General features: G+C 57.6%; 1 protein-coding gene across 1 annotated transcript; it reads right to left on the reverse strand.

The window, feature by feature from the left end:
* Nucleotides 1-1,632: 1,632 nt before the first annotated feature.
* Cfap46 (cilia and flagella associated protein 46) lies at nucleotides 1,633-87,610 on the reverse strand. Its single transcript, XM_026410278.2, is given in 60 exon segments — nucleotides 1,633-1,745; nucleotides 4,027-4,107; nucleotides 4,201-4,337; nucleotides 4,676-4,757; nucleotides 6,553-6,665; nucleotides 7,371-7,473; nucleotides 7,859-7,894; nucleotides 7,972-8,029; nucleotides 8,122-8,183; nucleotides 11,026-11,196; nucleotides 12,479-12,558; nucleotides 13,251-13,372; nucleotides 13,837-13,967; nucleotides 14,443-14,519; nucleotides 14,988-15,085; nucleotides 20,501-20,671; nucleotides 21,039-21,218; nucleotides 21,292-21,426; nucleotides 23,136-23,324; nucleotides 24,063-24,248; nucleotides 29,587-29,722; nucleotides 30,422-30,598; nucleotides 31,711-31,748; nucleotides 31,750-31,818; nucleotides 31,921-32,121; nucleotides 35,308-35,454; nucleotides 36,213-36,345; nucleotides 37,614-37,712; nucleotides 38,366-38,514; nucleotides 40,081-40,224; nucleotides 40,903-41,280; nucleotides 42,326-42,528; nucleotides 43,781-43,964; nucleotides 48,181-48,364; nucleotides 48,513-48,651; nucleotides 50,882-50,969; nucleotides 54,126-54,288; nucleotides 54,709-54,840; nucleotides 58,168-58,334; nucleotides 58,860-58,967; nucleotides 59,761-59,910; nucleotides 61,316-61,481; nucleotides 62,473-62,685; nucleotides 63,346-63,479; nucleotides 64,507-64,631; nucleotides 65,328-65,458; nucleotides 66,227-66,350; nucleotides 68,046-68,166; nucleotides 68,394-68,622; nucleotides 71,796-71,986; nucleotides 76,895-76,993; nucleotides 80,022-80,121; nucleotides 82,973-83,083; nucleotides 83,653-83,747; nucleotides 84,449-84,572; nucleotides 85,442-85,606; nucleotides 86,304-86,368; nucleotides 86,723-86,854; nucleotides 87,005-87,129; nucleotides 87,562-87,610. Coding segments are annotated over 60 exon segments (8,013 nt in total).
* Between the last annotated feature and the right edge of the window lie 50,729 nt (nucleotides 87,611-138,339).

The raw sequence follows: 138,339 nt of genomic DNA on the forward strand, positions 1-138,339 counted from the left end.
GGGCAGGCTGATGTGGTACCTCCAAGACGGGCAGGCTGACACGGTACCTCCAGGACGGGCAGGCTGATGCAGTACCTCCAGGAACGGCAGGCTCAGCTCACCTTTTGCCCGCCGGGTGAGGTTGGGTTTCCGGCTCCTGCTGCTAGGACCGTCCTGCTGGGTGTTGGTGCAGCAGGGCAGCAGCAGGTTTAGTCTTGTAGGACCAGCTCGCTCCCCAGAGGGCCTGAGCCTCCCTGTGCCAGACCGGGGCTGGGCGCCCCTTGCCGGCCTCTTCCCTGGCAACGGCACTGTCCCCTCGGCTACTTCAATGTCGCCGTATCCTGGTGTCTCGTCCCAGTGCTGATTCACTTGGGCTTTGGAGGCTGGTTTTTGATCCCATGTCCTGACCCAGGAAGTCTCAGCATTGCGCCTCAGTGTCATGTGCCATAGGGGACCAGGTGGGGGCTGGCCAGCAGGTCCAGTCTTGAGGGATGCCTCCTGAAGGTGGGAATGTCCCCAGGGCATGGGCCCTGCAGACACTTCCTCCCCTCCATGTGCACGGCGAGGCCCACCCTGAGCTCTGCCCTCCTGCTTCTGCATTTTCAGCCCCAGAATGGAGAAGAGCTCCACTTGTGGGGTTTAGATATGACCTGGCTGTCCCCAAGGCCCATGTGCTGGAATGTGTCCCCACAGTGAGGCACTCAGAGGCTGGGAGCTCGTCGGCCTGTGGTGTCTGGCCATGGGCCAGGATCTGGTGCAGGCCAGATGCAGTGATGGGTACAGCCCACGACCCTGTGGCTTTAAGAGAAGAGGGACCAGAGGAGACACAGGACCTCTCTCTCCTCATGCCAGCCAGGAGCCAGCACCAGGCTGGTCCACTGAACCTCCAGAACTGTGAGCCCAGACTCTGAGCCACCCAGCCTGTGACATCAAGTCATCAGCAATAGAAAGGGCCAATAGGCCCCCTGGACCCTGGCGGACCTCCAGCAGGAAGCTGGAGGGACAGTGGGGGTGCAGACTTGGCCTGGGGGCTGTCCTGCCTTCTCTTTCCCTGGTGGAGAGCCCTTGAGGAAGGCAGGCGGCGGGCCTTCTCAGCCCCATGGGAAGGGGCCACCCAGTGCCCCTGCTGGCCTCGCTGGCCCAGCCAACAACACCAAAACGTGTTGGGAATTTAAAAAGGCCACTCAAGGGGCTCCCCACCCGGAGCCGCAACCCCGGGCGCTAAGATGAGCACAGCCCTGTGCCCATCTCCTCCCGGGCACAGCTGCTACCAAAAGGCAGGAACAGTGCCCCCTTTCAGTTCTGATGGTGTCTGCGCCCAGGGCCATGGCAGGAGGGCAAGTGCCCCACGGTGGGGCTCCCATGGTGGGTTGACCCTCAAGGGCTGGGGTCTGGAACCACACTGCAAGCTTGTTTTTATTGTTTATTTAAACACCAAACCCAAACCCAGCTTGTGGTCTGGCCACTTCTGTTGTCTGAGAGGTGGAGCAGGAGCTGGGGAGCGGCCCTGATGGTGAGTCTCTGGGGCTTGTCATGGGCAGAGGCCTGTCCAGGGCTGGGGGAGCCTCAGGTGGAGGCCAGGCCAAGGAGTCTGGGGCGGGGGCAGAGCCCAGGTGGTGGCTGCGGAGGAAAGTGGGACAACCTGGAGCACTGTCACACAATGGCTTGGTTCGGCAGCCCGTAGAGGACCAGGCCCAGGGTGGTGGAGAAGGGCTCCACACTGGGGACCGGCTGGAGGGGCACGGCCCGGTCCTGAGACGCCTCGTCTGTGGGACACAAAGGGAGCCCTGAGGGCCTGGAGTGGAGGCAGCGTGTCCACCCCCACTGAAGGTCAGGGCACAGGGGCCTCATGGGCTCCCAGCGGGCCAGACCCCAGCTCAGGCCCTTGTGAGCTCCACCTGTGGTGGCTCTGCTCAGGCTGCAGCCACACGAGGGGACAGTGGCAGGATGACTCTGGCTCCCCACCACGTCCTGCTGTAGGTGGGCACGGCCCAGGACCAGGCTCTCCAACTGTTCCACATGGGCCAGTTCAGCCTCGCCATATCAGGGCCTTTCCGAACACCTGGGTCACTACCTGATAGCGGGGGTCACCTGGGCATGGTGTGGAAGTAATGGTCATCCCTGCTCAATGGCCAGGAGCCTGGGAAAGTGTCCAGTGCTATTTCTCGGGGCTAGGAAGGGCACTGCCCCACAGCACCCTGCTGACCCCTCACTCACCCACTCCTACTATCACTCACTTACACACTCACTCAGATTCATTTATTCACCCACTCACCCACCCACTCACCTGCTCACCCACTCACTTATTCACTCACCCACTCACCTATTCACTCACCCACCCACTCACCTGCTCACCCACTCACTTATTCACTCACCCACTCACCTATTCACTCACTCACCCACTCACCTATTCACTCACCTATTCACTCACCCACTTGCCTGTTCACTCACTCACCCACACACCTATTCACTCACCTATTCACTCACCCACTTGCCTGTTCACTCACTCACCCACTCACCCACTTGCCTGTTCACTCACTCACCCACACACCTATTCACTCACCCACTTGCCTGTTCACTCACTCACTCACCCACTCACCTATGCACTCACCCACTCACCTATTCACTCACTTACTCACCCACTCACCTATTCACTCACTTACTCACCCACTCACCTATTCACTCATCCACCCACTCACTCACCCACATGCCTATTCACTCACCCACTCACCTATGCACTCACCCACTCACCTATTCACTCACTTACTCACCCACTCACCTGTTCACTCACTCACCCACTCACCCACTCGCCCACTTGCCTGTTCACTCACTCACCCACACACCTATTCACTCACCCACTTGCCTGTTCACTCACTCACCCACTCACCTATGCACTCACCCACTCACCTATTTATTCACTCACTCACCCACTCACCTATGCACTCACTCACTCACCCACTCACCTATTCACTCACTTACTCACCCACTCACCTGTTCACTCACCCACCCACTCACTCACCCACATGCCTATTCACTCACCCACTCACCTATGCACTCACCCACTCACCTATTCACTCACTTACTCACCCACTCACCTATTCACTCACTTACTCACCCACTCGCCTGTTCACTCACTCACCCACTCACCCACTCGCCTGTTCACTCACCCACTCGCCTGTTCACTCACCCACTCACCCACTCGCCTGTTCACTCCCTTATTTACTCACTGTACCAGCCTTCTCATTATCTCACAACTAACTGCCTTCTCGGTGCTCATGTGGGCCACTGCCAGCTGAGATCATTCTGGGGTAACCTCTTGGTCAGGGTAGGTCACCCTAGTGTGTGGCTCAACGCTTGGCCTGCATGTTTTCTGATCTCGCTGCATCCACATGTGAAACATTGCTTTGCTGTTCCACATGCTGGCATCAGGGTCTGCTTGCTCTGATAGGTGGGCTTCATCTCATCTGCGAGAACAGTCACTTCCTGTCCCCTCCTGAGACTGTGCCCGTGATGCTGGGAGGCTGTGGGGACTCAGAAGCCCTATGGAGGCCACGGAGACTGGTCCCTGCGACTCCAACAGGACTCGCACCTCGGCCTGGAGGTTTCATGTCATGGCTGGGCTGACTGTCCCTGCCCTGGGTGTAGGGGAACCGCAGGTATCCCTGGGCTTTCCAGCTCTGTAGTTCAAGCCTGTGATGCTGAGAGGAAGTGGCAGCCCAGCGCTGGCCTGTTTCCCCAAGGGCTTGTGCTGGGTCTTGCCAGCGCTCCTCTGCGGAGGGTGCAGCGCCTCAGCTCGCACTGCCCGCTGTGCACGCAGCAGCAGCATCCTGCAGGACAGCTCTCTCTCTCTCTCTCTCTCTCTCTCTCTCTCTCTGGTGCTTAGCTCCTGGCTCAGAAACCCACTTCCTCAGCAGAGGCAGGGGCACCTGTCCCTGCAGGGCTCCAAGGACACCACCAGCCCAGGTGGCTGAGCCCAATGACAGAGGCAGGCAGGGGAGTAGAACTGCAGGAGGGAGGGGCGAGGAAGGTGGACAGGTGCTGCCTGACCTGGCTCAGCCATCTCGCTGCCTTCCATCTTCTGAAGGAGCCGGACCGTCTTCCCAATCGGCTTGCCCAGTGCCAGCAGATCTAGGGCAGAGCAGAGCCCTCAGATGGGCTGTGTATGCCTGGCAGGCTTCCAGGGCACCCCAAAGGGCTCTGGGCGGCCAGGTGTCCACTCACTGTCCCACAGGACGCTGGCCCGCAATGCATTGTCCTGCAGTGATGTTGGCCACTGGTTGGCCAGGATGCTCTGGACCCCCACCAGGCTCAGGAGGATGGCAGTCTGGACAGGCTTCTCCAGGGACAGCTGTGAGGTGCTGTGGGGACCCAGCACTGAGTGAGGGTTGGAGAGGGTGGGAGGATCCACTCAGCCACCCTGAGGTGGGCAACTCTGGATGGCGGTCCTCCCAGCTGCTGCTCCTCCGTCCCCAGCCCCCTCAGCAGGCCCTGAAGCTGTGGCCAGGCCCAGGTTTCTGGAGAGTCCCTTCGCCACCCTCACTGCCCGAGACACTGCCTCCTGCACATCCTGGAACCTCAGAGCCCTGTGGAGCCCTGTTGTGTCGGGTACAGGAATACTGTGTCCTCCTGCCCTGTCACTGTGGGCTCATCTGCCGCCCCACCCCAGGTCCTGCCCGTGGGCAGGGACTCCAGGCACCTTTTGCTCTCTGAGACCTCCTTGTGCCTCCGCAGGCTCTCATAGGACCGTGTCAGGTGCAGCAGGACCATCATCTGGCACTCTGCAGGCACAACAGGGCCGGCTCAGCCACCGCCAAGGTCCATGCCACCAGAGAACCCCGGAAGATTGCAGAAACACTGACCATCAGCCTGAGGCTTGCACTTCCCATCCAACAGGCCTTCCTGCTCAGAGACCCACTCACCACATCTAGGCCAGACACCAGGAGGTGGGGATGGGCACTGGGCCCCCCTGCAGGCAGCATGGCCTCTGCCTCCTAAGGAGCTTGGAGCCCTGCTGTTCCACAGTGACGGAGGGCCCAGGCCTTCACCAGTGCAGAGAGGCCCCAGCTCTTGCCTGGGTTCTCCCTACGTGTGTGGTAGAGGAGGCCACAGGAAGGGCCAGCCAGAGATGCTGTGGGCAATGAAGGCTGACCAGGGGCCTCAGCTTGCTGGGGACATGGGACATTCTGGGAGGTGAGGCAGTCACTAGAGGACATAGAGGACAGCCAGTCACCCCGGGCAGGTGTGCCCGCTGAGACGGGTGCCAGAGTCCAGAGTGCGGCTGGGCGTGACAGTCTGTAGGAACCCCCCTGGGTGCAAAGGGGATAGCTGTCCACTTGCCCCTGAGGCCCGGCTGAGAGGGACTTCGGGGCTGTTCCTCAGGCCGCCTCTGTCAGGCCTTGTGCAAAGTGTCTCTTCTACTCCCTGCACCATCTCACTTGGAATCAGGCCCTCAAAAAGGCCTTGCCTGGACCCCTGCCTGGGATAAGGAATGGGCTTCCAGGTGCTGCCTGTGGCTGAGGCCCAGTGACAACTTAGAGGGGTGGGGGTTCTGCTGGCCCCACCCGCGTCTCCTGGTGCCTGCCCAGAGGCAAGGGGGGCTGGAAAGGAGACTTGGGCACCAGGCGACTGTGGTGGCCATGGGCACCCTGCTGTGGGACAAGCATCCAGGAGCTGGCCATGCAGCCACATGTGGGCCAGCACATCTCCTGAGGGCAGGAAGGGATACTCTAGAGGTCCCTTTGAAGGCCTCCTGTGGTCCATGCACAGCCATGGGTACCCCAGCAGCCCCACCAGGAGCAGCTCCTCATGGGGTGGGCCAGGCTGCCCCATGGGCGCCCCGGCAGCTGCAAGCCCTCTGTGTGAGGGGTGTCCAGCCTGGTGTCCTGTGGTCGGCTACACCCCTTCAGTGTGGGTGGAGTGTGGTACTGCATACAGGCTCCAGACACTGGGCCATGCCTGTCCCCTGGTTGTGCCTCTGGGGACTCCTCTCAGTCCACCTCGCCCCAAACAGCCGGTGTCCTTCCTTCCCCTCCCGCTGAACCACTCCTGCAGTTCTGTTGGAATCCAGTTCTGCACCCAGGGCACAGGGTTCCACCTGGAAGGCCCTCTGTTAACTGGCGGATGGTGAGAGAAACAGCAAGGCTCCAAGCCCCACCTTCAGACTGGACGGGGGCTGGGGAGAAGAGCTGTAGCCCCAGCCCTCCTGGATCCAGCAGCCCAGCCCTGGAGGTGACACTACCCCAACACTTGACCCTGGCCTCTAGGTCTGGTGATCTGACCCTGGGGCCTGAGAAACAGAGGAGGGGGCTGAGGACTGCAGGACCCAGGAGTTCAGAACCCTGCGGCTGCCACACTGGAGCAAGCCAGGCGAGGGCTGCAGGGCCAGGCGGAGGAGGCCTGACTGCAGACAGGAGCTTGTGGCTGGAGGTGTCAGAAGAGGGGGTGTGGGGCGGGGCCGCCCCCTCCCAGCAGCCCAGGCCTTTGTCAGGTGGGGCGGGGTCTGCTCTGCCTCCCAGTGTGCTCACAGTGCACCTGCAGGTCCTGGTAGGTCTGACTGTGGTGGAGGGCACTCACCCTGCAGGTTCATGGCCACCAGTCTCTCCACTAGTATGTGGGACAGGAAGCTCTCCATCCCGTAGAAGAAGAACCCTCTGCAGCTGCCCAGCGCCTGCTCCCACTCTGCCTGGCTGCATGGGCGGCAAGAGGGGGTGCTGTGTGGCCAAGTGCTTGGGCCAGGCCTGCCCCTCCTGGGGATGCATCCTGAAGCAGGGTGTGTTCTGCCTTTGGCCTGCCACCCCACATCTGCCCTGGAACCCAGCTGATTTTCATTTTCCCATTGCCCATGGTGGCTTCTCTCCCATGGACTCCGTCTTAGAATGGATAGACACTCAGTAGGCAGGGTTGGCCCTGGAAAGTACTAGAAGGGGCTTCCTGGACAGCCAAGCCCAGGGGGTCAGGGAGGAGGCACCTCTAGGAGACAGTGGTGAGCCAGGATCCTCACCTCCTATGCCCCCTGCCACCTGCCCCACACCCACACCACACCACCCACAGGCAGTGGTGATGGGGGCTTGTGGCACAGAGCAGCCTGGCCTGGGGACCGCAGGGCTCCCTCCCTGCCGGTTGCTCCTGGGGTGTCAGGCCTGCGCCTTGGAGCTCAAACCCTGTGGAACCCTGAGGTCAACTAGGGACCCTGCTGGACCCCCCCTGGTGTGTGATCCTGGGGCTCCAGGCCCAACTTCACAGTGGGACAGCCATGGCACCCCCCACCCCAGCTCGATGCCTGGGGCCTTTGCAGGAGAGACCTGGGAAGAGGAGGGGAGAGAAGGGGCTCTGTGAAGGTGCCACAAACGCTCGACCACTGGGGACTGGCTCCTGGAAACCCAAATCCGAACCTTGGAAAGTTCTGATTTCCCAGATGCCCCGACCATCGCAGAGTGTATGTCTCTTGGAATCTTTCCAGAATATCCCGAGTCACAGAGACAGGAGTCACCATCTCTGCAGGGAGAATTGGAGGGAGACGAAGTCCAGGCTCTGACGCTGGGACCTCCAGGGCTCGGCCCAAGCCCTCTCACCTCCTTGACTGGGGGTCAGATGGAAGGTCAGCCCTGCCCCTCCCTTGGGGAGAGACTGCTAACAGCAGTCTAGCAAAAGAGAGAGAGGGAATGTGCTCGCTCTCTCTCTCTCTCTCTCTCTCTCTCTTTCTCTCTCTCTCTCTCTCTTTCTCTCTCTCTCTCTCTCTCTCTCTCACACACACACACACACACACACACACACACACACACACAGTGTTTGGAGCAGCAGGAGGCTCCAGATGCCATGTGGGGTCATTTCCAGGGGGTTGGAGGAGGAGCAGTGGCCCTGGAGCACTCACCAATGACACTGATGCTCTGGGCCTCGTCGAAGGGGTCTATGACGACTGGATCTCAGTCAAGGACAAGCAGGAGCACAGGGGGGGGATCTCGGGGCCAGGAGCACACACCCCTCAAAGGATACACCTGAAGCCGTCTGAGTCAATGGTGAGGCAATCTGGCGGGACGACCCGGAGCACGCCCTGCAACAGCAGACGTGTTGGGGCCGTGGGCGGGGCCCTGGCACAGGCAGCAGTGCTGCGGACCCTGCCCGCCTCCCTGCCCTCATCCCTACCTTCACACCCTTCTTTGAGGGGCTTTTCCTCTTGAAGTCTCTGCTTCTGCCCTCCTTTTTCACTTCTGTTGAAGACAATGAGAGGAGGGCTGTGCTGCCGAGCCCTTGCAGAATCAGCAGGAGCACAGCTCATTCTAATTCTGTCAACTTGGAACAGCAATAGTTTCTGAAAGGCAAAGCCTCACAGGGCTGGGAAAGGCCCTCAAGAAAGGACCAGCCTCCAAAGGCTCCCAGACTCACCAGCTGCCCATTGGTATAGGGTAGGAGGCTCTCCAGTGTGCCCTCCGGGTGCAGAGGCCTCTGTGGGAGGACTCACAGCCCTCCCTTTTCCAAGGCCCCTCGAAGCTGGCAGATTTTCTTGGAGGCTCTGTGTACACAGCTGTGTACCCAAACGAACCTTCCCTTCTCTGCTGCCAGGCCCTGGGCTCCCTGTGCCTGCCTGGGCTCCCTGTGCCTGCCTGGGCTCACAGAGTAGAGGCCCTGCCTGGGCCAAGCCGTCCAGCTTCTCGGGAGCTCCACCAGGGAGCGAGCTCTGGAGCCTCTCGGGTGCCACCAGCTGCACACAGCCTGAACCCTCAGGATCCTGCTGCCCAGCCCCTGCAGGAGCTGTGCCTCTGCTTCCTGGGCCTGGAGCAGTGGCCCTGCAGGAATGCTTTTGTGGAAACTCTCAGGCTCCCCTTTCCATCCGGCTTCTTCCACGGGTGTGATTCCCTGAGCTCTGTCTTCACTGCCACAGGCGCCAACGTCCGTCCTTCCACTGCCACTGAAGAGTGCTCACGGCATAAACGCGCTATGAGTATCCACCCATCTCAATGGAGTGCTCAGTGACCGCCAACTGGCCGGCTGGCTTGATGGACACTTGGTCTCAGGGGCTTCTAGATTTGGGCCACGGCTGAAGAGCTGCTCTGCCTTTCTCATGCAGGTCTTATGCTTTCTAACCCCAGGAAGATTCCTGGGGGTACAGTGGCCGGGCCACATGGCAGGCCACGCTGGACTGGGGGTGGAACCCAGGGTCTCTACCACTGAGCTACCTCCCAGCCTTTTTATGTTTTATTTTGAGATAGGGCCTTGCTAAGCTGCTGAGACTGGCCTCCAACTTGGGATTCTCTTTCCTCAGCCTCCTAAGTCGCTGGGATGACAACCATGTGCCATTGTGCCTGGCCGGTGTTTAACTTTTCAAGAGACTTTTCAGCTGTTGTCCAAAGTGGCTGGGCCTTTTATCATTCCCCCTGGCAGCGAGGGAGGGCTCCAGTCTCTCCACACCCTTGCCAATCTTTGTCATGGTTGATCTTCGTGTATTTTATTTGTCTTCTGATGCACACAGCAGGCTGCTCCTGAGTCTGCAGGCTCCCCGTGGGCCAGGTCCACCAGCTGAGACAGGCGCTCTCCCACCCCTGGCTTCCTCAAGGGCCTGGAATCTCGCAGTCCTTCTGCTGAACAGACACCTGCCTCCTGCCCTGAGCTTGTGGAGCCCCTGTGCTTTGCCCAGGCCTCCCGCCTCTCCCTGCCACCCGGCTGGAGTGGGACAGGGAGGTGTCTGCACCTGGCTCACCTCACTTAGGCCACCTGCTTTGGCCCCTCCACTTGGCCCCAGACAAGGTCCCTTCTTTCTGCAGGGGCAGTGCCATGTGGGCCTGAGTGCGACTTCAGCCACTGGCTCCACACTGGCAGCAGGCCCCGTGTCCCGGCTGCTCTGAGCTGCGCGGAGCTGCCCCCGACACGAGGCTCGGCTGCCCATCCTCCCGCAGGCAGCGGTTGTGGCAGGTATCGTGGCACCCGGCCCCGTGGGTCTTTGCTCAGCCAAGTCTGCGGTGGCTTTCCTGCCCCTCCCCCAGGCACAAGGTCCTGAGCACCCAGGAGCGTTCGCGCCTGTTCACACCTGTCCCCGCGGCACGGCACTGCCCTCAGCGTGAGATCCAGGGTGTCTGTTTCTGTCTCTTTTGTGGTTGCTGAGGGCTCTGACTTTGCAGTCACCTTCAAGGGCATCCTGCCACCTTACACGCAGAATGAGAACCTTCCAGAACACTCCCTGACCTCCCGTGTTCTTGCATGTTGAAACTCCTCAATCAGTATGATTTTCTTCTTTGTTTTTGCTCAAATCTTTTTGAAAGATTTTAAAACGGGAAGAACTCATATATCTCTGTGCATCCCCTCCTTTCACCACGTCTGCTGGTGGGAGGTCTTTCCCTGACCTGTGGGTCCCTGCGCCAAGGTGGCTCACGCTCATCTGACCTTTGTCAGGGCCTCTCCCCTGGTTCCCTGTCCCAACTCCACTCACCCAGGGGACCCCAGGCTTTCCCTGGTCACCCCAGCCTTGCTTTGGCCTGAAAATCTGCAGGAGCACCTGAGGGCCTCCCAGGAGCACATCGGGGCCTCCTTTGTCTCAGTCTGGGTCTCAGGCAAATCTGGTCCTTGTTACATCATCTTGCACAGAAGCAAACGTGTGGTCCACTTATTTTGGTTAAATGTGGTATCTACTGAAGTGCAACGTCTGTGCCCAAGCTGCACATGCCCCCAGAGTAGAGGCGGGAGAACCTTCACAGACCAGGAGAATCTGTGCAGCCAGCACCAGTGACAGCACCATCAAATCCCGAATCCCCACGGCCATGCTCTCCAGGCGGAGCCCGTCCCCCTGGCCTCCCCGGCAGCTGCCACCAGCTAGCTTAAGTCTCTTCACGTGGCTGGTTGCCCACCACCTCCTGGGACGGTGTGTGCGAAGCTCTTCCTCCCTCCTGTGGGCACCTGTGAGTGAGCACCGCACAGAGCAGCACAGAGCGGCTGGACTGGCTGGGTGTGTTCTGAATGACCAAGCACCCGGGATGAGGTGGCAGGAGTCAACATTCTCCTGTCTGGAGAGCACCTGGGACATTTCCATTCTAAAATCAAACCCAGAGGTGCCTGGGCAGCTCTCACCTGGCTCCTCGCGGTGGAGGCGGTTGAACAGCATTTGGAGAGAGAACTCCCGCGACACAGAGGAGGCCGCCCCCTCGTGGAGCACAGAGAGTCCTTCCAGCGGCAGCTCAAGGAGGTGCTTGTCTGCCACCAGGATCACGTGGCTGGGACCCTCAGGCTGAGCTGCCAGTGTGGAGGGGACAGAGGCTCCTGGGGGGGCAGCAAGCCCCAACTGGCAGCTGGGCCCCTGGCCTGGCATGTCAGCCCTGAGACTTGGGAAGAAGTCTGACCCCAGCTGGGCTTGCAGAGAGACAGGGCTGCGGGGATGGCCAGGTCCCTGGGCTGTCCCTGGATTTGACTGCAAGGCCAGGCTCACAGCTTGGGCCTGGAGAGAGCCTCCGTTACGGTGGGGATCAGGGAGCATGGCTCCCTGCCTCGGGATTTCCACCCAAACGGATCCTTTAGAGGGTCCTTGGTAGAAGGGCAACATTACTCTGCTGACCCTGCAGCTTCTCCAGGTGACCAGAGACTGGGCCCCAGCTGAAATCCTGAAATCCTGAAAAACACTGAAATCCTGCCATTGGCTGTTTTCATTTGAAAAAAAACACACACAAAAAAAGAGGGCCTGGGACAGAGCCCGGCCTCCCCTCCTGATGCCAGGAGCCAGGGTAGAGGCTCAGCTCACGGTGGCCCCTGGAGTGGAGCTCTGTTGCCAGCCAGGACTGAGGGGGACTCCCAACCACTGCTGGAGACCCAGACCTCCCTCCCCAGGTGTGGGGTCCGCCGTCGGCAGCGCAGGACACCGTGTCCTGGCACTTCTGGGAATAGAGTGCTTTTCTGGCAGGGTCAGTGACCACCCCTGTCCTTGCTCAAGGATTCTTTGTGACAGAAAAGCAGACAATGACATCTGCTGGGACAGGGCTGTGAGCACAGCCAGATGTCCCCAGGTTGAGGAACAAGAAGTGGGCCTGTGGGAAACAGGGACAGGCCTGGGAGCCAGCAGTGGCCAGGCAGGGCGAGGTGAGGGTGGGGGGGCCTCTCCCGTGAGCTCTCTAGGGTGGGCTTGGCAGCACGCTCTTCCCATCCCTCACTGGCCTCCCCGCCCCACAGGGCCTCTGGTCCGTGCCCATGGCTCTGGGCACCTCATGCACAAGGGTGGGGTGCACAAGGGTGGGGTGCACAAGGGTGGGGTGCAGGGTGGGGCCCCCCCTCAGGGTGCTTGACAGCTGCTGAGCACAGAGCCTCCAGGGCCTCCCCTCTCAGCCTGGCACCCAGGGCCCTGGGGGGCCTCAAGTTGGGGCCAGCACATCTGTGTGGGGCTCCTGGTCCACCTCAGCGTTCCCCGGCGGGAGGGTGAGTCCCAGCCCACCTCCCCGCTTCCCCGCACCACCAGCTCCCACGGCCTGCCCTGTCTCCCCCCGCACCCCAGCTCCCAGGGTGCCGGGGCCTGCACCACTCCACACACCTTGTACGACAGACGTCCTCCGCTCTTTCTCTTTGCCCTTTGACTTCCCTGGGTCGGTCACAACCACAGGCATCTGTGTTCTGAAAGCCAAAGCTACGCATTGAGGCTTGAACCCAGACGACAGCACACACAGAACAGAAGAAGTGCCCCTCCGGCCTGTGTCTGGCTTTCTTACTGTGGGGGGTGGTCTTCCGGAGCCAGGGCTGGGCTGGCTTCCCAAAGCGTGAGCAGAGAAGGGCTCAGGGGGGTCTCTGCTCTGCTGCAGAGTGCCCATCCCCCAACCCCCCTGATTTCCTCCCCAGTTAGACCTGAGGGGCCAGACCTGGGCCCCAGGCCAGCTCCTTCTCCCTGCCACGTCCAGCCTGGGGCTCACAGGCGTGGCAAGGCCCTCCTGCCACATGCCCAGGGCCTCTCTGGAGGCGGAGTCTGCCCGGTTCCCCCTCTGTAGTGGTAGCGAGCTCTGCGGTGCCACGGCCTCAGACCTGAGTCTCCAGGGGAGCAAGATCCAAGGAGAGAAGCCCTTGACCCCTGCTTCCCTCAGTGCCCCTGTTGGTGGGGTTCCGAGAGTCCTGGGTGTGGGAGCTGGCTTCCAGGCGGCTGGGCTGGCCGCCGCATTCCCGCGCCCGCACCTCTGCGTGGGCTCCCAGGAGGATGCGCGGAGCCCCAGCTCCCACACTCCACCCAGGGGAGGCCCCCATCGACCTCGCCCAGCCCTGCCACCGCCCCAGGGAAGTGGCCGGACATGCTCGGCAGCCAAAGGCCACATAGGCACCTGGACTCAGGGAGGCTGAGCAGGGGGAAGAGCGGCTTCAGGTATTCCTCCATGGGCGCCAGCACGCCGCTGGTCCTCTGCTGGCTGCTGCCCGGCTCCTCAGCGTGCGGGCTGTCTGATTCCTGCCTCAACCCGAAGCACAGCCTGCCATCAGGAGGGCTGTCAGGGCCCCACCCCACCCAGGTCAGCCGCGAGGGAAGACCCACGGGAAAGGACCTGGCTCCTGTCCCTCCGACACAGCCTGGTGGACGTGGGGCCCAGCTCAGGGCATGGGCAGACCCTGCCCTGTCACACACCCCACCTCTCCCAGGCCCCCAGAATTTCATTCTGAAGCCCCTCTGACACCTGATTCCCCTCTGGTCTCTGTTTATACCAAGGAGGGTGCCGCCTGTGGGGACAGGACGCCGTGAGATGACCCTGGGCACTGCAGAGCCCAGTTGGGTGGGCCCCCTCCTCAAGGGTCTGACGGGGTCCAAGGATTCGAGAAAGAGCCCTCACCACAACCTGGGCGGGTCGGTCCTCACCCACCTGGGATCTGGGCCCAGCGCCTGCCCGTCCCACCTGGTTCCCTGACCTGGGGCCTCACCGTGCCTGTGTTCTGGGTGGTGTCCTCACTGAGTATCTGATCCTGGATCTGCTCATAGAACTGCTGGGCACTGGCCAACAGGTCTGAGAGGGCAGCTGGATTCACAGTTACACGAATGACCTTGCAGTGGCCTGTGGAGACCCAGACACACCCATGGTCCCCCTCCAGGGCTGAGCAGAGCCCCTGGGAGGGTGAGGAGGCAGGTTTGTCAAAGTACTTGGGAAGGACTCCCTGTGCAGGCACCCAGCCCAGTGCTGCTGTCCCCAGAGGGAGCTGCAGGACGGGTGGATCTTCCTCCCTGTGGAGTCGCCCGTCCTCCCGGGGAACCAGGAGGGGCAAGGCTGTGGTGCTGAGGAAGAAGGGTCAACAGATGGTGGGAGGCTTCAGGTGCTGCAGGGAGAGCAGAGCAGGGTGGTGGAGCCAGTTCCTCCAGACCCCTGGAAACACCTGGGTGCCTCTTCCTCGCCAGTTCTGGTCTGGCACAGCTGCCCCAGTGGGGCACCGGGCAGGCATTTGCCTCCTGGAAGTGAGAGGCCTGCAGCCCAAGGTGTCTCAGCTGGCTTCCCACAGTCCACCTGCAGAGCACCTGTCCAAGCCCAGACTCACCACCCACTTCCTGCACCTTCCCCTTGGCTGTGGGCTGGTGCTTGGGTCTCTCGTAGGCAGCGCCGTACAGACGGGTCCTGGGGCAGGATGTAGGGGTGCAGGTGAGTCCCCACAAGAGATGGGGTCAAGGCTTGTGGGTCCTGGGGAAGCCTGAAGGGGCCAGTTCTGCAACCACACACCCCGACAGGTGCCCTCCCATTGTGAGTGGCGGGCAGAGGCCGGGCCCAGGGCTGGCGTCAGACGGAGCAGGCACAGCGGTGTGGGGGACTTCTCAACCAGCAGTGCTGGTTCTCCTGCCACTGGGGACGCTCTGTGCAGACCAGCAAGAGCAGGCTGTCCAGCTTTCCAGCTCTCTGCTGCACTTCCACAGTGACCCCAGGTCCTCAAATCTAGGCCCACCCAGACCAGACACAGACACCCCGTGTAGGGATGGATCTCAGAGGTGGCCCCATCCCTCAGATAAGGGGCCCACATCCCTCTACTGCAAGTGGGCCGTCCCAGCTGGGTCCACACCTCCCCAGTGGGCTTCTCCAACAAGGCCTCACCTGTCCTGTGAATGGTGCAGGAAGAGGACTCGGTAGGTGGGTGGAATCTCGTGCAGGAGATTGAAATGCTGCTCTGTTACACAGAGGTTCTGCCAGGCCTGTGTGAGGGGAGGCAAGGATGCACGGAGGACCTGGGGCTGGCTTCCACGGCTTTTCCACAAGAAGCAACCATAGCGGTAGGCATCCTGCAGAGCACTGGTCCAGAAGTCCTTCCCATGAATGGAAGTGACTCATGGCCACCACCAGGGGGCAGCAGGGAAAGCCACTGGCCAGTCAGAAATGTCCTATTCTGTCCACTTGTTGAGTGAGCAAAAACACAATGGAGCACCTGGCCCGTCCTGCCTCCTGCACCACAGAAGTGCAGGCACACGCAGACTCACACACACACACAGTGGTCCCTGGGGCGCTGAAGGAGGCCCTCTCTTGCCCAGCCCTTGGGGTGCTCTGTGGGGCCCTGGACTGTGGTCAGGGGTGGCTTCTGCCATTGTGCCCAGGCCTTTACACCCTGTGTACTGTGGGCCTTGGGCACTGAGGGTCCGGAGTGACAGAGACTCTGCACCCTGGCTTCTCCCTGTAGTGACAGAGGGCTGCTCACCTGGGCTAGGGGGTCTGGGCGGCCTGTGTCCTGTGTGTGAGCAGCCCTCCCTAGTCCAGCTGTGAATGCTTGCAGCTTCAGGTCCAAACTTTTCAACTAAGCCACAGAAAACCCACCTGAAAGGCAAGGTGGCTCTTTCTCCATGGGTCGTGCCCATGGCAGGTGAAGAGATGGTATGGCTGGCCTCACTGGCCGGCCCTTCCCCAGGGTTTCTGAGCAACTTCGGATGGCCCAGGCTGGCCCCTCTGCCCAGTGGCTCATGTCCAGCTCCAAGCAGGTGGCTCCTCTTTGCTGCCACATCTCTGACCCACTGCCGTGAAGGTGGCCATGAAGAGCCCTCCAGCATGTGTTCTCTGGAGCACAGTGAAGCATTTCTGGGGGGCCCAGAACCCAGCAGAACTGCTGGGGACTGCCGGCTCTGCCTGTTCTCCAGCGGGATCATGGTACCACCTTCAGCCAGGCTGACCAAGGGTCACCGTCAGAGGCCAGCCCCCATTTTCTTTTTTTGATATTTATTTTTTAGTTGTAGTTGGATACAATGCCTTTATTTTAGTTATTTATTTTTATGTGGTGCTGAGAATCGAACCCAGGGCCTCACACATGCTAGGCGAGCACTCTACCGCTGAGCCACAACCCCAGTCCCCAGCCCCCATTTTCTATTTAGCTATTCCAGTGGGTGTCTGTGGTTTTAAATTTTGCATTTCCTTGAAGACTAATGAACTCAAATACACTAAAAATGTCACTGGGCCTGTGAGTACATTCTGTCAAACCCGAGTCTTGGCCTGAGTGTTTGTCTTGTCAAGGAGGCATGCCTGCCCTTCAGCAGGCAGGACAGGACCTAGCCAGTGGTGTGCCCCGAGACCTCTGTGTCCCACTCTGTGTCCCCGTGGAGCTTTTCCTTCAGTGCACACCATCAATCACTTCTCCCCTTCCGCCGTTAGTGTTTCTCTCTCTCCCCACAAGGGAAGGAGTGTCACCTTCCCAGGAGCAGGACCTGGCACAGCTGCAGGCTCCCCACAAGGGGAGCCCAGGAGGGCAAGAGTGGCAGCTCTGTGGCTCACCTGCGAGGTATTGATAACACCAGGCCAGCCAGGTCATTCTTGCTGACCAAAGCTCAGGAGAACAGAGACAGGGCAGCAGCTGAAGGAGAAAATGGTCTCCTTTGTCCACACAGAGGACAGGTAGCTTAGTACCTGGAGCCTCCAGCCCAGGCACATGGACCTCTCTCCATTATTCCACTCGTCCTCACCTATGAACACGGACCTCTCTCCGCTTACTTCCTTGCTCCTCAGTCAAGATCATGGAGCCCTTCTCCATTTACTTGTGCTTCACCAACCTCACACAAGGCACCCTCTCATGTGCTCTGTTCTTCCTCGTCCATGGACACGGGACCTCTCTCCACTTCTCACTCCTCATTCCTCCTGAAGGGTTTGCAGTCTCATTATCTAGGTTCTATGAGTGGTTTCCTACGTGGTTCCCTACGCACTCACTTTCTGCCTTTTTTTTTTTTTGATGCCACTGAGAATGAGAAGGTATGATTTACACAATTTCCATTCTTCACTACTGTTTGTAGCTGGCATATAAAAATACAAGGAATGTTTGCAGATCGATACCTTGTAGTCTTTAACACAGTTGCTTTTCATGGTGATTCTGTTTGATGATCATAGTCTCTTTAGGACAGTTAAGGCTCACAATCATGTTGACCATGGGTTCTATTATTTGATCTTCTGTTTGAATATTTTCTATTTTTCTGGAGCATCACATATTATTTTTTTCAGAATCATTTCTATTTTGGGGTGATGTGGTGCACAGTCCTTTGTTACCTTTTTGGTGTCCTGTCTTTATGTTGCAAACATTGGAATTCCGTCTTTTCTCTCCTTTTCCTTTGATAGGTCTCAGTGTTTACTAGTCTTGCTGCCCTCCTCTGGGGGCCAGCTTTGCAGATGTTGGTTTTCTCTGCATCCAGTCTGCTGTCACCTTCATCTGCTCCCTTCATGCTCTGTTGATGTGGCTGCTGGCTGCTGGGCCTCTGGGGAAAGCCGGAGTCGTCTCTGGCCTCCTTCTCCTCTTCCAGGAGGCACCCCTCCTCGGAGCTCTGCTGGGGCCAAGTCTCCAGGTCTGCCCTGGGGCCATTTCACTCTCTGTGTCCTAAGCTCCGTGGGCTTCCTTGCCGATGCGGGGGGTGATTCTGAGCATGCTGCCCACAGGCCTCATCGTCACTGATCTCCAGTCTGATGGTTGTGTTTGGAAACTGGGCCGGGGATCCCAGTCTCCTGGGTTGGCTGAGGCTGTGTGGCCCAGTGCTGGTGGGTTTGGTGGACATTCTGCTCGCTCGGGCATCAGTGGGGCAGCAGGCTCTGGCTGTCTCTAGACCACAGCCTCTGGCTTTCCCCTCTACCTGACCCCTAGGGACTGAGACAGTCTGCAGTGTCCCACCAGGACCGTGGGTTTGCCATGACTCCTTTATTCCTGTCCATGTTTTGTGTATTTCAAAACCACAGTTCTTGGTGGACGGTGACTCCTGGTTGGGCTGACCCCTGCACCATCAGGAGTGCCCCTCGTGCTAGTGACATACTGTCCCACGTCTGCTTTCATCTGATTTGTCTTTTTGTGATTTATGTGTTTTTCACTTTACATATATGTAAAGTGCCTATTTAAGTAATGTACAGATAGTTTTTTTCCTCTTTTCTTAAAAAAAAAAAACCTCAGGGGGCTGGAGTTGTGGCTCAGTGGTAGCATGCTTGTCTTGCACATGGGGGGCACTGGGTTCGATCCTTGGCACCCCATAAATAAATAAAATAATAAAATAAAGGTATTGTATCTGCCTACAACTAAAAAAAGGAAACCCAGGACTGGGCCCAGGGCTGTTGGCCACTGAGGGACAGCTTCAGCCCTTTTTATTCTGAGACAGGGTCTTGCCAAGTTGCCCAGGCTGTCCTTGAGCTCGAACCCTCCTGGCTCAGCCTCCCTAGGAGCTGGGCTGCCAGGTGTGGAGCACTGTGCTGGCCTTTGTTTTTCTCTTATCCAGTCTGACTGTCTTGTCCTGGATGTGGAGTGTCTAGTGGATTTATACTGTAACTACCGTATATTGCTTTTTCCCTACTACTGAACTCTGCTTGGCTACGGGGACCATCTCTTTTACATTTTTTTTTATCCTCTTGTGGACTGATGAAATACTTTTGTCAACGGTTGTATTGTACTGAGCTGGCCACAACATGTGTCCATGTCACCCTCGGGGCGTAACAGTCATCTCTGTGGCTGTGGTGGCTGGATCTTAAACTGTCTGCTCTTCTGGGACTGTGTAGCCTCCCACTGTGGCTGCAGCACTTCGCCCTGGCCCCTTCTCCATCCCCTCTTGCCGATTTCTGCTTCTGTCTGGGTATTCCTCCCTGCCTGAGCCTCCTTCCAGCTTTTCTTTTGTTTTATTGTCCAGTTGCATTTTTATTACAAGGATCTGAACATGCCCTTATTTGCCTTCATTCTGAGCCTCCGTATCTGGGACCGGCCGCTCTTCTCCAGCCGTGGAGGCGTGCAGGTCTCTCTGCTGCCTGAGGGCTGTCTTTGTGCTCTCTGCTCCCCTGTGCCCAGGGTGATTTTCTGGTGTCGTCCAGCGGGGGGTTGGTGGGGGTCGGAAGCCCACGCTCCTCAGCGTTAGAGGCTCTTGGCTTCCAGCCTGTGCACCCTGTGCTCTGGTGACGTTGCAGCGAGAGCAGGTGCTGGGCCCTCTGTCCCCAAGCCTCCTCTCCTGCTGGGCCTTCTCCTGTCTGTATTCCAGCCCCCAGTCCGAGCTGAGGCTCCCATTCTGTTCCTGAAACCTGCACATCTGACTCTCCATCTGTGGTGGCCTCTATGGAAGCTTGTGGGACCAGAGGGTCCTGGAGACAGCTGGAACCCATGGTCTCCACTCAGTTTCCTGGGTCACTGCCTTCTGGAAGCTTTGAGGTGGACTCCAGTAAGCCCTGGACACTGCTGGGTCCCCCAGCTGGTGTCTCGTGCCCCGTGGGACCCACAGCCTGGTTTTTCCACCCCCGGGGCTGTGCTGATGTACTCCTTGTCCCCGCCTTCCCCACGAGGTGAGCATTGCCCTATCCCCAGTCCCAGGGCCCGGCTGGCAGCAGCAGCATGGGGCCCGCCCCCGGCTGGTGTGCTGGCGTCCAGTAGCGCTCACTCAGGTCCAGCCTCCTTGCTCGACACTTTCTCTGCTCTCAGGACTGGGCCAGCCTCAGACCTCCAGCCCCTGTTCCCGTCTCCCTCCTGGATCCAGGAGGCTGGGTTTCCGTTTGGGGCTGAAGGCACTGGTTCTTGGAGGGATGATTTGCTCCTCTTGGTAACACCTGGAGACGTTGTCTCAGGAGGGACAGGAGTGGAAATGCCCTGGTCCTTATGAGGGGGCAGGGATGCTGCCCCATATCCTCCAGTGAACAGGAGGCTCCCCTGACCCCATCAGCAGAGAAATCTAGCCCCAACTCTCCTAAGAAGAGTGGATGGAGGGAGCTGGAAGCAGTCAGGAGGACCTGGCCAGTGCTCCCACTGGTGTCCAGGAGGTGGAAGTTCACCTTTTCCCCCTCGATGCTCGGATTAAGCTGTGGTGTGAGTAACAGAAAGGCAGCTGCTGCCCGCTCTGGAGCCCCTCAGCACAGTGCGGCCACAGGGTTCTGAGCCAGCAGGGCTCCCGCAGACCCCGGTGGAGCACCCTCATCCAAACCCTCCCCACCCTAGCACTCGCAGCCGCCTTCAGAATGAGGGGTCACCATCCCACAAGGCCAGAAGGCCACGAGGCTCAGAGAGGTAGAGAGGCCTCCCAGAGCCACACAGCCCAAAGCCAGTAGCAGAACCTGGGCCTGAGCCTGCATGATCTAAAGCTGCCCTCTTGGCACTGGGGCAGATGGAAGGGGGTCCACAGGGTGTAGGAGATCACCTTGGAGATGGTGGCCAGCCTCTGCTCCACGCTGGCGAGCAGGCTGGTGGAAGTCTTGTCTTGTAGCTGTAGCTGGTGACGGAGCTGCAGCAGGGCTGCCAGCTGGGAGCTGCTGGTGTTGGCGGCGGCTGTGGACAGGATGCCCCGCATGACCTCGGAGGCTGTGCAGCTCTGGAACAGATCAGCCAGGTGCTGTGGGGGGAGGCTCACTGGGCTGGACGGAGGGCTGTGTGGCACACTCAGACTGTGTGGCACACTCCCCCGACAGCCACGCCTCTCCAGGCCACGCTCTCTGGTCTCTGTGCTTGCCCACTGTGGGGACTGGGGGAGCTCAGAGTGTGTTCACTTGAGCCCCAAGCACCTGTGGCTGGACTCTGCAGCTTCAGGCCCAGCCTCCTTCCAGCCAATGGCTGTGGCCAGGCCCATTGGCCTGCAGCTCTTCTCTCTAATGGAGCCTAATCCCAGCCAAAAGGGGCCCCTGGGTGCTGGGGGACGCCTTCTATACTCTGAGCTGCAGACACACAGGGCAGAGCCATACCTGAGACAGTGCCAGGAACTGGCAGGTGGCCACAGGGTCCAGGGTGCCGATGCATTCCACCATCTCAAGACTGGCGGCAGCTGCGATGCCCAGGAGGCCTCTGTCCAGGGCTACCTGCAGGCACTGCAGCAGCACCTCAGAGGTCTGGGCCAGGTACCTCTGGGCCAGCACCATCCTCCTCTGCAGGTAGAAAGGGCTCAGGCTCAGTGCTGTGCCGACAGAGGCCACTGGGGGGCAGCAGCAAGGCACATACCCTCAGACTCTCGCCCTTTCTGCAGTTCCCCTCGGGGGCTGCTCCGAGGGCTGGCAGGTCCCCGAGAAAGGCCTTGGCACTCTTGTTCTCTGTTTCTTGCTCTAGAGATCGGAGCCTGCTCAGCTTAGCGCCCACCTGCAAAGCACACAGAAGGAGGCAGAGGGCACTGTGGATTCCTGCTTGGTCAGCAGGGGCCCCTAGGGTCACTGTAGACCGTGGTCTGGCCTCCCACCGCCCGGAGCCTGCCTGCTTTTGTCCAAGCCTGGTTTAGTGGACTTGGGAAGGTTTTGGTCTGAGGGCCTGAGCTGATTGCCAGCTGCCACCAGGTGGGGAGGTGGCACCCAGGGAGCCCAAGCACCCTGATCTTGGGACAGAGGCATCATGCTGGCGTGGCAGCACCAAGCTGAGGTGCCCACCTGTGCTCTGGGAGCTCAGTCTGGCCAGGAAACAAACAGAAGGAAGGGACGGGGAAGGGCAGGTCAAGGGAGAGTGGCCGGGGAACTGGGGCTGATGGTGAGCCCTGGGTGTGTGTGGCCCAGGGTCATAGTCCTAGTGGGACACTGCAGACTGTCTCAGTCCCTGGGGGTCAGGCAGAGGGAAATCCAGAGGCTGTGCAGGGCCCAGGTGGCCTTGGTCTAGAGACAACCAGAGCCTGCTGCCCCACTGATGCCCGAGCGAGCAGAATGTCCACCAAACCCACCAGCACTGGGCCACACAGCCTCAGCCAACCCAGGAGACTGGGATCCCCGGCCCAGTTTCCAAACACAACCATCAGACTGGAGATCAGTGACGATGAGGCCTGTGGGCAGCATGCTCAGAATCACCCCCCGCATCGGCAAGGAAGCCCACGGAGCTTAGGACACAGAGAGTGAAATGGCCCCAGGGCAGACCTGGAGACTTGGCCCCAGCAGAGCTCCGAGGAGGGGTGCCTCCTGGAAGAGGAGAAGGAGGCCAGAGACGACTCCGGCTTTCCCCAGAGGCCCAGCAGCCAGGAGGAAGGAACAGGTAAGGTGAGACCCGGCCTGGGGTGGAGAGGTGTGTTTCATGGGGCCTGGTGGCCCCATGTGCGGGTTGATGCATCTCTGGGGACAGCCTCTGTGGGCCAGGGTGGTTAACACCATCACAGGATGCGACACCCACTCCGGCTCACACAGACCACGCTCAGAGGCACCTGGGTAGGTGCTCATGAACACTGGTCAGTGAAGAGCCAAAGCTCCATCAGTTCACCCTTAGGACGCAGGACACACTGGCTCCGGGATCACCAGGCTCACGGTCTCCTGCCAGGATTTGCACTGGTGCTCAGCCTGGTGGCCACAGTGTGCTCTGGGCAGGAAGAGGTGTTCTACAGGAGCCGGTCGGCAGGGAGGCCCTGGCTTGTGCGCTGGGCTGCCATCCTGGAGGAGGAGCCACCTCTGTGTGGGCTCTTGGGAGGGTACCTGGTGCATTCGGGGCTGTCCCTGGGGTCCTGAGTGTGTAGGCTGTTCCCACCAAAGCACCAGCCCGGGGAAGCAGACCAGCCCCCTACCCCAGGGATGGGCCCTGCCCTGGGGAACGGCCTCTCCCCGGCCCTGGGGGGTTGAAGTGAAAGGTCCCCACAGCCCTTCTCGGAGGTGCCTGGGCCCACCGGCTCAATGGGAGCTGAGCTTTGGTTTGGCTCCCTGGGTGGTGCATGTGGGTAGAGGGCCAGGGGCTACACTGTAACCGTTACGATGGCCAGAGGGGTGTGTGTGGGGTGCTTCTGAAGCTCCCAGGGGCCTGTGTGTGACCAGACTGAGGTGGGGAGACACCAGGGCAGACCCTTGGTCATCTCACCCCCAGGTGTACTGGGAAGCGGGATCACCTACCGAGAAGCCGTCTTCCCAGCACAAGTCGGGACGAAGAGGGTCTGCCTGCATGGCCAGCAGGTGCAGGGCCCTCCCGGCCAGGCCCAGGAGCCGGGCATGGATCTCCACGCAGCCGGCGCTCAGTGGCTGCAGGCTCTCCAGCTGTGCCAGCACCGAGTGGGCCAGGGTGCGCTTCAGCATGAACCATTGCTTCGGGGGGAGGAGAGGCTTTGTCAAGACCAGGGGCCTCTCTGCTGCCGTCTACCTGCCCACCACACTGTGCAGCCCACCAGCCCTTAACAGGCCCTGGGAGGTGGGGTGGGGGTCTCCAGGGCTTAGGTGTGGGAAGGCCAAACCGTGTTCTTATATAACCTTGACTGGCAGCTCACTGGAACATTAAGTTCAATTTCAGGGCTGTCTTTGGTTCATTTGTATTTATGTCAAATTGGTTTGATTCATATTTCATGATATCTAAGCAAATGTAAAATGGAAGAGTTCATATTTCCTTCCAAATATCTTGCATATTCAATTCATTTTTTGTTTTTGCTTTTGCGGTACTGGGGCTGGAACGGGGGCCTTGTGCTGCTGGGCAAGCCTGTACCCCTGAGCCACACCCCAGCCTGCCGCTGGGTCTTTTTAAGTGCAGTGTGGCCTTCCACTGTCCCTCTGCAGCCCACTGGCCACTCAGCTGAAGCCCAGCGCTATCACACCATTAGTCTCAAGACCTGGGGGACAACCCTGAGGTGGCACAGGGAGCACCTGGTCTACTTAGCCAGGTGAGCCCTCAAGTGACCAGATGACGGCTCTCCTCCCCAGGCTGGGAGCTCACAGCTGTGCAGGGCTGGCTGGGGTCCCCACTAGAGCCAAGGGTGCCCTAGGTGTGACTAGATGGAGGGTGGCCCGGCCCAGGCAGCCCCCGAGGAGATGTGTGCGGGGCTGCGTGGTCACCAGGCCGGTGGACGTGTAGTCGCTGGTGCTCTGCAGGTAGGTCTCGAGCAGCTTCTCCAGGGACCGTGGCTCCAGCTGCTCCAGCCCCTCCTCCCACATAAGCTGCAGCATGTCCAGGGACACCTCCACCAGGCTGAGCTTGTGGCGGGCCAGCTTCCTCATCAGGGGGGTGTTGGTGTTCTGCAGCTGACAGAGCCAGGCGGGCGTCAGGGCACTGGGCACTCTCAGTGCACCCGAGCCCACGCTTCAACAGTGCTAAGGGACAGAACGAAGCTGTGAGCATCTCAAGTGTGACATGCACACTCAAACCACCACCTCTGAGGCCACAAAGGTGCCCTTCCATGTCCCTGGCCCTGGCCACCCCACACGCCACTGCCTCCGGAGCCTCTCTCCTAGGCAACCCCTGGGGCTTTCAGTGAGCTGCCTCTGTACCACCCTCTGGTGGACCACCCTCTGGCCCATCTTGGTGCGGCCGTTCTAGGTCTCTCCATGCTGTGGCCACATGCTTATTACGTTCCGAGTCAGTCGGCCCCACTGTGTGGGCTACTAGAACCCAGCTGCCGCGAGCACGGCACACCGGTGTTCCTCTGGATGGGCACATTCTCTCCGGGACAGGAGGGCATGCCTGGGGTGGGGTGCCAGGCCACCCCACAGCCCGAGTTTCACTCCTCTCAGGACTTCCAAGGGCCTTCCAAAGCAGTCCTACAGCTCCCATTCTCACGGCCTGAGGGTTCCAGCCTCCCCACACTCCTGCCACCATCCTCACAGGTGCACGGTTCTCACCGTGGTGACCTGGATTCTCTAACTGACTGACGATGCTTGTCTTCCATGAGCTTATTTACCATCTATACAGCTCCTTAGAGGAGATGTCTAAATTGTTCAAATATCTCCCTTTTTTTGTGATGCTGGGGTTTGAACCCAGGGCCTTGTGCCTGAGAGGCATCTGAGCTCTATCCCCAGCCCTATTTTCACTTGTTTTTGATTGGGCTACATGCTTTCTTAGTTAGCTTTTGAAAGTTCTTCATATACTCTGGATACGCTTTGCAAATAATCCACTCCTGCCCCATCTGTGGCTTTTCTTTTCATCATTCTCTTAACAGTATCTTTTGAAAAGTCCAGTTTTTCAATTTATTCTTTTATGAATCATGCTTTGGGTGTCAAATAAAAGAAATCTTCAATCAGGTGTGGCAGTGCACACTTGTAATCCTAGGAACTCAGGAGGCTGAGACTGGAGGATCACAAATTTGAGGCTGGCAACTTAGGGAAACCCTTAGCAACTTAGTGAGAACCTGTCCCAAAATTTAAAAAAAAAAAAAAATATATATATATATATATGACTGGGGTTGTGATTGAGTGGTAAAGTGCATCTGGGTTCAATACCTCGTATCCCCCCCAAAAAAGTGGGCCAAATCTGAGGCCACAGAGGTGTTTTCTGTGTTCTTCTAGATGTTTTATAACTCTAGGTCTTCTGCCTAGGACCACAGGCCATCTTGAGCTGACTCTTACATGCAGTATGAGGTAGGACTTGGGCTTCCGCTTTCTGGACTTATGCTTCCAGTTGTTCTAGCACCATTTAAACACTGTCCTTCCTGCTGTGGACAGCTTGGGCTCCTCTGTTGGGAGCCAGTCCCTGGTGTCTGTGTGTGCCTGCTTCTGGACTGCGCCAGATTGATCTGTTGGCCTGCTCTTACTCTAAAAGTATACTCTCAATTCCTGTAACTCTATAACAGGACTTAAAATCAAGTAGCATTAGATGTCTAATACTGTTCTTTTCCAAAGTTGTGTTGGCTGTGTAAGGCCTTTTGCATTTCCATATGAAATCTAATATCATTCTATTTCTATTAAAAATTCTGCAGATAATGTAGGGAGAATTGACATCCTAGCAATTAACTGTTCTGATCCATGAACCATATGGTTCTTCATTCACTTAGATCTTTTAATTTTTCTCAACAATGCTTTGTAGTTCTTAGGGTACAAATTTTCACATTTTGGGGGTAAAATTTCATTTTTTAAATGCTACCACAAATGATACTATTTTTTAATTTTTACTACCTGATTGATAGTTCCTCGTTCATAGAAATATACGATTGATTTTTGCATATTGTTCTTCTGTCTTGTGACCTGATTAAACTCATTGGTTAGCTTTAACTTAATTTGCTTATGAGCTTTAATTTAGCTTTACTAGTAGCTTTAATGTTTAATGAGTACATTGCAAATAATTTTCTATACCATCATGTTACTGTCAAGCTTCTTCCTACCCAAGCTGGATCCCTTTACTGTCTTTTTCTTGACTTATTGCATTGGCTAGAATTTCCTAAATAATGCTGGATAAAAGTGGTACAAAGATACTGCCTGGCACTAGTCCTAATTAAAAGAAGGAAACATTCAGTCTTTTGTCAATAAGGATGACTTTAGCTATCGTTTGTTAATAGATACCTTTCCTTGGGTTGAGGGAATTTCCCTCTTCTGTATATGGATTTTTGTGTGTATGTGTGTGGGGGGTACCTTGGATTGAACTCAGGGGCACTTGACCACTGAGCCACATCCCCAGCCCAAGTTTGTATTTTATTTAGAGTCTCACTGAGCTGCTCAGTGCCTCGCTTTTGTTAAGGCTGGCTTTGAACTCGCCATCCTCCTGCCTCAGCCTCCTGAGCTGCTGGGATTACAGGCGTGCTCCACAGCGCCTGGCTTTGTCAAACAATATTCCTGCATCATATGGTTTTTATTTATTGGGTCAAAAATACGCTGAACCACATTTTTTAAATATAAAATCATTCCTGAGATAACCCTAACTTGGTTATGATGTATTACCTTTTTTATATGTTGTTGGATTTAATTTTCTAGATTTTTGTTTAGGATTTTTTGTACTTTTATTCATGAGAAATATCTATTTTTTTGTTGTTGTTGTTTGCAATGTCTGTCTTATTTTGGAATCAGGGCAATAGTAGACTCATAGAAAAGTTGGGATGTATGCCCTCTTTTTCTACTTTCGGGAAGGATCTGTGCAGAGCCGGTATTATTTTTCTTGCATATTTGGTAGAATTCATTGTAGAGTCACCTGAGCCTGGCTTCTCCTCTGTGAGAGTACTCCCAAAGCAGATGAGATCCCTGGGCACAGAGCTGTCAGTGACCTCTTTCCTCCAGGGACTTGGTGGGTCATGCTTTAAAGGAGTCTGCTCACCTGAGTTGCCAGTTCACGACATTCCCTTTCTATGCTTTCACTCTCTGTGGAGTCGGTGGCAATGTTGCCTCCTTTTTGATATTAGCTACCTATGTCCTTTCTTTTTTGTCGTATCAAATTGACTAGAAGTATATTAACTTATTGGTCCTTCAAAGAACCAGCTTTGGCTTGGTAGGCTTCCTCTTTTCTGTTTTCTAATTCACTGATTTCCACTCTGACCTTTTAATTTCTATTCTTCTACTCATTTGGGTTTAGTTTGCTCTTTACTTGTTAAGGTGGAGAGTGGACTGAGATCTGATCTTTTTTCTTTTTGCAGGTGCTTACTGCTGCAAACCCCAGGTCCCTGCCCAGGACTGCGCCAGAAACATCTTTGCAATGATGGACATTTCTTCCTTGAATTCAAACACTTTCCCTTTTGATTTCTTCTGTGGCCCATAGCTGTGTGAGTGTAGGCTTTTTAATTTCCAACTATTTGGGGCTTCCCACATATATAGCTTTTGATTTTTTGAATTGAGGTAAAAAGTATATAACATAAAATCAACCATTTTAAAGTGTAGAATCAGGGGCCACCACATGGTGCAAGCTTCAGCTCTTGTTCCTGAACATGTTCAACCCTCCTGGGAAAGGCCTTGTCCCCCAGGTCAGCCTTCACCTTCCTCACTGCACCCCTCACACCCCCTAGTCTGCTTCCAGTATCTGTGGATCCACCCATTTCAATTCTAACTCCATTGTGGTGCCAGTGCAGGCTTTGTCTGACTTAAATCCTTTGACTTCATTGAGACTTGTTTTATGGTACAGAATACAGTCTGTGTTGAAGGTTCTTTGGGCACATGAGAGAAGGTCATCCACTATCAGAGCCTATTGACTGACTGATTCAGATCCTCCAGTCCTTTGCTCGTTTTCTTCCTACTCATTCCACTAATGATTGAGAGGAAATTGAAATTTTTCACCATAATTGTAGATTTGTCTCTGTCTTCATTGTAATTTTAAAAAATCAGGTTTTACTTAATTTTTTTTTAGAAAATCAGCCACTTTGGAAAGTAGTATGGAGATTCCTCAAAAAATCTGGAATGGAACTAGCATATGTGCCAGCTATCCCCCTCTTTGGTATTTATCCAAAAGAGTCACTATAGTGACACTACATTCTCACGTTTATACAGTGCCGTCCACAATCACCAAGTTAGGGAATCACCTCCATGGGCTAATAAAATGTGGAGCATATACACAATGGAATTCTATCAGCTAAATAGAAGAATGAAATCATGGCATTTGCTGGCAAATGGATGGAACTCAGCAGATCCGAAAAGTTGAGAGTCAAATGTGAAAGCTAGAGAAAAGGAATTTAAATAAAAGGAGGAGGAATCTCATGAAAACAGGAGGAGGAAGAGTGGAGTAGGGGGTGGGGGTTGAGGGGGAGAGAGGAGGGACAGCAGGAGGCCACTGGCCCAATGAGTCTGTGTGTGGACGTGTGGACACATCACAGTGGAGGCCCTTTATGCCTAACCCTAATGCACCAATTTAGGAACAATAAATAAAGGGAAGGAAGACCAGAGAGCAGAGGGGGGCAGGTAGGAGGAGGGGAAGGGGAAGTGCTGGGGACCCTGGAGTAGGTCACCTTTGGTGTGTTCCTGCCAGGCACACGAGTGTCTGGAGAGCCAGGTCCTCCTGCCTAGTCCCGTGCAGGGCAGGGGAGCAGCTTCCCCAGACCCACTTATCTGACCAGTTGCGGCCACCCCACTTTTCCTGGGTCAGTGCTGGCTTGAGATACTTCCCACCCTCTCTGTCCTTGGGTCCATGTGCTTTCTGGCAGGTGTGCAGTGGTTTTGCTTCCTTACATGACCTGGCCACTGCTCAGGGCAGGCCCTCTCTGCCCTTGCCCAGTACCCCAGGCTGCTGCCGTTTCTCAGGGGGCTGCACAGAGCAGGCACTGCTTTTGCCCTGTTCCTACAATCCTCCAGGCTGCTCTGCCCAAGCTTGAGCAACTGGGCTGACCAGGCTCAGCTGCACGTGCTGGGCACCTGACCACCTACGTGCAGCACTCTCCTTCCTGGGGCTCCATCCCACAGGATGCCTGCTTCTCAGCTCTCAGCTCTGTCACCTGAACTTGGGTAGCCGTCCCCACTGGGGCTTCCTGCCATGGCTGTGGCAGGCTTGGACTCTGGCTCAGGGCTGTGGTTTGCCGTATTAATGCTCAGTGTTCTGGCAGAGCAGGCCTCATGGGTTCTGTCTGTGTTCTGGTTGTGTAATGAGAGTGTGAACCTAGTCATGGCTGCTCCTCACACAGAAGCCTAGGGGAGTGAGCATGCAGATGGCCGGCAGTGCTCACAGAGCCCTACCACTCACCTCTTGAAGGGCCAGCAAACCTCGGATCCTATGAAACAGCTCTTCCTCTGCAGCCACAGCTTTCTGGATCAGGTCGTGTGCCTCCAAGTAATGTGTGACTTTGTGTTCTCTATCTGTCTCATTTTGGGCACAAAACCTTTGTAAGACATGAAGGTGGAATTAGGAACAGGCAGGTTAAACGTGCACCTCTGGTACCAACGAGTGTGGAGTGCTTCATCTCTGCATGCTGGAGCTGCTCACTGCGTCAGCACTGAGGGCACTTAATGAGACACTTACATGTGAAGCCTTCTCAGAACATTTCAAAGCTAAGGTGAGCTGCTGGAATGATGTGGCCTGCAGTCTCACCCTCTGCCTACAAACCGGGGGTCTGCCCAGGAGACGTCTGGGGAGCATCCCACAGCACCAGGCAAGGTGATCAGTTGTCCCCCACAGCACCTGCACGGCACTTGCATGGGATGGACACGTGGGCATCCAAGGTCGGTGGAGCATCCACCCTGGCCTTGCTGGAGGAGTGGGTCCTGCCCTGGGAACGGGGTGTGTGTGGGTGTGAACACAGTAGAGTCTGTGGAGGTGTGCATGTCTTCAGGGTGCCCCACCTGGGTGGACAGGAGCAGGAGGAGAGCAGAGTGTGACTCCAGACAGGTGGGACAGGGCAGAGGGAGTAGCTGCCCAGGACCCCGTGGGACTGCAGGGAGAGGGACAGGGATGAATGAGGGCTCAGGAGGGAGGCAGTGGGTATCCTCCATGAAGGGGCAAAGGCTGTGGCTGGGCCTGCTGTGGGCAGCAGGGCCCTGGGGTGCTCCACCACAGGTGGAATTGGGAACAAGGCCCTCACCTCTTTATCTTTGCACGCTGTAGTTTTATATTGACACAATTCTCCTCATAGCCACACTTAATAAAGTCTTCTTCAATTTTCAGCAGTTGATCATCCATCTCCTTGAACAAAACCCAGCAGTCAGGAAGTTTGCTGTGCTCTGAGTTCTGGGTGATTTGGATCCGAAGGTTCATGATCCTGCGGGGACAGAGGGGGCTCATGCATCTGCAGGGACAGAGGGTGCTCATGCATCTGCAGGGACAGAAGGGGCTCATGCATTTGCAGGGACAGAGGGTGCTCATGCATTTGCAGGGACAGAAGGGGCTCATGCATCTGCAGGGACAGAAGGGGCTCATGCATCTGCGGGGACAGAGGGTGCTCATGCGTCTGCAGGGACAGAAGGGGCTCATGCATCTGCGGGGACAGAGGGTGCTCATGCGTCTGCAGGGACAGAAGGGGCTCATGCGTCTGCAGGGACAGAAGGGGCTCATGCATCTGCGGGGACAGAGGGTGCTCATGCGTCTGCAGGGACAGAAGGGGCTCATGCATCTGCAGGGACAGAAGGGGCTCATGCTCCTGTGGGGACATAGTTCTGTCCAGGTATTTGGATTTGAGGTTTCTGTCTAGAATCAAAAGCCCCAGACCGTGGCGATGCTCTCACTCTCCAGTGTCTGCAGAGGGAGACTTGGTCAAACACCTTCAGCCTTTCTCACACACTGCAAGTCATGCAGTCCCATTCCTGGGTCAGACACAATGAAGTGAGACTAACAGTCCTGCTTCAGACATGATATCTATTTGGCAACTAAAAACATGTCCCTAAGTCACTTAGAAGTTAACAGAACACCATTGCCAAAGGTCTCAGACTAGACTGAAGGGACACTGCCAGTGGGACTCAGGTGCATGCACAGGACAGCTGCGGGCAGCTCCTTCTGCTGCAGTGAGCACCGCACGGAGAGCAAGCAGAAGCAGATAAAGCCAAGAGCATCCCCACTTGCTGTGGTCCGTGAGTCAGAAGCCGCGGCTTCTCACAGAGACCCAGTAAGTGGAGCCCATGATTCTGATCAGAGACAGAGGGAGGCTCCAGTCGCCCACCACCACTGGCTGAGCCTGAGAGAGGCTTCTGGGGCAGGGAGAAGCCCACGCCCAAGCTGGAGGGAGCACCCTGCGCACTCTGCCCACAGCACCTCCCCAAGCCAGGCTGCGGCCCTGAGCAAGCAGCACCCAGGGACCTGGAGATCCTGGAGACCATAGAAAGGGGTTGTGGCCCAGGCAGGAAGGTAGCCAGCGCCTCGGGGGAGCTGGCCCTCTACCTGGCTTCCAGGTCCATGGTGAAGAACTTCAGGTGTGTGCACTCGGTTAGGCCTGTCTTTCTGGAGGTGGCTGAAGGCATCCATGAGCTTCTTATATAGTCGGCAAGCCTGGGGACAACCAGCCCTGGTGTCACTGTGCTGCTCAGCAGGGCCAGGGACCGAGCCGCCCCTCGCCGGGCACCAAGGCTGCTGCACCCTGCATCTTCTCACCGCAGCTTCTCTCCCATTGTCTTCTGAGGACAAGACGGCGTCGGCCAGAGTCAGGGTCAAATTGTACCAAAACTCCTCACTTCCGCCCAGGCACTGGGCCTTCTCGATCATCCTCTTAGCTTGTCCATGGTTCTTCTCCTGGTTGGCCAGCTGGGCCAGGAGTAACAGGCACTGTGATTCTGCACAAGGATCCTTGAGCTCCTAAGGACACAGACGTATGGAGAGAGGAGAAAGTATGGGTGGGCTTGGGTGGCCCTGGGAACACAGGTGACCCTGGGACTTCTCTGGCAGCTGGAGACGAGGCCCCACCTTTGCCCTTGGAGTAGGACCTTTGTATGTGTTAAAACCTAGCTCAAGGGCTTGGGGACTGTCACAGCCCTGCAAAGCTGAGGACCAAATCCTGTTCCCTGAAGTGCTTTCCAGAGTGACTCCTGCCTGCCAACAGAGGTGGTCACTACCTGGGCTGGTTGCCTCCCAGCCTGGACAAGAGCCCATAGAGAGCTGCAGGTGCCTCTCCTGCAGGACTTCGTCTGCTGTGGGTTCCCCGCTGAGGATTGTTGTCCTGCTGCCCTGAGGTCTGGAGCCTTCTCGTGGAGGTGCTTTGGGCCTGCTTCCCATGCATGCCTACCTCTTGCTCTAGCGTCACTTAGTTTGGGTACATGATGGATACCATGTGGCCCCCGAGGCTCAGATGTGAGTGTGGACAGAGGTGCTCTCGGGAGGAGGTTGTGTAGGGTGCTATCTGGGCAGAGAATGCCAGCTCCCCGAGACTCCTGGGCAGCTGCTTCACCCTGCCTGACCCTCCTCTTTTTGGGTTCCTGCTTGGGGAGAGGGCTCTAAGTTTAGGCCTGGACATTCCTCAGTGTCCAGAAAGGCTCAGGTAGCTCAGAGGCCAGTCTTGTCCTCACTGCCCCGTGGGCCTGCCGACCGCCTTGTAAATGCCAGAAAGGAGGGAGATTTATGGTAAGAACAGGAGGGAGAATCCAGTGGGGACAGCACCTGGACATCAGCGCCCCTTCAGCAGAGCAGGAAGGCTGCGTCCCCTGGTGCTGGGCAGCACTTTCTGAGAAGTGTGGAGTCCTGTGCAGCTTGGAGGAGACAGGAACTGCACACACCTGTGCCCTGACACCCCCACCTGTCCCCTGCCTGACACCCTCCACCTGTCCCCTGACAACCCCCACCTGTTCCCTGCCTGATACCCCCACACACCTGTTCCCTGCCTGATACCTCCACACACCTCTCCCCTGCCTGACACCCCACATACCTGTCCCCTGCCTGACACCCCCCACCTGTCCCTGCCAGATACCCCCTCACCTGTCCCCTGCCTGACACCCGCACCACCTGTCTCCTGCCCTGACACCCCCACATACCTGTCCCCTTCCTTACACATCCACACATCTTGTCCTGACTGACACCCACACACCTCTCCCCTCCTGGCACCCCACACACCTGTCCCCTCCTGACACCCACACACCTGTCCCCTCCTGGCACCCCACACACCTGTCCCCTCCTGGCACCCCACACACCTGTCCCCTCCTGACACCCCACACACCTGTCCCCTCCTGACACCCACACACCTGTCCTCTCCTGACACCCCACACACCTGTCCCCTCCTGACACCCCACACACCTGTCCCCTCCTGGCACCCCACACACCTGTCCCCTCCTGGCACCCCACACACCTGTCCCCTCCTGGCACCCCACACACCTGTCCCCTCCTGACACCCCACACACCTGTCCCCTCCTGACACCCCACACACCTCTCCCCTCCTGACACCCCACACACCTGTTCCCCTGCCTGACACCCCACATACCTGTCCCCTCCTGACACCCCACATACCTGTCCCCTCCTGACACCCCACACACCTGTCCCCTCCTGACACCCCACATACCTGTTCCCTCCTGACACCCCACACACCTGTCCCCCTGCCTGACACCCCCACAACCTTTACCCTGCCTGACACCCCACACACCTGTCCCCTCCTGGCACCCCACACACCTGTCCTCTCCTGACACCCCACACACCTGTCCCCTCCTGACACCCCACACACCTCTCCCCTCCTGGCACCCCACACACCTGTCCCCCTGCCTGACACCCCACACACCTGTCCCCTCCTGACACCCCACACACCTGTCCCCTCCTGACACCCCACACACCTGTCCCCTCCTGACACCCCACACACCTGTCCCCTCCTGGCACCCCACACACCTGTCCCCCTGCCTGACACCCCCACAACCTTTACCCTGCCTGACACCCCACACACCTGTCCCCTCCTGGCACCCCACACACCTGTCCTCTCCTGACACCCCACACACCTGTCCCCTCCTGACACCCCACACACCTGTCCCCTCCTGGCACCCCACACACCTGTCCCCCTGCCTGACACCCCACACACCTGTCCCCTCCTGGCACCCCACACACCTGTCCCCTCCTGACACCCCACACACCTGTCCCCTCCTGACACCCCACACACCTGTCCCCTCCTGACACCCCACACACCTGCCCTAACTGTAAGAGATGGAACCCGAGCCTGACAAGGCTTTCTTGGTGTCAGTACATCTAAGTACTCTCTTTGGGAATTCTTCAGAACAAGTGACAGGCGGTCTGCTTCTGGGGCTTCATCCCAACCTGCAGTCAGGTGGAAGGGGAGTACCAGTGGGTGTCCCCCATCCTGACTTGGACAGGGCAGTGTCTGTGGGAGCAGCACCAGGAGCACAGCAGAGACCCATTGCATCCAGAGCAGGAGGCTGCCTGGGCTGAGCCCCAGGGGCCACTTCTGGCTGCTTGGAGCAAAGCAGGATTTCTCCACACACAGGAGAGGAGCACGGGGCTCCTGAGCTTGGGGAGATGAGCTGTGCAGCCTGTTCGGAGACTGATTGGAGCCCTTCCAAGGGACCCCCTAGGGACTCCAGCAAGGCCACAGAAGCTGGGCAGCCCAGACCCTGTGAGGACACAGTTAAGCAAGGCAAGACTGGACCACACCGCCAGGGCCCAGCTGAATGAAGTCAGCCTCCGGGAACAAAGACGCTCTCTGGCAGGAGACACCATCCCGGGCTCCCCATGCACAGCCTGAGAAGTGAAGAAGAGTTATGTAGCCACAGAAACCCAGGGAAGAGTAAGAGGGGCAGCAGAACAAACAGGAGAGACCAGAAACAGGGACTTTCACATATGCCATCAGTGCACTAAAGAAAGTAGCAGGAAGACAGGCAAGGGACAACAGAAAAGAGCCTTCCCCAGAGAGGGGGTCCCGTGAGGCGTGGTGTGGGTCTTCCTCCACAGAAAGACACAAAACCAGCCTCAGAGGGGACAGGCCTACGTCCCAGACAGAAGCATCTCGCCTGTGCAGTGGAGGGAGCTGCCTCGGATGGCACAGCTGGGGCTCCTTACCTGGAAAGCCAGGTAAGCCTCTGACAGGAGCAGCCGTGCAGGCTGGTACAGGTTCATTTCCAGCAGAGCCTCCGCCTTGAGCAGCCACAGCTGGGGATAGGACGTTCCCTCCAGACCCCTCCCGGTCTCTCCATTTATCTTCAGAATCTGTAAGACACCACAGGACTGAACCCCACTGACGCTCCCTGGCCAAGGAGGCACAGAGGCCAGCTGAAGCCACAGGTGCACAAAGGCCATGCTCTGTGGGGCTTCTCCAGCGCCGGCCTTGGGGCGCTCGCGGTCCCCCTGTGCTCAGAGCTCAGGTCTCTGGGCGCTGCCTGTTTCTCTGACAAGTGCTGCCACCTGGACCTCTGTCTCTTCTTACTTTCTCCCTCAAGCCCACCCAAATCCACCACTGGCTGGGAGGCTCCTCACCCCAGGGCCCAGGCACCTTCCTCAAGTGCTGACCCTGGTTCTGAGGAGTGCCCCAGCCTGGCATTCCTTGGAACCAGGGCTCTTGATGCAAGAGCCGCTGTTTGGGAAAGTGACTTTCCCTTTGGGCAAAGCTCTGGGATGAGCCGGATGGCCTGGGGGGAGCCGGTAGTCAGACAGCGGTCCTTGAGGGGCCAGCTGGCTGCAGGGGCTTCCCCAGGATGTACTCTGCTCCAGGGGAGTCCCTGCTCCCTGCCTGCTCTCATTTGCTGCCCGGGCCCCTGGCAGACTTGCTCCATGGTGGCCTGGGTGCACATGAACCTGGTCTTCCCTGAGGACCTGCAGGGTTCCAGGGAGGATCGTGTTCCATTAGGCCTCTGGGTTTCCACAGGAGTTCACGCAGTAAGCACTTAACTAAGTTCTGGCTCTCTGGTGCCCTCCATAGGCAGGCCAGCGGCCAGGTCACCAGCACACTGGGCTTCGCACTTGGTTACCTTGTCTTGGGCTATGAGTGGCTTCACCTCTTCTGGGTGGCTTGGAGCCTCAGGCTCAATCAGCACTGGCAGGCTTTCTTCCAGAACAGGCTCCTTGTTCTTCTCCTTTCTCAATGCGATCTCCTTCCTGCAGCTGGTGGGAGGTGAACATGTAGCAGGTGAAGTGCGGCGACCACTTTCACGGCAACAGCCACTTTCATCAGTACCCAAGATGATCGCCACGGCCACAAGAAGCTGTAGTCCACACTTTTAAAGAGACTAAAAATGTCCCTGGGATTTGGCCTCAGTCTGGCTCCCAAACTCGTGTCTTGGGCCTGTTTTCTCCACAAAACAACTAGACCTCCTGATGTAGAGGTCTAATAGCAGACCCCAGTCTCTACACACCCAAAGCAGATCTCCCGCCACCCCAGGCAGAAAGACTCGGCTCTCCGGGGCTCAGCGCCCACAGGGAGCACCTGGGCGGCCTCCTGCTACTCACTACCAGCCCCCGGCATGGCATGTCCAGAGCTGTCCTTTAGAAAATGGACTAGCCTTCGAGAGCTCAGCCCAGGCCTGCCCAGCCTCTCAGCCCACACAGGTCCCTTCCTTCGGGACCTTGGACACTCCTTTCGTCCAGGAGTCTCCTGACCACCTGTGCCTAGAATGGGGTCCCCCACCTCTGGCATCACTGAGCGGAGCACACCTCACCCTGTTCCACAGCCCCCCCTTTGTCCTGCATGAAATCATACACAGCAGGTGCTGGCCAGTGAGCCCACGGCAGAGGGGAGGGGCTGCCGCACCTAGGGCTTCCGCAGCTGAGACCTCAGAGTCAGCAGGGGACTGTGAGAGGCTGAGCCAAGACCAGCCCTGGAGACCCCCACACTTCTGGAGGCTTGGCAGCTCGCAGAGGCCAGGGAGGCCTGGTCAAACAGATCATGCAGCTCGAGAATGCAAAAGTGATGTTGGACATGGACACTTGTCACCATGGGCTGCAGAGTGAAAGGTGCGGACAGCATGATTCCCTCAAGGAAAATAGTGTGAGTTCTATATCATGGGGAAAGTGTGTTTTTATGCTGATGAAGTACATCACCAGAACCATGTATCATTGCAGGAAAAGAGCAACTCCCAAGGGATGTCTGGATCCTGGTGGGTCCAGCTGTGGGACAGCTGACCTCTGCAGACCTCTAGAACCTGGAGTGACAGGGCTGGCACCCATGCTGGTGCTTTCCCAGGCCCTCCTGAGCGTCCACCTGACTTCTGCGTGCACACCCCTGGCTGTCCCGGTAGGTGCTGCCCACCAGGACTTCCAGGCCATGTGGCTGCCTGAAGTCCCCTGCCTGGCCCTTCTCTGTAGGGGAGCTCTGGCCCTGGCTGCACAAGCCCCCAGGAGTGAGTGCCCCACTGCCTGGGAATAGCACGCACCTGGCCTGCTCCATGTCACTGATGTACGTCTGCCCGACCACCGCCTCGTGGTGGGCAGCCGCTGCGGTCAACCTCAGGTCCCAGCACACTCGGGCAAGCCTGGGGGCAGACGGATGGGAGAAGAGACAGTCACACAGGCTGCAGTCAGTGGGGGCAGGCAGCCCTTGGGCTGAGTGAACTTTGTGATCTGGTGGATGGAGAAGATGCAGATGCTTTGGTCATGTTTTCAATCATCTTTAAAGCTAAGCAAAATTACCAGGGGAAAAACGGTCAAAGCTCAGTCGCTTGCTCACACATTATCTTCCCTGTGTCCTTTTCCACCACTGTCACCTTCTGGAGGAAGGGCAGGCACAGAGGTGCCACCGAAAGCTGTCTCTTTAAAACACTCTCCAGTGGATGTGACTGCAGCCTTTGGGAGAGTGCAGAGAGCGTCCAGGCACAGCTGTGTGCTTGGCCTCCACCCCATCGCCATGTCTGTCCTGTCCTCCCTCTCCTGCTCCTCGAGGGCACAGTGCCCCCCACCCCTAGTGTGCGCTTCCTGAGCATCACGTGGAAATCTCATACCACCATTTTTACGTCAAGTGTCTTGACATGCCTAGATCACAAACCTCGGGATTCATTGTTTACACAAATACCCAGCCTTAGGATTCACACTTCAAAAGGTGGTTTCTGCATTGCTTTGGGCACATGTTCAGCCTGGCCACTTCAGTGTTGCCAGCTTCCCTGGAGGCACAGGAGGCAGATGCACCCACCGAAGGTGGTAGAGGTCTGCCAGGCTCTTGCTTTCCACCACTGCATCTGCGATGAGGACGCCCAGCTGCAGGACCGGGATGGTGAGCTCATGCAGAGACATCTTCTGCAGGGCCTTGACCAGGAGGTCCAGGTAGTACAGAGTGTACGTCTGCAGAAACACAGTGAGCACGGTCACAGGCGGGGAGCAGTGGCAGCCTCCCTCCTGGGGCCAAGCAGGGGCCTGGCACGCAGGGTCAGCAGGTCCTCCCTTCTCCTTCTGTCCTGTGCAGTGACCAGTCAGCATCAGCACCCGAGAGCCGCTGGAGACCTCACAGGGGCACACCCACTCCTGTGTTCAGTCATGAAATCCACGCTTTCCTCCCCTTCTTCCCACTGGACTCTACTGGTCCATCAAGACCAGGATTTCTTCATGAACACATACAACCACTTTAAAATCAGACCTAGGAAGTGGACAATGTGTTCTGTGGGTTGGAACTAAGCACTGAGTGATTATGTTTTATGACTCTGTTTATGAGAGTGGTGGAGCGAGGAAGCAGCAGGCGCTGAGGTCTGCAAGAAGGTGCCCAGGGGAAGTGGCCAGGCTCAGGGGGGCTGAGCGCTGGAGGCTCCCACCTGTCAGTCCTGCTGCTTGCCAGGCCCAGGCCGGGGGCACTGCAGCTCTGGACACACAGATGGTGCGCTGTGGAGGTGGGAGGTACCTGAGGCCTCTGTGAATTCCATAAGGGAATACCTGCAGCTCCTCCACTGGTTTTCCTTTCCATGAACAGACCCCACTAGGGCGGGAGGCAAGCCCCAGGCAGAGCAGCCTGCTGCTCACGGATGGCCAACGGTTTCCTCCCAGGACCCATCCAGTCTTCTTCCCACACCCTGGGGACACAGAGCTCACCACCAGTGTGGCACACGTGAAAGGAGGCCAGCTTGCTGCTCCCAGGGCACCTGCTGACCCACAGTGCAGACGACCACTACCACGTGGATTCTATCAGGAGGGCGGACCTGGCCACAGAGCTCTGGCTGTGGTGGGTGGGGCTGGAGGAAGGCACAGGCACCCCCAGGCCACTTGGCAACCAGGGCCCCCCCATTGTTGAGGACTCCCGCGGGCTATGGAGACCTTCTGGAAGGCTCCAAGGCACCTGGAACAGTGTTCCCGATGTGCCAGCCGTGGACTGGAACCTATACCATGTCCACCAGCGGAGAGAGGGCCAGCAGACCATGTCTGCTCACTGTGGTAGATGCTCTGTAGCAGAGGGGAGTGGCCACTGTGACCAGAAGTACAGATGGACCCAGAAAGAAGCCGGCCCAAAGGTGATGAGTCCATGACTCAGTTCCTATGAAGCCCCAAGCTGGGCAGACAAAGTGGGCTGGACTGCAGCCCAGAGGCAAGGTCCTCCTCCAGGACCTGGGAGACCACATGACCAAGATGGGCTGTGAGTGTGACCAGGAGGAGGGTGTGTGCAGGACATAATCCTGGGGTCCCTAAGGAGGCACGTGACAGGGAGAGGGGCTGTGTGGCCACGGTGTGGAGTGGGTGAGGAGGCAGGCAGGAACCTCCCCTACAGACAGGGATCTCTGTGGTTGAGGCAGCTGGTTTGTGTCTGGTGTCTGGGCACGTGTCCCTGGTGGGGTGTGGGAGGAGGGCATCCTGGTGGACGAGTGCTGTCTGGCCAGCAGGTGGACTGTCCTGGGCGAAGTCCTCCCTGCCCTCACACCTGCCTACCGGCTTTTGGATGGTGGTGGAGTTCACGGTGAAGTCACTTTGGTCCTGCTTGAACACTGCCAGCAGCTCCTCAGGGCAGGAGTAGAAAGCCCACTCTTCCGCACTGGCTGGCAAGTCTTCGAGCTGCTTGTGGGGAGCCGAGGCCTGAGACTGGAAAGGAGAGAATGCGGATTGGCTTTAAAGAATGAAGTTCAAAGCAGACACCTCTGTGGCCCCACCAGGACAAGGGCAGAGGGTGACCCTCTGCATAGCCCTGGGGGGCGTACACCTGCCGTCCCTGGTGCCCAGGGCCCACGGCGCCCTGCCTGCCCTCCGCCTCTGCAGCTTCTCTGCTGCAGGCACCTCTGACTTTCCGTGCACCAGGCAGCTTCTGACCTTACTGCCCAGGGACACCAGGGACACTTGTGGCCCTCACGGCACAGGTTCTGCCTGGGCCGCCCAGGCTCTGCAGTCCACGGGGTTGGGCATGAGCTCACACACTTCGGGCTGGAGCCTACTGAACTTCCGGCCACATGCAACGTGTCAGGTCTGCTTTGACCCAGAGAGGAGCCAATATTTTAGGATGAAATGTCCCATGTGCCCTAGCGGCTTCCTAGGTGAGGCACTGCATTTCTCACCGGTCCCCACCTCCCTGGCCTCTGGGCTGCTGTTTATCGGGCTCATCAGGGAACAGGGTTACTGTCACCCTGGGCGAAGCATGTCACTGTCTCCATTGTCCAACACAGAGGATGTTGCAGACCCCACTGGGAGTACCGGGGAGGCTGGGAGGCTGTGGGGCCTTGCCTCTGTCCCTGGGGAGGCCATGTCTGAGAGAGAAGGCACCCTCACCTGCTTCCCGTCCTTGATCTTCTCCTTCTCCTCCTTCCCCTTCTCCTTCTCCTTGACCTTCTCCTTGATCTTCTCCTTCTCCTCCTTCCCCTTCTCCTTCTCCTTGACCTTCTCCTTGATCTTCTCCTTCTCCTCCTTCCCCTTCTCCTCCTCCTTCCCCTTCTCCTTCTCCTCCTTCCCCTTCTCCGTGACCTTCTCCTTCTCCTCCTTCCCCTTCTCCTTCTCCTTGACCTTCTCCTTCTCCTTCTCCTCCTTCTCCTTCCCCTTCTCTTTTCCTTTCTCCTTCTCTTTTTTAGACAATGACATATACGAACTGGCTGCTACTAGAATTCTATTTTCTAGAAATGATTTTCCGGCTGTCAACAAAGAAACCTGTGGAAAGACAAAATCCAAGTTGGCAGTATTAGAAGCAGGGCTGTGCCCACCCCCTGCACCAGGTGGAGGGGCCCTGGCTCTGAGGGTGCTGCTCTGCTAGGGTCAGGCTGGGGAGCCGCTGCAGAGCTGAGCCTCTGGGAGGGCTGGGCCCCCAGCGGCTATGTGACCCAGGCCTGTGAGCACACGGGTGTCCCCCAGGGGTACTTCCCCACTGTGGGTACAGCTGGACATCCTCACACTGAGGCTTCTGTGGACAAACCTTGCCATCCCCCAGAATCTCCCTCCTGGTGGCCAGGCCTGGGCAAGGGCGATGGTGGCTTCCCCCAGGACACTCAATGGATAGGGGCTGCTGGGACAGAGGCCCATATTCCAGATAGGACTTGGGTGGCCAGCAAGGAAGGCACAGCTGGCCCTTGAGGGGCCTTTCCCCTCCACAGGTCCATAGTGCAGACGTGTGGTGATGGTGGCATCACTGGAGGCTGGGCTTGGAGAGCTGGGGATAGGTAGACTCCAAAGTCCTTCCTGGTTCCTCCACCCTGCTGGGGGCTCTAGGGTCACTGGGTCTCAGGAAACCAGCCTGTCCTGGTGGACACTGCCCACAGGGCCTGGGACAGTCACACATGGGCAGTGCCCAAGGGCTGGAGACCAGCCAGAGCTGCCTCTGGTCCCCACAGGGAGCCGTGGAGGAGAAAGGCAGAGGTGGCCCTTCATGGCTGGGGGTGGGGTCAGAAGAAGGTTCCAGAAGACACAGCTATTGACAGGAAGACTAGGCTGCTCTGTGGGTGGCCTCAGCTGGGACACTGTGGGCACAGGCCCGGCAAACGGGGCTGGGGTGGGTTTGGGGAGTAGCAGGGGCTGGCTCAGAGGGGGCCCAGGGAGCACACCAGGCCAGAACAGTGCCAGCAAGGTGTCTCTCAGGGGAGGGACATGGGTCACCAGAGCGGGGTCTGCCCTGTTCAGGACCTTTGGAGAGTCCCAGGAAGACTCCCAAGGAAGCAACAAGCATGGCCTGCACCGTGGCCCAGAAACGCAGGCCAAGCACCTGCCAGATGTGCCTGAGGAAGGTGTAGGCCGCCAGGCAGTCGTCCCGGTAGTGGGTGGAGCTGGGGGTCTCTATCAGCGCCCGCAGGATGTGCACGCGGGCCAGCGCTTCCAGCTGCTTCACATTCCATGGCTGCTCCCAGGAGACGGGCTCCTCCTGGGTCGCAGCGTCTTCTGCTGGGGTCTGAACGGAGGTGCACTCCCCTGCAAACAAGGTGCCTGGGCTGAGTGCACCTCCAGACATGGGGTGCTGTGGGCCAGGGGCCGCCCCTCTCCTGCCTCCTACTCGCTGGCTCCTGCTCAGCCACCTGCCCTCCGCCAGGCCCTCAGGTGGCGCCCCCCTGTGGAGGCTCATCAGAGCTGACTGCTCCCCAGTGTCCTGGCCCTCTCACAGGCCTGGAGACCAGGAGACTCCCAACTCCCGTGCCTGGCTGGTGTCCTACAGCCCTGCGGTCTGCTGTCAGACTAGCCGAGGCAGGGCCATAGGCCAGCTGCGAGTTTTCCCTGGCTGGTGGGTGGGGGTCTGGGGCCCTGGCTAGTGCAAGTCGCAGGCAGCACAAGGTGTCTAAAACCTGGCCTGAGCCAGCCCACCCCAGGCCTGCTGCCTGGGACACAGCCTGGGGCCGAGCTGCCCTGGGCCTGGGGCTGCTCTTGCTGAAAGACACTCCCTCTGTGGAGGCCGAGGTCTGCCACCCTTCACCTCTCCCTGGAGCAGCGCTGTGCATCTCAGCTCACTGGGGAAGGATCCCTGGGCTGGACTCAGGGCTCCTTCAGGTGGCCACAGTGGTGGCTTTCCTTGCAGTCCTGACCACTTCCCTCATGGCCTGGGGTCTCTGAGAAGAACTGTCCATTCTGACAGCAGACTCAGGCCTGTGGCCACTAGGCCAGTGGCCCTGACCAGGCCAGCACCAGGGAGACTGTGGGCTGCACCTGTGTCTAGGGCCTCAGCTCTCCTTCTGCTTAGGTTGGGTCAGGGCAGGCCTGCAAAGTGACCTGGGACTCCTCATAGGGAACTGTTCCCGAGTGTCCTTGGGTCGGTGCCCGGACAGTGGGGTTTATAAGCAAGGCTGCCCGTGTCTCCCAGCCAACCTTCCCTCACCCAAGGCCCCCCTTGGCCCCCACACGCGTCACAGACAGGGCCCTGGGAGTTAGAAGAGGAAACCAGAGGCCCCGCCGGAGCTGACTGGAGGGTGGGCAGAGGAGGTGCACCTCTGCCTGTCTGTGATCCCAGAGAGACAAGGCCACCTGCCCCTCTCCTGAGCATGGTCACAGGTGGTCAGGGCCCCCCGCCCCCACAGGCCATCTCCTAGCTGACCTTCACTGGGCACAGTCTTGGTGTTTACCATGAAGTCAAGTTCCCCCAGTGAGGACTGGGCAAGGCTGACCAGGACCTGGCACCCTGAGGGGAGAGCAGGGAGGCGTGGGCAGGGAGGACAGACAGGCGTGGCGCCCTCACCTTCCAGCCCAGGCTCCCACTCAGGCTCCAGCTCGGGGTCACCCCTGGTGGGTTTCATGACCATCAGGATCTCCACTGCCCAGTTGAGGTGGAGGACCACGTCTTCGAGAGGAAACTGATGGAAGCAGAGCCACTGGCTGAACTCCAGGATGTAGTCCACCTTCTGCCACTCACTCTCCGGCTTCTTTGGGATGAGACAGAACAGCAGGCTAAAGGTGCAACACTGCTGGTCCAGCATGTGGGAAACTGGCACGGAAGAACCAGCCTGGAACGGTCACTGTGAGGACCACCTGACACTCATTCTGCTGCGGTCACCACAGAGACCTCTTCCACTGAGACTTGTGGCTCCAGAATGGACAGTAGGTGGCAGGAGAACGTGCACAGACTAAGGCCTGGCACAACACTGGGCCCATGACCTCTGCTCGATGGCAGCTGTGTGGCTGGCCCCGCAGGGCTCAGCAGCGCCCAGCCCTGAGCTCCATCTGCACACAGCTGCTCCCCCAGGGCTCCTTGCCCTCTGCCATGGCCCAGCCAACAGCATCACTCACATCTGCAGCTGTGCTGCCCGTGATCTGCATTCTCTGAGCACCCACCTGTGCCATGTGTTCATTCCACCAGGCCCGTGGGAGGGCAAGGCCAGCCAGGCACCCAGGAGTCACCCTCACGGGTGTGGAGTGTGGACACACGGGCACCTGGCTGGGGGGCCATCCACTGGGGTGCACAGCTCTCAGGATGAGGCCATGGGCACCAGGGACAGGCGTCATCAAGAGGACATGAGTGAAGGCCAGGGAGTGTGTCCAAGAGAGCACTCCAAGCAGGGGTGGGAAGAGGCTGACTGGGCAGTAGGTGGCACAGCAAGTGACAGGAGAGCACAGAGGGCAGCTGAGAAAAAAATGGAGTGGACCAGATAGAAGGACTAGGTAGGGACAATTGCTCACATGGGGTGACAATGAATTCCATGGCCAGGGTGGAAAGTGACAGTGCATCCTGGGTGTGTGTGATGGTAGAGTAACACCAGAGACCAGGGGCAGGTGTGTGTGGTCCAGCAAGTGGACAATGGGGAGGGTGCAGATGCCAGGGGCAGGTGTGTGTGGTCCTGCAGGTGTGCAGTGGGGGAGGGTCAGATGCCAGGGGCAGGTGTGTGTGGTCCTGCATGTGGAGGCTGGGAAGGGTCTGATGCCAGGGACAGGTGTGTGTGGTCCTGCAGGTGTGGGGTGGGGGAGGGTCAGATGCCAGGGGCAGGTGTGTGTGGTCCTGCAGGTGTGCGGTGGGGGAGGGTCAGATGCCAGGGGCAGGTGTGTGTGGTCCTGCAGGTGGAGGCTGGGAAGGGTCAGATGCCAGGGGCAGGTGTGTGTGGTCCTGCAGGTGGAGGCTGGGAAGGGTCTGATGCCAGGGGCAGGTGTGTGTGGTCCTGCAGTGTGGGGTGGGGGAGGGTCAGATGCCAGGGGCAGGTGTGTGTGGTCCTGCAGGTGTGCAGTGGGGGAGGGTCAGATGCCAGGGGCAGGTGTGTGTGGTCCTGCAGGTGTGCAGTGGGGGAGGGTCAGATGCCAGGGGCAGGTGTGTGTGGTCCTGCAGGTGTGGGGTGGGGGAGGGTCAGATGCCAGGGACAGGTGTGTGTGGTCCTGCAGGTGTGGGTGAGGGAGGGTCAGATGCCAGGGGCAGGTGTGTGTGGTCCTGCAGGTGTGGGTGAGGGAGGGTCAGATGCCAGGGGCAGGTGTGTGTGGTCCTGCAGGTGTGGGGTGGGGGAGGGTCAGATGCCAGGGGCAGGTATGTGTGGTCCTGCAGGTGGAGGCTGGGAAGGGTCAGATGCCAGTGGCAGGTGTGTGTGGTCCTGCAGTGTGGGGTGGGGGAGGGTCAGATGCCAGGGGCAGGTGTGTGTGGTCCTGCAGGTGTGCGGTGGGGGAGGGTCAGATGCCAGGGGCAGGTGTGTGTGGTCCTGCAGGTGGAGGCTGGGAAGGGTCTGATGCCAGGGGCAGGTGTGTGTGGTCCTGCAGTGTGGGGTGGGGGAGGGTCAGATGCCAGGGGCAGGTGTGTGTGGTCCTGCAGGTGTGCAGTGGGGGAGGGTCAGATGCCAGGGGCAGGTGTGTGTGGTCCTGCAGGTGTGCAGTGGGGGAGGGTCAGATGCCAGGGGCAGGTGTGTGTGGTCCTGCAGATGGAGGCTGGGAAGGGTCAGATGCCAGGGGCAGGTGTGTGTGGTCCTGCAGGTGTGGGGTGGGGGAGGGTCAGATGCCAGGGACAGGTGTGTGTGGTCCTGCAGGTGTGCGGTGGGGGAGGGTCAGATGCCAGGGGCAGGTGTGTGTGGTCCTGCAGGTGTGGGGTGGGGGAGGGTCAGATGCCAGGGACAGGTGTGTGTGGTCCTGCAGGTGTGGGTGAGGGAGGGTCAGATGCCAGGGGCAGGTGTGTGTGGTCCTGCAGGTGTGGGGTGGGGGAGGGTCAGATGCCAGGGGCAGGTATGTGTGGTCCTGCAGGTAGAGGATGGGAAGGGTCAGATGCCAGGGGCAGGTGTGTGTGGTCCTGCAGGTATGGGGTGTGGGAGGGTCAGAAGCCAGGGGCAGGTATGTGTGGTCCTGCAGGTGGAGGATGGGAAGGGTCAGATGCCAGGGGCATGTGTGTGTGGTCCTGCAGGTGTGGGGTGGGGAGGGTCAGATGCCTGGGGCAGGTGTGTGTGGTCCTGCAGGTATGGGGTGGGGGAGGGTCAGATGCCAGGGGCAGGTGTGTGTGGTCCTGCAGGTGGAGGATGGGAAGGGTCAGATGCCAGGGGCAGGTGTGTGTGGTCCTGCAGGTGTGGGGTGGGGGAGGGTCAGATGCCAGGGACAGGTGTGTGTGGTCCTGCAGGTGTGGGTGAGGGAGGGTCAGATGCCAGGGGCAGGTGTGTGTGGTCCTGCAGGTGTGGGGTGGGGGAGGGTCAGATGCCAGGGGCAGGTGTGTGTGGTCCTGCAGGTAGAGGATGGGAAGGGTCAGATGCCAGGGGCAGGTGTGTGTGGTCCTGCAGGTATGGGGTGTGGGAGGGTCAGAAGCCAGGGGCAGGTATGTGTGGTCCTGCAGGTGGAGGATGGGAAGGGTCAGATGCCAGGGGCATGTGTGTGTGGTCCTGCAGGTGTGGGGTGGGGAGGGTCAGATGCCTGGGGCAGGTGTGTGTGGTCCTGCAGGTATGGGGTGGGGGAGGGTCAGATGCCAGGGGCAGGTGTGTGTGGTCCTGCAGGTGGAGGATGGGAAGGGTCAGATGCCAGGGGCAGGTGTGTGTGGTCCTGCAGGTGTGGGGTGGGGGAGGGTCAGATGCCAGGGGCAGGTATGTGTGGTCCTGCAGGTGGAGGCTGGGAAGGGTCAGATGCCAGGGGCAGGTGTGTGTGGTCCTGCAGGTGTGGGGTGGGGGAGGGTCTGATGCCAGGGGCAGGTATGTTTGGTCCTGCAGGTATGTTTGGTCCTGCAGGTGTGGGGTGGGGGAGGGTCAGATGCCAGGGGCAGGTGTGTGTGGTCCTGCAGGTGGAGTAAAGGCATAGTAGGGTGGAGCAAGACACTTCCCAGAGTTCTGCTGTAGGAGGTCTACAGCAGCTTGGCTCAGGGCTCTCTTCAGCAGCCTTTGCCCTAGCAGCCTCCCTTCTTGGGGCAGCTTCTACCTCTCTCTACCAAATGACGTCCAGTAGGAGAAAATACTGAGATGAGCTCCCGTGGTTCAGAGCAAGGCCAGGGCCTCCCTGCACCCCTGGTAGCAGAGCCCTGGCCTCTGCATCGGCACTCTGGGCCCTGTGATGGGCCTTGCCTAGCAAGCATAAGAATTGTATTTGGACCTGGGCATCTTCCTGACCAGTCCACCACCTGCTTGCTGAGGGATGCCCTGGACCCAGCAGTAATCCGAAGGCCTCTTGGTGGGATGTGCCTAAGGCCTAGAAACAGCCATAATTCAGAAAACCCCTTTCAGATGCTTGCTGATGGTCCAGGCCTTTCAACTCACACCCGGACACCCTCCAGCCCCCATGACCAGATTTCAGGTGTGTCCCTTTTGGGCCTCCCTGGGGAACCACTCGCATTGAGTCAGTGGCCAGTACCCACCCTCCCCTGGTGAGTGTGTGTGGGTCCTGCAGGGACAGGTGTGTGTGATCTTGTAGGTGTAGGGTGGGGGAGGGTCAGATGCCAGTGGGGGAGAGTGGCCCACTGGAGGCAGGAGGCCTCTGGGGTTGGGTGGGAAGGGGGCGGGTCCTGGAGGGCTGCCTACAGGTGCTGTGGCATCTCCCCTTGGGGCCTCACCAGTCCTCCCACGCTGGAAAGGGCGGGGGGAGGGCCAGCCAGCCTCTCGGCAGAAGGGAGGCCTCCTGTGGCGGCTCCCTCCAAAGGCCTGGCCAGCGAGTCCCAGTGGTGGGGCTCCTCCTCGTGTGCCCAGGTGGGGCCCAGGTGGGACTGACCTGCAGTGCCTTGATGGCATTCTCGTAGCAGGTCAGTTGCCCACACACGGTCTTTGAGTTCAGGGCCAGACGGTGCCACATGTGGGCCAAGTAGTCCTCGCTTTCGTCCTTGAACTTCTGAATTTCCATAGTAAAATTCTGGCCAAGTTTGGCTTTCACGATGACCATGTGTTTGAAAATCAAGCTAAGGAAGAGGGAAGTTCGTGGGGAAACTCCAAACAGACACGGGCACCCAGAGCTCAGTATGTCTGTGCTCCTGTCCCAGGCAGGAGGCCAGAGGGAGCCCCAGGCCTCTGGGAGGGCGTCCTGGGCAGCAGGGGCCAGGCACTCACAGGCGGTGGGCGGTGCGCGGCAGCACGTGCACAGCCTCATCCAGCACCTTAAGGCCACCCTCCCAGTCATCCTGGTCAGCGTGGCTGTGGAAGAGCAGGCCATAGAGGGCAGCACGCAGTGTGAGGTCATCCTCGGCCCCTGTGGCAGGGAAGAGCAGAGGCCTCAGAGGGGCCAGGTTACCTGGCTCCTTGCTAACCCTCGCCCACTGGCCTCTGACCTCCTGGGGCCCTCCCACTGCCTCACTGTCCCCCTGATGGGGAGCCTTACTACACAGGTGCTGGAAGGCCAGCACTTGCCCTGCAGCACAGATGTGGGGAGTGCTGCCTGCTACTGACCCAGGCACCCTCCAGGCAATAGAACCAGAATTTTGTGTCCCTATCTGGTCTCTGCTGCTTTCTCCTGTGGGTCTGGGGGATCTTGCTCTAACAGAAGCGGCCAGGAGTGTGCGTGCATTAAAGGTCAGCATGTGGGACTCAGGGTCACCCTAAGACCTGAGGGACTCAGGTCACGCAGCACGTCTCCAGGATGTGAGCATCTTATGCGTCGCCAGTATGGACCAGGTTGGACCTGCACACAGCCTTGTCCACCCCTGAGGTCATGGCTGGCTTGGTGCTGGTGCCCTGCATTTGTGACCCACCTGCAGTCCCCGCTCACTCATAGAATTGGCTCGGTAAGACTGTGTGAGCTGGACCACTCTGGCTTAATGTGCTGCCCACCCTCTGCAGGCTCAGGGCCCAGCAGGCCCACCCTTCTAGCCTGGAAGCTCAGTGGCTGGGTGAGGAGCCTGTCACTTCCAGGGTCCTCCTTGATGTCCAGCCCCTCTTCCTCCAACTGGCTTAATTGCAGTGGCTTCTGGGGCAGCCTGCACCCCCTGCTGGCCATTTCCTCTGGGAGCTGTCACCTGGGTGGCTTTGGGCCACACCAGGCCAGACCCAGGTCCACTCTGGCACTGGAGCTTCTCAGACGGTGAAGTCCTCCATGCCTGGTCCCTCTCCAGAGATGCCAGCACTTTTCTTGTCATTTAGAAACAATATCACAATAAGGAAAGCAGAAACTCCTTCCTTCCAGTGCCTGATCCAGCACCACTTGGGACAGGCTGCAAGGTGCTGAGAGTGGGCTGGGCCCTCCTGAGCCATGCCCAGGGCTGAGACTGCCGGTGGTCCCAGCCAAAGTGGGGAGCAAGGAGCTTCCTTGTCTTTCTGAGGCAGTTCTCTTATTTCTCCAGAGCAGGAATGCTGGGGCAAGAACCGAACATGCTCACGGCTGAGAGAGGGCCCTGCAGCAGTGCCCAGAGTGGTGTCCAGGGTCTGCTGGCCCTCTCCTGACCCAAGTGTGGCTGCAGGAGGTGGTCCACTTCTGAACCTGGGAACCACTATTTGAATTTGTCACCTAAAGCATGGCCAGCTGAACAAGTGGAGGTGCAGGGTGGAGATCTTGCCACCAACCTACCTGGAGGCTGCACTCCAGCAGCGTCTCAGCATGGAAGAGGGCTGAGTGGGCGGAGCTGGCCATGGGGTCTTGGGCCACACCATCCCTACTATTGCAAGCATTTGTGCGCCACAGAACCTGACAGTTCTGCTGCCAAGTTGATGCCAAGTATCTCCCACACTTTCCTTTTTAATTTTCTGCATCTGTGGGAAAGTGTGCCCCTGGCCCCAGGTGGCCTGTGATACCCAGTTCTGCTGAGACTTCCTTCTGCAAAGCTCTTTCATCTGCCGTTGGTTTCCGTGGGAGGAGGTCCCCCGCAGGCCTGGCTGCTCCCTGCTCCGGGCTCTCTGCATCTCCCTCATGCAGCACTCGAAGAGAGCCTTTCTGCAGGCCTCAGTGCTCGGCTCACATCTAACTCTCCACAGACACATTTCTAAAAATTTTAAGTCCATTTTCTCTCTAAGTAGACTCCACAGTGCTCAAGGCTGGGACCGCCTTCCTTATCTAGGGCTGGAAGACCCACCCAGCACAGGCCAAGTCTCCTGACAGAGAGGGAGGACCATTTTTAGGAGATAACCAACTGCTCTGTAAACTGGACCTGGAACCGCAGAGTGCCGTTCTCATGATCTAAGGTCAGGTGTTTCTTTTCCTTCTTTGGGAGTCTGTCTCCACACGATTTAATAGCAAGTGTGATTTATCTGTCAGAGTAACCTGGAGGCCAGTGCTGGCCCTGGACTTGCAGGGTGTGACCCTGGAGAAGGCTGGAGCACAGCTCGGGGCCTCTGTAGGGTCACTGTGAAGGTGCCGAAAAGACACGCCTGCAGTCACAGAGACCAGGCAGCCTCCTGCACGGGTAAGGGCTCTGAAGGCACAGAACACTGGAACCGTCCAAATCCTTTCCTCCCCTCGCCCAGAGCATGGGAGTCCCACACCCACCAACCTGGGAGAAAGTGGCCCTCAGCTGTCATCCTGCTGCTCTGGAAGTCCGCCGTGGGCCACTGATGCAGCAGCAGCGTGTTTCCTTTCTCCTGCAGGAGAGACACCCGGTGCACCCTCTGGAGGACTGTGGTGTGTGCTTTGGGAGAGGCCCACTCTCTCCAGGCCTGTTCCACACAGCCCTGAGCTCCAGCCAGAGCAAAAGGCAAGAGAAGCAGGTGAAAGAAATGCAAACAGGAAACAGAAGAGTTAAATTCTCTCTGTTTGCTGATGACATGCTCCTCTATCTAGAAGACCCAGAAATATCCACCAGAAGATGGAAGTTGACAGAAGAATTCAGCCACATCACAGGACACAAGATCAACACTCATGAATTCACAGCCTTCCATGCTCCAATGATGAATCTGCTATTCCATTTACAAAAACCTCCAAAAAAAAAAATGAGAATGAATCTAACCCCAAAGGTGGAAAATATCTATAATGAAAACATTAGAACATTGAAGAAAGAGATTGAGGAAGACTTAGAAGATAGAAACACCTCCCATGCTCTTGTATAGGCAGAATTAACACTGCTAAAATGTTCATACTACCGAAAGTCACCTACAGATTGAATGCAATCTCCATCAAAATACCAATGATATTCTCCTCAGAACTAGAAAAAAAAAACAGTCCTAAAATTCACTTGGAAGAATAAGAGACCCAGAATAGCCAAAGCAGTCCCAAACAAGAAGAGCGATGTCACATTACTCTGCAGAGCTACTGTAGCCAAACACCAGACAGACTCAGAGACCAGCACAGCTGAAGATACAGACTTTCAGTCATCTGATGCTCGACAGAGGGGCCAAAATAAGTGTTGGAGTAGAGATGGCCATTTTAACAAATGGCGGCTGGAAAGCTGGATATTAATATGTAGAAGAATGAAATTAGATCCCTAGCTCTTACTCTGCACAAAAATCAACTCAAAATGGATCAGAGACGCAGGAATGAGACCAGAAGCTGTGCTACTGCTAGAAGTAAACAGACGAGTGATCCAACACGTTGCCGGAGACAATGACTCCCTCAACGGGACCCTAAAGCCCAAGAAATAAAACCCAGAATCAATAAATGGGATGACATCAAATTAAAAGCGTCTGCACAGAAAAAGAAATGATTCAGAGCATGAGGAGAGAGCCGACAGGACAGGATGAAATCTTTTCTAATGGGGGATTAATATCCAGAACATGTAAAGAACCCCCAAAACTTCACATCAAAAAACTGAATGACCCAATCAATAAATGGGCAAAAGAACTAAACAGACACTTCTCAAAGGAAGAAATACAAATGGTCAACAAATACATGAAAAAAATGTCCAACATCTCTAGCAATCAGGGAACTTCAGATAAAAAATTTATTGAGATTTCATCTCACTCCAGTCAGAATGGCAATCATCTAGAATACAAACGATAATCAATGCTGGCGAGTGTGATGCATTCTGTTGTCATATATAACAAATTAAAATCAAGAACAATAAAAAAATGCTGAAAGAGGGTAACGCGTCAACCCAGATTCTACATATGAAGAAGATGCCTTAAGAATGAAGATAAAATAAAGGTCTTTTCAGAAGAAAGATTGAAAGTATTAATCACCAGCAATAAATGCTAAAGGAAGTTCCTCAGCCTGAAGGCAAATTATACTAGGTGATAGTGGTATCACCAAAAAACAATGACTAATGCAAAAAATGGTCAATGCAAAAAAGAATAATTTTGACATTTTCCTCTTAATTTTTGACATGAATCATATAACTCTAAAAATTAGAGCAGTGTCTGTGTGACATAATAAATTGCAAATGCAATATTTTAAAAATGCTGGTGAGGACGAGGGGGAAAAGGATACACTTGTACGTATTTGGGAAGACTGCAAATCAGGGCGACCACTCTGGCAAGCAGGATGGAAACTCCTCAAAAGGCTGGGAATGAAACCACCAGTGACCCAGCTGTCTCACTCCTCGGTATGGATCTGAAAAGAGCTGCATCAGCACACGGCAGTGATTCAGCTACTTCAGTGTCTATCGCAGTGCACAACTGCCCCGGTGCTTGTCAGCAGATGGATGGACCCAGAGAAGGTGGTTTACATGCACAATGGAGTCGTACTCAGCCATCAAGAAGAGAGAAATTATGGCATTTATGGATAGATGGGTAGAACAGGAGCCCGCCATGCTAGGTGGAAAAGCCGGACTCATGAAGGCAAGGGCCCCAAATTCTCTGTGGTATGTGGAGCTAGATAGAGCAAGATGCAGGGTGGGGGGGAGGGAAGGTGTGTGGTGATGGGTCCCGTGGAAGTAGGAGTGCAGGAGAGGAGGGGACTGAGGGGGAGGGAGGAGCTGTGGGACCAGGGGGTGCTGAGCACCCCACCACAGGGAGCCAGCCCGTAAGTAGACCACAGGAAGGCCAGAGAGGAGGGGAGGGGCTGGGAAAGGGCAGCAGGAAGTGCGACTGGTAACAAACCACAGGAACCACAGCCAGACTGCACATGTCACCCTCACCCAGGGCGCCAGCAAGACGAGATACACCCCATAGCACACACACCACACACACACACTCCACTCCACCCATACCACACACCGTCCACTCCACACACGCCACAAACCATGCTACACACCCACGCCACACAGAGCACACACCCCACACCATACAGGACAAGCCGACACCGTCACCTGCCAGGCACTACACACCAGGTACCCATGCTCCATGCCACAGATATAATCACACACGTATCACACACACCATGCAGACCAGTCCCCTGGCAACCTGCATCTTGCAGTGAAGTGAAATCTCTAGTGAGTCTTGGCGCTGACCCAGTGTGACAGAAGCACACTGGGAAGAGTGTCTGGACACAGAGGAATGGCGTGCAGAGGCCAGGTCACTGCTCAACAGAGGAGAAGAGCAAAGGCACCATCTGGCTCAGCCCTTCAGACCAGCAGGACAGGTGGAAGAAAGACCAGGGAGAGGAAGTGCAGAGCCTCGGGTGGCTCTCAGGCTTGGGGACCGCTGTGTGGCTGATGTCCATAAAGGGCTGAGACAATCTGTGCCTAGCCACCCAAAGGTAACAAGGGCGACCCCCACAGAGATGCTTAAGAGGAAAGCACGGTGTGGGGGAGGCCCGGGGGGCCCTAAGCTCAGCGCCCGCCTGCGGGGACCTTGAGCTTGTGGTAGTGGCTGGGGCAGGCACCCCACCCTGGGGACCTCAGGCTGGCCCACACCCCTGCCCACCTGCTTCCTGGCCTCCGTCTTGTTGATGATGCCGATGAGCTTCTGGACGGCCCCCTGGGCCTTCTTCCTGTTGACAGCCGAGGATAGGAGCGGCAGCCAGGCATTCCAGTAGTGACGAGCGGCCAGCATCACCAGGGCGCTGCTGCCTGCGAGGCCCCCAAACCTGAAAGCACATTCCACACCCAGAGGGAGCAGGCGCAGGCGGCAGGTTACTGGCCACACCTCCCCGAGGGGGGTGGGGGGGCGTGGGGTTCCCGGTGCCACTCTGCAGGTGCTTGTGCCCCCCTCAGAGAGGCCTCAAGCCCACCCAGCCAGTTCTCCCTGCACAGCAGGGCAGCAGTGGTCTCCTGGCCACCTCTCCTCAAGCGCCCAGGCCTGACCTGGCCTTGCTCAGGCCACTCAGGGGCCTCTGGTCAGCACTCCTCTGGATGGCCCCAGGGTCACTCAGGGCAGCCAGTGGCCTCTGGTATCCCTGGGCCCCTTTTCGGGGGGCACAGTCCTCCCTGCACCACCTGGCTGCTCCTGGGGCTTCAGTGCCCCAGCAGGCACCCTGTGCCCAGGCTGCGCGGTGCTGTCTGCACACCTGGCACTCTCCACAAAGGCCTTGGCGGCCACCAGCCGCAGCTGCTTCCTCCCCTTCAGGTTTTCCATGATGCTTCGGCCCTGGATGCAGGTAGCTGTGCATAGCATCTCCGCCACCAGCTGGGTCTCCACCCTGGGGCAAGAGTGCTTGAGGAGGGAGGCCATCCGTCGCAGGCCGCGTCCCTCCCTGGGGGTCTGTGGCCTCACTGTGGCCCTTGAGATGGGGGCACCTCCCTCCCTCCTGGGTGCAGCCCCCACCCCCTCAGAACTGGAGCAGCCACGGGGATGTGCCCTACTGGCTGGGGGCCAGTGCCTCTGGCCTCCGGGGCCCTGCCATTGGCTGGAGCACACATGTGGCTGGGGTCTTGGACACTTGCCCTGGTTGCACTCAGAACCCACAGGGGGAAAGGCCACCGGGAGAGCTGGGCAGCCATGCTGTGGTAGAGAGCATCACCAGGACACCTGGCTGTGGAGGGAGCCAGGGCCTGATAGTCAGCTTTGGTCAATGGGCTCTCCATGACTAGGCCTTGTTAACTCTTGAGAGTGACCTTATGAGAGACCCCAAACCAGGACTAACTGGCTGAGCCTAGTTATCCACAGAACTGAGAGCCATTAACTCATTTGGGGGCCAACTGTGGGCAGCAGTGGGCCAGCAGGTCCAGCCGGGCTCTGTGTGCTGGGCCAAAATGAGCTCTTCCTCTGGTGGTGCTCTCGGCACCCAGCTCAGCTGGGACGTCCTCCTGCAGAGCCACTCAGAGCCCTCTGAGCATTTCCTGTGGCCTGGGCACCTGCCGATCACACACTCAAGCCTGACCCCCACCATTGCAGGGAGCACACGCTTGCCATGCAGTTCAGAGTTCACCTGTGAGAAACAGGCTGGTCCTGGAGAGATTCTTTCAGGGACCAGAGTCCTGGAGGCCAGCCACACCTGGCCCTTCCTAAAGCAGAGGAGGAAGGCGCTGGCTTTGGCCTGCAAGGATCTGCCCTGCAGTAGGAATCTGGTCGGAAGGGACCCTGAGGCTGAGTGATGAGGGCAAGGGAGCTGAACACACTTGAGGTGAGCACGGCTCGGGTCCATGCTGTGTGCGGGCATCCTGGAAATCAGGGTGCTCTTTCTGAGGCAGTTGCTGGATAGGGTGTCCTAGGAGTGTCCTCAAGGTGAGATCTGTCCTTGGGGATCTTTGAACCTGTGCCCTTACTGATTTTCCTACTCTGTTCTCCTGGGGGCTGTTAAACTCTCCGCTACTGCTGTGTAGCGTGCACGGTGGTGCTTCACCACTGAGGAACACCTCCCTCCGATGCACCTGGGCTGGACCGTGTCTGCGTGATGCAACCCAGTGGCTGACGGAGCCTGTCCTGGGGGAGCACTGGGAGAACTGCGTCTCCCTGGGGGCATTGCTGGTCCCTAAAGGGGCACTGGCTCCTGCAGGGTTAAGGGGCCAAGGCTGCCCTCTGCTCCCTGCTCTTCTGTGCTCCTGCTCCTCTCCACTCTCCTGAGTCTTTCCAACCTCTCCTGGCTCACGTTCAGGAGACCTCTTGGTTGCCATAGGGACACCAACACTACCCTCGACTCAGACAGGGTTGCTGCACGGGCGACCCGACGGCTCTGAGGACAAGCCGTGGCTTCTCTTCCCGTCCTGTGGCACTGCTGCCAACACTGTTCCCTTCTGTGTTTTCATGGATCCCACCAGGCAGGGTGAGTTCTGCTCCAGTCAGGTGTCCTTTGCAGAATTCAAGAACTGGGGAGGTGGGAGGCCTTTTGTGTACCACCTGGGTGTTCAGTACTTCCCAAGCCTTGTTCCCATTTAGAACCACGTTCCTTTGGCTTGAAGCCTCTCCCCCCGCAGCTGCTGGAGCACACCCCCCCAGACCCCCGCAGTGGGCAAGTCCTGTGGTGAGCAACGGCACCAGTCTCCATGGGGGGCGACAGTGGTCCACCGATGATCTGCCCAAGACCCAGTGTAGACGGCAGCTTAGTCTCTGACCTCTCCTCTTCTCATGCCATTCGTTTGTAGGTCATGGCGCCTGCGCACACGCCAGGCCTCACCCTGAGGTGGGGGTTCTCAGAACCCAACTCCCAGGTCAAATGCCGGCTCTGCCTCATTGCCAGTGGGTGGCCCAAGAGAGAGAATGAACCTCTGCCTGCCCCAGTCTCCTCTTCTGCAGTGTGAAACAGGACACCTGCCCACTCAGAGCAGCCCTCCATGGGATGCCGGTCACAAGGTTGCTTGTCACCTGGTTCTGTCCACGTCTATGCACCTGGGAGTGTGGGAGACCCTGGACCACAGAGGCAAGGGGTTAGTGAAGCTGCAGGTCACATTTCTTTGATGACTCCCAGATTCTCACTGGGTGTGTGGATGTGGCCCCCAAAATGCTGTTTGAGCAGGACCACACGTTGCCCAAGCTCACCCTTGTGAGAATTTGGTCAAGCTCTCAACTCTTGCCCACATGGGCTGACCCCACCATGCCATAAGAGCCAGGAGGACCTGAAAGATGAGACTGGCAGGCGGGGCCCAGGCCAGGAACACAAGCCCTTGGAGGTTCTCCTGAATCCAGCCTCAGGGTTGTCGCTCAGGAAGGCCCTGAGGGCAGGACTCTGCAGTAGCCTGAACCCCTCATATTCAGAAAGGGGACAGTCAGGCACTGTGATTGCCATTCCAAATGAGAATACAGAAGCAATAGAGGGGAAGGGAGGTGCCCAGGGTGTGTGGGGGCAGGTCCTGTGGGAGACAAGGCGGGAGCGGGCAGGTGGAAGGTCAGTGTCACTGATTCTACCCATGCTCCTTCCATCGTGACTTGACTGGTTCAGCATATCCTAGTGTCTTCAGAGTGACCTTCACAAGACTGTCTCTGCTGGCCATGGAAGACCGTTGATCCAAACCCCCTTGGTGCCCCAAACTCACATGACCCCAGGGGACGGTGCCAGGAGGCGGGTCTGTGGGTGGCCTGGAGGACATGGGGTGGAGCTGCAGATGGGATCCGAGGGCCCCCTGGCCTTGTGCCTGTGAGCACGCAGGGAGGAGGTGCTGTCTGCAAGCTGTGTCCTGAGCTGTCTTCCAGTCTTGGAGCAGAACAGGAGCAGGGCCCTCCCTCCTTGGTAGTCCTTGGTCCCAGCAGTCTGGACTGACACCCCCTGCTCTATGCCCACCATGCCTATAGGCAGCAGGTCACACCCGGCCTCAGGGTCCCTCTTGACACTGAGCTTTGTGGAGAGCTCTGTGGGGAGCTCTGTGGGATGGGGAGACAGGAGGTAGAGGCCATCTGTGCTCGAGGGCAGGCCTGGGCGGAAACTCACAGGACAACCTGGGGCCCCGCCAAGCCACAGCAGCCATCTTAACTCAACATGCTCATGTGCCCACACCCTGGTCCATATCCTGATACTTGCTCATGCACCTGGCTTCTCTGGGGGCCTTGCTCCTGCCTATGTCACCGATAGAATGTCATTACGGAGGTTACTTACGGACCGAACACCCTCAGGTACTTGATGCCCAACTGTGTGGCCATCTGACAGCAGGTCATGGTGGTCTCATGATCATGGGCCGCATAGGCAAAGTGGGTCAGCCTGGTCAGCGTCTGCAGCTCCACCAAGGGCTCTGACCAGCTGCACTCGGAGGCCATTTTCACCACCTTCCCAGGAGGGAGGACCAGAGAGAGGGGTGTCACGTGGGTGACAATGACTCCCACAGCCTGTGGCTCACAGCAGTGAGTCTGCTGCCACCTGGAAAGCTATGGGATTCTGAGGTCTGGACTCGGCCAAGCATTTGCTAAGCTTAGGTCATTCGGCGTAGCCATTCCAGACACCTCTGTGATCGGCAAACACCACTGCACTGTGGACACCACACTGGCCACGTTGCTGTCCCTGACACGTGGCAGCTGCTGTCCCAGTACAGTGTGCAGGTCCCCACAGATGCCTCTGCCTGTGCAGAGAGCTTGGCCAGGGTGGAGGCCCAGAGGCCCACCAAGACAAAGGACCACTCCAGACAGCAGCCGAGGCTGTGGCTTGGAGGGGTCCACAGCGTTCTGTGGGAGAGTGCCGTGGTAAGAAAGTGGGTGGGCTTGAGTTCTGCAGCCCCAGGCAAGACCTTCTGAGGCTGGCTTCCTAGTCCCTCTTTGCACTGAGCTGTCAGGTCTCTAGGACACCATGACACCCACCTGGGCCAGGGGGGGCACCGTGAAGTCCATGAGGCCCAGCCCGTTGCAGGAGTACATCTCCAGAGCTACGAGGACTCTAGTCACAGAGCTGATGTCCTCGCTGGTGCTCTGTGGAAAGCAAGGGGCACTGAGTGTCCATAAGCCTGAGGCACTGGGGAGGGCGGGCAGGGAGGACCTGGAGTCTTCCTGAATTTCAACCTGAGTTTCATGGCAACAATCATCCTGGGAAATATGTCGTCATTTGGCCTGAGGCTACATTGTATCCGCCTCCAGGTTGCTTCCCAAGTAATGACCAGGCTGTGGCCGAGCAGGCCAGAGCAGGTCAGGCAGTGCTGTCTCCTGCTGGGGATGGGGTTAAGGTGGAGGCTGAAGGGCCTGGGGCAGCAGCTGCCCAGGCAGGGGCTCTTCCTGCCTCTGGCTGTACAGCCCTCCCCAGGCTCCCATCTGGACGCTTCCCTCAAATGTCCCTCCTGCCTCCTCTCCTGGCTCCTTCCCTGCTGTCCCCAGTGACGGGGCCCCAGAGGCTCTGTCTGTGGAAGCAGGGTTGTTCTGGCCCGTCCCTTTCCACTTCTCCCCCACACCCTTGTGTTCCCAGCTTGGGGGCCTTGGCGCCTGCCCAGGAGGTGACCATCTGCTGATGAGTGGCGCCGAGTGTGGGCAGTGTCTCCTGAGGTCCAGGCTCAGGCCTTGCAGCAGGCTGGGTCCTGGCCCTTGAGCGCAGCTGGGGCGGTGGTCTCAGTGGGAAGATAGCCTCCAAACCTCACGAAGGGCAGTACTCCCCCCTCTGGTCAGGCCTGGGGCCCCAAGGAGGATCGAGGGCCACTATCTGGAGAAGGTGGCCTGCAGGTGCCCCATGGGCCCTGCTTGCACACACCTGGCCCGCAGTGACCACTGGGCTCACCTGCTCGTCGGTGCCCAGCCGTGGCCCGATCTGCTGCTGTGCCATCTGCTTGGCCTTCACCCAAGTGGCAATGAGCTGCTGCCGCACACTGGTGGGCACCACCTCCTCGGGCACACTCCCGCTGGTCTGGCTCAGCGCAAACTCGCAGACCTGCAGTGCACAGGGCCTCCTTCCCAGATCTGCCTCAGGCAGAGGCACCATGTCCCCACTGAGTGCCCAACAACACAGAGGCACAGCTGCTGCCCAGATGGCTCACGCTTCCTTGCTGACCACCACCAGTGCTCTGGCTGCCACCCAGGGAGCAGGTCAGACCCACATCCACGCCCTCAGCAAGTGAGGCCAGGCATCCCCCCGCTGCTGTGGCAGGTATTGGATCTGGACATGGACAGCCAGGGCCAGGACCCTGCACATGTGCCCTGAATCCACTGTGCATTTTCTCATGGTGACAGGACAGGGCCTGTGGGCTGGCCTGGACCCCCAGCTCTGGCCCTTGCCTGCTGAGTGCCTGTTTCCTCACCTTCACAGAGGCTGAAGCCTGTGCGAGGGTCACTGCTCAGAGCCCGTGCAGAGCAGTGAGCACGGCCACCAGAGGTGGCCACTCAACAGCCAGGGCTGGCCTCTGAGCCCTGGCATGGGTTCTGGTCCTCCAGACTGCAGAAGCACGAAGCTTCCATGTCTTCCCCACGCCCCCATGTCCCCTCCATCATGGCCCCCATGTCCCCTCCATCATGGCCCCCATGTCCCCTCCATCATGGCCCCCATGTCCCCTCCATCATGGCCCCCACGCCCCCATGTCCCCTCCATCATGGCCCCTATGTCCCCTCCATCATGGCCCCCATGCCCCCATGTCCCCATGCCCCATGTCCCCATGCCCCATGTCCCCTCCATGCCCCCTCACCCGCACGCTCCCTTCACCCCTCCTGTGTGAGCTCCAGGCAGCCCTGTGGCACCCACAAGGACTCTGCCAGGTGCAGTGGCTCAGCGGGCTGCTGGCCTCCTGTCCGACAGCAGATGGGTCTGTGATCTCTTGGGCTTTCACTGCAGGCTCAGCATTCGTGCCTGGCCTAGCTGCCTCAGTCTAAGAGGCAAGCCTCCCTCCCGCTGACCCAGGCCACTCCAGCCCTCCCCAGCTCCTGTTCCAGTCTAGCTCCTCCTGCCTGCAGGTTCCTGGTGCTCGTCCTGGCTCCTTCAGGACCCTGCCAGGGCCTCCCAGCAGCCTGCGCTGGCCTCCCCGGCTCCACAGTCACACCCCTTGTACCTGCTGAGGCCTCAGCAGGAGAGCTGCCTGGGTCCCCGTCTTGGCGTGGGCCTCCAGACTGCAGAGGCATCTTCCCTAAGTCCCCTCCGTCATGTCCCCCATGCCCCATGTCCCCTCTATGCCCCCTCACCCCCGCGCTCTGGTTTTCGTGTGGCCGCACTATCTGCCAGATGCCTGGGAGGGCATGGGCAGAGGCTCTGTGACTGTCCTCCCCATCTTCTCCCCCATGTGTGTCCAGGCTGCTGTCCACGTCCCCTCCCTTCTCTCCCCCTGGCCTTGGGCTTGGGGAAGCTGTACCTCCACTGCTGTTCGGATCTCAGTGGCAGCCGCCGAGTCCAGGGGGATGTGAAAAGTGTTTGGTTTCGGGAGCTTTTTTGCCTTCTCGGGCGTCTGGGTGGGGATCCAGCTGATGATCAGGCCTCGAGCCAGGGCACTGCAGAGCATCACCAGCAGGACCGCATCCCTAGAAGACAGGGTAGAGGCCCAGGCCCTCGAGCCCCTGCAGAGACACTTGGATCTGTGGTGACCACTTGTGTTTAGGGACCCATCTGCCAAGATGTGGCAGAATGGAGCCGCCTGCCCACTGTCCTCAGGGAAGCTCAGGGTCTGTGGCTAGGATTGGGGAAAGAGCGGGAGTCCCTGCTGCTGATGGGGAGGCAGGACCCAGGGCCCCTCCTGCCGAGCGGGACACCCTTGCCACAGGATGGGCTCCCGAGTGCCCAGGGTGGGCTGGCAGGGCAGAAAGGCCACTGTACCCATGCTCGTGTGCCAGGGTGTCCCGGAGGCCCTGGGAGATATCCAAGTCTGATTCCCAGGTGTAACGGGCCAGCTGAAGACATTACAGAAATAAGGCTGGTGGGACACAGTGGTCTCCACACTCCAGGAGTGAGAAATCAGCCTGGCAGATACTCGTGGGCAGGGGCATGGCAGGGAGCTCAGCTTCAGGCTGCCCGTCTCTCCTGAGCCATCTGCTGGACCCCAGGCTGCAGCCTGAGCAGCTGGTGGACTCATGCCCTGGGAAAGGGCATGTCACGAGACATGAAAGGGCATGGCACTATGTCACGAGATGCTCTGCACTGCTCATCACTTAAAGTCATCATGGACATGTGGCTGCAGCCTCGCCCATTCTAGCTCCTACTAGAATCCGGTGTAAAATAATTAAAGTTCTGTTGTTCAGACCAAAAAGCAAACCAACAAAAAATACATTAAAATTGATCTTTCTGATTTAACTGGGAAACCAGTCTCTCAAGTTCACATACACCTGGATGTGGGAAACCCAGACACAACCGAAACCCAGGAGGAGGTGCGTAGGCAGCACTCTCCCCCACCTTCAGAGCATAGGCCTGGCCCCTGCTGACCGCTGTAGGACCCAGAGCAGACATGCCTGACCCCACAGCTGCAAGGGTCTTGGGGCTCCATGCTCTGCCAGTCTGCACCCACCACGCCACACCCACCCTTGGTGGTCAGAGGCCTTGATGATGCTCAGGAGCTTATGCAGGGGGTCCACCAGCTCCCTCTGCCGCCCAGCCACGATGAGATGGTGGTTGTGGTTCAGCATGTAGACGGCAGCATTTTGTACCACCCAGGCCTCCCCGATCTCCAGCCCGATCTCCGCCGAGCGCAGCCAGTTGTTCATGGTGTACTCCGACAGGCTTTCTATCCAAGTTCTGCAAATGCATACCCACCAGCATTGGCCACATGCAGGTCTTTCCAGAGGAAGCCGCTGCAAGCTCTCCTGGGTCTGGAGGGGTGCTCCAGCTGTGGGTGCTGCCCTCCCTGAACCCCACAGCCCTCTGCACCTGCCCCTCAGCTTGAGGAGTGGGACTCTTGGCCCCTCCGTCCTGAGTGCCACCCTCCTGCTCTTCCCATGTGTGAGCTCTCCTCGGCCACTGGATCCTGCCACTCACCTGCTTGGAGGAGGAGCAGCGGGCCCAAGCCTGGCCCACCCTGGCAGCCGCCCTTGCCCCCGGCCTCCTCACCCTTCTGCAGTTTGCCTGCCCTGTCACACACAGAGCTGCTCCCCCTCTGTCCTCTGCCCCTGTTGCTGACCCTGGGGACTCATGCTCACCAACAGTGGGAAAAGTGAGAAGAGCTCACTGGAGCGGGAGAGTGGGGTCTATGTAAAGGCACCTCTGCTCACTCTCCTTTGCCAGGCTGCACTGCCAACTGCACACACCCTCTGTGATCCTGGTCCGTGTTGAACACTCTGATCTCTTGTGTGACAACGGGACTGCTTTGTCAGTTGGGAGGATGTTCCCACTGCAGCCCCAAGGAGACAGAGGGCCCTTCCACCCTGAGCTGGCACATGGGCAGGAGTCGCCACCCACCTGTAGGTGATCCACTCTGGGTTTGTCTCTGGGGGCTCAGGCACGTAGCCAGCTGGGTGCTGGCTCAAGTCCTCAGGGGGGACAGCCTGGTCATTCAGCTCTACACCTTCTGTGTGCAGCAAGTGGATGGTGGCCTGGAAGAGAGTGTGTGGCTGGAGGGGTCACGGGCAGGCAGGGCCCAGCCCCAGGATTCTGAAACACAAAACACAGGAGTAGACTCCTGGGTAGAACCGCCCCCCACCACACCTGTCACCTCACTGCAGAGACACACCTTGGGGAGAGAAGAGCTAGTGTCAGCACAGCCCCACCCACCACCCCTCTACTGTATAGATGCTTCTTCCTGCTACCAAATGCCCAGCTGTCTCTGAATCTCCTGATGGCTCTGTGAGTCTGCTTTCCAGAAAAGGGCTGCTAAGCCCACAGGGGTGGGAGGGAACTTCGGGAGAAGTGGGGCTGGCGCTGGCTGGAGAGACCCCACGGTCACGGCCACCTGTGTCCACCATCTGGGGACCAGCTTTCTGAGCACAGGGCTTGGATTCAATCTGTGCCATGGACCCAGAGCCTCAGCCAACAGATCAGCAAGGACTTCCTGCCCCTGTGGGACCCCAGAGGAAGTAACAGGCACAGGCTTGGAGGATTCTGAAGTCACCGCCAGCCAGGCACAGGCACAGGCTGGGAGCTCATGCTGGCCTTAGAGTGGGCTTGGATCCAGCTGGCTGCCTTCTACCTGGCTGACTGAGCCGGGCAGGCAGTGCGTCTCAGTGCCCACACAGGCAGGGGGTCAGGGCCAGGCCCTGGGTGGGGCCCAAGGGAGCGCCCAGCAGAGAGAACAGCTCCTCCAAGGCTTCCAAAGTCCTCTCCAAATACAAATCCCCCAGTGGAAAGACCATGACCTGCTGTGTCCATGTGCCTTCGGACTCGCCATCCAGAAGTTATTTCTCACAAAAGATTACAGCAGTACACAGCATGACAGGTTTTGATTGGCATCTTCCTCCTAGAAGAGCTTCCAAGGACTTGGGAAATTTTCCTCCCCTGATCCACTGTTTTGGGAGCCCAGGTGGGGCCCACGATAAAGATCTCCAGTGTGTTAACAAGATACATGGAGGCTGACGCCCGTGGTCACGGTGGGCCCCACAGACCAGCAGGAGCCTTGGGACGCACCTCAGCGCTGATGAACCCCACCTCGGCGAACTTGCGCAGAAGGCTGTGGGACCGCTGCCTCGGCAGCACCCCTTCTGACTGGCCCCAGTCCTGCACAGAGCCTTCTGTGGTCCGCTTCTTCCTTCCTGGGGAGGAGGAGCAGGAAGAGGGTGAAGAAAAACTCAGGAACTCTGTGGCCCTGTTCCGGGGGTGGTCTCAGCTTCCTATAGGATGCCCTAGGTATGGGGTCATGCGCTGTCAAAGGTGAGGAGGGTGTCAGACTCATGTCCAGTGACAGGGGGTGTGATGGCAGTCAGTGGCAAGTTTGTTGCCATTACAACCTCCATGAACTGTCATGTGAGCCTTGCCCCAGTGTCCACGGGGACCCAGACCAGGACCCTGGGGACCCCAAGTCCCTCTGTAAACAGTGTGCTCTTGATATACCCTGCAACTTCCTCTGTGTGCTTCAAGTCATCTAGGGACAACTTGGGCACCTCACTCAGGGTGGGTGAGATGTAAGTGGCTGTCACACTGTATGGTACAGAGATAGTGACAAGAAACACGTCTGATATGTTCAGAACAGATCAAGTTTTGTTCAAGGGTTTTCAGACCTCGACTGGCTGAGTCTGGGGACACAGGGCCCAGGGACATGGGGGGCAGGCTGCACACACATTCAGAAACCCCACTCTCATTTGAAGGCTCCTCTGTACCTGGGTACTGACCAGACTTGTTACTGTGGGGCCAGTCTGGCCTCTCCAGGAGGAAGCCCCTCCCGTTGGCCCTCAGCAGGAGGAGCCTGGCCTGCTGAGGCACCTTGGTTTGGGGTTGCCCTGGGCCAATACCTCTCTTCTGCCTTGGGGACTTCTTGGCCTTGGTGCTGTCATACAGCAGGCAGAAGCGGCTGGCTGTCCGGCACACATCCCACACCTCTTGCTTCCGAGCAACCTTGGCCAGCTCTGCCCAAATCTGGATTCTGCTCTCCAAAACACAAACAGGGGAGGAGCAGGTTCAGGCATAGCTGGTGAAGGTAGCAGGCACACAGGTGGCTGCCCTGGAGGGAAAGCCACGCTCCAGGGCTTTGGGTCTGTGCTCCAGCTGGACAGCTCTAGGGCCAGGAATCAGGGGCAGCTCCCAAATTCCCCTCCCAGGGGTAGGGCAGGCCCTCTTGGGTTGATGCCATGGTCTGCCCATCACGCAACACTGATGGCTGCAGCATGTGTCCCCTAAGGAAGAGGGAAGTCTCTCGCTGGCCACACACCTGTGGGCTGTGGCCTGTTTCTCTCAAGAACAAGCAGGCCAGGCCTCATCCATACCCCTCCTGGAGTTCACAGAGCTGGAGGCTCTCCCAGGTGCACATCCTTCTAGGAGCACCTCTTGCCAGAGGCACACCCTCCCAGGTGCACGACCTCCCAGGAGCACGCCCTCCCAGGTCCATCTCCTCCCAGGTCCACCTTCTCCCAGGTCCACATCCTTCCAGGTGCACACCCTCCCAGGAGCACCCCCTCTCAGGTGCCTGCCCTCCCTGGAGCACTTCCTCCTAGATCCACCTCCTCCCAGGAGCACCTCTTCCCAGGTGCACATCCTCCCAGAGGGACACCACCTTCCAGGTGCATGTCCTCCCGGGTCCACCTCCTCCCAGGTCCACCTCTTCCCAGGAGCATGTCCTCTGCCCCAACAGGCCCTCCTCACTAGGCTCTGCTTTGAGCTTCTGTTCTCCAGAAAAGTCCCTTTCCTTGCTCACCTCTCCTGGTCATTCTCGTTTCCCAGACGCCGCAGATGCCCAGCAGCCTTGTCCACACTAAGCATGTGATGTCGAGCCTTTGCGAAGAGGTAGGAGAATCTGCCCCTGGTTTTCCCAGTGGAAACTGAGACAGAAAGCAAAATGTGAGGGTTGACATCATGTGCTGAGGAAAGGGGTGACAGGAAGAGTAGCTGCATTCAATGGGGACATTGGTGATAACAGCAAACCGTGGCACCTGCCCTGCGGCAGCTGGCTCCTGAAGCTGAGTCTGTGCAGAGTCGGTGCCCATGGCTGTGTCCTCTGACAGTCAGTCGAGCTGACCTTGTTGTGTGTGGAGGGGCAGAGGTGGTCTGGGAATCCCGCCTGACCCCTCCTTGCCACCCACTCTGTGACTGGGCCACCCAGCCAATCGTCCCATCAGAAGCATCGGCTCTGCCCCAACTCTCAACCCTGACCCTCCAGCAGCCCTATGGTCCCTCAAAGCCAAGTAGTTTTATCTGCTTCAAGTAGGAAGTTCTGAGCCCACTGCTCCTTTTTCCAACAAATAAAAAAAGGGCCCCTAGAACTGAGCTGCATGCCCAGGGCTGGGCTGCCCAGGGTAGCTGCTTGGGGACCCAGAGGACACGGGCCTGTCTCTGGCCTAGGAGACGTCTGGGCAGGAGATCGGGCCTCAGGGATGTGCTTCCCCTGGGCTGGCCTCCTGCCCTGTCAGACGGCACAGAAGACTCCAGAAGCCAGCTCTGCCCTCCTTCCCCAGGAGCCCCTGCACCTCAGCAGGGTCCCAAACTCCTCCAGCTGGGAGTGGGTGCTGCTGGGCCCTCAGGTGAAGGGCACCTGACCCCAGGCTCCAGCAGATCATGCTGAGGGTGATAAACCTGGAAGCCACACAGATGTGCATAGGTGACACCAACAGACCTACAGCTGCTCCTCAGTCTCCTGAGAACAAAATGAAACCAGGGAAGGAGGTGACCAGGGGGACAACTGTAGCAGACAGGCGGCACCCCTCCTGGGCTGGGACCCACCCCATGCTCCTCTCCCTCTTCTTGGACATGATATATGGACCTTGCCGGCCCCCTCCAGACCACTGCTCCCAGGCTCCAGTCCCTGTGTGACCTGGTGTCAGAGCATGGAGATGAGAGGACCTCTAGAGGCCAGCAGGCGCCCCAGCCAGGCTCAGGCTGCCCCGCTGCTCCAGGGGAGCTGGACACAGGACAGGCACCACAGGCCCCTCCTAGCCACTCACTGCTTGCCTTGGGGAGGTTTGCTGTGCACCCCATCACCTACACTGGCTAATTCTTGGGGATGAGGCCCGTGGCTGAGGTGAGTGGGGTCAGCCCAGGCTGACGAGAGTGATCACTAATATGGAAGGGCAGCCCAGGACCCACACACGGTCCTGGTGTTGGACCAGAGAGGCTGTGTCCTGACTCTGGAACTCAGGACCTGGAACGCTGCCTCAGGTGGGCCCCATCAATCTGACCATGCCCCATGAGAAGAGAGCATCAGACAGAGAGGAGCAGTCAGGACAGCAGAGGAAAACCACCTACAAGCCAGGGAGTGGGCCATGCTGCCTCAGCTCCACCCAGGACTCTGGTTGTGGCCTTCTGCTGGGGCCGTGAGTGTAGATGAGCCCTCCAGTGCTTGGAGAGAGTGAGGTATCCTGTTGCAGGTGGCAGAGTGCAGCGGGTTCAGGGTGCAGGCTTGTGGGGCTCACCTTGTCAGGGTTCAGCCCGGAGACAGCAGGGGGCCCAGAGGCTCCCCAGCAGCCAGGAACCTCCTAAGACAGGAGACCCCCAGACCTGGTGTGGAGAGAGGTGCTCACCTTTGGCTTCATTCTCACTGTCCAGCACAATCTGGAAGGTGTCAGGGGCCAAGGCCAGGCCTGCATTCACCAGGAGGGCCCGCTTCTTTCTCACGCTGTCCTTGGGGATAGCTTTTTTTGCCTACAAAGAGCAGGTTGCCTACGTGACCCCTGCCCTGTTGGCACCAGAGCCCCTCTAGCTTCTGCCATCAGGTGGGCCCTGAGCAGTCCCCTTTGACCTCTGCCATCAGGTGGGCCCTGGGCAGTCCCTCCTGGTGCCCTGCACCTCAGCCTGTATTCATGCTGGGTTAGCCTGGCCCTGGGTTCCCTGGACAGCCACATCTCTCCCCCAGGTGGCCATGTCTGCACCTGCTCGATGACCATGATGGCCCTGTCCTCAGCACGCTCAGGAGACTGGTACAGCATGGTGCACAGTTGTAGCCGGGTGAAGGCCATCTTGAGCTTGTCCTGGTAGAGGCCCAGTGTGTCCAGGCGCATGGCCTTCTGCAGGTGCTCCATGGCAGGCTCTAGCCGGTCCTCGTCCTCTTCGATGTGCGCCATCTCCATGTGTACTTGGCAGCGGAGCAGAGTCATGAGGCTGGGGGAGAGGTGGCATGCATCAGGGGGTGGCCGGGCTGTCCTCAGGCATGCAGGGCTTGTTCCACACTCCGTGGGAGGCAGGGAGGAGCATGGCTTCCCAGGGGCCCTGGCTCTTTGGCCTCCTTCCAGTTACACCTGCCTAACCTTGAGGTCTCATGAAGGGGACAGCGAGACCCAGGGAGACCTCCATCCGAACCGGCTGGCAAGAGCTGCCACACCCAGGCTCCTGCAGGAGGAAGCAGGTGGCACATGGGCTACCGCCTGCGGGGATGCTTTGTGGAAGCACCAGGGAGGGGCTGGAGAGTGCAGGACCCTCTGCTGGAGGGTGCTTGATGTCACTGCCGGGTGAGTGGGACGCAGCCCCATTTGCCCACCTCCAACCTGCAGTCTATGGTCTTTGCTCACGTTCTTCTAGACACTCTCTGTCCACCTGCCAAGTCCTGTGCTGGGTCCAGGTGGGGCCGGGTAGGGGGCCACCTAGAGAGGCCCTTCTGTCTGAGCAAAGCCCTTGCCACCAACAACACATGGAGGGCCACCTCAGCCACTGCCCCGAGGTGCAACGTTGACACACTCAACAGACTGCTGAATGAAGACCCCCCGGGACTTTCCCTGAAGACAGAGAAGTACAAGTGACCCAAACCTATGTGACATCAGAGGAGACCAGGAAGGCTGCAAGCCTATGCAGAGAAGCAGAGTGCCTATGGTGTCAGGTGTGGTGCTGGGGCTCCACAGCCTCCGGGAACCAGGGTGCCATGATGTCCCCAAGGGAAGGACTGAAGGTGAGGAGGTGACTGCAGCAGGAGTGGACTCCATGCCAGGCAGCACCACACCCGACAGCAGTAGTCCTGAGGGCACTCACCCAGGGACTCCCCTCGAGCTGGTGGCTCAGGGATCTGGCGAGGTAGCCAGAAGCCATGCAGGGGAGGCACCCTGGGGGCAAACCAGAGACCACAGCCAGAGGGGACATCCAGCCCAGGCTCCACAGCAGGGCAGGCAGCAGAAGGGCCTGCAGATCAGGGGCTTTGGGTACTTCTGCTTCCAACTGCTATGAAGTAACTCCTGATGACCCTCCTACCACCACAGACCCACAAACTGGATGGGACACAGGAGGCAGTGGTTTCCAGGGACAGACACCAGGCAGCACAAAACCACAGCCCAGGGAGGAAGAAACTCAGAACATGTGGAAGACAGTCCAGCTCCCTCCAGGGTGATGGCAGAGCAGAAGGACCTGCAGTGTCCTGAGCTTAGGAGACCAAGGTCAGCATGCTGGGTTCTGAGCAGCTGGGTCCCCCCCAGCACCTGCCCCAAGCCTCAAGGTGTGTGTGTGCACACTGACCCACACTTTTGCTCCCAGGCAAAGTGCCATACAACCCCACAACCATTGAACTGCCAACCAGGAAAAAAGTCTGATGCTTCTCCAAGAAAAACAACAAAATGTGGTGGCTCTGCAGCCTGCCGTCCAGTGCTCCCCACGGACCTGTGACAAGAGAGAAGCATGTGACCCAGGACACAGAGCACAGAGGCAGAAGAACCCTGTGCAGCAGCTATCACGGTAGACACCAACAACACGTCCACAAATCAAGAAAAGCAGGATTCATGAGAACAGGTAAAGAATCTCAGAAGAGAAATGGAACTGACAAAATGGAATTCTAAGTCTAAAAACCTGACAAGTGAGACAAGGTCTCCGTGTGCGAGGCAGCAGAAGTTGGAGGGCAGGGAAAGCCTGTGAACATTTAAACAGCGATGGAAATCACCTCATCAGAAGAGCAGAGGGCGAGCCGCTGGGAAAACAATCAGGCCCAGGGAGCCTGAGGGTGGCTGGCCTGGCAGGTGGACGCCCAGAGCCCCAGGAGGAAAGGAGGAGAGAGAAAATGGTCCACCTCCAGAGCCATGAAAAGCATTCTGTGACACCTCTGAGTCTCCTAGAGAGCCCCACAAAGAACTGAAGTAAAGAAGGCACTGCTTGATTGGACGGAAAAGCATTTTAAGAAGCTCTTAAAATGTCTTGCTCTTTAAACTCAAGTAAACAAATAGGATCAGAGTCCCAGGTGGGAAACAAACAGCAGACGTGTGTCAGGCCAGGCACCTGCCAGAGCTGGGGGTCAGAAAGCAAAGCTCTCAGCACGAAGCCTGGGAGTGGAACCCCCCCTCAAACAATCAGCAGCCGATGTGGGGCACTGGGAAGAGTGGGAAGCCTCCCCAGGCTTCCAGCAGGGCCGCAGCACTGCCCCCCCCCCCCCGCCATGACACCCGGAGAGCAGCCCGGCCCAGGGGCTTCGCTGGTGAGCTCCAGAACCAGATTCCTCTGCAAAGCTCACCACCTGGGAGTCAAACTGACACCAGGGAGCTGTGAGCAGCTCATCTGTGGGGAGACCGGCTGTATTCACAGGCGTGTGAAAGGTGCTCCCCCTGGCCTGAGGGGTGAGAAGGGGTCCCAGCGGAGGAGCAGAGCAGGACCAGAGCGATAGCCTGTGTTCCCAGGAGGACAGGTCCCAGGCTGAGGCAGCCGCACGCCTGGACACGCCAGAGCTGTGTGGGAACTGGGTGCGTCCCCACCACCACGGCCACCAGGAGGGTATCCTGGAGTCCCCTTCCCACAGCTGGCCAGCCTCTGAGCATGCTTCACAGATTCCCACACTGTCCTCCTGTAGCTGTGCTGTAGTCTAGGTAGACAGTGTCCCCTAAAGCCCATCAGAGGTGGACTGACCAGGGGGTGAGACCCTGGACGAGGCCAGTGAAAGGCGCCACCTGAATGGACTAATGGGGAGTGTGGCCTGGCAGGTGGGCTGTGGCTGGAAGGGGGTCCCTGGGCTTTGCCTGTGGGGTCTGCACTTTGTCACTTTGTCCATGTTGAGAGCGTGCCTGGCTCCCTGGCTGTCCTGAGCTGCTTTCCTCCTCCACTCTCTTCCACCATGATGATCTGCCCCACTCGGGCTCAGAGCTACCCAGTGGCCTTGTGTGGACTGAACCTCTGAGACCAGGTTCTTGTCAGGTCTCTTGGTCATGGCCACAAATCAAGCTGACACAAGGTGGATGAGGCGAGCATTCAGTACTCATCCCCTGGAGCAAGGAGGCACTGCCCAGTGAGCACAGCAGGTGGGCTCCCCACGCCCAGGCAGGAACATCCACCCATCCTACCAGTGTCCGTGTCCAGGGCCAGCCCCAGCCCACCTGTCCACCTTCTCCAGGATCTCCGCCACGGTGGTCAGTGGCTTCCGCAGGTGGTGCCGCAGGCTGTGCTGCAGCAGGGGCAGGCAGGTGTTCCACTGCGTGGTGCACACCACGTGGATGGCCTGGGGATCGCCCAGGCGGATGGCACGCTGCAGCACCACGTCCAGTCTGCTAATGATGCTCAGCTGGGCCTGGGGACAGCGGGCGTTTCCAGGAAGGTCAGAAGCCTGCTGCCATTACCAGGCCCTTCACAGCACAACCTGGGGGGGGCTGGCCTGGGCAGGGCCGAAGCCAGTCCAGGGGCTAGAAGGTGTGGGGTCAGATGCGAGCAGAAGCTCTGAGCCTTCCACAGACCCACTGGGCCAGGTCGCCTGAACCTTCCAGAATCCCCCCCCCCCCAGCCGGGGCAACGCCCTCACCTGCCCTGAGCTGAGGGCGGAGCCAATACTGGGGCCTCACTACCCTGTCCTGGCTGCCCATACCCAAGCCATAGTCCCAACCTCATGAATGGAAGTCACGCCCTGAGGCCTTGGAGGTAGGCAGGGGCACAGCTGTGCAGGCCACAGGGCCATACTCACTGCCTTGATTGCAGGTCACTAGGACCTGTGGGCATTCATAGCTGGCCCCACACCCAGACCCCAGCACGGGGCGGCCGACCAGCAGCCGACCCGTCCCTCAGGAGCTCAGCTCTGCCGGGCAGACACACAGGCAGATCATGGAGGAACCAGGCCTGCAGCAGTGAGCGGCCCCCGTCCTGTGCTGGCCTCCCCTCACTCTGCTCCTCCAGCTCAGCTGTGGTCTCCCAGAGGGACGCCTGCAGGTGCTGGCGGCAGTAGGGGTCCCTGAGCCCCTCCCATAAGCGCCTGGGCCCATCTCAGCGTTCATAGGGCACAGAGTCGGAGGCCTGCTCACTGAGCAGCAGCCTGAGTGAAGGCCACACGTCTGTGGCCGCGAGTGCTTCCCCAGACGTCAGACCCGCTGCTGAGCAGCGACGGAAGCCTGAGGTCAGCTCACCCACTGAGGCTTCCACAACCCCTGCCTGAACAGGGCAGTGAGGGTCACATCCCACTCCACAGCACCCTCCCTCCGGTCTCCAGGCCAGCCGGGCCCCTATTGAGGCAGGGGGTGGCTTTTACTGCTCGCCCCTGGACAGGACAGAGGCTGCACAGAGTCCTGGTGGGGACAGGGAGGCTATCACCCAGGCAAGCCCTGGTGGGGACGGGGAGGCTGTCATCCAGGCAAGCCCTGGTGGGGACGGGGAAGCTGTCACCCAGACAAGCCCTGGTGGGGACATGGAGGCTGTCACCCAGACAAGCCTGGTGGGGATGCGGAGGCTGTCACCCAGACAAGCCCTGGTGGGGACGGGGAGACTATCACCCAGGCAAGCCCTGGTGGGGACGTGGAAGCTGTCACCCAGGCAAGCCCTGGTGGGGAAGTGGAGGCTGTCACACAGGCAAGCCCTGGTGGGGACGGGGAGGCTATCACCCAGGCAAGCCCTGGTGGGGACGGGGAGGCTGTCACCCAGGCAAGCCCTGGTGGGGACGGGGAGGCTGTCACCCAGGCAAGCCCTGGTGGGGACGGGGAGGCTGTCACCCAGGCAAGCCCTGGTGGGGACGGGGAGGCTGTCACCCAGGCAAGCCCTGGTGGGGACGGGGAGGCTGTCACCCAGGCAAGCCCTGGTGGGGACGTGGAAGCTGTCACCCAGGCAAGCCCTGGTGGGGACGGGGAGGCTGTCACCCAGACAAGCCCTGGTGGGGACGGGGAGGCTATCACCCAGGCAAGCCCTGGTGGGGACGGGGAGGCTGTCACCCAGACAAGCCCTGGTGGGGAGGGGAGGCTGTCACCCAGACAAGCCCTGGTGGGGACGTGGAAGCTGTCACCCAGGCAAGCCCTGGTGGGGACGGGGAGGCTGTCACCCTGGCAAGCCCTGGTGGGGACGTGGAAGCTGTCACCCAGGCAAGCCCTGGTGGGGACATGGAGGCTGTCACCCAGGCAAGCCCTGGTGGGGACGTGGAAGCTGTCACCCAGGCAAGCCCTGGTGGGGACGGGGAGGCTGTCACCCTGGCAAGCCCTGGTGGGGACGTGGAGGCTGTCACCCTGGCAAACCCTGGTGGGGACGGGGAGGCTGTCACCCAGGCAAGCCCTGGTGGGGACGTGGAAGCTGTCACCCAGACAAGCCCTGGTGGGGACGTGGAAGGCTGTCACCCAGACAAGCCCTGGTGGGGACGTGGAAGCTGTCACCCAGGCAAGCCCTGGTGGGGACGGGGAGGCTGTCACCCTGGCAAGCCATGGTTGGGACGTGGAAGCTGTCACCCAGGCAAGCCCTGGTGGGGACATGGAGGCTGTCACCCTGGCAAGCCCTGGTGGGGACGTGGAAGCTGTCACCCAGACAAGCCCTGATGGGGACATGGAGACTGTCACCCTGGCAAGCCCTGGTGTGGACATGGAGGCTGTCACCCTGGCAAGCCCTGGTGGGGACGTGGAAGCTGTCACCCAGAGAAGCCCTGGTGGGGACGGGGAGGCTGTCACCCAGGCAAGCCCTGGTGGGGACGGGGAGGCTGTCACCCTGGCAAGCCCTGGTGGGGACGTGGAAGCTGTCACCCAGACAAGCCCTGGTGGGGACGTGGAAGGCTGTCACCCAGACAAGCCCTGGTGGGGACGTGGAAGCTGTCACCCAGGCAAGCCCTGGTGGGGACGGGGAGGCTGTCACCCTGGCAAGCCCTGGTGGGGACGTGGAAGCTGTCACCCAGGCAAGCCCTGGTGGGGACGGGGAAGCTGTCACCCTGGCAAGCCCTGGTGGGGACGTGGAAGCTGTCACCCAGGCACGCCCTGGTGGGGACGTGGAGGCTGTCACCCAGGCAAGCCCTGGTGGGGACGTGGAAGCTGTCACCCAGGCAAGCCCTGGTGGGGACGGGGAGGCTGTCACCCTGGCAAGCCCTGGTGGGGACGTGGAGGCTGTCACCCTGGCAAACCCTGGTGGGGACGGGGAGGCTGTCACCCAGACAAGCCCTGGTGGGGACGTGGAAGCTGTCACCCAGGCAAGCCCTGGTGTGGACATGGAGGCTGTCACCCTGGCAAGCCCTGGTGGGGACGTGGAAGCTGTCACCCAGGCAAGCCCTGGTGGGGACATGGAGGCTGTCACCCAGACAAGCCCTGGTGGGGACGTGGAAGCTGTCACCCAGACAAGCCCTGGTGGGGACGTGGAAGGCTGTCACCCAGACAAGCCCTGGTGGGGACGTGGAAGCTGTCACCCAGGCAAGCCCTGGTGGGGACGGGGAGGCTGTCACCCTGGCAAGCCATGGTTGGGACGTGGAAGCTGTCACCCAGGCAAGCCCTGGTGTGGACATGGAGGCTGTCACCCTGGCAAGCCCTGGTGGGGACGTGGAGGCTGTCACCCAGAGAAGCCCTGGTGGGGACGGGGAGGCTGTCACCCAGGCAAGCCCTGGTGGGGACGGGGAGGCTGTCACCCTGGCAAGCCCTGGTGGGGTCGTGGAAGCTGTCACCCAGAGAAGCCCTGGTGGGGATGGGGAAGCTGTCACCCAGACAAGCCCTGGTGGGGACGGGGAGGCTGTCACCCTGGCAAGCCCTGGTGGGGACACGGAGGCTGTCACCCAGACAAGCCCTGGTGGGGACGGGGAGGCTGTCACCCAGGCAAGCCCTGGTGGGGACGGGGAGGCTGTCACCCTGGCAAGCCCTGGTGGGGACGTGGAAGCTGTCACCCAGAGAAGCCCTGGTGGGGACGGGGAGGCTGTCACCCTGGCAAGCCCTGGTGGGGACGTGGAAGCTGTAACCCAGGCACTCCTGGTGGGGACGTGGAGGCTGTCACCCTGGCAAGCCCTGGTGGGGACGTGGAGGCTGTCACCGAGGCAAGCCCTAATGGGGACGGGGAGGCTGTCACCCAGGCAAGCCCTGGTGGGGACGTGGAGGCTGTCACCCAGGCAAGCCCTGGTGGGGACGGGGAGGCTGTCACCCTGGCAAGCCCTGGTGGGGACATGGAAGCTGTCACCCAGACAAGCCCTGGTGGGGACGGGGAGGCTGTCACCCAGGCAAGCCATGGTAGGGACGGGGAGGCTGTCACCCTGGCAAGCCCTGGTGGGGACGGGGAGGCTGTCACCCAGGCAAGCCCTGGTGGGGACGGGGAGGCTGTCACCCAGGCAAGCCCTGGTGGGGACGGGGAGGCTGTCACCCAGGCAAGCCCTGGTGGGGACGGGGATGCTGTCACCCAGGCAAGCCCTGGTGGGGACATGGAAGCTGTCACCCAAACAAGCCCTGGTGGGGACGGGGAGGCTTCACCCAGGCAAGCCCTGGTGGGGACGGGGAGGCTTCACCCAGGCAAGCCCTGGTGGGGACGTGGAGGCTGTCACCGATGCAAGCCCTAATGGGGACGGGGAGGCTGTCACCCAGGCAAGTCCTGGTGGGGACGGGGAGGCTGTCACCCAGGCAAGCCCTGGTGTGGATATGGAGGCTGTCACCCAGGGAAGCCCTGGTGTGGACATGGAGGCTGTCACCCAGGGAAGCCCTGGTGGGGACATGGAAGCTGTCACCCAAACAAGCCCTGGTGGGGACGGGGAGGCTTCACCCAGGCAAGCCCTGGTGGGGACGTGGAGGCTGTCACCGAGGCAAGCCCTAATGGGGACGGGGAGGCTGTCACCCAGGCAAGCCCTGGTGGGGACGGGGAGGCTGTCACCCAGGCAAGCCCTGGTGGGGACAGGGCATTTCCACCCAGGACAGAAGAACTCGGGGTCTAGGAAGTCACATCCCAGCCTCCAACCGCCAGGGAGGCCAAGGTGTCCCTGGGCCACTGTGGACTCTGCAGGGCTGGTGTGTCCCAGGCTCAGTGCAGGGAGGAGGACGGCCAGCTCTGCAAGCTCAGTGTGTGCAGGCCCAATGCTGGACCCCAGGGTTGAGCCCTCACCCACTCATGGCGGGGAGGTGAGGCACAGCTGGGCAGCACCCAACCTGGGCACCAGCACACAGCCAGGGCAGTGAGCACAGAGACCAGGTGCCTCCCCAGTGCCCGACCACCTGGCCCAGACCTGGCTCTCCCGGGGAGCCACAGATCATAGCGCAGTGCGCCATGACTCTGGGCTCAGACTTACCTCCACAGCTGTCCGGAGGTAGATTCTCACTTTATTTTCAAGTCTGGAGGCTTCGAGTTCACACTCCAGGCATTCAATCTCAATCAGCTTTCCGGGGTCCTGTAACAAACAGCGCTGTGTGTGAAGAGCTGGACGAAGCCAACCCACACATTCGCCAACTTTGAGACCACTTAAGACACCACCGCCACGCCAGGTAGAAGCCCACAGAGGAGAACCACAGGCCGAAGAGAAGGCACATCCGAGAATCTGGACATGTTCCCCAGACACAAGAGCTCAGGGAGCAGGCGGAGGAAACCTCCACCCCATGCCCACCTGCTGTGGGCTCGGCTGCAGAGGGGACTTCGCAGAGGCTGGCCCTGCTTGTGGAATCAGAGCCTGATGTGCCCACCGTCTGACAATCCCTGCATGTCCAAGTACCACTGCAAGTGCGACGAGGTACATGAGCCCTGAGGATTGTCGCCTGTCGCCTCTTCTCTCTGTGGCCAGCATCTTCTCATCACCGACAGTGACATCCCCAGCGTCAGCAGGCGTCGTATGCTGGTGAGAAGAGCCTGCCTCCCCTCATGCTGGACATGGGCTTCTTGCAGCAGCATGGACAGGACCTGCTCTCCCCAGGATGGTGGTATGTGCCTTGTCCCTGGCATTGGGCCATTTGCACTTACTGTCATCACAACGTGATTGGGTTCAGGGGACAGACCCTACTGATGCCACGCCACGTATTCCTACTCATCCCTCCTTTTCTTAATTCCATTTTCTCTTCTTCCGTCTTGTCTGTATCCACTGACTCTCCTTCATGGCTCCACTCCACCTGCATGGCTGGGTCCCCAGCCACAACAGCTGTGCCTGTTGCCAGTGTTGCTCCTGTGGCCTTCTCAAGACGTGCGTGCACACAGCAGCTTCGCAGAACCCTGCAGTCCCTGGGTGTGCGGCACAGTGCTCCGGCCAGCACAGTCCCTCCTGCCCTTGGGCCACGGCTGCCACAGGCCCAGTCCCCTGCCTAGAATCCCACAGGACAGCCTCTCTGGCCTCTCCAGATGGCTGGCTCCCTTTGCTGCCCTTCTTTGCCCTGCACAGACCCAACTTTCCCTCAGGTCCCATCTTCCAGTTGCCTGAGGAACTTCCTTTGGTTTCTGGAAGTGGAAGGCACACTTTTTCGGCTTCTGATTATCTTAATAAATCTTAGGAATCTCTGTTTTCAGTTTTGAAGATATTTTCCCTGGGTGCAGATTTCAGGGTGGATGCCTCTTGTTTGCGTAGAGATGATCTCTGTCTTTTGGTCTTATTGCTTGCAACAGGAAATCTGCTGTCATCCCAACTTCAGTTCCTCAGAACAGAACATCTTTTTTGAAGATTATCAGACTCAGTATCTTCGGCCATTAACCCCTCAAGCACCTTCCTGCTGCCCTTCTCTCCTCTCCTTCAGGGATTCTGTGGCGTGTTTATTACTCTGAGGGAAGCTGCCCAGCCCCACTCATGGGCAATGTTTTCTTCTCCACATTTCTCCTTCCTGGGTTTCATTCTGTTTCCATTACAGAACCTTCAGGTTTGCTGGTTTTTATTCTAAAATGTCTAACCTGTTTAAACTCTATCCAGTGCAGCTTCATTTGAGAGAGTTTTCAGCTCTAGAAATTCTGTTTGGGAGTTTGAATTATCTTCCTTGATACTATTTCATATAAAAGTTCAAACTTTTTACCTTCCTGAGCACCTGGAATACTACCATAACTGTTTCGGTGTCTGTGTCCACTAATCTGCAAAGTTTCTTGGTTGAGGGGTTTTGATGGGTGATTCTCTTCCTCTTTTCCTCTTGGGGTGTCTGGCAATTCTTTCTCGGATGCCAGACATCGTCAAGTTCACATTATTGGGTGCTGTGGACTCTTGTATTCTGTGTCTTTGAGATTCATCCTGGTATCCAACCACACCACTCAGAAAGAGTCTGTCCCTTTATTTTTGTGTCCCAGGCTTGTTATGCATGACCTGAGCAGTATGCAGCCTAGGGATAGCTTTCTCACTTTGGGGACAAATGCCTGAGTCTCCAGGACCTGAGGTTTTGTGCCTGCCTGGTGAGAGTGGGAACTGCTCCCCACCCTGCAGACTCACACCACGGCATCAGAAGAGGCCTGAGGTGGCGGGGGGCTGTGGAGCAGGGATCCTGGAGAGAGACCAGGGCTGGGCAGCATACCCTGCCTCTCTGTGCTCAAAGCCTGGGTTCCACTTCTAGGAGATTTGTCCGGTAGAGATAGAAACAGAGGCTCTGGGGGAGCAGGAAGGCCACTCGGCTGGTGAGGGTGGACCTCGGGTGCCGTCCAGTGTCGGATGGCGATGCTGAGTTTGGGACCCTACATTATGAAAACCCAAAAGATGGGCATGAAGCCCACCAAAGAACTCGGCAAACTGCTTCAAGAACAACTGACTCCCAGGCTAAGCGGGTCCTGCCCAGGTGGACCTGACTGTCGGGTCCACAGGAAGCCTCATCTCCTTTTCCGAAACTGTCTCCCGATCACAGCAGCCAGGAGAAGAGTCGACTGCTCCTTGCTAAAGAAGCTGTTTCTTTTGTCTGCATGTCTCACAACTTTATTTGGTAATAACTCCTGAGGCCGAGGGGGTCTCACTCCAGGTAACTCGGACCAAGCCACAGCCTGTGCTCAATGAGGATGGAGTCCAGGACCACACCCTCCGTACAGCTATCCTTGGCCCTTCCACACTGTGCGGAGGCAGGGACCAACCCCAGCGCACTCTCTTCACAGCCAGGGTGCACCCTCTGAAACATCCCCTGGAGGGCAATGTTGTCCGTGCGTATTACAGGACCTCGGCAGCGAGAGTCCTCGGGGACCTAGTCAGTGAACTCACCTCAGGGAAAACCCTCAATGCAAAAAAGGCTTAGACTCAAAATGTCCCTCAGAGCCCTTTGTGAAGTAAGCACAAATCACATGATTGAACCGACCCTCGGCCGAGGCAGGCACCCAAGGCTGTGCTCCACGTGGAACGTCACACAGCCCTCATGTGAGGGGCAGCTGAAGGTGAAAAAAGGGGGAACCAGAATGGCAAGGGTCAGACCATCCCCACCGCTCCCACACTCAGCGCCCCTGCTGGGCAGAGCCCAGGGAGCCACTGTCACCAAGCCACTCACTTTGCTGTCCATTTTCTTCAGGTCTGAGAGGCAGTCAGAGGTGATGTCTTCACATTTCAAGGTCAGAGAGAAACGAGCTAATTCGAAAAGCAAAAGCATTCTGGAAAGAAGCAGATGGGCACTGGTTCAACAGGGGACCGAGCACACGGATGGGGCAGGTGGACAGCCAGCCCCTATTCCAGCACCAGTGTGAAAAGTAGAATAAGAAATAAAACAATGAAATCAACCAGCTAATGAATGAGTCCTGGAGAGGCCCCAGCCAGCCCCACCAGGCCCAGGCTGCTCTCTGCAGTGAGTGGCCTCCCAGTGCAGCCTCTGCGGGTCTTCAAGTCGAGCGCACACCTGCAGCAAGCCTACACGGTGTCACCAAGGCCTCCAGCACAGCCCCAGTGTGTCACCTCCACATGGGCCGGCAAGGGGCAGGCAGGAGCAGGTATGGGGGGGGGTGCTGCAGGGAGGATGCCTGGGCTGCTGGAGCAGAGTCCTCCCTCCCAGGGTCCAGCACTGGCCGTCACCCACAGGGGCCAGCTGTGTGAGTCAAGAGGAGAAAAACTGCAGGGTGGGTTACTGGTTTTCAGTCACCACACAATTTGAACAGAATGGATCCCCCTGCCCAGAACTCCAGACACACAAGCCCAGGGGGGCTCAGCAGAGCCTGCAGCGAGTCCAGAAGCCTCCACGGCCCTCTGGGCATCAGGGAAGGACCGATACCCCCAAGAGGCTGTGCTGCAGTGCAAGTGGTACCTCAGCCTGCGGACACCACATCCCCCGGGGCTGACAGCAGGACACAGGTCACACACTGGATCCCAGGGAGACCCTGCCTGTTCACACGGAGACGAGACCTTGTGGCTGCGTTACCAGATGTGGTACCCAGATCAGCAGTCCACATGGCAGCGGGTCCAGGACCACGCTGGGTGGAGACCCTTCCTCCCTGTCACAGGTGCAGGGCTGGCCACAGCAAGGCCACCTGCAGTCCCTCTGAGCACTTAGTCTGGGACCCCAGGAAGCAGGAAAGGACATACGCACCAAGGCCCCAAACAGTGTGAGGCCCTGGGTTGGTGGGAAGAGCAGCCCAAATCACTCTCAGATTAAATACCACATTTCTGTCCATAAAGAAACTGAAGAGAGTAAGTGGTGAACAGGGGCAGTGGGAGTCATAGTGGAGCTCAAGAGTCCAGACTTTGACAGAAAAGGCTCCTAGAGTCTGACTGGACTCATTTATACCCACTTTTAAAACACCAGGTAAACAGAAAGAACAGGAAATTAACAACCACAAACAATGCCTATAAATCTTTAGAAAACACACTCCATTTCAAAGTGGCGAGAGAAATGAGGAGTGAAGTGGTGGCAGGCCATTCTTCAGCAGACAGGCACAGACAGCACGCCTGCGGGAGGGGGGCACTAGCCACTCACGTGCCTGTCAGCTTGGGCAAAGAGCACCCAGCACCCGTGTCTACAGACATCCCGTGGGGGACACGAGCAGACCAGGATGGCCTGGATCCAGCCACAACTCCTTAGAGGATCTGACCACAGATGTGGATGTCCCTCCTGGGACACCTGTGTGTGGGCACCTGCTCCCCCCAGGAGCCACTGCTGACCTGGCCCACCTGCAAAAGGGGACTTCAGCCCTCTGCTCTGCCCGTCTCCTGCCATAGGACCTGCAGGTCCTGGTCCCGCCTCCAGTGCGCCCTCCTCTGAGAAGACCCTGATGTCCTCACTGGACTGTCCAGGCCTCCGACCCTGAGCTCCAGCTGACTCTTTCCTTTCTGTGATCAAACGCAATGCCACCAGGTCCGGTATCCATGGGCACAGAATACTGTCAGCTCCCAGTGCCTGGGAGGTGCTGCTTCCCTGGTCCAGCCCCAAAGACCTGAGGTGTCCAACATCCTGTTCTGGGTTCAACAGGACTCTTGCCCACGGACACAGCCAGAAGGCCAGCACGTCCTGTTTTATGTTGCAGAGTTGTGGTCATGTGTCACACAGCCATAGATGACTCACAGGTTCCTGGACAGTCTCACCCAGTGCCACAGGCTGGGAGTCCTTTGGACTTTCCTCTTCCTCACAGGGAGGACCACCCTCACTCCGTGTGCCTCCTCTTCACTAAAATACGCAGAGACTGTCCTTCTAATGAGACATGTCGTGGGGGCAGAGGCCAAGCCTGGGGTGCACCCTTCTGGGGAACACAGTCCAACATACTGTACCCCGGACCCATGATCAAATGGCAAACTGAAAAAACACCCCAAACAGTTGTTTTCAGGCCTAGGGTCACAATGCTGCTGATGTCAGGGGTGATTGCAAGTTAATAAGAGTCTCAGAAGACCCCAGCCAAAAGATGAGGCTCAAAAGGTGAGGCCAAGGCCCACAGAGGCGGCTGCATGTTAAGCCAGGCTGGTGATGAGTCATGCAAAGGAAACCGAAGCAACGGGGTGATCTGCCCCCAGACCCACTTGTCTCCAACACAAAGAGCTGTTCGGGAGCCACAAACAACTGGGGGATGGGGGGACCAAATCCCTGCCACCTGCCCTGGTGGGGAGAAGTTTCTAGAGCCCTCGGGCTGCTCAGGCTCAGCGCCTCTCCTGGGATCATCCCTGGACAAGTGCTCAGAGGGCTCCAGGGAGCTCCAGATGTGCTCAGGAAAGACGGGCCTCCTGCGCCACCATGTGCGTGAATCTCGGGCTCTCCCACCTGATGGATTCAGACACTGTGAAAGGCTGTGACACTCGGCAATGCCTGTGCTGATTTTGCCAAGTGGGATGTGAGGTCACATATCCCAGGTGCACCAAACAACACAAACCTCAAGAAAGAAGGACCAGAGAGAGATGCATTAAAATCTCTGCTAGCTTTTGCAGGTACTTCTAGCTGCTTGTTCTGTATCTTTTCACGTGTTCCAGCACTTTCTGAATGCTGCACAGAGATCCCAGAGACTACACATTGGAAACACAAACACTCACTTTTCTCCTCTCATTGCAGGAAAGCGCTGGATGTTACACAGACCTATCTGTCTGTAGGCCCTCTTCAGAATCGAAGAGACGTCTTCCGGTAACTCATTTTTATCCAGCTTTCTAGAATTAATTTGGAGAGCAAATAACCAAAGCATCCTTACAGATGTTTATTATTATTCTAAGGGAAATGTTAAATCCATGAACCTGTATTTCCCAGTGAACATAGGCCGAGCCTGTCCCTCCTGCTATCTACCCACCACTCCCAGAAAGGTTTTCACTCCTCATCTTTCCTCACCTTCTAGGAGTTATTCACTGAAAAAAAAAAAAAAAAAAAAAAAAAAAAAAAAAAAAAACCTTGGAAAAATTTACATGGGCCACCAAGACAGAGAAGCACTTCACCTAAGACCACCAGCACAGAAGCCCTGGTCTCCTCTCCTCCTCACAAGAGAGGAGGCCAGACTCCCCTCGACAACGCCCCACTGAGCTGCCTAGCCTGCCTCCTCCAACCCTCTGTACCCAGGTACACTGTGGCCTGATGGTCCTCGCAGGCAGAGTCCTTGGGCCCCAAGTCCTCTGGCTCCTGCAGCCCTGACCCCCACCCACTGACACAGGACCCCCGTGGGCGGGCGGGGCAGGCTTCTGAGCTCAACCCTGGAAAGTTCAGCCTTTGCTGCCTCAGGACTACTCACGCTTTGAGGGAATTGATGTGGAAAGACACTGACAGGCTGATGGAAGTTTTCTTTTCCATCTTTAAGTGAAGCTCATCCATTAATTCATGACGAACCTGTTATAAGGTGGAACAGGACGAAGGAGGTAATTAAGTAGTGATTCAGGTTTGTGCTTAGATATTATTTTCTTCTTCCTGTAAAATCAATTCTTGTAATTAAGATGTATTTTCTCATTGAAGTTTTACAGCTTTTTATATATAACTTAAGGTGATCCCTATACCTGAAAATAATAGCCAATGAATAATATAAAAATTAACGCTTTAGGGACACAATCCTATAGTAATCACTTATACCTTTACAAATTATTGGTTAAACTTGAAAAAATTCCATGCTGTTACAAAAGGATTATGTAAAGAGAAATAATGAGGGCAAAGATTCTGTTTTGTTTTTTTAAAAATAATGGCTATGTCCATCTGCTCTCAGGTGAATGGCCATGTCTTTGTTTTGCTCAGGTGTGAACGTACCTTTCTTTTTTTAAAAAAAAAAGAGAGAGAGAGAGAGAATTTTTTAATATTTATTTTTTAGTTTTTGGTGGGCACAACATCTTTATTTTATTTTTATGGGGTGCTGAGGATCGAACTCAGCGCCCCACACATGCCAGGTGAGCGTGCTACCGCTTGAGCCACATCTCCAGCCCGAGCGTACCTTTCTATACTCTCAATTAATGGCCTTGTTGGTGGTTTTCATGCATAGCTTTCTGAACAATGATCTTCAGGGAAACTACTGCTGATACCTGTTTTCAAACACGTCCACTCACCATGACGGAGTATATCTGCTGGTACTTGTGGGGCACGTTGGCTTTTATGAATGGCGCTGCCGTCAAACAAAACTTGGCTGCCTCCTCCTTTTTCCCAGCTTGCAGGTAACACTCAAGAAGTTCCCTTGGTAACAGAGAGGGTGGGTACTGAACCTCCTGAAATGTCCTTCTGTGCAAATGCCAGGCCTGGGTCACTTCCTCTCATAGCTGTGTGTCTTGAAGAGTTTAGAAAGAGGACTACAGTGTGACCAGGAACTGGTCTGCAGGAGGGAGAGCCACTGCCCCACACACGGGAGGGAGAGAACTGTATCCTCCAGAGGGACAGGGAGCTGTGGGCATTGTGAGCACCTCAAAGATCTCATCTATATTTATTTTGTTTTAAAATCTCCCCACACGGCCCCTAGTGGTGCCCCTAACCCACAGCCACAGACTTGGTCAATACAAGTGGGACCCTGTGGCCACAACTGCCCAGTCACTGAGACAGGCCCTGTTTCTGTCCAGCTGGCATGCTGGCCAGGCCTTGCTGACCATCTGCCCCTGTGGCTTCTCAGGACAAGCCCTGTCTGTCCCTTGTGCTGCCTGGCAGATGCGCAGGCTCTCGATGGCTCAGGCATTTGTGAGAAAGCCTCCCACGCTGAGTGTTGACCACACCAGGACCACACTGCCTTCACTTTGAGTCTAGACTTACATCTCTGTTTTCTGTGGAAACACCCCCAGGAAGACTCACCCATAGATTTCAAACCTCTGCTGAGGTGCAAACCCAGTCCCAGTATGGAAGGGAAAGTGGGGCTCTGAAGGGAGGCTGGCGGGGAGGCAGGCAGGGAGGCTGGGAGAGAGGCAATCAGGGAGACTGGCAGGGAGGCAGTCAGGGGGGCTGGAGGCAGGCAGGGAAGCTAGCAGGGAGGCTGGCGGAGAGGCAGTCAGAGAGGCTGGCAGGGAGGTTGGCAGTGAGGCTGGTGGGGAGGCAGGCAGGGAAGCGGCACCTGGACTCACAGCATCAGCTCCGCCCGCCATTCCTTGTCTTCCTCCTCTGTCTGGTTTAGCACGCTCATGATCTGGGAGAGGCTGGGGATCACGTACTGGTGGCATCCAGGCTTGAGGAACGGCCTCACCATGTGCCAGTAGAGCACGGAGGCATTGTACACCAGGAAGTAGTACCTGCGGCCAGAGGGATCTGAACAGCTGGCGCACAGGAGGCCCGTCTCCCTGTGCTCTGGTGGGCGGAATGCAGACGCCTCCGGCCTCCAGCTGATGGAGGTGGCCCCTCAGGAGCACAGGATGCAGAGCCATCCCTGGGCAGGGTGGCAGCCACTTTGAGCAAGCCGAGGTTCCAGACCAGGGGAAGACCCAGCCATGGCTCCTCAGTTTGCACTGGCTCCTGGAGGTGCCACCACGCTGCCTGACCTGGAAGATGACCAGGAATCGGCTGGGCGCCAGCTGACTGTGTACATTCCCGTTTGTGTGCAGACTCTGGTTTCAAAGCCACACTGACTGTGGTGTGGGAAGCACCAATAGAGTGGGATCTGGGGACTCGGTGTCCAGGGGCATGGATGGCCAGCCCACGGGGGACACAGAGGGTGGCCAGGGCACCACTCAGAGGGATGCCATAGAGAACGACGCTGACTGGCCCCATGCAGGCCAAGGAAACCAGAGTAGCAGGCGGCTCTGTGGGGATTTCTATGAATGTGGTGGCTGCACCTGCCAAGACGCATCTACCACCACCAATCAATCCACTGACAGCATAAGACACAGGAAAAGTGCTGGGAAACAGACAGTCCAAATACACGGGTCCACAGGGCCACCTTTGGCGACTGTCTTCACCCAATCCATTAGAAGAGGGTTCAAGCTTGCCTACCTGGGTTCCCCTTTTGCAAAGTTTATAGCTTTCATGTACTGAGTCACGCAGTTTTCAAATTCCTCCTGAAATGGCACAAGAAGGCACAGCTCGATTTGGCTCTGCTCAGGTCACTTCTGTGAACACCATATCCCCACGCAGTGGCCCAGCAGACAGGCAGCTGCACCTGTCACGCACCTGGCCTCCCTGTGCTCCCCTCCCTCAGCTTAGGGACAGCTGCAGGGGCAGAAGGCAGAAAGACCATGACACTACCATGCCAAGGTAAAGGGTCACACACAGGACCAGACACCTGAGAAAACTCTGTACGTTGACATCACCGTGAAAACGAATTTGGAGACTTAATTCCCTTCTGCTTCAGCCCCTCAGCACTTGTCTAGCCTGCCCTGCTTCTAGAGGCTGCTGAGCACCAGCCCTCTCACCAGGTTGTCTGACGACGTAGGGGCACACAGCTGGGCCCTGCACAGGTGTGCTCGGCCCAGAAACTGGGTGACTGGCCCCTTCACCTTGAAGTACATTTGGATGCAGTCCTCGCTCATCTCTGGCTGCCCCATCTGCAAGAAGACACAATGAGGGCAGGAAAGACCCTCTTTGGGTGGAGGAGCCTTGACTGCAGACAGGGAAAGCAGGGCAGGCCCAGCGGAGTTTCTGTCCCCAGGAGCACCCATCAGAGCCCTCCCCACCAGCTGCTGGGGGCCAGTCACCTTGAGGGCCTGCTCTGCACACAGCACGAACAGGTCCGGGCTAAAGCTCTCTGAGGGGTCGAACTCAGACTTCCCCATGTTGGCAGACTTGATGAGCTCGTAGGCTCGCTTCAGGGCGGCCTGGTCTGCGGGGCAGAGGGTCCGAGAGAAATTGGGGGTATGAAGAGGACAGCCGCGGCCAGGCTCTCCTATGTTCCCCTGGCCTGTCCTTGGGACAAGTGGGGACATATTCCCTGGAACCCTAGTCAGGCCGCCGCGAGCCTCGCCAGCACTGTAGTCAGGGGCAGGGATTACAAAGGGCCAGCCACTGCTTAGAACAGGGAGGAAGTCCTGGTCTCCGCCCTACCGCGGCCCTCCAGGGTCTCCACCTCCCAGAGAGTGGGGTCCAGAGGTCTCCTGGGGCGGGGTCAGGGGCGGGGTGCTCCCCTCCTGGGGGCTGCTTCCCGGACCTTCCAAGTGTAGGGTCGGGGTCCACTGCCTCCCTGGAGAGGGGTCCCTGGGTCCTCTCCTCCAGGGGTCTGGGGTCTTGGGTCTCCTCGAGGCGGGGGCGGGCCCACCTTGGTGGCTTTCGGTGCGGGCCAGCTCTTGCGTGATGACCAGATCCATGGTGCCGCTCGCTGCCTACAGTCAGTGGTCAGTCAGCCGCTGCCGGCGGACCCACGGTTGCCTAGCACCCGGAGGGACGCGGGCCGGTGGGCGGGGCCGCCCAGGGCGGAGCGGACCTGCAGGCGGGGCGGGGCGGGCCAGGGCTGGCCGGGGCGGGGTCGCCTGCCAGGAGTCCACCGCTGAGGTCGGAGGTCCCAGTGTAGCGGAGGTCCCAGTGTAGCGCAGAGCCGGGGCGGGAGCAGCAGGTGCCCCGCCCTCCGCCCAGGGCAGCGGGGGCAGCGCCTGCTGAAGGGCGGCCTCCGGCTCAGACCCGGCTGCGGGAGGACCTTGGATCAGCCTGAGAAGGAGCTGCAGGCTCTGCTACCCTGAGGATCGTCCCTGTGATAGCGGGAGGTGTCCCCGCAGATGGGAGGTGTTGGGAGGAAAGAATGGAAGGCCTTTGGTCTGGAGAGGGGCCTCTAAAAGTAAAAGACACCCAAGGCTTTGACAAAAATTTGCAGGCGTTTTGCGGTGCAGTAAGACCTTGCAAGACAAGGATCCGCAGCAAGACAGCAGCCTGAGTGAACTGGCCCAGAGCAGGAGGCGTGGCCCACCCAGAGCCACAGAAAGGCACCACTTCAACGGGTACCACCGAGCCCCTCCTGGAAGGGGCCAGGGACCAGGAGGTGCGTGATCCTGCTCCATGGGCGGGCTGCCAGCTGACCCAGGGGCCCATCAGGAGAGGTTTGCCTGTCTTGAGCTGGGAGGCCTTGGCCTGTGGGTGCTGCCGCTACACAGGTCCCTCCCCAGAGCAGGATGCCCCAGGCACAACCCAGACAGGGATCCTTCAGGACCCCCATGAGCCGGTTCCAGAATCTAGGCAGAGACACAGAGGGCTGTGCAGCCTGGATGGCCCTGGGAAAAGCAGGGCAGAGGGCCACCTGTGCCTGCAGCCTAGGGTGGGCCAGGCTGGGCCTGGTGCGCGGCAGGCCCTGAGGCTGGAGTGGAGGAAAGGCCACCCCTCAAGCCGCAAGGCTGGATGGACCAAGGGGCGTGGACCGGAGGAGGCTGGGGTCCTCCATCACCAGGCCTGGTGCAGAGACGGGCAGCCTAGGATTTGGAGAATGAAGACCATTCTTCCGCCGTGGAGCAGGCGCCATGTTCTAGGCCACCAAAAGCAAAGTAAGAGAAAAACTAGACCACCCAGCCTCCTGGAAAGCCACCCTCCGCTCCGCCAAGGGAGACTGGAGTCAGGGAGGAAAGGCCGGTCCCCCAGAGAGGCCTCGAGGCGGTCATGTCAAGGACAGAGAGGAAGCCATGAGCCTAGTTCCCACGGCCAGTGGCTCAGATGGCCGCAGGAGCGGCAGGAGGCCCAGCGCCAGGAGGCCCAGCACCAGCAGCGCCTGGGTGAACAAAGATGGCCTGGAAGCCCCAGGAGGGCCGGCCGAGGGGCAGGGCCGTGCAGTGGTGGGCACGGCTCGGGCTCACCCATGCGGGTGCTACTGGCACGCCTGGCCGGGGGGTTTGGAACACAGTCCAGCAGGCACCTGCCGGCCATCCAGAGGCCAGCCCTGGGCGCGGCCGAGGCCGGAGTGTGGATCTGCTGAGCCTCCAGGGTCCCGCGCTGCAAGCAGTGAGGCGCCTGGAGCAGCCACACAGCGCCTCGTCACAGTGGCCCAGAGCCCTGAGAAGACCAGACCTGAGGGCCTGCGGCCTGGGCCTCACCCATGGGCAGGCTGGTCCCGGGGCTTCACATGGGATGGGATGGTCCATGGAGGGCATCTGAGGAGCCGGGTCTATGGTGGGCATCTGAGGAGACGGGTCTGTGAGGGCTGAAGAGATGGGTCCATGGTAGGCATCTAAGAAGATGGTCAGGACATGGTGGCGGGTGCCTGAGGAGATGGTCCGTGAAGGTGTCTTAGGTTGGTCCATGGAGGGCATCTGTGATTGGTCCGTGGGGGTATCTGAGGAGATGGTCAGGCCATGGTCCGTGGCAGGCATCTGTGATTGGTCCGTGGCGGGCGTCTGTGATTGGTCCGCGACGGGCGTTTGTGATTGGTCCGTGGGGGTATCTGAGGAGATGGTCAGGCCATGGTCCGTGGCAGGCATCTGTGATTGGTCCGTGGCAGGCGTCTGTGATTGGTCCGTGGCAGGCGTCTGTGATTGGTCCGTGGCAGGCGTCTGTGATTGGTCCGTGATGGGAGTCTGAGATTGGTCTGTGGCGGCTTCTGTGGTTGGTCGGTGGCCAGCTTCTGAGGAGATGGTCTGTGTCTGGTGTCTGTGGTTGGTTCCTGGCCAGTGTCTGAGGTTGGTCCGAGGTGGGCGTCTGAGGTTGGTCCGTGGCGGGCGACTGAGGTTGGTCCCAGGTGGGCATCTGAGGTTGGTCCCAGGGGGGCGTCTGAGGTTGGTCCCAGGTGGGCGTCTGAGGTTGGTCCGTGGCGGGCGACTGAGGTTGGTCCCAGGTGGGCGACTGAGGTTGGTCCCAGGTGGGCGACTGAGGTTGGTCCCAGGTGGGCGTCTGAGGTTGGTCCCAGGTGGGCGTCTGAGGTTGGTCCCAGGTGGGCGTCAGAGGTTGGTCCCAGGGGGGCGTCTGAGGTTGGTCCCAGGTGGGCGTCTGAGGTTGGTCCGTGGCGGGCGACTGAGGTTGGTCCCAGGTGGGCGTCTGAGGTTGGTCCCAGGTGGGCGTCTGAGGTTGGTCCCAGGTGGGCGTCTGAGGTTGGTCCCAGGTGGGCGTCTGAGGTTGGTCCCAGGTGGGCGTCTGAGGTTGGTCCCAGGTGGGCGTCTGAGGTTGGTCCCAGGTGGGCGTCTGAGGTTGGTCCCAGGTGGGCATCTGAGGTTGGTCCCAGGGGGGCGTCTGAGGTTGGTCCCAGGTGGGCGTCTGAGGTTGGTCCGTGGCGGGCGACTGAGGTTGGTCCCAGGTGGGCGTCTGAGGTTGGTCCCAGGTGGGCATCTGAGGTTGGTCCCAGGTGGGCGTCTGAGGTTGGTCCCAGGTGGGCGTCTGAGGTTGGTCCCAGGTGGGCGTCTGAGGTTGGTCCCAGGTGGGGGACTGAGGTTGGTCCCAGGTGGGCATCTGAGGTTGGTCCCAGGTGGGCGTCTGAGGTTGGTCCGTGGCGGGCGACTGAGGTTGGTCCCAGGTGGGCGTCTGAGGTTGGTCCCAGGTGGGCATCTGAGGTTGGTCCCAGGTGGGCGTCTGAGGTTGGTCCCAGGTGGGCGTCTGAGGTTGGTCCCAGGTGGGCGTCTGAGGTTGGTCCCAGGTGGGGGACTGAGGTTGGTCCCAGGTGGGCGTCTGAGGTTGGTCCCAGGTGGGCGTCTGAGGTTGGTCCCAGGTGGGCGTCTGAGGTTGGTCCCAGGGGGGCGTCTGAGGTTGGTCCCAGGGGGGCGTCTGAGGTTGGTCCCAGGGGGGCGTCTGAGGTTGGTCCCAGGGGGGCGTCTGAGGTTGGTCCGAGGTGGGCATCTGAGGTTGGTCCCAGGGGGGCGTCTGAGGTTGGTCCCAGGTGGGGGACTGAGGTTGGTCCGTGGTGGGCGTCTGAGGTTGGTCCCAGGTGGGCGTCTGAGGTTGGTCCCAGGGGGGCGTCTGAGGTTGGTCCCAGGTGGGCGTCTGAGGTTGGTCCGAGGGGGGCGTCTGAGGTTGGTCCGAGGTGGGCATCTGAGGTTGGTCCCAGGGGGGCGTCTGAGGTTGGTCCCAGGTGGGCGTCTGAGGTTGGTCCCAGGTGGGCGTCTGAGGTTGGTCCCAGGTGGGGGACTGAGGTTGGTCCCAGGTGGGCGTCTGAGGTTGGTCCCAGGGGGGCGTCTGAGGTTGGTCCCAGGGGGGCGTCTGAGGTTGGTCCCAGGTGGGCGTCTGAGGTTGGTCCCAGGTGGGCGTCTGAGGTTGGTCCCAGGTGGGGGACTGAGGTTGGTCCCAGGTGGGCGTCTGAGGTTGGTCCCAGGTGGGCGTCTGAGGTTGGTCCCAGGGGGGCGTCTGAGGTTGGTCCCAGGTGGGCGTCTGAGGTTGGTCCCAGGTGGGCGTCTGAGGTTGGTCCCAGGTGGGCGTCTGAGGTTGGTCCCAGGGGGGCGTCTCTGGTTGGTCCCAGGTGGGCGTCTGAGGTTGGTCCCAGGGGGGCATCTGAGGTTGGTCCCAGGTGGGCGTCTGAGGTTGGTCCCAGGTGGGCGTCTGAGGTTGGTCCCAGGTGGGGGACTGAGGTTGGTCCGAGGTGGGCGTCTGAGGTTGGTCCCAGGTGGGCGTCTGAGGTTGATCCGAGGGGGTGTCTGAGGTTGGTCCCAGGTGGGCGTCTGAGGTTGGTCCCAGGTGGGCGTCTGAGGTTGGTCCCAGGTGGGCGACTGAGGTTGGTCCGAGGGGGTCTCTGAGGTTGGTCCCAGGTGGGCGTCTGAGGTTGGTCCCAGGTGGGCATCTGAGGTTGGTCCCAGGTGGGCGACTGAGGTTGGTCCGAGGGGGTGTCTGAGGATGGTCCCAGGTGGGCGTCTGAGGTTGGTCCGAGGGGGTGTCTGAGGATGGTCCCAGGTGGGCGTCTGAGGTTGGTCCCAGGCGGGCGTCTGAGGTTGGTCCCAGGCGGGCGTCTGAGGTTGGTCCGTGGTGGGCGACTGAGGTTGGTCCCAGGTGGGCGTCTGAGGTTGGTCCCAGGGGGGCGTCTCTGGTTGGTCCCAGGTGGGCGTCTGAGGTTGGTCCCAGGGGGGCATCTGAGGTTGGTCCCAGGTGGGCGTCTGAGGTTGGTCCCAGGTGGGCGTCTGAGGTTGGTCCCAGGTGGGGGACTGAGGTTGGTCCGAGGTGGGCGTCTGAGGTTGGTCCCAGGTGGGCGTCTGAGGTTGATCCGAGGGGGTGTCTGAGGTTGGTCCCAGGTGGGCGTCTGAGGTTGGTCCCAGGTGGGCGTCTGAGGTTGGTCCCAGGTGGGCGACTGAGGTTGGTCCGAGGGGGTCTCTGAGGTTGGTCCCAGGTGGGCGTCTGAGGTTGGTCCCAGGTGGGCATCTGAGGTTGGTCCCAGGTGGGCGACTGAGGTTGGTCCGAGGGGGTGTCTGAGGATGGTCCCAGGTGGGCGTCTGAGGTTGGTCCCAGGTGGGCATCTGAGGTTGGTCCCAGGTGGGCGTCTGAGGTTGGTCCCAGGTGGGCGTCTGAGGTTGGTCCCAGGTGGGCATCTGAGGTTGGTCCCAGGTGGGCGTCTGAGGTTGGTCCCAGGTGGGCGTCTGAGGTTGGTCCCAGGTGGGCGTCTGAGGTTGGTCCCAGGTGGGCGTCTGAGGTTGGTCCCAGGTGGGCGTCTGAGGTTGGTCCCAGGTGGGTGTCTGAGGTTGGTCCGAGGTGGGCATCTGAGGTTGGTCCCAGGTGGGCGTCTGAGGTTGGTCCCAGGTGGGCGTCTGAGGTTGGTCCCAGGTGGGCGTCTGAGGTGGGTCTGTGGCGGGTTCTGATGAGGTAGTTCTACCTGATGTGGTTTGGAAACTGAATATCTTTCTCTCTGAGGTAGGGGCGTCCATCCTGTAACCTGGCTTCCTCTGCGTTCCTGGCAGCTCTAGGCTGCGGGTGGTCCTGAAGTGGCACCCCTTTTCTCCACAGAAAGGTCCTAACTGGGCTTCTCCAGAAATCTTCCCCATGGCTGGTTTAGGACTGTCAGCAAGTGTCTCTGCCAAAGAGTCCGATGTAGACAAACTTCCTATTTTCCTGTCGCCCTGTTTACTTGGCCACTGGCGGGGAAGATGCCTGCACTCCAGGTGCTGGACACCCCTTACTAGTTTTTCACAAACACCCAGGACAGTCGTTTGTAGAAGTGTGCAAACAAGGCCTCTGGCCTTGAGCTGGGCTTCACAGAGGTGTCTACAGTTTTAAGAGAAGTCACAACTGGGCTCTATGGTAACAGCTGGCAGTGGGGGGGGAGGAAAGAGGGGGGAGAGAAGCTCTCCCCTTCCCAGGTGCTGCCCTTGAGGGGTTAATTGCCTGAACAGTGAGAGAAAAAGCTGCTTTTATGTGAGATTCTGCAGACTGTGAACTTCGGAGCCCCTCCCCTTAGATGCTGGGGATAAAACTCTGAAACTCCCTGAACTCTGGGTTCAGGGGATTGATTGATTACAGCAAAAGCTGTGCCCTCTGAACCTGGCTGCAGCCAAATAAAACTATTTCCTGCTGTCTTTGGTGCCCTGCCTTGTTTGTCCCTACAACAGTCCACTAGTTTCTGCACAGTGGGCGTCCAGCAGGTAGAAGGGCTCTGGCATGGCCCTGACCTCACGTAGCAGGATGTTTCTGAGTCTTAGAGCACTGGACACTGGAGCCCACAGTTTTCTAGGTAGCCAGAGGGCCAAGACTGTGGTGCGTGTCGCTTCCTCGCCAGATGGTCCTTTTTTGCCAGGACAAGTCAGGCCAGTCCAGCCTGATTTTCTTGTCCAAGAAGCAGGGGTGGGAGTCAGGGTGCTGTGTGGGGTGCTGTGGCTGTCCTGGAGCCCCACTGCACTCCTACCAGTCTCCCTCCTGCCCTGCATCCAGAGCACTGGGGCAGTGGCACCTCCCTGCTTCTGTCCCATGGACCTGGGCCACCCCTCGCAGCAGTGGTGTTCACCATCCTGGACGTCCCTGAGCCCCAGAGTTCCAGGATTTCTGCAGAGGCCTCATCAGCCTCCAGCCTGTCGATTCCCCAGAGGAGGGGTGCGAGGCTCAGGCATCCATCCTGACCTGGGGTTGTGCCGACCAGCCCCATTCAGGAGTCCTGGAAGGAACCAGAGATGCTCCTGTTATTACCAGGAGACCCCAGGGCCACAGTCCTGTCACCAAGGAGACCTCAGGCCATAGTCTTGTCACCAAAGGGATCTTGGGGACACAGTCCCATCACCAAGGAGACCCCAGACTGGAACCAGGCCTGGTGTTCTTTCTCATTGTCACATCATCTGCTAGAGCCAGAGGCTGCAAGCCCAAGGCTGAGGTGTGCTTGGGGCTAGGACCTCTTGAGGCCGGGCCCCAGGCACAAAGAGGGCAGTCGCCTTCCACACTCACCTGCATCATGAGGCAGGAACTTCAGATCAGGGCCCACCCTGGTGCCCTCGTGCTGAGCAGTGGCCTCTGTAAAGGCCCTCCCACATTCTGAGGGGCCAGTGAGCAGAGGATCCCTGGACAGGTGTCAGGGGACAGGGACTCAGTACACCTCCTCCAGAGTGTGGGATTCCCCACGTTTGCCACTTCACCATCTGAAAAGAGGAGGGCTTCACTGAGCTCTGAGGCAGCACTGAGTGTATCTAAGGGACCGAGCGAGGAGGCACAGCTTCTCCCAAGGCATGGGGAGCGAGTCCACAGAGCCCCTGGGGGGACACACCTGGAAGGGAATCCTAGCTCCTGCAGTCAGGCAAGGAGAAGGGGCAGGAGAGATGCTGGCCGTGGGGTCCCCACTCACACCAGTCCTCAGAAGAGCAGAGCTCTCCCCTGAGGGGGCTGGGAGGAGGCAGGAGGGGCTCTGACAGGCGGTTCTGCAGGAAGACTGACAGCCTTCCTGCATTCCTGTGTGTACACGTGCCAGAGGCAGCCCGTTTCAGTTTGCCCTGGGGTCCACCCAGCTCACCACCTCCGACACCTGACCAGCAGGCCCACACCAGCTCACCACCTCCTCTACCTGACCAGCAGGTCCACCCACCTCACCACCCCTCCACCACTGGCTGAGTTCTGGGCAGCAGGCTCCCATGGGGTTCTGGGGAGTGGTGAACTTCTGGTGGCCAGCCTGGTGCACAGGCTCTTGTGGGCACAGGCGCACACACATGCCTCCCCAGGAAAGGGCTGCACACACCATGCTGGGGAGGCATGTGGGCCTGTGTCTGTGCTCAGGAGTATGTGCAGCCCCTTGCTGGGGAGGCGTGTGTGTGTGCCTGTGCCCATTAGTGTGTGCACACCTTGGCTGGCCCTGGAGATGGGCACAGCCCTCTTGCCCCCAGGCATACTAGAGCACTGCTTGTGCCGGGCTCTGAGACCCACAGAGAGCAATGGTGGCAGAAGGCCCTGCAGCCTGGGGACCAAGGCTGCCCATGTGGTCCAGCAGCCAGGAGGAGCAGCTTTGTGCTTCCAGGTCAGCAGGTTCACTCCTAAAACTGGAGCAAGATCAGACGAGGCTCCCACTCACCCTCCATCTGTTCCTTTCCCAGGGGGGCAGCCCTGGGACAGGCCACCTTGGCATGCACTGTGGGCTTGCAGCTCCCCAAAGGGCTGTGAGAGGCTCCATGCATTTGCTCCCAGTTTCCCCAGTAGACTCGCCCAGCGTTCCGGGCTTCCTGGTGTCACAGGGCCTCTCCTGGCCTCTGCCTCCTCCCAGGTTTCTCCCATGGGCTGTTTTCCCTGGACATTCTTCTTTGACCGATCTCAGCCCTTGAGCCTCTCCTTGTTGGTCCAGCTCTGCAAGGACCATGTTCAAGAAGCCAAGAGAGACTTCCCAGGGCTGCTGCCCTCCATGGCCAGCAGGTGGGAGGAGCACGGGTGGCCCAGGGCTGGTGATGCCCGATGATCGCACTGGGTGATGTACATGTTCTGGAACGCCAAGAGCCGGCTCAGGGTCCATCTGACGTCCCTCAACATGGCATCCCCCGTCATCATCCCCCTGTGGCCTCACTCAGGGCTTCTCATGCCTCCTCAGGACACCACACGGTCCCTGGTGGGCACAGTGGCCTGTGCGTGTCTTGTGCCTGCCTGCCCTGCTCTGGGCCAGGAGGAGGCAGGAGGGGTGCTGACAGGCCCCCAGGACGCTCCTCTCTTTCTCCCAGAACCTTTAGTGGGCCCTTGTGGTCATCATGGCAGGCACAGCTTCCAACCAGGGCTCCGCCTCAGCGTACCTGACGCTGGGCCAGATGTGTCTTTGAGCAATGGTCCTGACACCACAGGCTCAGTGCTGCTGTCGAGCAGTGTCCCTGGCTTCTGCCCAGTTGTGACAACATGGCTGAATGTCCCTCGGGGCAGAAAGGCACTGCTGGGAACCCCTGGGAAACTCCTCATGGCCCATCTATGTTAAGAGAATAAGAAGCTTTGTCCCTCTTAGGTTTTGCGAAGGGGGCCCTGCAAATTAAACTGACGAAAGACAGATGAACAGGATACAGATTTTCTTGATGCTGCTATTTTAATTTTGGTGTGTCTCCAAGAGTCTCCCAGGAAAGGAAGGGAAATACAAGGAAGCACTTGGGTACCCTGAGAGCTAGAAGCCATGTTAGCAGACAGTGATGTGTTTGTGGAAGTGTGAACGACGAGGGAAGAGGGTTGGGGCTTCTAGGGGCAGTGATGGTGGGTAGGCAAATATACGCGGGGAAAGTAAGGGAAGGTGGGGTGATTCCAGCAGATTCTAAGGGCACCCTCTCCAGGATGGGCCATTCCACCGGAGCCGGAGGAGACAGGTCACAAAAGGAAGCCATGCCCAGCTCCTAGGTTGAATGGGGGACGCGAGGAAACCTCTCTGCACCTCTGCCTCCTGGTTGCCTTCAGCTCAAAATACTCTTCCTGCCAATGTGGGGCATCCTGACCATCTGTGTCCACCCTCAAGAACTCTGGCGCCCAGCGTGGCTGATGTCCCCTGTGCACTGGTGTGTTGGCTCATGTCCTGCTGGCCAGGACCACTGGCTGTGCCTTCACATCCGTGCAGGAGGGAGCTGTCGGCTCACGGAGGAATGGGAATGCCCTGTTCTGTGGCCCCAGCTTGGGTTTTCTTGTGAGAAGGGAATGCAGATGTCTGTTGGGTCGAAGCTGCCCTTTGGTCAGTTGGTCTTCTTGCCCTTTCTGGATGGGGTCCACTGGACACTGGGTCATGTCAGATGGACTCATCAGACACTTTGTGTGGGAAGGAAGTTCCTTCCTTGTGATATGAAACCCACGTGTTTCTCATACCTCATTTTTGTTTTCTTTGATTTTTACTTATTTTGATTTTTTCAGCCACCATGTTTAAATTAAATGTGGTTGAGTTGGTAAGGCCGCCCCCGAGGCTCCTCACATCAGTGCCCCATGCTGCCACCCTGCCGGCTTTGTCTCCCTGAGCTATCTGTGATGATGCTGAGAGTCCTGGACGGTGTGAGAGCCAGGCACATCCTCGCCCGGCGTAGTCCTGGGTCTGCGTCCCTGCCCGTCCGTCTGCACGGGGCCTGCACATGCAGTCTTGGACGCTCCGACTTACAATATGCTTCAACATCTGCTGCCAAAGCCAGCCTCCGACTGTCTCTGTTCTTAAGATCTTCCAGGGCCATGTTTGCATGTTTATTTCTATGCAAATGCTGAGTCATCTGGTCTAGTTAAAAACACACACAACACAAAACCAAAACACACTGCTGGCTCCTTCATGGGGACCGTGTGCAAGGTGCAGCCTGAGCGAGCGAGGGGCTCTGGCTCCAGGGTGCCTCTGCACGGCTTCTGGTCCTGCTTCCTCTCGCCCTGCTAACCTTCACGGAGGCTTTGTGTCCTCATGTTGGTACAAGAGGTCTCCTAAACAAAGGACCTGGAGGCTCACCCTTTGCTCTCTGCCCTTGCACGATTCACTGCCGTGTGTGTGTGTGTGTGTGTGTGTGTGTGTGTGCAGTGTGCATCTGGGTATGTGCAGATATGCAAGTGTGCACATGTGTGCATGCTTGTGTGGGTGTGTGTTCATGTGTATTGGGCATGTGTGTGTAAACACATATGTGTAAGGGACGTGTGTTCTTGAGTGCATGTGTGTCAGGGGCCCAGTGTGTGTGAGCTCAGGTGGATGTGTGTGTCAGGGCCCAACCCTATGCCTCACCTTGAGGGGCTACAGAAGAGCCGAGAGTCCAGGGAGAGGTTCTCTGTGCCCCTCCTCTGCTCAGAGCAGACCCTTCCAAGGGCTGAGCCCTGAGGCTCCTTGGGGGAGGAGACCCTGGCAGGTGGAGCAGCCACTGAAGAGAAGCCAAGTGGACCTGTGGCCCAGTCATTCCCCTACTCACTGTCCCATGGAAGTCTTTACCCTCTCCTCCCTGAAGTGACACAGAGCCCCCCGTTAACTGGGGACGTGACTCGGAGATGGAATGTGTGCTCAGCGTGCATGAGGCCCTGAGTTCTGCACCACACACCCACAGGAAGCCCTGATTCTGTTTCTCTGAGCCCATTTTGTGAGCTCCCGAGCAGACCAGTGAAGAAGCTCTCTCCTCTGGCGAACCTGCCTGTGGACAGCAGTCCCTGTTTTTCCTGTGTTCTCTCCTTCATCTGGATTTTAACGTCTGTTATGACCCTTTCCTCTCTCCCTCCAGGGCCAGTTTCTCATTATCATTCTTATTTTGTGTAGCCCTCATTTTCTTTTCTTGTTTAGATTTGCTAATGCTTTCTCTGTTTTGTTGTTTCATTTTATTTTAATTCTAAGAATCAGCTTTTGGATTTATTTACTGATCCTATCATTTTCTGTTTCCCAGATCATGGCTCCTGAAGTCCTGCTAAGTCCTCCCCTGGCTTAGCTGAGTGGTATTTTACGGATCTTGAGTTCACTGTCCACCTTGGCTGTGTCTGCCCTCTTGCTCACCAACAGGTGGCAAGGCTGGGGTTTCCCGGGGCTCTGTCTCCACTGTACCCAGTCCCTCGGAGGATACTGGGAGTTGGTGCTTCGTGGGTGAGATAGTGAAAGGTGAGTGGGGTCTGGCCCTGGCCATGCCCACAGAAGAGCAGGTGCCCCTGGGGGAGAAGAAGGCCCTCTGCTCAATCGTCTTTGCACACCACGTCTCTAGCTGCTTGAGGCGGTGTCAGGGGTCTGAGCAAGGAGTCACGTGAGGCTCATCTTCCCAGAGAGGCAGGCAGTTACCTTGAGAATCAGTGTGCACTTGGCCATGTCCACGCTTGGGTCTCCTTCCTGAATGGCACTGTCCTCACCGCTGCTGGCCAGTGCTCCATAAAGAGAAGATATGTGGTAGGAAGTGATAAGCGTTAGAAGTGAGGCTTTCTGGTCACCATGTGGATTCGGTGTCTGGCCGGGTTGCACTGTGAGCCACATCTTCTCTTCTGCACTTAGGCAGCTTCCTCTGAGGCACAAGCAGGGTGTGCAGTTGCCCACGGGTGCTTGGGATGCTTGGGGACCCCCACGCTGGGGTGGCAGCATGGACTGTGCTGTCGGGGCTGTGCTTTCCCCCAGGGAGCATCCCTCCCGTTCTCACACATCTGGGTGTGTGCTGTTGGCACATCCAGCTCTGGTGCACAGGGACTTGTGGCCTGAGACCTCCACAGGGGCACCCTGTCCTTAGTCCATGTCCCTCCGTCTGTGCGGTGCTTTCTTCCTGGCATGCAGCCAACCCAGCAATGAGAGCACAGCCCTGCACCCTCTTCTCTCCTGCTCTGTACTCTGGTCTGCTCACAAGCAGTGAAATGGGGTCTCAGGGTCACACTCTGAAGAGTCCTGACAATGCACTGAGACTCAGCCCTCCTGGGATGCCGTGGCCTGTTGCCCTGTGGTGGCCCCGGGTCCATCCCCAGAGGCACTGCCTGACTCTGCTGTATGGTGCTGGAACTGCCTGCAAGGCAGCAACAGCTACTGAAGTACTATTTTGCCTAAATCACACCACCCAAGTCACATGGGCGCTGGGCAGCACCTCAGAGCCTGGCAGCTCTGGAGCATGAAATCCGGCCCCACTCTGCTCCTCTCCTGACTAAATCCTCAGCATGGCACCCGTTCTGCCTGCACCTGGTCTGTCAGCAAGGCTTTGGTGTGGCCACTTTGCTTTTTGTCTGTTTGTTATCTTGCAAATTTAAACAAGGGCTTGATGTGGACAGAGGGGACACACACTGAAAGTCCAGCCTGGACTCCCATGTCGGGTTGGGTTGCCTGGGTGCCCTTGCAATGAGACCATGGAGGAGCTGTGAGAGGACCTCATGGCCTCCTGGAGCAGAGTGGATCCCCTCAGCATGGTCACACAGGTAGGGCCCCAGTTCCTCACACTGTGCCCTGGCTGCTCCCTGGGCTGGACTTCCCGGGAACACTGCTTCTCAGGCCTGGGCCTTGGACGAAGGAGCCCCGCGTGGCTTGGCTTCAGCCTTCAGCCCCGGGGCTGCAGACACCCCAGGGACTTCTGACTGCACCACAGAGAGGACTTGTAGGACTCCAAAGAAGTGTTGGAGGTCATCACTCACATGCTCGGTGGCGGTGGCTGGCAGGTGCCATGGAGAGCTGCCCACAGCCACAGCAGGGGAGCGTGTGGGCTGGGCTGCAGGCCCACTGTGTGCAGATCTGCTCCAAGAGGTGTGAGCTCGCTCCCTGACAACCAAGGTCTCTGCTCAGAGTCTCTCCCCAGGATTGGAAAGAAGGGGAGTGACACTTCCCTCGCTGCCTCGCTCCTCACCACACTCTCTGGCGGCCTTCTGGCTGGCCTGCAGCTTTCCCGTTGTGAGGGGTGGTCACTCAGATACAGGCCAGTCTCTGGAGCATGGAAGTTGGAAGCCACAAGCCACGTGGATGGGGGGGCTGAACACTGTTGGAATAGAGGGTGTGCTGGCTTTGTCCCCATCCCCAGAGTGGACTGAGGGAGGGGGCCCAGTGTGCCTGCAGACAGTGGCGGACAGGAGGCTGGTGTCCCCCATGGCTTGTCCAGTGAGGCCTACTATGGGTTGCAGACAGGTTTGGGGGACTAGCTGCGGGGCCTTCAGCCCAGGGTTGCCCCAGCTCTCCTGACTGATCTGCAGTTACTGAACCGTCCTCGAGCTGATTTTGTCATCTTGAATTTTGGAAGCTTCATCATGCCCTGGTTTTCACATCCTCAGTGTGGAACTGTGTGCAGCCTCGTCTGAGAAGAGTCAGTTCCGTCTCCCTTTCCCAGTTCTCATTTTGTGCATTAGATTTTCTGAAAAGAACTTTTTTCTTCCAGTCAATTATCTGCAGTTTAGAAAATCCACTCTGGGTTTTTCTTTTACTTAAATAAGAGCTCAGACAACCAGTGCAGGCAGAGTCTGTGGTCACAAGACAGCAAAATCAGAGTTTGAAAGCCCAACCCGAAACGGAGGCACAGCTACTGGAGAGACGCCTGTGCCTTGACTCTCAGGCTCAAGACGAAGCCAAACCTTAAATATCACACTCAGATATCTAACCGAGCACCCAGTAAGAAGAAAGCTGGCTCATGTCACTGCCACAGAGCCGCGGGAGGGTACCTCAGCCACCCATCCACACACGTCTCAGAGAAGAGCAGCCTTAACTGAGATGAGCACAAGGAGGGACAGAGCAGCCCTAAGGGGGAGAGGCAGGAAGGGGGAGACCGTGCCCCACACTCGGGGAGCAGACCCACGGCTGAGCAGGCGGAAGGCGCCAACGCACACCCAGAGATGAAGACACGCGGCATGCGCTCTACGTGAAGCGCCCCGGGGCTGCGCCTTCCTCGCCCTCGGGTTGCAGCATGCCAGTCTCCATAGCACACCTGGGGACAGCCCAGGAGCCGTCTACGCACCCAGAAAACCAGCCCAGTTTCACAGGGAAAATGTGAGAGATGTTGGAAGACAGGGAGACCCAGCCTGGGAAAAGGAGAGCTTTGGCTCAACTTGAGGAGGGGTAGGGTGGAAATGAAAACACAAGCCCACCTGCTGCGTGAATATCTTAAATAAAACCTTAGCGGGCGACAGCAGCAGCACAGAAAACTGCAGTGTGCCATCGGAGTCCACCATTCAACACCCAAGTCTGCTATTCTCATTCAGCTCACTACTGGCTCAGAGGGAAAAACAGAATCACCCCAGAGGTACTGAAAGGGCATTTGATCAAATCCAGCAGCCTGCCTTGATCCAAGACTCTGAGTAAATGAGGGGCACATGGGCACAAGAGCCCGCTTCATGGCACCATTGTGCCCTGCGAGTCAGGAGGGGGCCACGCTCCACCAAACCTGATGCCATTTGAAGCAGGAGGGGTCAGATGAACCCCGGGAGAGAGTGTTGAGCTGCCCAGGTAGGATGCCCTAGAGGGTGCTCTGGACACCTGGGAGCACTGATCCAAAGCAGAGCACCTGGCAGGCCAGGCACCAGGTGAACTGTGCGATTGTATCAAGGCCCATGACAGGAGAGATGAGAATTGTCTCCACCTAGAAAGGCGCAGATGAGAGCCCAGATAGGAGCCCATGAGCGGGCAGGAGAGAGATTCCCAAATAAACTTTACGTGTTCTGAAGCTTTACGTGTTCCTCCTAATGCCTATTAGGAGGCTGGAGAATACAGAAATACCCATGTTTTGGGGTAGAAGACTCAATGCTGTGAGGTGACTGTCCTCCCTCAGGGCCTGTGCACTGGTGGACCTGGGAGGACCATGTGAGGCAGCTCAGGTGTGTGAGAAAAGGAAAGTTCATCCTCTGGTTTGAGAAATGAATACCTGTGAATCTGTGAATGTCTGCAGCAGGAGCGAGGACAGATGGACCCCAGCTGACAGCAGCCCAGGGCGACAGCCAGCAGCCCATCACCAGGTTGCGTCCTGCAGCCGGCAAGGCCAGACCCGGATGACGAGGACTGCACTGCACTCCTATACCCAGTCCATCCGGGAGAAATCAACAAGCTGCAGAGAAAGGCACTTGAGTCTAGAACCTTCCAGCAGAATTCAGGACTGCAAATACCTCTCATGGGCGAGACCGTAGCATGGACACAGAGCCCAGGGAGGCAGCGTTGGCCCCAGTGACCTCGAAGATCTCCTCCTCCTGCCAACCAGCAGAGGGAGCAGTCCAGGGCCAGCACAGCCAAAGCACCGGCTTCCTCATAGGCTCCGGCACATCAGTAAGGAAAGCTGGTCAGTGGTGACCATGGAGAAGCGGGTCAGCTGGGTGTTCCTGGAACCCAGGAGGTGTAGGTCAGAGGCTGGGGGCTGGGCTTCCACCAGGGTGAGGATGATGCCTTCTCCCACGTCTCCCAACGCACGTCCTGAGGCAAGTGAGGCCAGCTCTGGGGCCGGCCAGAGTCCTCATCCTCACACTGACTGGGCCTGGTGGGCACTGGCCCTGGACAACTCCTTGCGATTCTCACTACAGTGTGTGAGCTGACACTGCTAGACCAGCTCTGTTCCCTAAAGGAGCTGGTTTTCTGTCTCACTGTGAGGTTTTGGCACAGCTATTCCTCAGCTGGCAGCCGAGGAGCACCCGGGTCTGGTCATCCCTGACCAGAGATGTGGGCAGGCTGGCTTCCAGGGCAGGGCCTGGGTTCAGGACTGGGTGGAGCCCTTCTCAGTGCAGCTGCTGCCCAGAGGGCAGCTACTGCCTCCGGAAAGCCGGGCTGGGGCAGGCGAGGGCTGCGCAGTGCAGGCAGGGCAACTCCCCGTGCTTGGTTGGGCAGGGGTAGGTCTTCACTGGTGTGTGTCCAGCCCAGCAGCACCAGGTGCCACGGCTAGCCCCCTCAGGTATGCCTGAGGCTCCAGCTTGTGGCAAGGCCCAGTTGAGAGCTCTGTGGAGGCCCCCTTAAAGAAGCAGCCACCTTTCCACCCTGCACATCTGAGAAGTCACCTCCTACCTCCTCACCTCCTCCCTCAGGTGCCATGGCAGGAACATACCTTTAGGAAATGGGTGTGTTGGGGTGAAGGGCCAAGGTCTGGGTGCAGAGCCCATGGGGACCCTTCAGGGTCGAACAGCCATCCCAAGAATGTTGTGTTGGCATAGTCAGGGGCAGCCCATGGGTCCAGGTCAGCCAGCCCGTGGGGCCCTGTCCCAGCCAGAGCTGTAGTTCACAGGCCATTCCCAAGGGAGTTGTGATATGGATGCCCCAAGTGGCCACCTCGCTGCAGTCCAGTTTGTCTAAATGGAGGATAGGGACTTGCGTCCTCAAATAAGTTTCTACAGAGTGATGGGTGTGGCTGGGCCAGGCCTGGGCTTCCCCAGAGATCTGATCCCCTGGGTCCTGGGGCCCAGGACCCACCTGGGACAGGGCTATCACATCTGCAGATGCTGGTTGGGGAGGTGCCTCAGCCTGCAGAAGGCCCTCTACTGCCAAGGGGAGGTCACCCCATCTCCCCCACACTGTGGCTCCTGGATGCTTCCTACAGCCAGGAGCTGGCCCACAAGCAGGGCACAGCTGCATGTATGCAGAGAGCAGGGGCACGGGCAGGCAGAACCCCAACTCAAGGGCTCAGGACCTCCATGTGACAGTGGGGCCACAGATCCAGCTGGCTCCTGTCCTCTTTTACATCCATGATGAGAAGCTCAGGCCACCAGGGCTGAGTTTCTTCACCCATGAATCAGGGACCCCACACGAGTCCAGGGCTGTGGCTGGGGGCCCCACCTAGGTGGAGAGCTCTCAGCTCTGACTTTGAGCTCTGACCATAGGCTGCCTGTGTGGTGTTCATCGCTCTTAAGAACTGGCCTTGACAGCCTCCTGGCCACTGCCCTTCTGGCATTCAAGAAGAAAGAGTCCTCACCTCTATCCAACCTCTGCATCCACTCTGGGGAGTCAAGGGCCCTCCTACTTCAAGGTACCCTTTTCTTGTATCTCCCCCCTCTTGGAACAGCCTGGTTGTTGAGGACACCTCCTATTGTTTTCTGAGCACCAAGACCAGCAGGCAGCTGTTGAAATGCAGGTTCAGCCGGCTGTGCCAGGACACATGGATCTGAGAGGAAAATGCCACAATGCTACCCAACAAAATCGGAGACTGTTGAGCAGTTGGTGGTGATGGGCGGCGCTGGGCTCTGCCCTCCTGGGCTCCCCCACGCCCCCCTTTCTAGACAAGGGAAATGGCCCAGAGGACCCGGTGCTCACCCCTGAGCCCCAGCACAACCTCGTGCCCTGAGGGCTCTGTCGGTGCGTCTCCCCGACTCCCTGCCCACTTGGCCTCTTACTCACAAGGAAGACCCATGTCTGGCCAAGGCTGGTAAGGTGGTGAGGTTGTTAGACTTGCACAGAGCTTGTGTGTAGACTTCTGGGTACTCCAGGGGGTGATGACCAGCTGTGGGGTGGATACCATGGAGCCCTGCAAGCCCCGTGGGGGGCCGGACCATACCTCCTGCAGATCTTTGGCCACATGGTGGTATGCGTGGTGTGGCCAGGGTGGCCGTGGTGACCTCTGGGCAGATCTGGAGCTGTCCCCTGGTCCTCTTGTCACTGAGGTGGACAAGCAGGCTGGTGACAGGGCTAGGGACCTCTCAGGGTGTTGCAGCACACCTGCAGGAGGGTCGGGAGAGCAGACATGGCCCTTGTTCCCTGAAAGCACCTACTTTAGCACTGGCCACGGTGTCTCCTGCTGGGCCCACCTGGCCCGCAGAGGGGCCTGCACCCCTTCCCTGTACCCTGTGCTCCCCTTTGACCTGAATGCCCCTGTGAGGGGTAGGTTGACACTGCATGGACATGACTTGGGTCCTGCTGCAGCCGGCCCATCAGCCTAGTGCTGCCTCCCCTCGCTGCTTGGCTGGATGCAGCTCTTGGTGGGTTCTGTTTCTGGAGAGCTGCTGGTCACAGGTCTCCTTTCTGGCTGACCTCTCTATCAGGCTTCTGAAAAGGGTGACTGGTCTTCTCGTCCAGTAGACTTGGGTCAGTCAACTTCAGGGTGGGAGTTTTCACTTAGGAGACCCTACAGTGCAGGGAACTTTGTCCCCCTCACTGGGGAGCTGCCTCTTAGTCAGAGGATCAACTTTGTGTTCCCTCAGGGCCAGGCCTGGCCACGCTATGTCAGGGGAAAATGGCCACTTCTTATGTCACCATTTGAGCAGCAGCCCTGGCTGGTGGTGTGGTCAGGAGAGGCCACACGCTGAGCATGCTGACCCAAGCCCCAGAGGGACCAGGCACAGCAGCTGGGCAGACCCCGTGTGCCAGGTTGTGTGGGCGGAGGGACATGGCAGAGGCTCTGCTCGCTTTACATGGGAGCATTCTGGGCTCTCCCGCCTCCAGCTGCCTCTGGCCCACGGGGTAGACCCCTCCTGGGCACCAACCTGCTACACCTTCAGGTCAGCTGGCCCAGGCGTGACTTGTAGTCCTCTGGGACATTTCCTCAAAATTGTGCAAAGCCATGGGTCTGCTGGTGGCACTGAGGCCCCCTTCTGATCTGCAGGGACAGGCCTGCCACACCCCCCTGATGTGAGGCTGTGCATGAAGAAGGATGTGGACAGCATGTGCTTAGAGGGCAGGAGCTGGGTCTGTCACCTGACTGTCACCTGCCTGGGTTCTGTACTCCTTTTACTCAGAGAAGGCATTTGGGGCTCCTGCTGTAGGAGAGGGCCCTCTGCAAAGCCAGAGGCCCAAGGGAGGAGCCCCCAGCCCAGTCCAGTGGCTCCTTATGAAAGGCCCTAGGGCCAGATGTCCCACATGCAGGGACACCCCAGACGGAGCCCAGAGGGTCCCTTCGAGGGAGAGGGCCCACCTGCAGTCAAGAAGGGGGTGGGGTGGCAGCAGCAGGCACCTGGCCCGGATTTGCTCAGAGAGGGAGGAAAAGGCACTTGCTACTGCCTACAGAGCCCCAGCTTTTATTTTTAAGCTCTTTGAAAGGTGGAAAAGATGACATCACCAGTGTGTCAGAGCAGCAGGAATGCTGGACTGAAGTCACTAAAAGGCAGACAGAGGACAAAGGTTCTGCACAGACCAAAGCCACTGCCTCTGGGTGCCCTGGGGACCCCCATACACCTGTCCTGAAGGCCTCTCACCTCCTCCTGAGGATGTGGGGCTGGTGGGAGCAGGGGAGTGGGGGGGGGCTTCCCTGTGCAGCCCCACTGGAAGGTCTCCCAGCAACAGCAGAGCTGGGGCAGGCTCACTGGCCAGTGTCCTCTGAGAGGAGCTGTCCTCTGGAAGCCAGGGAAGTGTGGCATGAATACGAAGATCTCTTCAACGAGCTGGAAGAAGAAAGCAGCTCCTGTGTTAATTTTAAACAAGGGGCATCAAGAGCATCACAGGAGGGTGGCCCCAGCCAGCCCCGGTTCCCTGATGGCCTTATTGTTGAAATCTAAGGGAACCTTCTATTATTCGCTGAAATATTCATAGCAGTATGAAAAATTAACCATTAGTAATTTGTTTTGTATTCATTATTTATTAAGCTTATTTTTCTTTTGGTGAGGAGTTTCCAGTCTTTTCCAAGAAAAAAAATGGGCAAGAATTACAGCCCTTCCTTGTATTTTGAGCTATGGAAATTAAAATTTGAATGATCTCCGTGTCCAAAAAGAAAACCAAAGAAAAAAAGTGTTTATAAAGCAGATAGATGGAAAATGAGAAATGAAGGAACTTTTTGTTGTTTGTTTTATAAATGTGAATTTTGTTCAGATACCTCTCCAAAGTTCATTCTGAGCCTGATTGGCCCCTGGGTAGTCACCTCCCCTGCATGGTGGATGCCCGGGCTTGCTCATGGTCATTCCTTCCTCTTGCTCCGTGCCAGTGTCCAGGGTCACAGGGAACAGCCCTGATAGGTGCAGAGAGAGGCAGCCTGCTCCTGCAAGGGAGTGAGAGGCCTGGGTACAAGTGGTCCCAGGCAACCCTGCCCTGCCAGCTCCCTCCCTCCAAGATGCACCAGAGCATCAGGAGGAGGAGGAGGAGTGGCCATGGGGACCGTGGGAAGAGAGGGTAAAACAACACAGAGTGATTCTCTCAGGATAAGGGGCTAGGAGTCTGGAAGCAAGGAGCTTGCAGGGCTGTAGGAGCAGGTCCTTCCTCAGTCACCAGCCTCTGGGGCTGCAGTCTCCTTGGCTTGCGGATGAATCATCTGAACTCTGCCTCTCCCGGCTTGGCTTTTCCCTGGATGTCCCTTTGGGTCTCAGATCTCTTCCCCCAGTCTCACGAGGACCCCATCTTCACACTTAGGGCCTACCCTAAATCCAGAGTGATCTCACCTGGAGACCCTCAATCTCATTATGTCTGCAAAGATCCTCTTTCCAAATTGGCCCCGTTGGATGGGCGTGGGGCCCGGACTGGGCTTGTCTTACAGAATTCCCTCTGCACCTCGGACACAGGGGCAGGTTGCTGGGTACTCAGTCCCAGCTTGTTCCAAGATTCTGGTAAGGAAGAGACTGGTCAGAATGCAAACGAGAGGCTGCCTTGTGAACAGGTTCCCAGGACATCCCCGGTTCAGGTTGGGAAAGGAAAGGCCTGTGGGCCAGCGTCCTGTGAGGTTCTGGTTCTGTTATGGAAATCACACTCAGCAAGAGAGCAAGACCACTGAGAGGGTCGGAGACCCAGATGAGCCAGTGCTCTGAAATTCCACATCATTTTTTAAGCCTTTCTGGGGCCACACAGCCCAGGGACCAGCCGCAGGGGACATTGCTGCCCCTGAGCCCACCACAGGGGAGCCCCCTGGCTGCCTCAGATGGTGGAGTGCCTGGTTCAGCCTCAGCTGGCAGCACCCCTGCTGGGTTTTATCCTCTGCCTATTCATCTTATTCCACACACAACACCCTCCCCAGCAGGGTGTCAGGGTCAGAGCAGCTGCAGACTGGCTGTTTAGGACTAGGCAAAGGAGGGACACAGAAAACAACTGTGAGAACAGTTGTCAATTTAGTTGACACATAAGACAGCCCCTGCTGGGCCTCAGGCCCAGCCCTCGCCTGGGGCCAGTTAGAGCCAGGAGGCCCAGAGGGTGCAGCCCAGCTCCCTTTCCCCTGCTGCTGGGCCTATGGCAGGGCCTGCCCACACCGTGCCCTTTCTCCTGTAGGCCAGGGCCCAACACAGGCTGCCAGACCCTACACCAGGAAGGCCTGTGGGCCAGCGTCCTGTGGGGGTTCCTGTTCTGTATGGAAATCACACTCAGCAAGAGAGCAAGCACCACTGAGAGGGTTGGAGACCCAGATGAGCCAGTGCTCTGAAATTCCGGGCCCCGAGCTGAGGTTACACAGGGCTTTTATAGGACATTCGACGTCATTTCTTAACCATGACAACACTGGTGGGTTTGGATTCTTGTCCTAGGTGACCAAAGACCACGTACAGGGATTTACGATAAGTAGTTCACAGTTGCAGAACAAAGACATAAACACCTGAGAGTGTTATCACAAAGTGGCCTCAGGCCCAGCCTGAGGTTACAGTGTAGACAGCAGTTGACTGGCCATAGTACCTTACAATTTACACTAGCTATTAAGTGATGCGGCTACATTCCTACAGAGCTCAGACAGTTACAAAGTATAGGCAGTGGCTCTTCATCAAGATGTTCTTATCGTTTTGTTTTGTATCAGGTCTGATTCCTCCATCACAATTCAACAGGTCTGAGGAAGATTCCTGGGGTCTGAGGAAGGGTTTCATGTCACTTGCTGTTGTGGTTTAGTCTCAAACATACTCAGAGGGTACAAGAAATGACCTTACACGAAATGACCATTGTCCTGTTCACCCAAATCCACGCGCTTCCAGTGCCCCTGATGGTTTTATTCCACTGCTCTGCTGACCCGTGAGTGTGTGTGATTGTGTGTGTGCAAGTGTGTGGACATGTGCATGTGTGTGTGTGAGTGTGTGTGCGCAGGAGTGTGCATGCGTGCCCCCTAATCTCTGTGGAAGCAGGTGGAAGACTGAGGACGTCATGCCAGTGTCAGGCCAAACACTGAGTGTGCTTTTCCCAACAAGGGCAGGATTTCTCAGGAATCAGAAGTCAACACCGTTGGAGTCCAGCCCAGAGTCATGCTCTGAGTCCATCCACTGTGCCCAGGTGTGCTCTGTGGGGCCCTCGGGTTCCCTTTCATTCCGTCCCTGATCTTGGGCTGTGGGCTGTTTCCCAGCCCTGCTTTGTGTTTCTGGGCTTGGTGTTTGCAGAGTGTGGGTCTGCTGTCCTGTGTACCCTCCTGTTGGGGTGAACATTCTGATTCTCCCCTTGAGCCTGTGACAGTTTTGGTAGATTGCACCTTCCCAGGAGTTTTCCTTCACCCATTATTAGTGGGAGCCCTTTCCTGCCTTTCCTGGCTTCCCCTTAGGGCTGGGGGTCTTTGGACCGCCCTTCATTTTTGACACTGTGATTGGTGCTTGCTCTTTCTATCCTGGCCCATCTTATAGGGATGTATCAAGACTGTATTGATCTTTAAAAGGACTAAGTTTTGATTTTCTCAATTTGCTCTTTTTATCTGTTTTCCATATTATTGATTTCTGTCCTTATTTCATTACTTCCTTGGCTCTACTTATTCTTTAACTTTTTAATTCCCCTCAGTTTTGCAGTTCCAGCCACAGGAGTTTGGGTTCCTGACCCTGGTTAACTTTGTATGCCGACTGACTGGGCTGAGGGGAGCCCAGGGGCTGGAGGAAGCGACCTCTGAGTTGTCTGTAAGGGCATTTCTGGAAGAGATAGGATTTGAACTGGTGGCCTGAGGGAAGAAGAGCCACCCTCACCCACATGGGTGGGCAGCATCCTGTGTCCTGGGGGCCTGAGCAGACAGAAAGACAGAGGAAGAAATGTTGCCAGGATGTTATCAGCTTTGGCTCTCAGCTCTGGTGCTAACAGTTATCAGACGTCCCAGGACAAAGGGTGTCCTGGGTACACCCACTGGATAATTGCAGAATGTTCTTAGCACTGCAACAAGATAGCTGCAAAAATGTTTCTTCTAGCTCTGTAACATTTTAGTGCACAAAGAAGCCTCTGACAACTTACAAGCCTAGAACAATTTACAATGCCCTTATAGCTCAACTTCCTGATTCTGAGACTTTATAATAAACTTGCAGAGCTAGTTCTGGGTCACTTTTCCTCCACCAGAGTGCAGTGTCCCACTTGGACCCACCTTTTGTGAAAATCCCCTGTGTCTTCTTTGTCTCTGTGTTTTTATTCATCTCCTGTTGCCCCTACTTGAGAATCCTCTGTTGATACTGAACAGGTAGTGACCAACTTCCTACTGACATCAACTTAAAATCAATTCCTCTGTGATCCAAGAACACACCATATGGTTTCAATGTTTTGAAATACATTGAGATTTGACTTTGGCTCAGTGCCTCAAGTGTTTAGGCAAGGGTTCAAGGTGCAGAAAGTGTGTTCTGGGCCTCATCAATGTCCTGAGGTGAATGTGGATGGTGGTCACTTAGAGTTTTAGCCTAATGCTGATGACGCCAGTTACCGTGAGTCCTTGCTTCCCGAATGCTCAAGTATAACACCAGTGAAGCACATCGAGGCAAGTAAAGAGAGAAAAGCAAAAGGCTTCATTAACGTGGGAAGGGGAGTTCCTCTCCCTTCTATATCTAAGGTCTTCTTTTGTTCTTCTGCATTTCGGACCTTTATTTTGCTTATCTCCCTCTATTCTTCACATGGTGGGGGATGCAGGTGGGAAGGCCACAATGTGGAAGACAGGTGGGCCACTGCGGTGGGGGGTGAAGGGACAGGAAGGACCTAGAGTGATTTGATGAGCATCTCCCTGCCTTGCTGGGAGCTGTTTCATTAACAGTTCTTTGGGATGGGCCTGGGCCTTGGAAACATTAACATTTCAGTCTCCCAGGTGCTGTTGTGGTTTCCCTGGCTCAGATGGACTCCATTTTCTTTATTAGACTTGATATAACTACCTGTCTTTAAATCTGGCTTCATTGCTTCATCTGCTTGTTCTGTGAATTAGTCAGAGAAGTGTGTTTAAATATCCATTATGATTGAAACTTGTCTATTTCCCCTTTTAATTCTCATTATTGCTTTATTATTTTGAAGTACTTTTATTAGTGCATACATATTTGTGATTCTTATACCTTACTGGTGAATTGGCTCTTTATCTCTGGTAGTACTCCTTGTCTGAACTGTTTGATATTATTAGTAAGTAATTAATATTAATTTACACTAGATATTTTGTGTTTTATTATTGGCATTTTTCTTTTTTCATCATTTTTGTCTCAAATGATGTCACTTTGTAGTTAAAATAATGTCTCCTAAATAGCACAAAAAGCTGTTTGATTTTTTTTTTTTTATGTGTTCAAATCTAGTCTGACAACCTCTGCCTTTTATTTAGGGGAATTAATCCATTTATATTTCATGTAACTACTGATGTGGTTGGATTTATGTCTATCACTTGGTCATTCGTTTCCTTGGCCTCTGTTTTTGATTCTTGATTCCTTTTTTCCTGCCTCCTTTAAAGTTAATTGAATGTATTTTAGTTAACCTAGTGACTTTCTACCTTTACACAGCTCTCAGAATTAGGATGTAAGTCCTTAACTTTTCAGCTCAGCCTAAGTGTTAACCCACATCACCACAGCCCGAAGCCCCTTTCAGCAGGGCAGCTCTGGGGCCACCTCCGGGTCCCTCCTGCCTCTGTTTCAGGTGTCTTAGATCTGCCTGCACCATGAACTCTGAAACAATGTGCTGTCATTTTGATTTTGAACAGCCACGTGTCTTTTAAATTACGGAGAGTAAAGCGATAGTCCTTGGCCTTCCCTCACATGCTACCACTCCTTCAGGCTAGCCGTGGGGATCTGTCCACCGCCTCCACCCTTCAGCCTCTGCTGTGCTGCATCTGTGATGCGCGTTTCTGGTTCCCGTGCCTGAACACGTGCTCATCTGGAGACAGGCCTGTTTGTCTTTATTTTCTGAAGCTGCCCGCTGGGCCTAGGGCTCACGTCCCTTGAAGCTGCTCTTCTCTTTACTCTGGCTGCTTCAGGGTGGTGGTGTGGTTTTCGGGAGTTTGACAGGATGTGTTGAGGCTGGGGTCTTTGTATTTATTCTGCCTTGGCTGTGCTGGGCTTCTTGGATTTGTAAATAAATTTTCATCAAATTGAGGAAACTTTCAGCCCTTCTCTCTCTGAAACCTTTTTGCTCCATGGTCTTTCTACTTCTGGGACTTGGAATACATGTCTGTTCGGCCACTCATGTTATTACCCTGCATGCATTTTAAAACTGTTTTTTCTCTCTGTTCTTCAGGTCAGGTGATTCTTCTGATGTGGAGAGGCACTGGGGGGAGGGTGGCGGGGTTGGAGTCAGAGCTCTGCACCCATGGTGATGAGGGTGTTCTGGCTGGGCTCACTCACAGGGGCTAGGGTTCTTTCAACTGCTGTTGGAGGCCAGGGCTCTTTGCTGCAACAGCCCACAGAGTGGGCCCCAGTCCTCCCAGCAGCAGGAGGAGCAGAGAGGAGCCCTTCCACCTGTAGCAAGGGGGACTTAAGCACGTCCCTGCTGGGGGGGCTTCAGCATCCAGGCTCCCGGTCAGAGGTGGCCGTGCAGGGTGCCCTCAGGCACAGACAGAGGCCAGCACCCTGCTCTGCAGCCTCCCAGGGCAGGCTGATGCCACATGACCACTCCTGCCAAAGGGCGCGTCCCCATCCTTGGAGCGGGAGGCCACCTGGCTTGGGTGGTCCAGCTCCATCACACAAGCTCCAAGCTTCCAGGGTGGGAATGATCCTCCCTTGGCTGTGCTGACCTCTGGGAGCAGCTCTGGGCCTCCGTTGGCTGGACCTCTCCCTGGTGCCCCCTTCAGTGAGCAGTGATGTCACGGGGCCACCCGAGTGTTCTGCTGTCTGAGTGGCCAACCAGGTGGCCCCACCTGTAGCACACTCCGACTGCCGCCAGGGGGTGGCCACGGGCCAGCCCAGCTCTGGTCTGTGCCGGCCTGACTGCTGGAGCCACCTCCTCCTTCCTTCTGCTTCCTCTCTCCTCCTCCTCCCGCTCCTCCCCTCCTTCTCTTCCTCTTGAGGATTCACCTGAGACTTAGCCAAGGTCCCTGCCTGTGTTATGTCAGCCCCTCCTGCCACTGGACAGATCCCTGTACAAATGAAGCTTGTCAGGTGCTCTTACCTCCTGTCCTGCAGGGCGGGTTGCCATACCTCAGAGCTATGGAAAGCCACATGGCACAACCTTACATCACAGGCTCCCTGGCCAGGGGGGATCTGGGGGCCACCTGGGGGGACAGCAGGACCTGCTTGGCTTTTTCTGCAATGGCCTGGTTTTAGCTGTGACATGGGAAAATGCTCTGGGAAACAAGGTGGGTTCCGGCACAAACAACTCAGGGCCAAGTTCAGATGAGAGTTTTCATGTTCAGAAGGCCAGTGAGTCTGGGCGCCAACCGCGTGGTCTGGTCTGGATGCCCTGGTGCGGGGTGTTGCTGGGGCAGAGGTGGAGACCTTTCTGCTGGCCTTAGGGGCAGGAGGCCAGAGGACTGGGGGAGGGGCCTAGAAACCCAGGCAGAGCTGAGGAGGCCTGAAGGCAGGTGAGGCCCAGGGCACATCCCAGAGCAGGGCCCTGGAGCCAGGGGTCTTATCAGAGGACACCCTGCAGTACCCAGGGGCAGCTGAGAGGCGGGCCAGCTGGAAGCACTAGGCCCAGTGCTTGCTGAACCAGGAGGGCTCTGCAGAGCTGGGGAGGGGTAGTGCTGGTCCTCGTGTACTATCCCTGCCCATGACAAGGTATTGGCCAGAGTCCAGAGCCCCGTCTCTATCTCTGAGATCTGCCCTTGCAGGCTGACTCTGGGAGCAGAGGTGGGGAGGGAGCTGGCTGGGACACCAGATGTTTATTTGGGTCAGCACTGGGACCAGGGAGGAAAATGGATCACATTGTAGAGCTGTGGCCCTCTGGGTCCCTGGATGCCATGGCCAAGTCCCCATGCCTGTCCCTGCACCTGCCCCTGCCCCTGCTCCGTGGCCTGACCTGTGAGCTGACTCTGCTGCGCAGCCTGGTGGGGCTGGGGTGGGAGTGACCGTGGCCTTGATGGACCAGAGTCAGCCACACCTCAGTGAAACACAGTTTAATATTTTACTTAAAAAAGAAACTTGGAGCCACAATAACCAGCAGCACCGTTAATGCACTTGTCTGAGATCCTCATAGGGCAGTAGCTCTGGTTCCCCTTTCCTCTCCCTAGGACTCCTCCCAAACCCAAGGCTTCTCTCTCTGGCTCTCCCTCCTGTCTGAGGTCTGGATGGGTTGTTTTCCCCAAAGCCAATTCTCTTGCAAATTCACCTCTGCCAGGGCTGAGAATGCCGGCCTTCAGCCCAGGAACTGTCCTCTGGCTGGGGGGTGGGGGAGACTGTGGTGCCCTTATCACCCTTGGCTGTCTATCAAATGCCTGTGACTGCATCCAAGGGAACCTCGTGGACTGCTTTCCCAAACTGAGCCTAGAACTTGCCCCTTGGAGGGGACAGAGTGCCTGGATCACCAGAGTGGGCAGCCAGTGCCCAGAAGCATTCTGGGGGCGGGGGGCAGGCACAAGGGGGAACTACCCCTCTTCCCTCCTTGCAGGTGTGGAAAAGCCCTGAAGAGGAGCCCCAAGGGCATCAGGCCACCTGAGCTAAAGAACACTAACCAGACTGTCTAGGCACTGCAGTGCTGAAGTCACCTGGGTTGGGAGAGGAAGCAGGAAGGTCCCTGGACCCCAGGATGACCCAGCAAAGGAGCATACACATAACACAGATGCACATGTGAACACAGGCAGCATGCACACACTCACTGTGTGCTGATACACAGGCATGTGTACACACATGCACATCTACAAACACAGGTGCGAACCTGTGCCTGTAAGCAAGTACACACATGCAAATGTACTGTGTGTGCATAAATACACACACACAGGTATAAGCACATACACACACATGCACACGAGGTGCACACACAACTCTCACTTGTGCTTCCTGGCTCTGACCCAAGGGCCCAGGAACAGCACCTCCCAGGGGAGTGCTACATACCCAGCCCCTTCCTGGCTTCTGCCGGGTCCTCCAGTGAAGGGAAGCTGGGCTCTGGACATGCGACTCCAGGGTCAGGGCAGAGAGCAGAGGATGCACCCAGATGCCGGCTGGTCCAGAAAGCGAGCGTGTGCTCAGGCAGTGGGGCCTCACTCAAAGGGCTAGGCGCCAGCCCATGGATACCCACTGACCACCTCTGGGGCACTCAACTAGCAGTGACAGTCTCAGTTCCTGAGCTCAGTAGACCCCACAGGGCCACCTGACAGAGCAGCAGGCACCTTGGCTGACTAGAGGGAGGCTCTGCCTGGCTGAGGAATTCCAGCGACAAAGCTCAGGAAGTCGCCACTTAGCAACAGACCGTGGGATAATTGACGCAGGCAAGAGTCCTCCATGGACAGGGATCTGGCTGGCAGGAGATGATAAATGAGAAGCTCACCTAGTTTCAAAGCATCTCCTCAGAAAACAGGAATTAATTGCTTTTTAATTAACGTAGGCCACATGTATTAATTTTCTGTGGCTGCTGGAACAAATTACCTCAAACGTGTGGCTTTGAACAACAGAAAATTATAATCGCCCTAATTCTGGAGGACAGACCTGACCCAAGCCTCCTGGTAGGGGTGGGCGTGTCCTTCTGGAGGTCTGGTAAGGACCCTTCTCAGCCTTGGAGGTGCAGGCGCCTCCTCCTCCCCCTCCCACCCCTGCGTGGCACCATCTCCAGCTCTGCCCTGCTTCTAACCTCTGCCTCCTCCTCCACCTAGAAGGGCTTGGTCATACTGAACCCCCGGGACGTGGCCTCCCTCCGCGAGTCTGCTGTTTAGCAGCCTGCTCTCTGTCTGCAACCTATTCCCTTTGCTGTGCAGTCCACCGCATGCCCCGGTGACCTTCTGCATGTGACCTCAGAGTGTGGCCTAAGGACCACGCAGCACAATGACTGTGGTGTTCTGCCATAAGCAAGTTGGAGAAAAATCAAGGTGGCCCATCCAATGCCTGATGCCCAGGCTCCACACCCACTGAGACCCAAGGCCCAGGCCCAAAGCCTGCCTGGGGCACTGGCCTCAGGCCTGCACTGCCCAGGAAATCACTGGGATTTGGGGAGAGATCTGATGAGGTTGTGGGCTGGAGGTTTGCCTGGCCCATGGCTGCCCTGGTGTCCAGCTGTGCAGGGTGATGGACACACAGGGACAGACACGGTATCTCAGCAAGTCCTTAGTGGGTCAGGAAGGCTGATGACAAAGGAGCCCAGAAGGGGTGGGGAGGCTCTGATGCTTTTGCAGCTTTCACGGAGGTTTCCCTGACTCAAAGTTATACTAGTATGCGTGGGGTGAGAGGCAGGTGCCGCGTGTGCAGCGCTCCCAGGGCCTCACAAGCTCCTTGCCCCTCTGTCCATGGAGCGGTCCTTTGTGGAGCATTTGCTGAGGCTCACATCACAGAAGAGAATGGTGAGCATTCTTTTTGACCAAAACCAAGAGCCTGAGTGTGATTGAGAGCAGACCCCTACAGCCCCCAGGCTCGGGCATCTGATGAATTGCCAGGAAGAGCAGAGGTGGCGGAAGTCCGCAGACCAGAAGAGCCGTAAGAGACAAGCACACCATGTGGAGTGTTTTGGATCCTGAGACAAACAGACCCTGAAATAACAAGAATCAACACTGTGACAAACAGTGGCGGACTGGACCAGGCTTTCAGAAAGATTCTGCCAGACGTCTTGCAGGACCATGTTTGCCAGAGCCATGTCCTTCAGAGGAATATCCCAAAATATTCACAGATGAGAAACAGGGATGTGCTCAGAGTCCAGCTGGGGCCAGCAGACGAGCCAGCTCTGTCGGCTGGCATGGCAGTTGGACATCCAGGGCTGCTTGTGCCATCCGCTCCGCTATATCTGTTTGGAATACCCCAGAATACATGAAAAAGAGCCTGGAGGGGAGCATCAGAAGAGGCGAGTGATCTGGGGGGGTCCTTAGTCCACAGTCACTTTAGAGTCACTTTATCATCAGAACCCTGAGCAGGTGGAACCCTCTGCTCCTCCGCCTCTGGCAGACTGGCAGGGGTGCCACAGGTGAATTCAGCTTGCCAACGTCCCCTGAGGAGGCCTGACGGAGAAGCTTGTCTTGCAGATGGGCTGGGCCCAGTGTGCTCAAGAAGGAAGGGAACCTGGGGATCCCCAGCTGCCACCTGTAAATGAACACAGGATTGCCAGCCAGGAGCCAAGGTGGTAGCTGGCGACAGCTACATCATGATCGGCTTCCTGCGGCTCTCAGCCATGGATGTCGACTGTCACATGTGCCAGGGCATCCTCCTTGCTGTCCTGCTCGGACACTTCCTGTGATGTTCCCACTGATGGCGAGTCTTCCAAGAAACTCGCTGTTTTAGGGTTACCTTGGCCGGGCTGGCTTTTGAGCTCCCTATGTTTATTAACTTCTTGGTTCTGACTAACTTAGATTCTGCAGGTTAGCAGCAATGTAATCTGCCATTTAGACATTTAATCTGGTGGAAAATTGGCAGGGATTTTCTCCTGCATTTAATTCTAATGCTTGGAGTCATTAAAGGAATGTGTTCATCTTGAAGTTCATATCCTGAGTAAGTGCAGCTTTATAGACTCCACAGGCATTAGGTTTGGGACAACAGGTAGTGAGGGCTGAAGTCCAGGTGGTTGGGCCAAAGGTGGGCTCCGTGAGGGCTGAGGTTCTGGTCTCTGGATCCATGATGGACCCCCTAAGGGCTGAGATCCAGGTCTCTAGGTACATGATGGACTCCCTGAGGGCTAAGATTCTGGTCTCTGGGTTGATGGTGGACTCACCTAAGGACTGGGCTCCTGGTCTCTAGGTCCATGGTGAACTCACCTAAGGGCTGGGCTCCTGATCTCTAGGTCCATGGTGAACTCACCTAAGGGCTGGGCTCCTGATCTCTAGGTCCATGGTGAACTCACCTAAGGGCTGGGCTCCTGGTCTCTAGGTCCATGGTGAACTCACCTAAGGGCTGGGCTCCTGATCTCTAGGTCCATGGTGAACTCACCTAAGGGCTGGGCTCCTGATCTCTAGGTCCATGGTGAACTCACCTAAGGACTGGGCTCCTGGTCTCTAGGTCCATGGTGAACTCACCTAAGGACTGGGCTCCTGATCTCTAGGTCCATGGTGAACTCACCTAAGGACTGGGCTCCTGATCTCTAGGTCCATGGTGAACTCACCTAAGGGCTGGGCTCCTGGTCTCTAGGTCCATGGTGAACTCACCTAAGGACTGGGCTCCTGATCTCTAGGTCCATGGTGAACTCACCTAAGGGCTGGGCTCCTGATCTCTAGGTCCATAGTGAACTCACCTAAGGGCTGGGCTCCTGGTCTCTAGGTCCATGGTGAACTCACCTAAGGGCTGGGCTCCTGGTCTCTAGGTCCATGGTGAACTCACCTAAGGGCTGGGCTCCTGGTCTCTAGTTCCATAGTGAACTCACCTAAGGGCTGGGCTCCTGATCTCTAGGTCCATAGTGAACTCACCTAAGGGCTGGGCTCCTGATCTCTAGGTCCATGGTGAACTCACCTAAGGGCTGGGCTCCTGGTCTCAAGGTCCATGGTGAACTCACCTAAGGACTGGGCTCCTGATCTCTAGGTCCATGGTGAACTCACCTAAGGGCTGGGCTCCTGATCTCTAGGTCCATAGTGAACTCACCTAAGGGCTGGGCTCCTGGTCTCTAGGTCCATGGTGGACTCACCTAAGGGCTGGGCTCCTGGTCTCTAGGTCCATAGTGGACTCACCTAAGGACTGGGCTCCTGATCTCTAGGTCCATGGTGGACTCACCTAAGGGCTGGGCTCCTGGTCTCTAGTTCCATGGTGGACTCACCTAAGGACTGGGCTCCTGATCTCTAGGTCCATGGTGAACTCACCTAAGGACTGGGCTCCTGGTCTCTAGGTCCATAGTGGACTCACCTAAGGGCTGGGCTCCTGGTCTCTAGGTCCATGGTGAACTCACCTAAGGGCTGGGCTCCTGGTCTCTAGGTCCATAGTGAACTCACCTAAGGACTGGGCTCCTGGTCTCTAGGTCCATGGTGAACTCACCTAAGGGCTGGGCTCCTGGTCTCTAGGTCCATGGTGAACTCACCTAAGGACTGGGCTCCTGGTCTCTAGGTCCATAGTGAACTCACCTAAGGACTGGGCTCCTGATCTCTAGGTCCATGGTGGACTCACCTAAGGGCTGGGCTCCTGGTCTCTAGGTCCATGGTGAACTCACCTAAGGGCTGGGCTCCTGGTCTCTAGGTCCATGGTGGACTCACCTAAGGGCTGGGCTCCTGGTCTCTAGTTCCATGGTGGACTCACCTAAGGACTGGGCTCCTGATCTCTAGGTCCATGGTGAACTCACCTAAGGGCTGGGCTCCTGGTCTCTAGGTCCATAGTGGACTCACCTAAGGGCTGGGCTCCTGGTCTCTAGGTCCATGGTGAACTCACCTAAGGGCTGGGCTCCTGGTCTCTAGGTCCATAGTGAACTCACCTAAGGACTGGGCTCCTGGTCTCTAGGTCCATGGTGAACTCACCTAAGGGCTGGGCTCCTGGTCTCTAGGTCCATGGTGAACTCACCTAAGGACTGGGCTCCTGGTCTCTAGGTCCATAGTGAACTCACCTAAGGACTGGGCTCCTGATCTCTAGGTCCATGGTGAACTCACCTAAGGGCTGGGCTCCTGGTCTCTAGGTCCACGGTGAACTCACCTAAGGACTGGGCTCCTGATCTCTAGGTCCATAGTGAACTCACCTAAGGGCTGGGCTCCTGATCTCTAGGTCCATGGTGAACTCACCTAAGGGCTGGGCTCCTGGTCTCTAGGTCCATGGTGGACTCACCTAAGGGCTGGGCTCCTGGTCTCTAGGTCCATGGTGAACTCACCTAAGGACTGGGCTCCTGATCTCTAGGTCCATAGTGAACTCACCTAAGGGCTGGGCTCCTGATCTCTAGGTCCATGGTGAACTCACCTATGGGCTGGGCTCCTGGTCTCAAGGTCCATGGTGAACTCACCTAAGGACTGGGCTCCTGATCTCTAGGTCCATGGTGAACTCACCTAAGGGCTGGGCTCCTGATCTCTAGGTCCATGGTGAACTCACCTAAGGGCTGGACTCCTGGTCTCAAGGTCCATGGTGAACTCACCTAAGGACTGGGCTCCTGATCTCTAGGTCCATGGTGAACTCACCTAAGGGCTGGGCTCCTGATCTCTAGGTCCATGGTGAACTCACCTAAGGGCTGGGCTCCTGGTCTCTAGGTCCATGGTGGACTCACCTAAGGGCTGGGATCCTGGTCTCTAGGTCCATGGTGAACTCACCTAAGGACTGGGCTCCTGATCTCTAGGTCCATGGTGGACTCACCTAAGGGCTGGGCTCCTGGTCTCTAGGTCCATGGTGAACTCACCTAAGGACTGGGCTCCTGATCTCTAGGTCCATGGTGAACTCACCTAAGGGCTGGGCTCCTGATCTCTAGGTCCATAGTGGACTCACCTAAGGGCTGGGCTCCTGGTCTCTAGGTCCATGGTAGTGTCCATGGGGTGAGGAATCCTTTGTAAAGGAGGGCCCGAGAGGGCTGAGGCCCCAGGCTGCAGCTGGGAGCCATGATGGACCTTAGGCCTTGGATGAGACCTTAGGGAGGGATTGGGGGGAAGGGGAGGGGAGGGGAAAGGAGGAGGGTCCTGGCTGCGTTGATCTGGTTTCCATGTCACTAGTAGTCAGAGAACTCTTTATTTACTTTTGAGGTGGGTCTTGCTAAATTGCCTGGCTGGCCTTGAACTTGGGCTCCTCCAGCCTCCGCCTTCCCAGTAGCAGGTATCACAGGAGTGCTCCACTGTGCTAGGCTCTGACACTCAGCCTTTGTGTGATGCATAGTGAGTTATCAGAAGGGCCCAGTCCCCCAGCGAGCCCCTCCTGGTCCTCCTGGCTGGCCAGGCTCTGCTGTCCTCCACTGGGTGCAGGGGCAGACGTAAGCTCCCGGCTACTTCCTTTGATGAAGATGTCTTGCAAAGATTACTCTGCAGAGCATAAAAGGAGACCCAACCTGTCAGCTCAGGGAGGTATAAATGCACACTTCACAAAGCTCTATCACAGACTCCCACTGGACCATTTCTTAGATTTTTTGAACCCAGATCTGCCATTGGTAGCAGTACCCATGGAGCAGGAGGAGACGGGCAACCTCAGACCTGTCCTGGTAAGCACAAGCTGGGTGGGTGAGAACACCTGAGAGGTCCTCTGGGTGGAACAGAAGCTTCAGATTCCAGGAGGTTCCCAACACAGCTATAGCACATGGCTTCTACACCTCCCTGGGGTGGGGGCCGGCCTGGAGTGCACCCACCAAGCGGGTGAGCTGGGTGCCCTGGTTACCAACACCACCTGGGCTCTCATCTGCTCAGCTAGAGCTGCAGGGAGCTCTGGTCTGGTCCACATCTGCCCTGCAGAGGGAGGCGGGCACCAGTCATAGGAAGCCCATGGTTCTTCACATTTTTTTAGGTAGGAGGACCTTGATATTACTGTATAAAATCTCACCCAGAATCCAGGACATACAACATCAAAACAGAGCCTCTGTGGTCGACCAAGACCAGAGGCTCTGAGGCTCCTGAGCGCCCTCTGTCCTTACCTTGCACCACGGAGAACAGGCCTAAGGTCTGTCCCCAGCTGCAGCCTGGCCTCAGCCCTCTCTGGCCATTCTTTACAAAGGATTCCTCACCCCATGGACAGAGCTGGCTTGGACACCTGGGCCAAGAACAGCTGCACTGAGGGGACCTCGGGAAGCTGCTTGGCCACCTCCCAGAGGCCATGCCCTGTGGCCAGGCGTCTGTTTCTGCCCCTCTCCTCCATGATGCTGAACAAGGGAGGTATTTCCTGAAAAGACACTGATGCCTTTGGTGCTGAAAACATTGTGGAAACGCAAGGAAGAAGCCACATTTGATCACCAGAGTCAGTCTTCATTCCTCGGGCATCTGGGGTTCTGCAGTGTGAGACCTTGCTTTCATTGCCACAAGCAATCCCTTGGGAGCCAGTCACCCCGTGGGGTGTTGGCATCTTCCTGTGCCTGCTTCAGGAGCCCCTCCTTGGGCATCTGTCTGAAACCCTTGGGGAGGGGCTCCCATGGATAGTGGCTCTTTGCTATCTGGCTCAGAGGAACTGTGCCCCAGGGCTGACACTTGAGAGGGTAGGAACAGCATGTAGATGCTGTGCACTCCAGGATGCCATCATCAGTGACCGCTCCAGAAACCTCAAAGGGGGCTCAGCTGTGAATTCTCTTCCTAGTATGTCCTTTGGAGGGGTGGCCTCAACAAGTGTTAACAGGTGTTTTCCTGCAGGATGTGGGTCTCCCCTGGGTGCCCTGTGGTTCACTTTCACTCTGGGGATGACATTGTTGAAGTGTCTAGGGGCTTGCCCCCTGTGGACAAGGACAGAGGACTGCTCAGGAGCCTCAGAGCCTCTGGTCTTGGTAGACCACAGAGGCTCTGTTTTGATGTTGTATGTCCTGGATTCTGGGTGAGATTTTGTACAGTGATATCAAGGTCCTCCTACCTAAAATAATGTGAGAACCATGGACTCAAAGTTACTTTGCTATTTAGTTGTTGGAAAGATTCGGGTGGAGGGACTTTGTGGGCCCCCATCTGTGCCTTTATGCAGATCTCCCTTTTTAAACACAATGGTGGGTGAAGTAAGTAGGTTTAGATAAGTAACATGACTGATGCCAAAAACTGAGTTGAAAAGAATGTCTTCCCATTTTTCCTTCACAAAATAAATCATGCTTTTCTGTTCCATTCTATTATTAACCTCAACATTTTCCAGGTCATAGTTATACAATTCACCTATGATGTTTATGGAGGAGATGATGGTAGTAATGGTAATGGTGGTGATGATGATGATGGTGATGATGAACCATGGTGGGGATAGTGGTGGTGATGATGGTGATAGTGGTAATGATAATAGTAGTGATGGTGGTGGTGATGGTGGTGGCGTGATGGTGATAATGATGGTGGTGATGGTGATGGTGGTGATAATGGTGATGGGGATGATGGTGATGGTGATGGTGGTGATGGTGATGGTGGTGGTGATGGTGATGGTGGTGATAATGGTGATGGGGATGATGGTGATGGTGGTGGTGATGGTGATGGTGGTAATGGGGTGTTGATGTTGGTGATGATGGTGGTGATGGTGGTGATAGTGGTGATGGTGGTGGTGATGGTGATGGTGGTGATAATGGTGATGGGGATGATGGTGATGGTGGTCATGGTGGTAATAATGGTGACGGTGATGATGGTGATGGTGATGGTGGTGATGGTGGTGATGGTGGTAATAATGGTGACTGTGGTGTTGGTGATGGTGATGATGATAGTGGTGATGGTGGTGATGGTGGTGATGGTGGTGATAATGGTGACGGTGATGATGGTGATGGTGATGGTGGTGATAGTGGTGATGGTGATGGTGGTGGTGATGGTGGTAATGGGGTGATGATGGTGATGGTGTTGATGTTGGTGATGGTGGTGACGGTGGTGATGGTGATGGTGGTGATGTTGGTGATGGTGGTGACGGTGGTGATGGTGATGGTGGTGATAATGGTGATGGTGATGATGATAGTGGTGATGGTGATGGTGGTGATGGTGATGGTGATGGTGGTAATGGGGTGTTGATGTTGGTGGTGATGGTGGTGATGGTGGTGGTGATGGTGGTAATGGTGGTGGTGATGGTGGTAATGGGGTGATGATGAATGATGGTGTTGATGTTGGTGATGGTGGTGACGGTGGTGTTAGTGATGGTGATGTCGGTAATGATAATGGTGATGGTGGTGGTGGTGTTAGGGTGTTGATAAATGATGGTGGAGATGGTGGTGATGGTGGTGGTGATGGTGGTGTTAGTGATGGTGATGTCGGTAATGATAATGGTGATGGTGGCGGTGGGATAATGGTGATGGTGATGGTCATTCATGCTGATAATGACAGGGGTGATGTCAGCATAGCAGTAGGAATGACAGTGTCTGAGGCTGACTGAGGTTTTCCTGCATATCCAGCCATGTCATCAGCACTCTGTAGCATTCCCATGTTTGGCTGTCAATGTTGTAGGAGTCTCTTGGAAGGCTGATGTGGAGGTGGATTTTCAGTTTTTCTCCAGAGCCCATTTGACCCACAGAGTCTAGATTCCCACCATTTAGTAGCCATGTAGTCCTGGGAAGTCACAGAGACCCTAGACCCTGGATCCTCATGACAATGGTGTATGGCACCAGCCAGTGTCAGCTCTTGATGGCACTGTTACTCTGGACCTGGGCCTCTTGGTTCAGAGTCCCTCTTCCTCTGCCCTGATAAGGACAGAGCAGAGCTTTGCTAGCAGGGAAAAGCAGTGAGCAGCAGGACTGAGGGCTTTCCAAACGGGCCCATGGCCAGTGCCTCTGCACTCCACCTGTGTTTCCATTTCACGTTAATCTTTACGACGGGGAGTGTGAGCTTGCTCAGGAGCAACATTCCCCAGGGCCAGACCCGTTGTCTCACCACCTAGAGGACTGTGTGTAGCCCAAGGCACCTGCGGCCATAGGAGGACTGGCTGCCAGTCCATGGTACCACAACAGCTCTGAAAGGCCAAGCCGTCTGTGCGAGGAACAGCCTAGAGGGGAGGTGACTCCCTTCAGGGGGAGGGGGAGAGGCAGCAGATGTGTACTCTCTGGGTAGTCAGATGGCAGTCTTTCTAATGGGGAGGCCCAGGGCTACATCCTGTCTAGCAGGACTTCATAGCGGTCTGAGGAAGGGCTGCACATCATTGCTGCTCAGAAGTTTGATTGTCAGAGGGAGAGGGTGCTCTGTGGTAACCCTGGGTTGGGGCTCCTGGTGGGGACTTATGGGCAGGCGGTCAGGGGTATGGGACTTAGGCTCCATCACTGCTTGTGTGCCTGCTGGCTGTCCCTCTGCCGTCCGTCTCAACACAGTTCAGCGTCAGATGTCTTAGACTTGGGACACTGGAGTCAAGGTGGGGCCTGGGGGAGAGCCTGAGAGAGCATTTGGAACCTTGAGTGTCTTCTTCCATTTAAGCTCACAGCCAGGTGAGCAAGCCTCATGGAATGCACCCAGGAGGCGACCCTGCATGGGCCCGGCAGCCCCCTCTGCAACCTTCGAAATAAAAAGTGTCATGTTTTCAGAAACCCTGGCCACTACCTGGATCATGCTTCTTAAAACCTTTGCTGAAAACTTTGCTTCTCTCCTCTGGCTCCCTGGCCAAGGCTGCTCCTCGGCATCCCTGCCTCTGTCAGGGGCAGAACCCATGCACCAACCAGTTCTGGCAAAACACTTGGTGCTCAGCCAGCAAAGGGATTCCAAGTTGCCCTTGTAGCCGGCATCTGTGTGGACAGAGGACCCTTCTTGGCCCCTGCACTGGCTGGTGTGGACTCCGTGCTTCTGGGGTCTGGGAGCAGCCTGGCCTCATGGGAGTGAGAATTTTGGCAGCTAGCAGGTGACTGGAATGGCTGACCACTGGGCCCACACAACGGCTGGTATACTGGGCAGCAGTAGGGTTGCACCTCCTCTCAGCAGAGGTCAGCAGCTCCAAGGTGGCTTTTGTTTATTTTAGAACTGAAGTGCTGCATCCATCTCTGGTTCCAGATGTGACCCCTGCAGTAAACTATTGGGTTCCCAAATTACGGCATTTGGGTACTCTTGGCAGGGCTGGAAGTTGGCAGATCTACTGTGGGATCAAGGCGTGACCATGAGTCACACCAGTGCATGTGGCTTCACAAAGACTGGCATCTGCTTTGCCCAAAGATGAGAGTGATCTTTCTGGCTGTGATAGCACTGCAGGACGCAGGGGGTGCTCCTGTGGAAGAAGCGAGCCCCCTCTTGTGTGGGGCTCTGAGCTTATCTCCCGCACTCACTCCTGGTGGGGTTTGCCTGGTGGCTGGCCTAGGAGGGGTCCAGCTTCTGGCCACCCACGTGGTGACTTTCAGGCCCAGCCAAGGGCCACACCAGGCAGGCCCCACCAGGAGCTGCAGTGAGCACCAGGCAGGCTGGGGGGCTCACAAGCATTCCTAGCCCCAGCACCTCCGTTCCAAGACATCCTTAGGGGAGTGTTCGGCTGAGAGCCCCTCTTTGGGCTAAAGGGGACCCTCGGGACCTCTCATTCTGACTCAGAGCTGTGTGGTTTTAAAATTAAAATATTAGCAGATGTTATTACTGTAATGCATAGTTGAGGTCCTCAAAATACATCGTCCCTCTTGGGGCACATCAAGGCCTCCCCACAGGGCTGTGTCCTTGAGGCAGAAGTTTCCAGGGCCTGCTCAGGGCAGGACCTGACTGCAGGCCTTGGCTCAGCACTTTGAAGGCAGTGCCCAGTGGCTACCCCACACATTTCCTCCTCGGCTCCTGGGCCAGCAGGCTTTTCTGACTTGTCTCTCAGAGCAAAGATCCGACCTCGTTAAAAGGCTTTCCAGGTTGTGGCTGCCGCCATCTCCCTGTGCCCCAGGTCTGGAGTTTAGTGCTGATGTCACAAGTCCCCACACAGATGTCTCTTCTAGATGTGACCCAGGTGTCCCTGACATCCCGTCTCTGATGACAAGTGGCCCCTCTTGGGTTTGAGAGCAGCCAGGGTAGTTTGAGGCTAGAAGGGGACTTTCCTTGTTCTAAACTTGTCTCTGATGCAGCTCAGAGAGCAGAGAGAACCCCCCCCCCCAATGTCCCCTCAATGAACGTTCATCCACCATGGGCAGGTGGGTCTCGTGGAGCCTGTGGAGTGATGGCTGTGGCTGAGGGTGGCTGTCCTACCAGCAGATCAGTCACCTTGGTCCAGGAGGCCAGAGACAGTCCTGTGGGTTAAGGCAAGCTGAGCTGGACAAGGGTTTGGAGAGGGAGCTCAGCTCCACGTTTCCTGGGGACTCAGCTGACATCTGCCCTTCCCCTCCTGTGCGCTCCTCAGGGGCTCAGCCTGACAAGTCTGCAGAGGGCTGGCTGCCTTTGGAGACTGCCCTTCAAGCAGTGACCAGAAAGGCTCTGGGTCACAGAGAAGGCTGAGGTCAGAAAGCTCAGGGCATGTCTTTCGGATTGGCCTCTACTGTTTGAAAAACCCTGTTCCTTAGAGGCAGGCCCTTGGAAGCCTCCTTTCTGCAGCCCCTGGGTCCAGCCCCTGGGCACCACTCTGTGCCAGAGTGGACCAGAGCCACCTGGGCAGGCAGTCTTGTCACAACAGAACACCAGAAAACTAGAGGGAGGAAGAGAGATTCTTATCCTGATTGTGATGTTCGGCTGGCGTCGGCATTTACCAAAACTGACCAACTCATACCCTAGGAGGAGTGACTTTGGGTGTGTGCACTGCACCTCCACAAAGCCGGCTGTCACTCTTCATTCTGCAAAGCATTGAGAGCCATTCTTCAAAGCAGCCCCTGCCTCTCTACACTGTCCGGCTCCCTCTGCTCCTCTTCCCAAGGGCCAGAACCTCCTTCTCTGGCCACCAGGTCCCCTCCTGGCCACAGCACTGAACTTCCCCAGCTCCAGGCATCCAAGGTCAACCTCAAACTCTGGGTGGGCAAGTCCGCTGCAAACGAGGTGCCTAGACAGCAGGAACCCAGCCCTGCTCCACCCCCACATTGCTCACAACTCACAGACTCAAGCGGAAACCAGCCTCCACCCCCGCCGCACACGCTGCCAGGTGACTCAGCGAGGCTGGCCCTCGAAGGGCTTCCCGGGCTTCCGGTGCTGATTGCCACCACAGAACCCTGGTGGCAGCCCACAGATCCAACACTGGGGCGCGTTCGTCTGTTTCAATGAATGGTAATTACACCACTTGTTTCTTTTTCAACAACACAATGCCGGCATTCATTCTGTTTCCAAATCTGTTCTCACATTCAGTTTTCATCTGGTTCTAGTTAAGTGTGCATTTTGTTTATTGCATATAATTTGGTTAAATAGTTAAAATACATCTTGATGAAAAACAGCCTTTAGAGTTGGGTGTGGGTTGTGGGATGGCAGAGATGGCATCAAACACCCACTTCCCCCCAAGTCCTCTCTGACTTGCTAAAAAAGAGGCTGGAGAGGAATCTGGCCAGGCTTCCTACTGGAGGTGGTTTGCGGTCACTGAGGAAGCCAACAGATGTGCAAACACAGGGTCACGGCCTTCTCAGGCATGAGTTGAAAGGGTGTCATCCTCCCCAAGTTGCCGGGCCACTGCCACTGAGGGTCTCGATGGCCCCGACAGGTCTTCACTTTCTCCTCTCAGGTCGGCAGTGTGCCCCGGGACAGGTGTCTTCACACGGTGGGAGCCTCTGGACACAGAAGCTTGAGAGACACCAGTGCCCACCCGCCACGTGCCTGAGACGTAGAACAGACCGCTCCTTTGAAGCCCTGCTTTAGACCCTGAGCTGAAACCTGTCTTTTCTGGAATTGGCTATGGGTACCCCTGTGGGGGATGAGCCTGTGACCTTGCCATAAGGCTGGTTGTTTACAAGAGTCTGTACTTACCACGTGAATCCCCCTCAGCAGCCCTGGTCCCCATTCAGCAACAGCCATCAACAGCAGTCCTTTGTACCTGCCGTTCCGGGTACTCTCTCGGACATCAGCTCCAGACCGCCGCATCTCACAAGCTTCCCAGAGACCAAAACAGATGCCTCATGACCAGCGGCCTCCATTCCAAGCACAGAGTCAGGTGAGTTCTCTAGAACGTTCTTGTCAGGACAGCCCCTGTCCCACGAGACGGACTGGGCATGGGAGAATGTCTTTGTGAGTAAAGTGCTTTGGAGTATTTGAAGACAAAGGGGCTGTGGGTGACAGCCATGCTCTGTGGGCCAAGACCCCACAACCGACAGACCTCCTCTTGCCATAGGCACCAGCCACCTGCCTCAACCCTCTCCATGAAGGAGGTGTGCCATGAGAGGTCATTTCCCTTCCCTGGGACCTGCCAACCCAGCCCAGGGCTGAGCAGCCCCCACTTCCTTCCTCTGCAGAGCCACCCCCCACAGAGCTCAGCCTGCCGGCCCCACAGTGTGGCAGCCCCATCCCAAGGACCTCCCAGGAAACAGGCGGACCACAGCTGGACCTAGAAACAGGCCGGACCCAGATCTGGGGGCAGCCCACTCTCTTGGGCGGCCCGCTGCCGTGTTCCGGATGGTACTGTTGTTAAATAAACCTCTCATGTTATTTAGGCTCCTGATTGGAAGCTGGGGTGCTCCTGCTCTCACATCTTTAGGACACACTTTGCCTCTTGCTTTACAAACCTCCTGTACGCAGCGTGATGCTCCCATGTTTTGACTGAGATCTTCCTTTGAGAACATAAAAACTGAGGAACCCAGCCCCCTATCAACATGGTACAACATCTGGGCTTCCTCAGGAACAGTTTCTGTCAATTTCTTCTTTTCCTGGGTATGAACCACACTTTTTTCTTTCTTTTCATGTTTCATCATCTTTACTGAAAATTGGACATTTTTAATATTATCATGTTGCAATCCTGAAAATTAGATTTCTCCTGTCTCCCCAGGATTTGCTGCTATTTCTGCTTGCTATGGATGTTGTTTGTTTAGTGACGTCCTTGAACTGACAATGGAGATCTACATTATGTGTCACGTGTGGCTACCAAGGTCTCTGGTTGGTGATCTTAGTCTTCAGATAATCATTAGACAGAGATTTCTCTGAGTTCTGGAATCAACAGGTCTTCCAGCCTCTAGTGAGGAACTCTGTGCATGTGCTGGGCATGCCATGGACCCTCAGCCGTTCAGTGGACAGCACTGCGTTAGCCTTCACTTCCTGCTCGTGTGGATGATCAGTAGGAGGTGAAACGTCAGGGCTTTCTCAGGGCTTTCCTGAGCCTGAGTAGTGCCTTATGCATGTGCGTAGCCTGGTGGTTTCCCAGGAATATGTCGGAGCTTTTCAAGATCCTTCCTGGACATCTTCTTCCCCTGTTCTTCTGTATGTGATTTGTTCAGCTTTTTATCAGCCCCGTATATTTTCCACCTCCAGCAGCTGCAAAGTTAAACAACCATCACTGATTATTTTTAGGAAAATAGTTCTGGGTGAATTGTAATGAAGATGAACCTTCCAACCGGGCTTTCCAGGGAATTCCCGAGCACACCATACAATGCTGCCCAAATAAACCTGTCATCTCCTGTCCAAGGCTACTGTGGAGCTGGGGAAAAGGGCATCTGAATGGGACAACTTAAAATTCCTAAAAGTTCATTGTCATTATCAATGTCCCATGGTCTTTCCTAAATAAACACTGCCCAGATTGTTGGAAACCTTGGTCGGCTTCAGAGTTCTGAAAAGAAGGTCTGACCACTGCTTCCGCCACGGCTCTTGTTAGTTTTGGGGTGAAGAGGCTCTCAGCAGCCCTCGAAGAGCCATCCAGGCCAGCATTGGGTGGGAATGGCTGCGTACTGACCATTAAGGTTCTGCCAGCCTCTTTACACACCTGATCACCCTTATCAAAATGCCAGGCATGGAGAATGCTGCTTTGATGGCAGTGGCCTGCTTCTGTGTTTTATTAAGGGTGGCAACAAGGGGAAATGTCGCCTCAGTTCTGCACACGGCCACGCGGGAGGCTGGGACCTGCTGAGCCTGGAGCCCTGCATCTGGGGAGCAGGGGGGAGATGCAGGGCCAGCCACGACCTGCCTTGAGCCCCGTGGCAGAATGTAGCTAAGTTTTGATAGTTCAGTGCTTTCCTGTCTTGTTTCAAGCTCCACCAGGCAGGAGCAGTGAGTGCTGGGCCGTTCCTCACTGCTGAGGTCAGTCCTGAAGCACATTCTCCCAACCACCCAGGGGGTGTTTTTCCTGGGGCTGCGGGGGCAGGTGCTGAGAGAGCACTGGGTGCTGGCCCTCTGGTCCTCGGGCTGCCCTGGTTTACTCCTGAGCTATGCTGACTAGGCCCCAGACACATCTTTGGGAGGACCCCTGTCCACCCTTGGAGTGCTCTCTGACCCCTGTGTTTTGCTTGGTAGTCTGTGCCCTGCAACTAGGCCTCTCATTTCCCCATGGCTCAGCCCCATCTTCATGTTGGGTCCACCCTGCCTCAGTCCCCTGCCCCGCCACGATCGTCCTCGTCCTCCCTGTCTCCTGGCAATCACTGTCTTCAGTGAGCATTGGGTCTGGAGAATGTGGCTACGCGTGCTTGTCAGTCTCCAGGGCTGTGTCGGGGGACGGGCAGCAGAGCGTGATGGACACCACAGCCTACTCGTGAGGGACAGCACTGGGGCAGCTTTGAGGTGGCTGCGCCAGGTCAGTGCAGGCCTAAAGGCTGTGCCTGCTGTCTCAGGGGTGGGACCCGAAGGAGGAATTTGAGGGGTCCAGCAGACCTGGCCTGGTGTCCAGCTCTGGGCCCCCAGGGTGAGTGGACCTGGGAAACTGCACACCACCCTGTGAGGGCAGAGTCCTGGGCCCACAGCAGGCCCAGGGGAGATGAAAGGGGCCAAGCCCTGTGGATGCCCAGAGGGAAGCAGGGGTCAGCACAGAGCTGCCCCATGCTCCATGCCCTACACCTCTCCACTCAGTGTTCTCCGTGTTCCTGGCTTGCTGTGTCTGGTCCAGATCCTGCCTCTGTTCAACACAAATGTGAAGGGAAAACCAAGGCCCTTCCTCAAAATTGCCCAGGACCGAGCGCCCGGCCCTGCTCTCCTTCGGACCTCTGTGGGCCTGGTGCTCTCCCAGCTCACGTGAGACAGGGGCAGAAGGGACTGCGGCTCTGCAGTCAGAATTACCACCCCTATTTTATTCACATGATGTAGCACATAATTTAGAGATTAGAACTTTACAGCTTTCATTTCATGTAATTCATGTTTGCATTCAGCAAAACTATGACACCATTTTTTTAACCCAGCTCCTCTCTGACCCCTTGCAGGTCCTGAAAGCAACAACCCCTGTGGGAAGAAGGTTGTATCCGAGAGCTGAGGCTCCTGGGAAGGCCGAGCCTGGGCCTGTCTGCCCAGTGGTGACTGGGCAGGGGCTGGGCAGGGGCTGGTAAGTGGATCAGGTGCTGACTTTGGTCAGTGGCAGTTAACAAGACAGAGAGGCTTGGGACTTGTGCCATCAAGGGCAGCTTCCAGTTGTCACCCAAGTCCATACCTGGATGGAGGTCCAGGAGGCTGGCTGACATGTCCATGAACAGGGTCAGTAGACCTGGTGGCTGTGTCCCAGCCTGGCCAAAGTCATCAGCAGCCCTGGACCTGGGGCACGGACAGTGGTCAGCAGACACCCTTCACGGTGGGTCTGAAACCCCCCTTCACAGCCCACAACCCTGGCTGCCCTGCATCCCAGGGTCCCATGTCACCCTGACCATCCTAAGTCTGAAGTTCCATGCTGCCCTCCACCTCCCTGAGCAGGGTCCGTCACTGAAGGTCCCTCTTGCTCAGCAGAGGCCAGGCTCACCCCTCACAGCCATGGTGTGCCCCTTGTCCCCAGCTGGTGCAGGCCTGTGCCTCCTCTGCTGGGTCCTCAATGCACCCTGCCCACGCTCGCTGACCACCTGACGGTATGATGGGCTGATTTGAAAGTTAGCTGACCCCATTCTGCTCAGATGTCTCACCCTGTGCGGAGTTGGCCCCCTTCCTGTTAGAGCCCACTCGCACAGAAGCCACACCTCACCCACGGGCACCCTGCCCACTGTGTCTCTTAACTATGGGCTGCTGCCAGCTTTCCCCTGAGTGGGTACAGGAGGCCAACCCTGAGAATGTCACTGGGTGCTTCCACTCTATGAAACCTGTCTTGTGATGGTACTTGCCTCTCCCTCCCCTCTTCTTTATGCTTTCTCTGTTTTTTAAGCCGCCCCTCACCAGCGTTCAGCGTCTTGAGAGGCACAACTGCCGGCTTTCTGCTCCCTTGGCCCTGGCCAGAATAAATCCTTTGTCTTTGCTTATTTGGAATTTTGGGATAGCACCTTAACAATGGGAGTGAGTGGCTGGAGCAGGAGAGCCCGCGAGTTCTTGGGGTGACTCTGCTGCAGGTGGCCCAGCACTCAGGGGACGGAGCGGTGAGCTCTCAGACTGCAGACCCAGGCCTGGGAGGGGAGGGCCTCGGGGACATGCAGGCAGAGGACCAGCCATCCTGCGCTGGGTGAGGATCCTGGGGAGGGACAGCCACTGGGGGTCAGAGCTCCTCCCAGCCACGGCCCACCTCAGCCCAGGGGCCCGAGCAGCAGCCCTGCCTGCTCGGGCCCCACTTGCCCTCCGGCTGCTCACGGCCTCACTGGCAACCTGGCTCTAGCTGCATGGTGGAGAGTTGCTCTTCTCTGAGACAGGAACTGGCTGAGAAGTGAGGCCCTGTGGGGCTTTCCTTGCAAGACAGCAGCTAGGAATCACATGTCTCTCCCAAGATGTCCTTGGGCAGGGCTCCTGTCCTCCCTCCAGAGTGACAGTCACAGGGTGGTTGCCCACAGCCCCACCAAAAAACCCTCTGCAGCTCTGACTGGTCAGGGGTCTCCCTGAGCAGGTGAGCCTCCGGGGATAGGGAGCAGGGGCAGGTGGGGTGGGGCCAGATGTGCAGGTTGATGTTGTCTGGCCATTGAGGAAGAGGTACCAGTGTGTGGGGCGAAGCCGGGGCGGGTACAAGGTGGCCTCAGGCCGCCTGGCTCCTGTGGAGGGGTCTGTGGCTCTGTTCTCCCCCAGGCCTCTGCTTAGAGCCCTGGCCTTGAGTGGGTTTGTCTCTGCAGGTAGGTCAGAGGGCTGGGTGCAGCCATGCCCACTCCCTGCCAGACTTACCCCAGGGGACACGCAGGCAGCCAGAGAAGGGCCTGAGGGTGGGCCCTGGGCTTCTGCAGAGGGTCCCAGGCAGGAAGGAGCTGCTCCGGGCCTCAGAGTGCTGCTTTGAAGCCATGTGTCCTGGGTTCTGGGAGGCTGTGGACAGGGAGCCTGAAGGAGGAGGTGGCCCTGCAGTCAGGGGTAGCTCAGCCCACCCAGGTTGTCCCAGACCTCAGCCAGGCTGGTACCTCGGGGTCTGCTGCTCCTCCTGGCTCTGGCGTCCCCTGCCCCTGTGTCTCCTAGCTCCTCTCCCACAGTGGAGCCATCAGGAGTTGAAGGGAGTCCTTCCCATTCCCCAACCCCGGCCCAGCAGGCGCTCCTGGAGTGCACCTGTCTGGGGCTGCCTCGTGGGTTCTGTGGGCTGGACGGGCTGCCCTAGGCAGGATGCCCACGTGACTGTCCCTGGCTCTGCCGGGATGCTGCTGACGTCTCTGGAGAGCTTTCGTGAGAGTGCTGCTCTCTGAAAGGTTGCAGAAACTGTGGGTACGCTGATTGCAGGGGGTGCCATGGCTCCCTCGGGAGCTCTTTGCAGGGCCTGGCTGCCCGGTGAGTTTGGCCAACATGCCGGTGGCTCCACACGTGCTTGTTAGGCACAGGCTTCACAAACACCCGTGGCCTCTGAGCTCTGCGGTGGACAGAGTCATGCCATGTCAGGACTTGGTTTTGTCCCTCGATGTGTGAACCCCGTTTTCTTCATGGATGTCTGGTGAATTCTTATTCTGTGAGGGATCTCTAGACGTTATAGTGAAATTCCTCTGGTGGAGAATGTCTCTAATATCCATTTAGAGTTAGTGAGACCCATGCTCTGTTCACTCCATGGGGCGCGGACCTGGAGCCTGCTGGGTGTGGTGCCCTTGGCTGCTGCAGGGATGACCCCTCAGGAGGATGCCTCCCACAGTGACTGAAGGGCTCCTGCTTCTCCCTCGACTCTGTCGGGTTTGCTTCATGTGCTGGTCTGTTCCTGCAGGAGCGAATATTTGCTGTTGTTCTACCTGCTGCCATATTGAATCTGCCTGTCTCCCATAGCCTGCTGTGGTGTGAAGTGAGGTTTTTGGAGAGAGCATGCAGCAGACCAGGAGCTCCCCCTCTGGCCTGTGTTAGGGTGGCTGACCACTTGGTCTGAAGCCATCCGTCATCCTCACTGTCTTCTGTCTTATGGTCTCTTCTGTGCTGCTTCCTGCAGGATGAGTTTCGTATTCAGTCGACTTTTTGGAGTGAAGTGTTCCGACCCCTTCCTGGCGTCCTTGGCGGGATTCTATGTCTATTTCCCTTGTGGTTGCCATGGGGATCACACGTGGCCTCCTGGAGTCAGAGCACTGTGACTCCCGTTCACTGTTCACTCCGACTCTCCCGCAGGCCTCAGGCCGAGCTCGGCTTCTCTCTGCTCCTCCCTTCAGTGTCTCCCTTCCTCGGGGCCTGACTTGCCCTGATGAGCTCCACCTCTCTGCGTGCCGCAGATTCCCGCCTGGCACCCTCTGGCTCCACCCTGTGGGGCTCCCTGGAGCCCTCCTGCAGGGCAGGCGCAGTGGTAGCAATTCCCCAGCTTTGTTCTCACTGCATCCATCTCTCCGTCACCTTGGAAGGGCAGTTCTGCCCATGCGGGATACTCAGCCCAGAGGGGTTTTGTTCCCTGGGCATCTGCTGGGCCTCACTGAGGCTGCCCTGGGTGTGGGTCTTTGAGTTTGTTTCCCTGGAACTCACTGAGACTCATGGACGTCCATTGCTGTCTTCCTCCAGGTCTGGCCAGCTCCCAGCATCCTCCCTCCTTCCTCCTTCTCTCTGCCCACCTCGCTCTGCTCCTTCGGAGACTCTCCAGGCACAGATGGGTCCGCTCAGGGTCCCGCAGGTAGGCAGGCCTGTCCACGGTTCCACCGTCTCCTTTTCCTTCTGTTCCTCAGACTCAACCCTCCATTGCAAAGCCTTCGGGGCCTGCCTCTCCTGCTCAGACCTGCCCTGCAGTCTTTCTGGTGAATTTTCACTTCGCTTATTTTACTTCCCAGCTCAGAATTTCTCTTTGGCTTCTCCCCCAGGTTCCTCTCTGTGCAGAACTGCCGTTCTATCTGGTCCTCCCTCTTGGCTCCCTTTCTTCTGTGAGGCAGCGTTCTGTCTTCCTTAGGTGACTGCTTCTTCTGATTTTTTTCTTCCACTGGGCCATCTGAGCTGTTTGTTTTAGGTCCATGATTTTCTTTATTGAAAATGACATTTAAATCAATGTGGACATCAGAGTCTCCCCTTCTCCCCTTCTCCCTGGGTTGGCCAGTTTTTGTTCATTTTGTTTTGATTGCTGCAGGTCGTTTCTGCGAGGATCAGCCTGGGAGGTGACGTAGACCCTTCTCAGGTCTTCCAGAGCTGCTCTTTCAGCCTACCCTGCCTCTCTGATTTCCTGATATGTTCAGTTGTTTTGCACTGTCTGACTCCAAAAGGGGGAAAAGAGAAAAATTAAGATGTGTGGGGACTCCAGCCCTTCAAATCCAAGGCCGTCATTCTGCTGAAGGTTGAGGGTTTGCAGCAATGGGCAGGGCTAGCCATGATGGCCTCAGCTCTTGGCACCCAGGTGATCAGCAGCCTGTAGCCAGAGTGCAAGTCCTGGCACGTGGGTAGAAGATTCCCCCCATCCACCCTGGTCCTGCAAGCCACGTGGATGTTGCCTGGGACAACTGCAGCCCAGGGGAGGCACTACATTCTAGGCACTCAGAGCTAACAAATTGCCACAACTTACCATCCAAGTCCTGGCCAGACTCCAGAGCTCAAACACTGCAACCACAGACTGACCTTGCCCTGCAACCCTTGCCCAAGTGGGGAGATGAATGCTTGCTCCTTCCTGTACCACCATGTCCAGAATCATCTCCTCTGGGCAGCGATGACTGGCCTGGCACTGGATACTGTCTCCATATCCAGCACAGAGCCAATGTGACTCATGGAGGAGACCTGGCCTGAATTAGGCTTGTCCAGCCAGGCTGGGCAACCGAGGAGGCTCAGAAACCAGCACATGGGTAAAACTTCACTTCTCTCCCTTTAGGGCACCGAAAATCTGAGAGTAAATTGGCATATGACAGAAAAGCAGGAGAGTAGCATACAGGTTTTATATGGCACAGGAGTCCTCGTAGGACATGAAGACCAAGAGAAGGGGCTGGAGTCCCATAGTTAACTCACACTGCAAAGTGTGGAGGGTGAAGGCCTGACTCAGTTCCGTGGCAGGCGCAGGGGATCAGCAGCCCCTCCAGGTCTGTGCAGTGCTATCTCAGTCTCTGTGTCTGGTTCTTGAGAATTTGGTGTGCTTTTTCCTTCTGGTTCCCGAAGAGGGTCTTTTTCAGGGGAACAAACCTGCCTGAAGGTCTGGGTGTGTTTGTACCTCTGCTGCTCCTTCTAAGGGCCTTCACCCTGAGTGGTCAGCACGCCAAGTGGCTGACCTCAACCCTTCATGGCAAATGTTCTCCCAGGCCCCAGCTGGTCATGGATGCAGAATGGACCCTGTGCTGCAGGTTGTTCCCCTGGCAGACCACAGATGGCACCTCTTGGTTGAAAGCTGCAGGCTCCTGTGCCTTAGCTCTGCAGAACTGCAGGTGTCTGAGCTGAGGTTCCGGGAGCATCAGGTCAGAAAAGAGGCCCTGCCACTGGGACAGAAATACATGGGTGGCTTCTATCTGTTGCTCCCAGAGATGCTGGCCCTGAAAGAATGGGGTGCTGATCTAGAGGTCAGGAAGTGGGCCCAGCACCGGGTC

The sequence above is a fragment of the Urocitellus parryii genome, chromosome 5 (assembly GCF_045843805.1).
Source record: "Urocitellus parryii isolate mUroPar1 chromosome 5, mUroPar1.hap1, whole genome shotgun sequence".
Taxonomy (NCBI): domain Eukaryota; kingdom Metazoa; phylum Chordata; class Mammalia; order Rodentia; family Sciuridae; genus Urocitellus; species Urocitellus parryii.